Here is a 118,650-nt window from a genome sequence, read left to right on the forward strand (position 1 = left end):
CTGGCTATGAGCAGGATCCAAATGCAATCCAGCTAAAGCGAAATGGAAATATATTAGCCCACTGAACTATGCTCCATGGAGGGGGCTGGAGCATATCTGGTTTGGAAATCTTTCCTTCTCGTATCTCTGCTTCCCTTGTGCTAGCTTCATTCCCAGGCAGGCGATCCGGCGTGGTGGTAAGATGGCAGCCCCAGACCTAGTGCCATCAGCTTACTGGCTCCCACAGAGAGTAGGTCGTTGCTTGTAGTTTCAGGCAGACTCCCAGGGTGGTTCTGATTGGCCTGACTTGGACCCGATGGTTACCCCCGACCCAACCACTGTTGCCAAGAGCATGCAATATTTTCTTTGCTCAGGCCTGGGTCACATGTTCTTCTCTGGAGGAAGGGAGTGTCAACTTCACCTGGTTCATGGAGATTGAGAGCCAGGGCAAGATCATTTGCCAAAAGAAAATCAGGGGATTGTTACCAAAAGAATGAGGAAGGCTTGCTGGGAGGACCTTGAGAGATACTTCCAACTCTCCCCACCATGAAGACCGGAGACTGACAAATAAGAGTAAACTTTCCATAGAAAAGAGTAGCCCTTTATTTAAAAGTAGACAGAATGACTAAAAACTTGTTGGTATATGCTGCCTACAGTCACTCTCACCCACTACACAAATATTTATCAAACCCCTGCCACAGAGTGACAGGTACCTATTGATGAGTCAGTCACTGTCCTGAGGCTCAGCCTCCCCACCCACAAGTTTATTGCCAGTTTCCTGAGTCATCCCATGCCCCACCCAAAGTGATTTGCTTTTCCCACAGTCTCCCTGAATCTCTTGGGACAAATGGCAGGCTCTTGGAGCTGAGGGGAAAAGGGTGTTTTTCAGAAGCAGGAGGCCTCTCCTGTAAGCAAAGAGAGCAGAAGAGCTGGCTTGGGTGGGGAGGGATGGTAATTATTCACTTTGCAGTTCCTGGGGCACTTAAAATCAGATTCTTTCTTATAAAAAATGGATTCATATATCACTTCTACCTTTTTTCCATTTCTCTATTTACATACACACACACACACACACACACACACACACAGACAAAAACACTTATCAACCTTTTAGATCCAAATAGCTCAGATGACTCTTCCTGCTTGAAACCTCCCCCTTTCCTCTCCCTTCCGTTCTCTTTCTCATTCACCTGAGAGGCAGGGTTTAGCACCCCTTCCCTGAACTTTCACAGCACAATTGCAATTACAGTGCTTTCCATACTGTGTGACGGCTCACTGTGTGTCCGTGTGGCCAGTGCACCAGCTGGCGGAGGCCGCAAAAAGGTCAGGAATGATACCAGGCTTCCCTAGCATCATGGACAGACTCTGGCACATACACAGTCCTCCACCAACATTTAAGCGAGTGAGTGAAGATAAACTGTTACAGAGCTCTGAGGTTGAATATGTGAAAGATCATCTAAACTGGAGTGTTTCCTTGGAGATAAAGGGGCCTCCATGAAGGAACTAAGAGCTTTTTCCTCCTTAACATAATCTTGAGTAGCTTCTCTAATGCAGATGATTCCAGAGAAGGCTCCTGAGAACCTAGAATATCCACACTAAAAAAACACCACCACAATGTTTTTCAGTAATTGTATAGGATGACAAGCCTGAGGTCTTACAATTCACTTCAGGGGAAAGCCACAGCAGCCTAATTACTGTCATAATGCATTCAGTGTTTGATATATTATGAAACATTCATTAAGTTATTTATAATTAATCTGCAATTAAGTTAGATACTTATACAGTTGTGCTGTACAAAATTCAGCAATATAAATATCAACAATGACTAATAGCTATAGCTGACTCTCAGGGTCTGGAATCCTCTAATAGACAATAGGCCATTTGATTTCCTAGTTGCTATTGGAAGTCATTTAGAGGCGCTTTAAATGTGCTTAGAGAAGAGAATAATAATAGCAATATTCCAAATAATACCAATTTAAAAAATTCATGGTGAAAGAGTGAGAACTCTAATCTGTTTTAGTATGCCATCTTGCCATAGTACCTGGTAAGCAAGAGGAAATGTTCCTATTTACCCACCTTTCATTTAATAAATGTTGATTAAGCATCTACTGTGTGCTAGACAACATGTCTTCCAGATGAAGATGGTGGATGGAAACGTAACTTACCCTAAGCATAATGGACTGAAACACATCAAAAGAAGTGAGAATTTCCACCCCTTATTTACTTGTTCAAAATAATGTCTTCCCAGGGACCATTCTCAAAAATTCTTGTATTCATGCAGCACCATCCACTTTAGAATTTTCACATAAATATCCCATATAGGCAGGACTATTATGATTCCAGTTTTGCAACCAGGAAAGTGATGGGAGGTATCCAAGATGACACTAGTGGCAAGTTACTGAGCCAGGACCTGCACCAAGTTTTCTGGCTCTGAGTCTGGTTCTTTTTCCAGTGATTGCATTTAAACAGGAGGTCAGACTGGTGCAGCTAAAAATGGCTTGGGAACTCAACTCTGGCAAAGACATGTTATCAAGAGTCTTTCTAAAATATGATCTCATTTTGTATTTGTTTGGGGCCATAAAGAAATGGAAGGATTGAGACTATGATTTTTGGCACCCATCCCTTCCTCCAATTATATGTCTTAAGAACTAACAAAGCTTTCCCATTCACAGAACACAGCCAAGAAAAGATGAAGTTGTATGCTGAACACTGTTGGTAAATTAGAGGTCTCCAAAGCTGTGCTCCGACAAGCTTTAAACAACCACTCATCAAAAATGCACTGGATTTTGAATCCTTGGATGCTTCCTAAGAGCTCAATTGGCTCTTTAGCATCAGACACAAAAATCAATGACACATGTCTTTGAAGAAATAAAAGCCAAAACACTTTTAGCTCTGCCAAGTGAAGATTTTGCTGAAGTGTTCCTTGGAGTAAGGCTGATATTTAGCGTTCTTAAGTGAGCTTTTAAGCCCTGGTGCAATATAAATACATGTAACTTAGTGGTTGGTGACCGGAGATCCCCTTCATCTCTGTGCCTCTACCCTCCCTCCATTCTGTATTATGACTAAATGGCCTCTAACAAATCCTATCAGTTTATAAGGCCTAGTAAGTATAAATTTCACTTACAGGAGCCAACAACATGTCAGTGCCTTTTTGGTGGGTCAACATCTGAGTTGATGATCTCTTAAAAACTATAAAGAGTTATAAAGAAAGGAAAAAATTTCCCAAGGGTAAGTGATGTAATGTTATGGACTGAATTGTCTTCCCCTCGAATTCATATGTGGAAGCCCTAGTCCCCAGTGTATTTGGAAATGGGGCCTTTGGAAGGCAATTCAGTTTAGATGGGGTCATGAGGGAGGGGCCTTCATGATGCAATTAGTGCCCTTATAAGAAGAGATGCCAAGCAATTGGACTCCTGCTCCTGTCTCTCCACCTGCCTGCCCTGAGAGAAGGCCATGCGAGGACATAGCGGGAAGGCTGCTGTCTGCAGCCCAAGGGTACAGTCCTTGCCAGACCTGAGCCTGCTGACACCTTGGTCTTGGGACTTCCAGTCTCCAGGACTGTGAGAAATAAATTCCTGTTATTTAAACCATCAACTCTAAATTTTGTTATGTCAGCTGCATTAAATAAGGTGTGTGATGTAGTGTAAAGGGATAAAATTTAGCAGCAAAAAACCTGGCTCACCTCTTTTCCTTGCTTGACCTCGCTGCCCTCCATTTCCTTATCTGTAGAATGGAAAAATATGAACACCTCCCCTCACTCCCAATATCACCAGGTTGTGGGAATTCAGGAACAGGAGGTTTATGAAAGTGCTTAGCAAACTGCCAAAAGAATTGCCATTTTGCTTTTTTCATGAAGATCCTTAGTTTCATGATTCAAATGACGTGGTGCTGGGAATCTACCACTAAGGTGAAACCCAAAAATTGTATAGAAAAAAATAAAAATGAAGAAAGAAGTAGGTTAGGAGCACTACAAAATTATTTTGTTTAAAGATGCTGTAGGGTTGAACACATCCATGCTAATTGTTTTAAGTGAGTTTTTGTGGTTTGGTTGTTTTTAAAAGAATCTGTCAGCTTTCAAAATTTTGTTTGAGCTCCTTTGTTAGAACTCATGAAAAATTATTGTAATTCTATTCGTTCATATTATATGATTATTTTATATTTTATAGTATTTATATATTTTATCTTCCATAGTATTTCCTATGATATTTGGGGGCTAATTAAATATACAGAATCTGACAAATAATTGGCAAAGTAAAGAACTAAAATAATTTGGCCTGAAGTTAAAAAATACCTATTTTTCAGGCTTGAACTTATCCTATATTATCACAAATGGCACCTGGCCGCAGCATGAGATTCTGTAGCCCAGCTCTTATGGGCGTTTTTTTCTGACTTTTTTTAAGTGTTTTATTTTAGGGCAGATTTAGATTTATAGAAAAATTGTGAGGTTAGTTCGCAGAGTTTCAATAAACCCACACCTGGCTTCCCATTATTAACATCTTAACATTAGTATGGTATATCTGTCACATAAGTAAGCCAATGTTGGTACCTTACCACTATCTAACGTTTATACTTTATTCAGATTTCTTTAGTTTTTACCTACCTTTCTTTTTCAATTCCAGGCCACCACATCACATTTAGTCATCACGTTTCTGTAAGGTTCTCTTGGCTGTGACTGTTTCTCAGACTTCGCTTGGTTTTGATGACTTTGACTGTTTCAAGGAGTACTGATCAGGTATTTTGTAGAATATCTGTCAGCTGGGATTGGGAGGACTCAAGTAGACATTTTAATTACTTGAATTTGGGGATATTCTGGAGGAGAGTCAGATAATTCTCTGACATATGGAAAAATATTTTGGCCTAAAGCAGCCTGGTTCACAGTTAGCAAAGTGCTACAAATACAAGAGAATCTTCCAGCAAAGTCTATTCTTTTCCTCATAGGCTGAACCAATCCCAGCATGTACGGGGTTGCCATAGGTCTGTACACTATCTTTAATCCTTTCTTTTTGAAGATTTTCAATACAATCTTCCTACTAAGTCTCCTGTGGGGAAAAAGACTTCCTCCTTTTTAATGGAATTTAATAAGAAAGCAGTATTCATTTTACAAAAATCCCTTTATAAGCAACATTATTGAACTGCATTAGATATCTAAAAACTTCAGGCCATCCTGAACATAAGTGTGTGACTAAGGACATGGCATTTATGTGTGGAAGAGAAGCCTTGTAACTGCTGCTGACAAGGATTCCTTTACCAGAAGAGTCAAACGAATGGAGTCTCTGTGACACCAAGCACCTGGGATGCTATTAAAAATGGAGTGGCAGGTGCCGTATGCAGAGCTAGGTCAGTTTGGACAGGCTGATGCTGCAACTCAGGAGAACCAAGTTTGAATTTGAGTCTAAGAAACTAGAGAAATCCTGAAATACTCCTCCCAAGAATTAACTACCTTATTTTATTTTCCATAAAGACTATGCTAGTTAGTAAAAGGGGAAACAATTTTCCAAATATAGAAAAAAATGTAAACATTATATAATACACACCATATGTTCTGTCTGCACTTTTTTTTTACAGTTGACAAAAATGCTTTAAAGTCTGTGAGTGTTTAGCTATTTGATTCTTTTATAACCCCACGGCAATCTTTATGATGATTTTACTCTGTGCAGGTGCAACAATAATAGCTCATGTTTACTTAGAGTTTATCTGTGTTCTATATATTCTATCCTATTTATTCCTATCTGTTGTAGAAACTCACTGTCCTCTTCTATAAATGAGGAAATTGAAGCTGAGAGAAGTTAAATAGCTTGCTTAAGAATGCACAAAGTCAGAATTTGAATTCAAGGCAAGGACTTTTTGACTCCAAAGTCTGCTCCTACTGGTTAAGCTATCTTTATGTTAATAATCTATTTCAAAATGCCATCTGTGAGAGCAAGGATCCTGTCCTTTCTTGTCTTAATAGTTGGGGCTTCACAATTCATTTCTATCCACACGGCAAATGTTTAGTAATATTTGAAAACAAGGGAGAGTAGGATACATTATTACTACTAATTACTATTGTCAAGGTAAAAAAAAAAAATCAATTTGTCTCATCCTAATTGACTTGAAGGCCAACAGTAAGATAAGGGAAGGCCAGCCATTCAGCAGTCCTGCTACCTGGAACCAGAGCAAGAGTGGCTGATTCTCATGTTATAAAACACAGTGTGTTAAGAGAAAATTTGAGGTATAGGAATGCCAACAGATCAGGAGATGTTCAACACTGAAAAGATAATTTGTTCCCAAGAGGAGCAGACAGGCCACGCCTCCAGGGGCCACACTGGGAAGTACTATGGTTGGCAGGAGGCAGAGGGAAAGGGAAGAACTATGGGCGAGAGCCTTTCCTGTGGTTTCCACAGGAAGGAATGGGTGAGCAGGCTCAGGACTGGCTAGTTTGAATAATTTCACAAGGCTCTGGGATATAGGGGCTGTGCCTGATTGTCTGGTACCTGGCCCTGGGGTGATTAGGGCAGGTGTAATGTGATAACTTGATAGAGTAGGTGGCTGGGGTATGGGCTCTGGATTGATTGGTCTGTATTTGAAAAGACTTGTGGGCAAATTGTATACTGTCTCCAGGAACTGGCTAACCCTGAGGTGTAGTCCCCCCAGGGTCAGCAAGACCCTAAGATGTCTAAACATCAGAATACAGGAAACAAAAGATAGTTAACACACTCCAGCTAGAGGATTTTGGCCAATGTAACGGGAAAGGCATACAAATCTGCCCATTAGCCAGGAAGACATATACAAAGCTAATTCAGCTATAAAGAACTGAGGTGGGTCTTGATGCCCTGTAAGAGAACCCCTCACATGTAGAGGCAAAACAAAAAAGGCAAAAGGCAAAAGGCAATGACAACTGGAAGATCAAAAGCAACTACTGGGGCCTAGATCATCTGGGAGCCTTTGAAGACTTGTCACAAGCTGCTGCTTCGCTCTTTACAAGAGGGCAAATCCCACCCACGGAAGGCTTAGTGTCCACCACACATCATACCGTAGACTGGCGACTATTGCTTTTAAATCCATTTCATTAGCAAGCCGCATTCTGCAGTGTAGTGTATGTAGTGCGCGCACACACACACACACACACACACGCGGGAACAGGCACATAGCGATCATTTGCCTAAATGCGAGCTCCGCATCAGACACCACCGCCCCTCCCGCCAACACGCTCCACACCGCACATTCCCCAGCGTCTGCGTTAGTGGGTCTAAGCTGACCCAGCCGAGTGGGCCTTTTTGTTTTTCTCCAAAGCTCTGAAATACATTAAGACAAAGTAAAGCTAGACCTGCCTATTTTGACCTCAGAGCTTCTTTAATACCAGAAGCAGTATTTTCAAATCCCAGAGTGCTGTTTTCTTCGTAGTCATGGCAAAATCAAATACCACATTGTCTCAAGTTTCAGCCAACACTTTATTCTCACTGATGTCTCAAAACCGTCGGAAGCCAAAGCCTGATCAAGTCCTTTGGCAAGAAATGTGGGCGTTTGAAAAAAAGGAGGAAGGCGTTGGATATGAGGATATGAGCTTCCATTAACAGTATTTCTGAGTTTTTTTCCTTGGTAAAGTCTCCAACCGAACTTGAATAAATTAGGCACAGTGTCGATAGAAGTAAAAGAAGTAATCTGTAAAGAATATCCCAGCAAAATAAGGATCCGTTGAACAGTCAGCTAAATCCTGTCAGAACAGGAGGGGGAAAAAATGATTAATGTAAAAATTGACTGTAGTTAAAGTGTATTTATTTATTTATTTATTTAGTGATTTGGGTTTTTTCCTCACTAAAAAGAAAAATTTTAAATTAAAATTTAAAAAAGCTTACCGGTGCAGCAACGCGGAAATGGTACGCGCTATCAAAGAATGGGGCTACAGGGAGACTCCAAATGTGCTGGTACCCCTAAATGATGAATGAAAGAGAGAGCCACTTCATAACCACATTTTACACTTAACTGGAAAGAGTATAGGATGAGAAAGCATTCCCTTGCCTACTGCCAATTTGTCAATTTTCCTTGACAACAGCTTTTGACAAGGATTGCTAGAGCAGCCTGCAGCTTCCGAAGGAGGCACGGAGAGATGCTGAGCAAAGCCCGAGGACCAGGGTCAGACAGCAAGGGGAAACCCTGGCATGTGGCTCCAGGCATCTCTCTTTAGTAGGGAGCAGAGCCTGCACCACAATCCTACACACACTTCCCCTGGAACAGGGATGCAATGCCCAGGAGCCAGAAAACATTACCTGTGTCATCTCCTGGGAGATCTCTTGGTGGTTCTGCAACCCTTTGGCTTCTCTTTTCCTCTGGAAACATATATTTCCAAGAGTGAATTTGCATTGGAAGACTATCAATGGCTCTGTTGTGCTTCAAAAGACAAAGGAAAGAAAGGGTAAATGGAAAAGCAGTTACCACCCCCTACCAGGCTACACTTTAATAAGAAGAGGGACCAGCGCTCTCTTTGGCAGCACATATAATAAAATTAGAACGATACATAGTAGATTAACATGACACCTAAAAAAAAAAGAAGAGAGGAAACATAATGGGAACAAAACTTGGAATTCTATTCAAAGCTCCAGAAAAGCATTTTATTACACAAAGCTCACTGATGCCAGTATGCTAGAGCACATCTCATTATTACAGAAGGAAACTCAATCTCAGGTGACTACTGCTACAGACACACTGTGTGTGTCCTCCCAAATTCAGATATTGAAATCCTAAGCTCCAGTGTAATGGTGTTAGGAGGTAGAGCCTTTGGTGATTAGGTCAGAGGGTGGAGTGAAATTGGTGCCCTTATAAAAAGGACCTGAGAGAGTGCACTCACTCCTCTGTCCTGTGAAGACACAGTGAGATGACCATCTATGAACCAGGAAGCCGACCCTCACCAGACACCAAATCTGCTGGTGCCTTGACTTTGGACTATTCAATCTCCAGAACTGCAAAAAATAAATGTTTGCTGTTTAAGCCACCCAGTCTACGGTATTTTTGTTATAGCAGCTCAAACTGACTAAGACAACTACTGAGATAGCATATGGCAGTCTCTAAAACTTAATCCCATGATTTAAATTACCTCAACATCAGAATTTCTTCTCCCCATAGATTTTAAAATAATTTTGGGCTATATTCCTTCTCTTTTCACTGCAGCTAAATTTGCATCTATCTGAAGTTTCCAGGATTTCAGATTCTGCAAAATCCCATCTGGATAGATTTTATTTGAAGCAGCAAGGCTAACAAATACAGGTAGAGTCGTAGGGGTGAGACTCATTGGAAATGACCAGCCTTTTAAGCTATCAGAATGGGAGGCCTGCCAGAAAGAATGGTTCTTCTCTGGAGGCTGGCCCATTAATCATCACCGAGAGGATGAGATTCATCTGTGTTTGGAAACGATCTTTTTGCACAAGTGAGACAGACAACCTATAATCTCAGTTGAGTGTCTGTGTTATTTTAAAATCACCCATATTAGAAAAATGACCAATTGAGTGGCTCAAGATGGATCTTCTGGCACTTCGGGGGATATACCATTTAAGCTTATTTCCCTCCACCGAAGCTAGGAACGAATAAGGAAATGCTATATTGGGTTACTCAGGGAGTGCTAGAGAGTGCAGTGAATTTAGTTTGTAAATTTAGCTTTTGATCTGCCTTAAATCTGGTGGGTTCTGAGCCATGAAATATTGGGTGCTTGAAACAAACCTCCAAAGCAAGCAGTTGAGTAAGAGTCATTGGCTCATTGTAGAAGCAGAGTTGATGAGAGAAGGCGTTTGAAGTCTGAAGGAAACAGAGGAAGAGACAGTAGGGGAAACATGATCGAGGAGGAACAACAGATTTGGGGAAGCAGAGGGAGCGAGGGGACGACAGAGGAAAGGTAAAGGGAAAAGGAAGAGGAGAGGAAATGTAGAGGGAGGAGAAAAGGAGAGACTAAAGTCAAGAGACACAAAATGAAAACCATCTATCTTCATGGAAAGAGGTAGCTTATTGCATTTTGAGCCAAGTGGGTCAAAAGTCTTAAAGTGCTATAATTAGTTAAATTGATAAGAATAGATTAGAGTTTTGTGATTTTGGAGGAAAGGTAGTCATGCTAAAATCCACCATTTATTGAGTGCCTACTATGTGCCAGGGAGGGGCAATGTTCTTACATATGGCATCTCATTGGGAAGGCAGGAAAGAGTGGTTAAAAAAATGGGCTGAGTTTGAAGCCTGGCTTCACCTCTTATGAGCTCTGAATTTTTTGATGTTTTTTTTTTAAATCTTCACCAGAGGATATATTTTCCTTTGCTTTTGAGAGAGAGCAGAAGGGAAAGAGAGAGAGAGAGAGAGAGAAACACTGATGTGAGAGAGACACATGAACTGGTTGCCTTCCCCACGAGCCCCAACCAGGGCCAGAGATGGAGCCTACAACAAAGGTATGCGCCCTTGGCTGAAATCAAACCTGGGGCCCTTTAGTCCACAGGCCAACACTCTAACCACTGAGCCAAACTGGCTAGGGCTGTGATGGGTTTTTTTGATCTCCTGAAACCTAAATGTTCCCATCTGAAAACTAGAAACTAGAAAAAACAATACCAACCTTGGAGGGTTACTTTGAGGATTATGTGACCCAATACTAAAGGGTAGAGTGTCTGGCTTATAGTCTGTGCTCAGCAAATGGAAACGATCTTTTTGCACAAGTGGGACAGACAAATGGTAGTTATTAATTTCACTATTAATAATAGTGATTCCCCCAGCAGCACCAGTTGTTATGGTATAATGTCAAATTCATTTTATAGATGAGTAAACAGGAGCTCAGAGAGGATAAGTGGTGTCTCCAAGATTACAGAATTAGTAAATGACAGAGACAAATCTGAACCCTGGTCTGCCCAATTCCAAACTCTGACTCCTTTTTAAAACTCCCCTGGGGAAAGCAGGTGGTGTCTACGTTAGCACTGCTATCAGGAGCTCACAAAAATGTGCAGTCTCCCCACCCAGGGCCATGCTATCACTTATGTTCCCACCCAACTCAAAGGAATACAGCCCGGGGCAGTCTGCAGCTTGTGAGCGAGCATCCAACCCAAGGTCACTGCCACTTTTTAGGTGTGAGTGTACAGCCCAGAGCCTTTTCAGACACCTGGAGGGAGGGAGCCATGAAGATCCCAGACTTCATTTTGAAAACCCCTTTCCCAAGCTGTTCCACCTTTTAACCAAATCGTCACTGGGCAACAGGGACTGATAAGTTTCCACCTCCTGACTTACTGATCAAATTGTAAAATGAATTCAGGCTGGCTATTCAAATAATAAAAAAAAAAAAATGGAATTGTTTTTCACAGCTATGCACTTACTTTATTTCCAGAGAGAATCTGACATTGGTGGGTGTGTGCTTATTGACAGGAATATTGTAATTGTAATTTCCAGACCTAATTATAAACAAATAAAACCACAAATCAAAATATGCAGGAAAAGTTTCAAAAGGCTTTGTGCTATGCATTATATACTATATAAAGTAAAACACTCTATAATAAATACATAAAACCAAATTTAACATGGTATTTTTATGTTTTTCAGAGACATATCCGTCAAATTGCAAAGTGATTTCTTTTAGGTCTTAATATGTAAAATATACCACAAAGATTTTAGTTTGTTAGAACACACAGCCAAAGTGATGGAAAGTCAAATCCCAGGCCAAATGCACAAAGCTAAACACACAGGAAATGACTTCAGTTCCCCCACGAGATACAGACAAATGAGGCAAAGGCCTCAAACTAACAATCCCTCTGGAAGGAGGATTGAACATAATAAACACCAACTTTTCTACTGTAAATCACTCCCTTTTAGGAAACATAAGCAGGAAACATTATGCACTTTCAGAACTTGAACCAACTGAAATAATTATAGTCCTAATTACCACTTAGTAATGGAGATAACTGCAAGACAAAAATGCTTATACAGAGATTCCTTCCCCCTCCCCTTTCAGAGAGAAACTGGGGAAAAGTGGGAGTTCCTTTGATTTCATACTGAAATGAAAACTCTATAGCAAAAAGGCACATCGTATGTAAGTTCTTATGACCTGGCCGTCTTTTATTTTATCCAACCCAAGCCCTCTGGAGGGAAGGAGGATTATTTTTTTTTAGTCTGCACCCAAGGACATGCTTAGAGAAAGGGAGAGAGAGAGAGAGAGAGAGAGAGAGAGAGAGAGAGAGAATAATTGGTTGCCTTGCATATGATCCTCAACTGGGGATCAAACCTGCAGCCCAGGCATATACCCTGACCGGGATCGAACCAGCAACCTTTCCGTGCACATGACGACACTCAACCAATTGAGCTATGCAAGCAGAGCAAGACCTGGCCATCTTTTAAATTATATATAGAAACAACTTAAGACCAGGTAAATGGGAAAAATAGCCAGTCATTTTAGATTCTCTGTAATGAATACTAAAGAAGGTTGTTAAAAATGAGAATGCAAAAATAAAGGAAATAGATCTGCACTGGGATCGGGAGAACTTTGTTCAACTATAGGAAATGTAAATAAATGGAATTCATTTCCTATCCCATGACTCCCAACCTCTGTACACTTCATGGCAACCCAACTCAGTAGATGGGAAAGGGAAACGCAGGGAGAATAAACATCTTGTCAAAGTTCTGGACTTTAAACCTGAATCACCTTACTCTTCTTCATTATATCACCCTACCACATTCACTAATGTCTATCTCTGGCTTTTTCAAGTTTACTGAACCTCAGGTTCCTTAACAACAAAATGGGAATAAATAATACCACCCCACAGGGACCTCTGAGAACTCAATGAGGTAGTACATGTAGAGGTCATAAACAAATCTTAAAGCACAGTTTATTTTTCAAACTTAGGACCATCAACTTGCAGCCTAAATTATATCCAGTTGAAAAGGTATAAGGTTATACTTATAAGAATTCACAGGATTTGTGACACTAGTTTAAAAACATAGAGCTTTGTCTTTAACCTAGCAGGCACTGGTAAATATTTAGCAAAGAAAGAAAAACAACTCCCATTCTTAATACCTACAACTTGTGTATGGTGCTTGCTGAGGCCACCTGCTCTCAATGCTTCTAGACCTGTCATTACCCCCACACGGGGGATCACAGCCTACACTAGAGATGGATGCTGCTGATACCTTTTTCAGTACATAGATTTTTTTCCCCCTCCTAGCTGAAGAAGCTAAGATAAGCTGTATTTTTTCAGCAATTAAAATAATGATGTCCCTTGTTATTTAAATACGCAAATGCCAGCTCACTCATAACTTGAAGCCATCAGTAACAATGTCTTTCTTGTCTATAAAATTAACTAGCAGCCCCTCAGCTCTGGTTTGTTCCCTCAGAGAGTCAGCCACAGGGCTGCCACGAAGCTTTCTGCTTGGTCGTACCCATTAAACCAGGAGACTGGGATCACTGGAGCCGTGGTTTATTGACATTTGCTAATACCAACCGTTTTATGATTCCCCCTTCCACCATGTAACGAATGTGTTTTCACTTAAGGAGCAATGTAAGCACACATTGATTTTACCATGTAGCCTTAGCTTTTATTCAAAAACCCAGAGCCCTGAGTAAATTCCAGAAACAACTGGGATGTAGTGGGGAGGCTTACCCACCCGCACTGGAGGCTTCTACTGCAATAGCGATGATCTATTATTTGCTGGATTTCCATAATCTGAATAGAACTGATGGTTGTATCGATCCCTGGATTGAGGAGAAATAGAGAAAAGAAAGTAAACCCTTCTGAAGAGGAGAAAAGGATTGTGCTCCAGCACAGTGTCCAAATTTCAGGATGTAAAATAAGAGTTTTCTAGTTCAATGGATTTCATTTGCATTCAAATGGAAAAGGGGGAAGGAAAGAGATAAGGCACTTTTGCTGTTGTTATAGTAAATTTTAAGAAAACTAAAAAATCCCCCAGGTTCCAATAGATAGCCTCATAATATCCAAAAGAATTTCTGGAGCCTGAAAGTCCTACTAAGTTGACATTTATTGAAAATGCTTTAAAAAGTAAAAACACAACAGAAAACAAACTAAAAATATCATCAGAAAAACAGAAGCAGATGGTAGGAAGTTCAAATGAATTCTTAAACTCCATGGAGGTCAACCACCACCTGCCTAGTGGTGAGCGACCATGCCTACTGCCCCCTTAACGGTTAGGCTGGCTGTGATTATGAAAATGTAATGTTGTGGGTGTTTGTGGCAGGGTGCAGCCTTTGTCCCTGTTCCTCACTCTCATAACTACAGCCTGTAGTCACTTTGCCCGGCTCCACAAGTCAAAGAAAGAGTCGCTTAAATTTAAACTTACAGTCATTCCCCCAGTCTGGGCTGGTTAGCGCATCTCCTGCCAGGAATGATGTGCTTCTGTCTTCTGAAGAGGAAAAAAGTCTGTCAGTTTGGGGTTTTTTTAATTGATTTTTAGAAAGAGAGGAAGGGAGAGAAACATTGATGTGAAAGCAAAACACTGATCGGCTGCTACTGCATGCCCCCTACTGGGGACACAAACCAGGCATGTGCCCTGACTGGTTCAACTCCGACAACTGGCAATCTTCTGGTGCACAGGGAACATGCCCAAACCACTGAGCCACACCAACCAGGGCAAGTCTGTCAGCCTTTAAGGCTTGTTCAGGATGGGAAGAAACCCAGTGTGGGCCCTAGTTTGTCTCTGTCAATTGAATGTTCCCCCACCCTTTCTCTCTCCCACCTCTCAGCCCATCACATTCCTATCACATTTTTAAAATATATATATATTTTTATTGATTTCAGAGAGAGGAAGGGAGAGAGGGGGAGAGAGATAGAAACATCAATGATGAGAGAGTCATTGATCGGCTGCCTCCTGCACGCCCCTGACTGTGGACCAAGCCCGCAACCCGGGCATGTGCCCTGACTGGGAATCGAACCGTGATCTCCTGGATCCTAGGCCGACACTCAACTGCTGAGCCACGCCTGGTCGGGCCCTATCACATTGTTTACAGTAGACTCTCACCCTTCTCCAAGAAGTTATCTGCTTTGAGCTAAACTGTGTCTCCCAAACTCTCATATATAAAATCCTAGTCCCTAGTACCTCAGAAGGTGACTGTATTTGTAAGCAAGGCCTTTGAAGATGTAATTAAGTTACAATGAGGCTGTGAGGGTGAGTCCTAATCCAATTTGACTTCGATTCCCGTAGAAAGAGGCGACTAGGACAAAGAGCGTGTATGCATAGGGGAGAGACCTGGTAAGGGCAGGAAGAGAAGCAGCCGTCTGTGAGCCAAGGAGAGAGGCCGCAGAAGAAACCAGACCTGCTAACACCTTGACCTGGGACTGCTAGCCTCCAAAACTGTGAGAAACTGCATTTCTGCTGTTTAAGTCACAGTAGTTTGTTATGACAGTCCTAGCAGGCTGAGACACCATCCAGGATTACATCAATGCAGCTCATTGCTCCCCCCTTTCTAATGCCATAGCATTTGTTATGAATCTTCTATGTGGTGATCAATCAGTGGTATATCTGTCACTATCCCAAAGCACATGTTATCTCTATTATTGTTTAACTTTTCATGGATTTTTGCCCTCTCTTGACAACTCCACAATAGGTAACCTCTGTTAACAATCTTTGAATCCTCTGTATCTCCTGCATAATGTGATCCACACAGAAATAAATCGGGCTTAAGGTAAGGACTGAGTTGCAGCCAGCTGAGGAGAGAAATCAGATCACTGGTGTGGAGCCAGAACTTGCCTGTGGAAAAGGAAGCCGGGGAAGTGGTTATGATCCATCATAACCAAAAAGGCATTTCAAATGTAGTTCTGAAAAGGTAACCATTCAGATGATTATTGTTAAGGCTATGGGGGAAAAAATATCTTTTTAAAGTGGATAGCGAAAGCAATCATTTAGTGGGTTGCTAAATAAATCTAACAAAGAATTTTAAAATTTTTGCAGCCTATATTTTTTTTTTAATTTGAAATTTTTTCCCAAGTATTTGTACTCTTTATTGCATTCCTTCATTTGCATTCAACAGTATAGTTTTATTTTTTTTAATATAGTTTTGGACAAAATACAAAGACATTAACCTAATTTAACAAGAGATATAAATTCATAAAAAGAGGCCCAATCTAAAACAAGTTTCTGGGTGGAATTTCAGGATAAAAAGCAAACGCAACGGTGGGCATCACTTGGGGGCAACCACTCCTAAGTCTCTCTGTCCTGGTTAGTGTTTCCCACACTAGGCGGATGGGCTGCTTTACTTGTTGTTCACCTAACTGTGAGCTTCTGGAAGGCTGCATCTTGCTTACTGTTGCATCCCCACATAAGGCAAGGCCAGGCTCAACTGCAGGTGCTCGGTCAATATTTGTGGAAGGAAGAGAGACAGAAGCGAAAAGAGACGAAGGAAGGTCAATCAAATACCCTCTAGAAAAGTGTTTCCTCTCGCACACTCAAAGGGGAAATTCCCAGGAGGTGGGTGTAGAGGGATGTTAGAAATGGATGTGGGAAGCTGAGCTCTTTCACCTTATTAGCAATGGGAGCGAGACAGAACTTAAAGGCAAGGCAAGTATCCTGAGCATCCCTCCCAACATGATGCTTTCCACGAAGAAGAAATTATCTTGATAGTTGAGGATTTTCTAGAAAATTGAATATCTATTTCCCTTTAGATATAAATATATGTGCTATCTAAAAAGGCCTCCAGACTGCTTGGATTCCAGCTATTCCAATAATAATTTTCAAGCACATGTCTCTTGCTGTAAGTTTTGCTAGTGATTGCTTCAGCAGAAGGCTGCAAATTCACTAGGCAAATGAGGCAGAAAGAGAAAGGGAAACTAGAATTCTCCATCCCTCTGTTTTCTTCCCCTACCTTTTGTTCTACTTTCCTGTTGAATTTGCAGGAAAGGGACTCATTATAAATTCTATAAATAGAACTACAGAGTTGCCTCACTTTAATGGAAGGAATTTTCAGGTTTCTGAAGACTAGAACTCAATGATAGGATTTAGTATCTGATAACAGTAATTTTTTTTACTGCAATAAAAAGGTGAGGGTAAGGAGAGATCATCTTGCAAATTTAGAATTACAAAAATGATTTTTGAAAAGCAGGATGGGAAATACCAAATTTTAAATCTCCTATAAAACACCTTCAATTTGTCACTTCTCTAAGGCAAAACTATTCAATTCTGAAAGGTGGGTTATTGAACAAACGTATTTTCCTGTTGTGATACATGGGTGACTCTCATCTTACAAATGCTTTCCAGCAATATTCACTTTAAACTTAATATATATTCCCAGTGGCTATCATTGTAAAATGGAAGATATATTTCATAATCAGTGGATAAGATCTCTCAATAAGCTAAATTGGAAACTTCTGGAGAGGAGAGGTTTACCGAAGCATATCCTGTTGTGGTAGAATGTGCATATTGCACTATTTGTTAAACTGTGCAGATGGCTGAGCTCCAATACAGCATCTTGAATACCTCTTCCTTTCTTAATTGAACTAGACTCATGCTAAGAAAAAAAGTCTATGAACCCCACCAATCAATGGCTGAGTCCTTTAACACAGGGAACCATTTTCTTTTGGCCATTTGCTCTTGCAGTTCTTGTCTTCAAAACAAAATAAGCATGAATTCCAGATGCCTTTTTGCTTCTTGAGATTTTTTAAAAATCTTTACCAAATTTCTATAAATCTGTAGAATTCCATAAATCCCACCCCCTTCCACTCTTTACTTTTTAACATCTAACTCTGCTGTCTATTTAAATCTTTTTAATTCCATAGAATAAAATCTAGTCCACTATATTTGTGGTAGGCAGTTAGACAGACTGCCTAACGGAGCAACGACTATAGGCCAGGTACAGAAGGTCACCAGGGTTGAAAGCCCCAGGTGCCTAGCAATGAACAAAACTGAGAAAACAAGGACCTCACCTCCAGGTGACCTTTCCTCCCCCAGCAGATCTCTGGTCATGTGGTTTAGACCCCCTGACCTTTCATAGCTCTTGTCCTGCAGTTTAGACCTTTCCCTGACCTTTCCTCCCCTGACCTTTCCTCCCCTGGCATGGTGCCAGTCATGCAGGTTAGACACCCCCGCTTAGAGGGGAAACAAATAAGGGGTCCAGAGAATAGCCCTTAAGCATTAAGTCCCCAGGACGAGGTTCTGATCCACATCATATAATCTAGGCCTCAGTTGTGTTTCAGCTCCAGGCCCAGAAAAACAGCACGGCTGATATCAGGACCAGCTGCATTGACCAATGACCCCCTGCCCTGACCAGTCAGTGGAGACCATAAACCTGAAAGGACACAGCTGGAAAGCTGATGACTATCCTATTGAGACCCTCCCCTGGAACCTCCCCTATAATCCTACCCTAAAAGCCCTTAGGACAGAGGGCCTGGTGTGCTCTTTCTCCCAGGCACATCAGCACCTTTTCTTTTCCCCTCCCCCTCTTCTTTCACACCAGGCAAGTTTTCCTTGCCTCTCTCCTCCTAACCTCCAACAGCCCTTCTTTTGCTTCTGTAACTTGTTTCCTGAACCCATTTCTTCTATGGCTCACTTCTTCTACCTCTGTGACTTTCTAAATAAACTTTGTCTTACAGTTTGAGTCTTGGCTCTGAATTCTTTCCTAGCCAAAACTCAAGTACTGAGGTTGCTAAACCAACGTCTGGTCTGACACCACCGGTTTGACACCTGGTGCCGTTCTTGCTGCTGCCAACAATATTCAGTTAGTTCCTCAGAGCATAAGTTCAAAACACCCACTTTCCACTTCCTGAGTAGTGTTACCCAAGCCTTTTATTAAATAAGGGAGAGTAGATAACCTTTCTGAAAGACATGTACACAATCAACTTAGGCCCAAAAGAAGGACCCTGGCTTGAGATCAGCACATCATTTCTTTCAGTAGTGTTAGTCCTCAGGAAGGAGGCTCATGAATGTGTTGTAGGACCTGGGTGAACTGATATTAATCTTCCTCCCACTGAAAGTTTTCCCAAGTTTTTTTTCAACCCTTGAATTTCTTTTTTATTTTTATTCCTTAATTTTTAAGTGGTCTTCAATGTTTCAGAAACACCTGGTTGAAAAGACTATTTGCTTGGCTTTTTCCTCTTTTGGATTTAGATACCCCATGTTATATGGTTTCCTGAACATGGACCAGAAGCAGAAGAGGTGCCTTTCCTGACTCCCAGAAATATCCCACACCACACACGTTTTAATGGCTATAGGCAAACTTGGGGGGGAGGGTTGCTGAAAGGGCTTTCTAGAACCATAGAGTGAACACTTTCTGCATCTTCTAGAGTTGATCCCAGCTACATGCACACACCGTGCCCAAATAAATAGAGACAGAATGGGAAGGAACCCAAGACAGGGGACCCAGATTCCAATTCCAACTTTGATAGTAACTAACTGCAGAACCTCAAGCAAGGTCCTCCTGGGCCTCTGTTTCATCAGCTGTAAAATGAGCAGGTTGGTGTAAATCAGAGGTTCTCCTGGCCTGGGGACTTTGGAGTTTCAGGTGATTTCATGAAGGGGTCTATAATGTCTGTGATGTCTGACATTGAAAAGTGACATCTCTCCCACAGATCGGTACTATTTTTCAAATGCCACTGTTGGATTAACAAAAATAATTTGATTAACAACTTTTCCAGTGTATTGGGGAGCTTGGTAAAGCAGATCTTAACTTTCATTTTTAGCCAGAGAAGCTCATAGTTGTGTCTAAGAGGACACAGCCAGGCACGTTGGAGCAGCTCTTCTTTCTTTAGGAGACTCTTTAGTGTCTCCCACAGTTAAGGAAATGTAAGATGAGCAGACACTCACTGTCCCAGAAAAGAGAGCAACAGACCTTCAGATGAAGAGCTGCTTGCTACAGCAGTGAATGTACTCAAAGGTCAAGAAACTTTGAAAATGAAAGTTGGATCAGTTTATGACCTCTTCCTGTCCAGAATCTGTTATCAGTACTTCCCTCATAGGTGAGACAGTCTCTTCTGAGGTCTGCTCTTAGAAAAGGACAGCAAGTGTCCCCAAGGTGGACTCCTAAGGTAAGGAAAGGATTCAGCAGCCACAAGGTTTCATGTGCTTTCATAAGGGATGAAGGCTTTTTGGAGGGTGGGGAGGGGGTTGTGACAGCATTAGATCTTTGTGTATTTAAAACTATTGAGAATATGACTGAAACACATTCCTTTCTTCAAAGCGAACATTTACCCTCACCCTATAGTGATGCGTGTTTCCAAGTTCAATCAGAAGCTGTTTTCATGAGAAAAATAATGCAAGCACTGCCTCCTATAGATGTGGGGGGAAAGTCTCTGTGCATCAGCTTCTTCAGTGGAAAAATGGGGATAATAACAGTGCCTACCTTTTAGGCTTGCAAGGATTAAATGATTAAATGATTTATTGATGTTGACCACGTATGACAATGCCTAGTATACAGTAATAATACTTCATTATGTGAAGATGATGATGGTCTGTAAAAGCTATTTATTCAAGACTAGGATATGAAATAGTATCAAAAGGAAAAAGAAAGTACATTGCCACCTCAAAACTCCAACCACTGACCATATTCTGTGTGTCAGTTAGGGCTGCTCAAAAATATTTTGGTTCATCTTCTTTCAAGTGTATGTTAGGTCTGCACTTCGCCCAACTGTTTTGAAATTAGACATGACCAATGTCACTTGTTACCACAGCATCCTAATAAACTACACTAATATGTATTTTTGCTATTATTTGCAAGATTTGCTATTATTTAGAAGATTTCTAAAAACAACCATAAATTAGCATACACTTGGATGTATTGTATTTGATCTTAAAGAGATAATTATACTTTTAGCCCCTGTTCAAGTTTCCATATTTTTTAACACACCATTCTGTTACTTAAAAAGCATCTATGTGTGTATGTGTGTGTGTGTGCCTAGGAGGAAGGAGAAGATGTTCTGAAAGTGGAATGTGTTTTTCACTGACTTAAAGACTACCCTGAACTCACTAGAGTTTCTAAAGCCTTTTACATTTGCCCTACTTGGTTTGGGCAGAGAGCCCAGATACTATATCATTTTTTAAGTTCTAAGTGAGCCAAAAAATCTACCCATCCACATGTAATTACTTCAGTTGTGCAACTTATTACTATCTTTGTTGGCAACAGACAAATGAGACCCTTTCACTTGGATCAAACAAAATTTCATCCCTGGGCAGGGAGTTCAATAGATTCATACAATGCTTAATGACGGGGATGTGTTCTGAGTAATGCTTCTTCAGGTGATTTCATTGTTGTGTGAGCATCACAGAGTGCACTTGCACAAAGCCAGATGGTATAGCCTACTACGCACCTAGGCTGTATGGTATAGCCTATGGCTCCTAGGCTGCATGTCACTGTACAAAACAGCATGAGATTAGATCCAGCACAAGAGAAAATGATGCAATCAAGGGACTTTGTAAAAGAGATGTATGAGGCTGCTTGATGCCTGTGTGACACGGGATACTGTTTTACAAAATAATTTTTTATAAGTAGAAAGAGTGCACTCTAATGACAAAAGTATAGTATAGTAAATACATAAGCCAGTAACATATTATTTATTATCATTATCAAGCATTATGGGCTACACATAATTGTATGTGTTATACTTTTATATGACTGGCAGCTCAGTAGGTTTGTTTACACCAGCATCACCACAAACATGTGAGCAATGAGTTACCCTACAGCATTATGACATCATTAGGCATTAGGAATTTTTCAGCTCCATTATAATCTTATAAGGCCACCGTTGTATATTTGGTCACTCGTTGACCAGAACGTCGTTAGACAGCACATGACTTTATTATAAGTGATTGCAAGTTTGTTTCTTTGTATTTTTAAAGATCTCAAATAGAAGAGTGGAACCATTATCTGGACCTATTAAGAGACGATTCAAGTAAATATTGACAAGGGGGGAAAACCCCTCAGGTTTAAAGCTCTAATTGTTTCTCTTTTGAACACCCTTTACCTGCCCATGATCTCTGATGAGGTTCCATTTCCTTGGACTGTCTTCGCACAGGACTGGAGAGTACTCTTCTTGTTTCCCAGATGGGGCAGCAATAAATCTCCTGACATGGCAGGATCTCACAGAAAGTGATTTCTGGGATTTGAGCCGAGGATTGTGTGGTTGCCAGAGATGTATTAGGTGCTGCGTGGCATTGGGCAGAGGGGAAAGAAGCGACAAGGTTAACCCGACAGGCTAGTTCTGTTGACAATTCCCACAAAACACAGGCTGGTTTGAGAGTGAGGAATGTGAAGATCTTACCGGAGGAAGAGGAGGCTGTGGGCGGCAGGGCAGGCTGCTGAGAGCCTGCGATGTTGCTGGAAAAGGGTAGATAATGAAATGATTCATGAAAAAGGCCTTCAAGGGTCCGTCTCCCCAAAAGAAAACAAGCCTGGAACTCTCACCTTGGAGGGAGATTTGGGGCATGTCGGTCTTGATCTTTTAAGCTAAGTATGTAAAGGGAGACTATTGTCAAGGCACTGTTTAAAAAAAAATAAAAGAAAAAGTGTTAGGTGGCAGATTTGATTCCAGATATATCTCACATAACCAGCTGGCCAGAGATGTACTCTCACAGGCCACACAGATGGGAGGGGCGGGGGAGGGGAGCCACGGTCCACAGAGCACCATGGAAACCAGCACAGTTAGGCTTCTTTGCCCTGGAGAGAAAAGCCCTCATCCTCCTGGAGCTCAGAGGCTCCTGGGGCAGTCCACGCAGATGGAGTTTTCCATAGAGCAGCCCCCTGGCCCTGGCAGGCTGTCTCAGAATCATGTCACTAGTGGAAGATTACAAGAGGAAGCGTAAAAGGCTGGAGGCAGCCCTTTGCTCCTTGCAGGAAAAAGTCAGAGCCAAGTTCACATCCACTGGTGGAGGGCGTCCACACTGTGGTGTCGGGGGGTGAAAGGAGGCACAGGTTTAGTCCGTTGTGGATGCCAAGCCCTTTGGCCACTGCTGACACCTTCCAGCTGCCTGTCTTTTCAGAGCACAAAACACCAAATCAGACAGAGGAAGGAAAGAAGTGCAATAAAGCACCCATTTCCACACTCCATGGCTTTAAAATAATGAGTCTGTCTTTCCCCCCGGCGATCAGAACTTATACAGTCAATGGAAGCTTTCCTTAAAGGTTCTGAGCTTTGGGAAGCTATTCATTCCCAACAATGAGCACGTCCAAACACTAAGCATTCTCCTTTTGGGGGGCCTAGAACTCTCTCACGAGCCACACAAGAAAGTCTGCTTGGCGACCTTACAAGCCCACTGTGCGCTGAGCCTGACCCAGGGTGACCAAGCTTGATTTCCTCTCAGTTTGACTTCACAACTGATTCTGCAGACTCAACTCCGCATTATTTTGTTCCCCATCAAAGGTGGTTTGAAATCCACTCATAAAGAACTCCCAGAGCATCCTCAGCAGCCGCTGGTTACAGCCCAGCAGGCACAGCCCTGCCTGGAAAGTGGCTCTGAGTCCACAGCCACCTCCAGGCGGCATCGGTTGTGTGGCTCTGGCGACTGCTTGCTGTGGTCTCCCTTACTCTGTTCCCCCACGGTCCCCTTTTGCTATCTCCTTGCTACTAACCCTAACTATTCTTTCTGGTTTGTCTCTGACACTGACATCTATCTGCTCCAATGCACAGTCCAGAGAATTCTGGAATAATAGAATAACATGGCTATGTGCTTCTTCCCCTGGGGCAAGCTCTGGTTTTGACCCTTCTTAGCCAGATGGCAGGTCAAAAACTGATACTAAGCCTAATTTTTCCCATTTATGGTCTTAGTGGTCAACAATATTGGAATTCATAAGATCTAATGAACACATTTCTTTATGTCATATTTAGACTTCCCATAACCTTGTTGGTTTTTCGTGGGAATATGTGAATCTAGAGAATGCTGGGTGTGTCTGTAGCGGTAGATGCTCACGCTCTCCTGAGCTGGGAATCCCAGCAGAAGACAAGCTCACTTAGGAGAGTGAGAAAAGTTAAATGACTTCTAATGGGAATTCTGTGTCAAATACTTGGGGATGCCTCCTGCAGTGGGCAGGAGCAAGTGAGAAGTTAAAATAGAAAGGGGAGACAGGCAGACAGAGGCCCCCCCGTCTTCTCTAACAGGAAGATGCTTTAGACAAAGGGAGTGGAGGCACCCTGGCACCAGCCCTTACTTCCCTCTGAGAATGACTGTCTCTCCTGAGATGAGCCCAGAAGCTGGTCCTTTCCCTCACTTTTTCAAGAGATAGATAAATATCCCTTTTGCCATGTGAATAGATTAAAAACAAGAAGCACTGGAAGACAGAGGCAAATGGCCAGGGCTCAAAGGCTGAGGGGCCATCACAGCAGCAGCAGAAGCGTGAAGACCAGAGGTCAGAAGACTCCTGCATCCCTACAGCGGTGACTCCACGTCCCTGCATAGGAGGATGGCAGTCAAAGGGAACCCAGTTCTTGCATAGCAAATACTTTTGTCCTTACTGTATTTTTTTGCTTTAACTACTAATAAATTGTATATCTTGAGATAATTTCACAGTCCCTTTGGTATGAAGTCTGCATGGAAGAATCTAGAAGAATCCTAGTAAGTATAAATGTCCAGGGGAGAGTGGGTTGTACCTAATTGCTTAATCACTCTTTTCTCCCATGAAGACCAAAGAATTTGAGAAAGTTATTTGCAAGACTAAAAAAGATACACACACAGGCACACACACACACACACACATGAAAATCACAGTAAGCTGTTAAAAAATACCGGTTGCCTGAAAAAAATCATCCTTCATCACACATTTAAGTGCAGAAAGCCTGTGTTTCTTTTCTTCCTAGTTTGAGCTTATGAAGGGCTCCCTCATCCCTAAATTCAATCCAAGGTCAATGCCCACTTTAAATGGCTCCTTGTCTTCAAAGTAAATGAAAGGTCATATATGACAAGAGGAAGATGAAAAGAAAAGGAGCTCCTAGAGCATAACATTGAAGTTTTTCTTACCAAAATGTCATCACAGCAATGAGAGTTATAACCAAGGTCTGGAAAACCCAGTTAGGACACCACTGTTTTTTTCCTGAAAAATAAACCTATAAAAAGATTCAGTACTGAGCAGTGATAAAGAGGCAAAGTGAACTGCAGGAAGGATGCTTGAAGGCTCACTCCCAGTGGGGATCTTTGCTGCTCCCTTGGGGTGCTTAGGGTGCTCCCTTCCTCCTACATCTCCCTCTTCCTCTCTGCATCCTTGAAAACAAAGCTTTCTCAAAACCCACCTCAATTCCCTCCTTTTCCCTGACACTCCAGGCTATGGGGGTCTCTGTTTCCCCTGGCATCCTGCAGTTGATCATCCATACCATTCATTTAGTGCTTATTCTTAAAGTTTTATGAGAGCAGAGGGCTGTCAGAGCCCAAATGTCCACCCCTTTTAATAGAATGCTTTTCAAAATCGAAAAGTTTTTAAGACATGATAGAGTAAATCCCAGTGGAAGAATTTCAGGCATCATGACAAACTGTGGGAAAGATTTTTGTGGCATGAAATATTACTAAGCACTCCTCAAATCTTACACATCTGTATCTAATTCCACCACCTATTTTTAAGGACAGTTCTGGGCCTGTGTTTTATTTATCCATTCAACAAATATTCATAAAGCACTAAGATGTACAACATGACAAGGGATATGAAAATGAGTAAGTTACAGTCTCTAGGAAGTGAATGAGACAAAGCTAAAGGACTGATACATATTTGGCATGAAAATTTGCATATGGGGAATGGATCAAGAACTGCAGGCTCAACAGCTGTGCACTTGCTTTGAAATCTGGCCGAATATATAAGAGAGGTGTTCTGTCCCCTTAAACAAGGTGCTCCTTAGATATGAGTTTTCCTACTAATGTAATGGAGAGTGTTATGCTTTCTTGCTCCTGGGGGTACAGGATGGAATTATGCTTTTGATCAGAAGGAAACTGAAGGAAGGTGGTAGTTAAGAAAAAGCTTAAAATTGGTCTTTTTAAAAAATTTCTTGAATAATGGTGAACACATATACAGCCCTTATTATGTGCCATAAACTCTTCTGAGTACTTTACACAAACTGTTTTTTAATCTTCACAATAACCCTCAACAATCCTCTGAGGCAGATACTGTTATTCCCATTTTAGAGGTGAGGAAAATGAGGCCCAGGAAAGCTAGGTTCCTCACCCAAGGTCACGTAGCTAGTAAGTCACAAAGCCAGGATATGAACCAAAAAACATTTGGCTCCAGAATCTGCGCTCTTAGCCACAATGCTATGCTGCCTCCCTTTCTCTGCCCGTAAAAGGAGGAAATACCCTACAACTTAGATATGAATTGTTATTATTTAAAAGGGCCTCATGGCTTACCAAATGAACTCCTTAACCTGGTGATCCAGAAACTGAGTCTAACCTGTATTTTCAGCCTTATCTTCTAGTTTCCTCCCTAACCAACTCCCACCTAATCCTTCAATGAAGCCAACGCCTGCTCCCAGACCTTTGCTCATACCATTCCACCTGCAACCTCCCTACAGCTCCTGTCAGTCTAGCCAACGCTTATTCCTCCTTGAAGGTCCAGCTCCCATAATACTCCTGCAGGACTCTGAGATTCTGCAATATTTATCACATTGGGGTACAGCTATTCTTTGCCTTTTCTTCTGATCTTTTTCTTCCCTGACTACCCTGAAATTCTTTAGTTGAAGAGGCCATGTCTCACCTGTATCTGCCTTCCACGGGCCTAGGACATTGACTGCAAGAGGTCTCCAAGTTGAATGGGTGCCCTTTAATGCCTATGTCACTTCCTGACTCTGTGTCCACATCCCAACCCCCCACCTCACCCACACACCCAAGACTCTTAATGCTTTTAATTTAGATTGTGAGACTTCCAGGAATATTTTCAGACTGAGCTCTCCATTCACTCATTCATTTGACAAGTATTACTTGAGCACCTACTATGTGCCAGACCTTGAAACATAGCATGAGGAAAGCAGACATGGGGACTGCTTTCATGCACCATATATCTTAGTTAATATTCTGAGATAAATGCAAAATAAAGAGATTTTTTGGGTGCAAGGTGCAAGCTATAGAGGTTGCACAGGACCAAATTGCACCTATTAAGAGTCACTATAGATACAGATACAAACCCCCTTATCCCATTACAAACTGGTTGGTACAAAGGGCACCTTCCCTACATAATATTTTTAATGTTTTGTTGATTGAGCAGCCTGCTATGTACTGGGCACTGTGCTAAGGGCTTTAGCTCATTTAATCCTATAGAAAATCTTTGTAAGGTATCATACTATTATTATCTCTATTTTCCAATGCAATTAAGTAACTTGCCCAAAAACACGTTTACATATGTATTTACCCATGTATTTATGTCTATTGGTAAACCAAGAAGCTTGTCAGCAATATAAAACATTGTAGTAATTTTTAGTAGGATATTAAACTCTTTCTGAATCCTTTTAGAACAGTTCAGTGTAGCATAACATGAGAAGTAGAGAGAAAACTAAGGCAATGGCCCTAACATCAGGTCATCCCTTACCAGTACAAGGTCATGAATACCTCCTGCAGAAGGACCAGCTTTGGAGCACTGGTGGATCAGAGGGAGCAAGCTGAATTTCACAGCTGTCTATGAACTGCAGCTAGAAAGGGGGTATTGCAGCTTCTCCCTCCCTGACACTTCTCTGCAGCAGAGTGTCCTTTAAGTTAATAAGTGATTAACCTTCACGTTTTACTGTAAATGCTATCCTATTGGATGAAAGTTCTCTATTCGTTAGTAAAGCCATCACATTTTAACCTTCTCAAGCAAGTGAATACCTACTCTCTATATACACATATAGTACTAAATATCAGAGGGAGAAGAGGGATTAGCTGACATTCCTTCAGGATCTTCTGAAGTCAAAGATAAGGGACTATGTGGAGTGAAGGCACCCACGCTGATCTTACAGTCCAGGGCCATATGCAGGTGGGGGGCAGCAAATTTCTTCTGATGGGGACACTAGAAATAAAAACTGGTGGAATAATATTTCTGAAATGAACATGTTCTGTACTTATTTCTCCAAACCTCTTTTTGAAAAAACAGATAATATCTATTTAAAAGTAAGTATTTAAATACCTAAATGCATAAGGATGCAAACTAGGGAATTCATCAACAGATAAATAAAGAAAAAAATCTTGATCAATTCTCTAAAGACTTTTTTTTTTTGTATAGAAAAAATATCATCTCTGTTCATTATAAGTGTAAGTTTATTTACCTTGTTGGTTTTTTTGGGAATGGTCCTTCTTGAAAGAGTACTAACAGCTCTGCTAAATTTGCTTTAAAAAGAAAGAGAGAGAATTAATTACTCTTCAAATGCCTCTCTAGGAGTTATATGACAAAGGCCCAGGCTGTCGCTAACACAGCAGTATTACTTTTTTTTTTATAATACAGTGGTGATTTTAAAAAGGAAAAGTCAAGGCAATTGAGAGATCCTTCTGCGGGAAAGGACCTTAGTAAGCATAAATGAATGCATTTCATTTCTCTTTCTCTCAAAATTATACCCCAGGAATTGTGCATTTACCTCCTTAAATAATAAAAGTAAATAAATAAAATATTTTCCCCTGAGGACAAAACATGGTTTTCTAAATTTAGAAATCACCACCTGCCTAGTTAAAGGAGAAGCTACCCTTTTACTAAAATGTATCACTTTTTGTAACAACTGCTCTTAAACAGATGTGATGTTTTGTCTCATTTTTAAAGCTGCAACAGAAAAAATAAGAAAATGATCATATAAAGCAATTGTGTTCCAAAACATTCTAAAAGAAATATAGGGACTTAACTATAAGAAAACCAATGGCTGTTGCTTGACCTAGTTATGGAAAGGCCCCACTCTTTCTCCAGATCCCTGTGGCCATCCCGGATGTACCTGATCGAGCTCGCTTCGCTGGCTGAGGACTTCCAGCTACTGAGCCGCTTTAGCCTGGCCAGCTTTCGGTTCCATATTTCTAACTCTTCTATTCTTTCCTCCAGGTTGTTGGTTAGTTTGCAGAGTTGCTTCACAGCACCTACATTTTCCATAAAGATCTGGTCCTGAAAATGAAAATAATCCAGAGTGCATAAATTAATAAAATCGAGGCCACCAGAGAACTGTCCATTGCCCAAAGACATTGGAATACACCACTGAAAATGGTTCTGCACAACCCCGAGTTCATTCAAGGTAAGTCTGGAGAGCTTTGCCACTTAAAGTGGTCCTGCTAAACGGCTGGCTGCGTAGTGAAACTGCTTATGTTCAATTTTCAATAAAATGGAAGTATGTCCTTGTAACCCAAGAGAGAGAAAGGAGCTGAAGGACATTGTCAAGTTTGGAACCTGAAGAATTATTTTCAATGGCCATCACGCTATATTTAAAACTCATAAAAAGCAAGAGCAGGCTCCTGAATGTTGACTTGTGCCTGCATCACTAAATCTTCATAAGAAATGACTTCGGTTCTTCCTGGAAAAATGTGCATCAAATTGTTCAGGCGAAGGAGGGAAGAATGGAGACCTAGGCTTTTCTCTGAGTCCTGCCACTTACTAAATGTGACACCCAGATAAAACATAACCTCTCTGAGCTTCAGTTTATTCATCTATAAAGGAGAGGAAAATTATTTTTTTTTTTTACTATATCTTTTATTGATTTCAGAGAGAGGAAGGAAGAGAGAGAGAGAGAGCTAGAAACATCAATGATGAGAGTGTCATCAATGATCGGCTGCCTCCTACACCCCCCTGACAGGGGATTGAGCCCGCAACCCGGGCATGTGCCCTGACTGGGAATCGAACTGTGATCTCCTAAATCCTAGGTCGATGCTCAACTGCTGAGCCACCAGCGGCCGGGTGGAGAGGAAAATTCTTGAGGTGTTAATTTCTGCTTTGACATCCCATGAGCTATCATGTATATTTGAGCCTAACTCCCAAAACAAAATTTAAAACAACAGCAATACTTAATTCTTCAGGTTCAGAGAAAGAACAAGAAAGGGGAAATCAACCAAAGCCAGAGCACAAAAGCCACACACTTCAGTTGTCCTAGGAACATATGTGTCCGTCAGTCATAACAAAAACCCTGGAAAGCTCTCATCAACTCACACACACCCTGATCCCATGACCTCTCATCCTTTCCCCCCTCTGCGTACACGTTCGGAACGCCACAGCACGCTTTGGGGCTCTGAGCGACTGGTCCACTATTGTAAAGTAATGAGCTAGAGGCCAAATGAGAAGGACCATTTTGTGGTTAGGGGATCCAACTCAAAGGGGTGTGTCTTTGAGATTCCCATCATGCAAACCACAGTTTTAAGGGTTTCAAACGCTGTAAAGCAACCACTCAGAAAGGATTCAAACCTGAACATAATGGATTTAAGGCTTAGTTCCTGCCATTTAAAGACATGGACACTGTTATAGAACAGACAGGCAAAGATAGGTATATAGGCGATGCTAGAATACTCTACTACTGTCATATGATGGTATATAAATCACTTGACTCAAACATAAAGGTTAAAGGACATAAGTATTAAAATTACCTACAGATACAATAATTTGCTAATGGTATACACATTAAAAGAGGTATATTATAATATCAAAAACATAAAATGTGGAAGGAGAGTAAATGGGTAGAGGTTTTGTATGTGATCCGAGTGAAGTTGCTATCTGCAAAAAATCGGCTGTTATATCTAGAAGGTATTTCATGTAAGCCTGGTGGTAAGCACAAAGCAAAAACTTATAGTAGATATAAAAAAGATAAAGCAGAGAATCAAAGCCTACTGCTACAGGAAATCATCAACTCACAAAGGAAGGCGGCAAAAGAGGGAGAAGCGAACAGCCAGGAAACGATATGATGGCACCAGTAAGTCCTTGCCTATTAATAACTGCCTTAAACGAAAATGGATTGAATTCTCTAGTCAAAAGGCAGAGGGTGTCTGAATAGATTAAAAACAAAACCACAAAACAGGGCCAAACTATATGCTGCTTACAAGAGACTCGAGTCTGCCGTAAGGACACACATAGGCTCAAAGTGAAAGGGTGGGAAAGGATTCTAACGGAAACCCAAAGGGAGAGCGGGGCAGCTATACTCATAGCAGATAAAATGGAATTTAAGTAAAAAAAAACTAACAAGAGACAAACAAGGTCATTATATAATGATAACGGGGTCAATTCATCAAGAGGACATTACAGTTGTAAATATATATGCACCCAAATTCAGTTTGAGATGAATAAGTTCTGGGGATCTAATATACAGCAAGGCGACTAGTTAACAATACTGTGTGTATCCTTGGTCATTGCTAAGAGAGTTGTAGGGGAGCAGGATTTTGTCACCCCAAAATATGCCTCATTGGCATGAGGGTTATTTTAGGCTGACTATTTTTAAGAAACAAAAGACTCAGGAAGAGCCTTTTACCTCCCCCTTAACTGCCTGAAATAACTGAGATAGCGGACCGTTTCAGGAAGACAGCTATCACCATAGATTCCTAGAAGAATACAATCCAGGTGTGGTTGACTAGGGGGTGGGACGGGGTGGGGGGACCGAACTCAGCGAGGCCTGCTTGTTGAAAGCCCTCTCGGTCTCCACTTGGCATAGCACACATTTGTTTATCAAACGCTTGTTTTTTCATCTTCATGTAAATTGCCTTCCTCCCCTTTGAAGTCCCAGACTTCTGCCCCTTCTCCTTAGCTCTGGGCGGCATACAAGCCTCAACCGCCTGACCCTCTCTGGGCCCTCATATTCTTATGGAGCCCCCATTTGTACAAAATTAAACTTGGCTTTTCCTCCTGTTATCTGTCCATGTCAATTTAATTCTTAAACCAGACATAAGAATCTGTAAGGATAGAGGAGAAACTTTTCCTCCCCAACAGAGGAAATCTTAAATGTTCTCACCACAAACAAAATAGGTGATTATATGCAGCAATAGGCGTGTTAACTAACCTTACTACAGTCATCATTTTGCAAAATATATGTGTATTGAGTAATTATGTTGTATACCATAAATAGTGTCATATGTTAATAATTTCTCAATTCAGTTGTGAGGGAGGATACTTTATTTAAATAAAATAAGATTGGACATGAATGGATAACTGAAATGAGTGAAGGATATACATAGGTTTTATCACTATTCTATTTTGCATATGTTTAAATTTTTCATCAAAAATGTGAAAAATAAAATAAATAAATCACAAAACACTAACACATCAAAAAAATCTCCTGACAAAAGCTCTTTTAAAAGTTCTAATCCTGGTATAGATGTTCTTTTACTTCTAAATTTGTTTTAATAAACATAAGGCAGAAATCATGGAGATAAAAATAACATTTTTATGGTTCTAAACGATAGTAAATGTCATTTGACTATTTACTATGTTTATATCACAGAAAACTTCATGCTGTAATTATAACTGTATTATTTAGTGGATCAGATGGCCAGCTGATGTCCACCCAGCCATCTACACCAAATCAGGTTCGCGGCCATGGCCCCCCACAGGCAGCCCGTCAGGCAGTGCTGCCAGCTGAGCAGCCTAAAGCTCCTGAGTCTGCCCACTCCTCTGCGTCCTCTCTGGCACTACCATACCTAATATACATATTTTTTATTTTTCTTGGCAAGTGGTTTCTTCTTTTTATAAAAAATGTTTCCTTGATATGTTAATTTGTGATTTAGCCCCAACTGAAGCTGACCACGGAGAAGGCTGCTGAAGTCCCTTCTAAGCCACAGCGCGCTCTTTCTGCAATGACTCCCCAGCAGGACTTTTAAAGCTGCCTCACGAGATAAGAGCAATGGCTGCATTGTCTGGTTACTTGTCAATAATGATAAAAAGCCAGCTCCTATTTCTCCAATTCAAATTTGCCAGCACCATACATCTTTCAGGTAGGTCCACTAGGCCAGAAACCAATTCATATGCTTCCCTATTTAAGAGGAAATAAAGGTGGAAAGGGAACTTACTTGTACCTTCCTAATTACAATTAAGGCCCTGACTTTAGGGATCCAGTGATAAATTACCAAAAATTAAATTCCTACAACATGATATGGGGACTGGCTCTTACTAAAATACTATAACTGCTGTCCTCTGTGATCACAGTAAAGCCAGTACAGGGGTGGGCAAAAGTAGACTTACAGTTGCAAGGATGTGAAACAGAGTTTATTCTTCTATTATTATTTATTAATTTTTGTATTATTTGTATTACAACTGTAAATCTACTTTTGCCCACCCCTTCATAAAAATGTTCAAAACTTAACCTAGAATTTTCTGAAATTGTTCTTTTCTATGCAAGCGAATGGTCTTTATGAGTTCATTCTCACCACAAATGTGCACCTAGATGCCTGAGGGACTTTTCCTAAATGCACACACCCAGGTGCCATGTAGAGGCTTGTTTGTATTCGTTAAGACTGAGATGGGCATAAGGCTGGGACAAGTTGAAAAGCTTTCCCAACTGATGCCCATTGTTGGTTAAAAACTATTTTATAACTGAACCTAATTTAATTACTCAACTCTGTCTCGTTATTATGGAACATTTTATTTTATTTATTTTATCATAAAGATTTTTTTTCAGAGAGAAAGAAAGGGAGAGGGAGAAGGAAAGAGACAAGATCAATGTGAGAGTGAAACATCAATTGGCTGCCTCCGGCACACTCCCAACCAGGATATGGAGGCTGCAACCCAGGCATGTGCCCTGACTGGGAATTGAACCTGCAACCTTTCGGTGCTGGGGACAACACCCAACCAACTGAGCCACACTGGCCAGGGCATTATTGACGATTTTAAATGGGACCAACTACCCCAGCTGTGATGCAAAAATGATGAAACCGGCTTGCCACCAAAATTGCTCATGAGACTTTGGGGGGCAAGTAGCAATTGCTTCAAATCACATAAGAATGTTCCACCCACAGTTTAAGACTTGCTTTGGGGTGAAGGCACATACCAACAGCGTGAGCATATTTTCTGAAAGGACGAGTAGGGCAGGTTGGCAAGGACATGTGCACAGGTAAACAACAGGAGGCATCTGTGAAATCAGAGCTGTTACCTAGTCAGAGTGGGTCTCTTATTTAAGTTTTGTCTTTCACCATCGCCCCTTCACACTCTGTGCTCTAATTATACTGAACCCTTTGTCCTTCACTGGACATGTCCAGCTCTCTCTGGCCTCTGGAACTAGCACAAGCTTCTCTCTTTACCTGAACCACCTGTCCTGCCCCTCCTCCCCCTCTCCTTACACTTACTGTCATATTTACCTATGTTATAAACACCTAGTGACGGGGCCCACATCCTGTCCACTGCCGACTGGCGCCAGCACAGAGCAGTAGCTCAGTACATATTTGACGACTAAATGAATGAATATATTCTTACAATGGCAGTTCATGCTGTGAGGTACTGAGAGAGGTCGAGTGGCCAAACTTCCAGTTTATTTTTTTTATCTGAGGTTTCTCTCAGAAAAATAAGATTAAGGTCTAAATCCCCATTAAGAAATGCCCTTGGAAATGCAGATGAATTAAGCAAAGAAACACTGGTGTTTACCGTTCTCAGTGCAATGGGATAGTGGTTTGATTGTACTCAGCAAACTGGTTTCCACTCTGGTTAGGTGCTTTCCCCTTTAGGAGGAGATTGGCTCAGGAAAGAGATGAATGTCTTTTCAGGCCCCCTCACACCCTAGGAAACCCTGGGACTGTGCAGAGCACAACTGCAAGTTCTTGAGTCCCTTGCAGGTCTGAGAGTAAATGAGTCCACAACACTGGGGAGCAGCCGGGCAGGGGAGTTGGTCTCTCCTGTCTTCGGGAACTACAGCTCGTCCTCCGTCAGCAACACTGAGGAAAGGGGGCCAAGCCTAGTGGCAAAGAATGCTCGGAGAAGTTGAAATAGGCTCTTATTTCTTTCCCAGTGAGAGTCACAGACTTGAAAATCTCTCCTTATGGCATCTGATGTTGCATGGACTGATGTTTTATAATCAGATGATGGGAATAAAACAGCCTGTAACTGACGTTATGAAAATGATTGCCAAAGGGAGAAAAACTGTCTTCAGCCAATGGGTGTGCCTAGCAATTGTTTGGGCTTTGGATAAACTCAGCTTTAGATCCCTGTCCAAGAGTTTATTTTGTGATAATTCTCCAGGCCCTGACATGGATTTTAAAAAAACCAGAATCCCCAAACCAGAAAAGCAGGCTGCTGAGACAGTATGGAAGCCCAGCGCTCCAGCTGAATTTCTAACAGGTCCCTGGAGGAGAGGTCTGCCTTCCCTGCTTATTTCTCTTGCAAAGACGACAACTCCTGGGTTCATTTCCCTGGATTTGTGTTTTGACTTCTGCTTTAGGTGGGAAGAGCACAGCTTTATAAAACTGTTTAAAATATGTTTCATTGTTGCCTTTTGTGTGCTTTAGAATCCTCCCTTAATTTCATTTATCTCTGTTTAAGTGGAACTTTCTGTGGAAGGACTTGAGTCCTTTGAACTAGCACGTCACAGTTTGTTGCAATTCTTTGATTTCTTGTCTTCCCTGGTGAGGTGTGAGCTCCTTTTGAGGGTAGTCACTATGTCTTGTGACTCCCCAGGGCAAACTAAGTACCTGGCACATGTACCTTAATGTTCAATTAATGAACAGAATCATTAGTTCTTTATCAGGCACTTATGATGTACTGACCACTTTCCTAGGTGCACAGATAAAACAATTAGATAAGGTAGAAAGGGCCTCTGCCCTCGTAGAGCATATTTTCTAGTGGGGGAATCTGACCAACAACACCTAAACCACAAGTAAATAATATAGCTTTAAGCTGTAATTAGCACTAGGAAGGAAGCCAACAAGGCATTGAAATAGGAAATAATTGTCATTATCTTAAGCCATTGCTCTAGCTTAGTCTATTAGTGTTATTTTTGAGAGCACTGGGGAAGAATAAAGTAGCCTCAAGTGGACAGTTACAGTCTCATCCTGAAAAAGACAGGTAACCCAAAGTAAAACTGGGCCCAACAATTCACAGAACGAGAAATCTAAATAGCTAACATAAAAAAGAAATGCACAGCTTTATTACTAGTCAGAGAAAGGCAAATTAAAACACTAAGATATCACTTTATCCTGACCAGGTTGTGAAATTTAGAAAGTCTGGTGATGTCAGGTGTGAAGTATGTAGAAAAACTGGAAGCCTCATGCGTTGCTGTTATGAGTTAGAACTGACCAACCATCTGGCAGTTTCATGAAGTTAAGGCAATGTACATCCTATACCCCACTCCTGGTATATGTCCCAGAGAAAACCTGCCACAGATTCATTCACAAGGGGGCCTGCATGAGAAAATCAACTGAGTTGAGGGATCCACATTTTAGAAGGAGAAGGTAAAGTCATAGGCCAAGGAATTCCATGCATCAGACTATGAGCAGATGTTCATAGTTCAAAGAAATTTAAAACACATTGGAAAAGAAAACAAACACTAATAATATTCCAGAAAGCCCGAACACCCAAGGATATATACGAAACACATTGGAGTGACTGCCATTGTTGTGGAGGGTTGGATGGAAGAGGGGATGAGATAAAGAGGGGAAAATGCAATGAAGTAAAAGAGCAGTAAAATGCAGACCATGGTATGTCAACTCTCAAGGTCCAACAACAAAGACAAATCCTCTGGGTGGGGCGGGATGAAAGGGATTTTACAGCTTGGGAGACACCACTCTTGCAGAGTTTCTTTACTCTTTAGCTCTCTGCTCAATGTAAGCAGCTTGAAAGCACAGAGATGGACTGAATTTGCAGGTGAAGTCCAAGCAAGCTATGTCTACTCAGGGGGAGGAAGGGACGCTGACCTTGGTGTCAGATGATACAGATCAAGAGACGTTAGCATTGGTCAGAAGGGAACTGAATTACACTTAAAGATTCTACTTCTTTAAAAATTACTCGAAAATGTTCTCTTTGAAACCTTTGGCACAAATTCAGCTATTTTAGCTAAGTTCCACTTTGATAAATGAAGTGTGAAATTTCAGGTCCTAGACCACAGGCCTATCCGGTTGTCAAAGCATTGCCACCACCTGCTGACATGATATTTAAATTGCAGTTTCAGGTGTCTGGAACAATGGCTTCTTTTCCCAACATTTTATTACAAAAATTTTCAAGCATGCAGAAAAGTTTAAAAAATTGTAAATATTCATATACCCACCACCTAAACTCCCTAGTTAGTATCCTGATCTGATTTTTTTTTAATCATTTCTCTCCACCTATACATCCATTCATTGGTCTTCTTTAAACACATTTTTTAAAAATGAGCAATAATTTTTAAAAAGAAGACATAACTATGAAAAGAAATTTTCCAAGAAAACAATAAATGACCTATTTGTCTCTTACATTTTTATCAGAAAACAAGAGAATTTCTCCCTGTTTCCAGTGTAAAGAGTTCCTAGGAAAGAACATGATTTAAAAACAGGTGATCAGGTGTTAAAATATCCAAGGTTGGTTGTAATAACTTACGAATTCTAAGAACTCATTTAGTTTAGAGTCAAATCAATCAAGTGAGTGCAACAGGGAATGCTAATCCCCCACAGTGAGTTCTCCTTCCTCCCTTGATGAGAAAAGAATGGACTTCTGATTCCATTTAGATTCTGGGTTGGCTATTTGAACATAAACAATATAATATTTTATAACTCAGTATTTCTCTATTTAAGCATGAAAAATACATCACTCTATTAAAAAAAAAAACAACACATAAATTATTTCAGAGAGATCTGAGGTGGTGGCATCTCTGAGTGGCATCAGAAAAATTATGACGAGCTAATCACTTATTGGGTTCTGTCATGTTGTAGACCTAAAGTTATTGCCCTAAGAAAACTTGCATTAGCAAAAATCATTTATAAAAACAGTTGCTTCAGTGGGGGACAAAGTGACTAAGGTAGAATTTAAACTCGCCATAACAAAGTTATTTTTACCGCTGAAATGTAAAGAATAAAATGATTTGTTTTATATAGCTATAAAAGTGACCTTATAATCCCCAGAACTTGCTGAGCCAAGTTTTGGACACAGTTTTATCTGATGCTGAAATTCACACTCTTCACCACTGTGTACCATAGACTACTGGGTAATTTTTCAGTCATCAAAATCAATAATTTGTTGTTAACGCTCGCTATCCTCCCATCGCCTCTGTCTCCCCGTTTCCTGGCTGCTCCTCTCTGTTCACTCAACTTCTTGGCACCCCACTCTCAGGCTCCGCAGGCCCCTCCGCCCTCCAAGCCTCCCTGGAAGCGCTCTGCTGCAGTCAGTCCTCTGCTTCTGCAAACTCAGAAAGCGCGCGGCCAGGCAGGGCAGGGAAGGGAAGGAAGCCGGGTGTGAGGCCTGCGAAGCCCCTCTGGGCAGCCACCCCTCAGCACCACGCCACCAGGCCTGATATTTCCAGGCAATGGAAATCGGAAATTTGTGTGAGAATCTCCTAATTTTTGAAGGTAGGCAACAAATTTGCAAGTATTTCAAATAGTGGGGGAGTGTGGGGAATGTCTGCAGCCAGACTTGGCCACAGGCTTCCTTCCAATCTAGGATCTGCGTCCATAACCCTTCCCTTCTCTCCTCTGCGCCCCCGCCCCCAGTGGAGAAATATTGGTTATTATATTATGAATGGAACGATCCAGGAGAACGGGAAGCTAATGCTCAAAACCCAAACGACACCGTGGGTTAGGTGTGCGGGGCTGTGGTGGGAGCTGAGTGGTCAGAGACGAGGTAAGGGTGATGAATCGTGTCTTCAGTTCTTAAAGTTGTTCAGTTCTATGGGGTCTTTTCCATAGGAAAGTAGCCAGGAAATCGCTCCACCTAGGGTTCAGGAACCCACAGACAGCTGACCAAAGCCCAAAATCATTTCCTTACTCCAAATGCGACACGCTCCGAGGGTGAGCAGAGCCAGTCAAGGTCCCCCTCTGAGCCCTCAAGACAAAACAGCCCTGGCAGCTGCTCGGGACTCACAGACCAGGGCAGGGTCCCCAGCCGGGGCAGATCTACCATGGACACTAGCTCCTGGCTATGGCTTGTTATGTTACCGGTACAAGGTTCTTGTGCCTGACGCTCCAAAAGAAAGGCCAATATTCAATAGATCAGAGTTTGGAGCAAAGAAAGGTTTATTGACAGAGAAAGCCTAACTCAAGAAGGTGGGGGTGCATTATATGGCATTCTGCCCACCTTTCCCTTCTTAATTAATATCTTTATCCATGTCTGAAGCTTCCCCTCGATGTCACCTACTCTCTCAAGTTCCACACTCCTGGCTGTCACCTCTGGACATTTTCATCTCATTCCTCAGCTGACATCGCAAACTCAAAACTGAGCTCATCTTTTTACCTAGAAAACCACTTCCCCTTCAGACTTATTTATGTCAAAAGAACCACTTCTCTTCCTGTCATTGACATTCAAAAGCTCAGGCATTCATGTAAACACGTTCTTATTGAAAACCCGCGACGTGTCAGGTTCTGTACTAAACAGCGTGGGATGGACGAGGCACATTCTCTGACCCCCAGGAGCTCACAGGCTATGGGAGGAGACAAAACAGAAAGAGAACAAGAAGACGTGATAAATACTCCAGAAGATGCACATTCAGAGGCCCAAGCAGTGCAGAGACAGGATCAACCAGGCACAGAATTCATTAATTAATTCAATCGATATTCACTGAATTCCTACAATATTCTAAACCCTGGAGTTAAAGCCAATCAGGTGCTGAAGCGCAGAAGATTTTTGCTCTCACACAACTAATTGGGGATTTTGGCAAAGAACAAGCAGACAAATGAACAGGACAATTTCCGTTAGGGACCAAAGTCTTCAGGATGCTGTGAACAGCTTAGCAGTGTGTCCCCTGCGCAGAGGCAAAGCCCAGGGGGTGGACACGGTCGCACCAGCCGGAGGGAGCACCTTTTCTAATTACTAAAAGGACACTACACACCCTCACAGTGGCCCTGAGTCTTACAAAGTGAAACCGAGTGAGGTGGAGACTGTTCAGAGAAAGGGGAGGTCTTGGTGCTGAGATACAGCTGATGAGTCTTCAGGACGGAGACACAGACCCACATACCCGAGCAGTGAGGCAGAAACAAACCCGAGTGTGAGAATCAGAAAAGAGGGCTGGTGGGGGAGGGGCTGCCAAACAAGCCGCGCCTGTGTGTGCAAAGATACCACAAATACACTATATTCTGAAGGGTCTCAGCTTATTCGGAAGGTGTTTGGGAGTTGAGGGGTGGGTGTGTGAGTGTTAGGAACTGAGTTAAAAAGACGAGATTCCATCCAGATCTGGAGGCTTATGTAGTCTAGCCAGTGAAGAGCCAAACATGGGAAAGGGAGGTTGTATGATCAGAGATTTGTTTTGTTTTAAAGGAAGATAATTCTACAGGTGGCTAGCAGGTCACTTAGGTCATTATAATAGGAACGAAAGGGAAAGAATAAAGAGAATGAAGAGGGGAGATGACATATGAGAGACGTTGCCAACGTAAGAACAAGACTTGGCATCTAATTAGACACTGTGGATGAGAGAAAGGGAGGCTTGAGAGGCCACCTGGGATGCCCTCCCTCCCTCAGTCGTATCTTCAGTTCCCAAGGTCCAACAGTGTCTTATGTCACTTATCTCTCTGTCCCCCCACTTCCTTTCCATCCGTGAGCTCCTAGTGTCCAGATATCCTCCCTCCTTCCTCTGAGCTGATGGGACACTTCACTTGTGCAGCCACTGCACCTCTCACGCTGCAGCGTAGAGCTCACTTCTTGTGTACCTCTCTTATCTGTAAGGTGCTTGAAGACAGGAACAAACTGTTATTTATCTCTGCGGAACTGAAATGACAATTCCTGCCACATTATGGATGAAGAAAAAGAGAATCAATGAATAAAATGTAGCTACATACTAAGTTATGGTAGGGTGGTTTATAACGTGCAATCTTAACACACACACATATAGATTATTCAATGAATAATTATTCATAAGATGAACCTCATTTTTATATAGACACAGCTATAAATTTGTTTAAGATAGTTCTTACATTTATTGTGTACATTTTTCTTATACCAAGTAGAACTATTGATAATGCTCAAGAAATGTAACCACCTGCTTCCAAATAATCACAGAAACAAATAAATAAAGTTGCCAGGTAAAGAGATAGATGAACAAGCCAGAAAGCCCCGAGTGGTCTCCTGCAGGGCTAGACTATGGCATGACCGCCCTGTGGCCCCCTTACCCCACTATCAGCCCTGAGCCCTTCCCTCCACCTTCCATCACTGAGTTCTCACACTGTCTGATCCTGAGGAACTTAGGAGAACCAGCAAATTACTCCGGATAAGAGAAGATTATCTTGCAAGGCCATCTCTCTTGCTAAGAAAAGAAAGAAAAGCTGTTTATGCCAACATTGACTGGCATGACTAATCACCAATTCTGATTGATGGCATAGACAGTCTGTAAAGATCCAGCTATTCTTTTTCCTGTTTTGGCATAAAGTTGTACAGTATATGTGGAAATGGTATAGCAATCATGGAGCACAGGAGTTCAACATTTTTATGTGCATTTCTAATTTGCACTTTAGCTTCAGTGAAAATTTCTTTATTAAAAAAGGGACAGTTGATGGAAGGGAAATGGAATGAAAAGTGGAGAGACTGTATCTTATCTGATCTCCACCAGTAACTATAGTACATAAAGCCCAGGGAGTCCTAGTGAAGTTCCAATGAAGTTCCTAAACACTAGCATCCCTGGGTGTGGCAATCAAGGACTCCACACTGCCCACGTGAATGGGTGGGAGGTCAGGAAAGCAAGAGGCTTTCTGCACACCTTCTATTTTACAATTAACAAAGAGCATGGGACAACCAGAGCCACGTTCCCTGAGGATATGCTTTCATCTATTTCTGAAAAAAAAGAGACACAGAGAGAGAGAGAAACATTGATCGGTTGCCTCCCATATGCACCCAGACTAGGGGTTGAACCCACAGCCTGGGTATGTATCCTAACTAAGAATCAAACCCACAACCTTTTGGTGTATGGGGCAATGCTCCAACCAACTGAGCCACCCAGCCAGGGCCCTTGTGTTCTTAATGAGAAAGAATACAGGTGATCTGTGAAGTACTTATAATGTAGAGGAGGGAGATTCCACAATGTTGAATATTAAACCAGCAACTGAAGGCCATCCTCTACAGACAGCCTAAGAAGAACACAGGGCTTCAGAGTGTGGAGATGTTCATCTGTTCTTGGTGTTACGGGTTCTGTAAATGAGTGTGGCCTCAGTGACGTCTCCGTAGATCATATCACTATAAGGTTCTGTTACTAAGAGAATCGCAACTTTTCCACTCTGGACTCCTGTTGGTTTTACTTATTTATAGACTGAATGCCACCTTGGCATGGTTTGCTCCTCAGGTGACAAATGAACCTGGCTGGCTGGAACAAGAATGTCACCCCCTCCTTTCCCAGGGCTCTGCACTTGCCTTCCTAGGAATGAACTTGGGTTGTAGCCTCTCCTGGGGGAAGTGGAGAGTGGCCCTTGGAACTCCTGTTGCTAATAATTCCAACTGTCCCCATTCAACTCAAATGGGAATGGGAAGATCCTGGGCCAGGGGGAGAACTAATTATTTTGCTGCACAATGAGTCATAAGGCCCTGGGCAGATGTTACCTACACTGAAAACACATAAATCTCTTTCCTGAGTGTTGCAGGGGAGAGCCACAGCAGACTGATATAGCTGCTACCAGCCGAGAAATTCCAAGAGCCCCCGCCTGGGCAGCCTGGTGACACTCCCAAGGCTGTGTCCTGAGACTGTCAGCTATACCCATGCTCTATTCTCTCAGCCCAGGAAGCTTATGAAAATGTAAGAGTGAGTGTCACTTTATTATACAAATACCTCTGAAGTTAGTTTATATTTTAAGTAACTATAAATTTTTTAAGTAAATTATCTGAAAACTTCAGTATTTTACAAAAATAAATTTCTCATGACACACCTCTCAAGTGAAGTGATAGCCCAGGTTTGAGAGGAAGACCTCCCCAATTATTTTATTTTACTTTTTTTAATCAAAGATGTGATCCTGGGAAGCAGGAAGACTTAACCTGACTTCTGCCACTGGGCCCTCTCAGCCCAGGGCTCAGCAGGCCATACAGATCCCAATGGTATCTAAGTACTTGTTGTCCAAAACTTGTAGACAGAGGACTATGGGAGGGCCTAACAGGAAAATGCACCTTCTACCTTGCTACTCCAAGTGTGGCTTTCTGACCAGCAGCGTTGGTAAAAGTGGCATCACCTGGAGGCTGGTTAGAAGTGCAGGACTCAGGTCTCATCCCATTCTTGCTGAATCAGAATCTGCATTTTAATAAGACATCCCACTGATTCTTACATACTTTGAAACCGAACTGACAAATTACAAATTCTTCTTGTTCAAACATCTCTCCCGATTACTATAAAGTCCCCATGTCAATCAGTCTTTCCTCCAAGCCTCAAATATAACAATGTAGCTTAAAGCGAACCAGCAGCAGAATGAACTGGCAAAGTGTGAAAAAGATGCGGGATTGCACAGAATTAACAGACATGATCTTGGAGAAGTAGTACTCAGATCACACAGGAGGCATCGGCCAGGGAGGAAAGGCAGCCTCAGACCCCTTAGCAAGGGAAGAGGCGCGTATCCACAAGCATGGTCACATTCCTTCAAAAGAGAATGATTTGAATATCAAAGAATGAAGACAGGCCCTTGGGAAAAATGACGAGGCTCATGAATATCTTTGTAAAAATGACCCACTTTATGACTGTGCCGTGAAAGTCAAACATATAATTTTGTTGAAAAACTGTGCTAAAAAGTAAAATCGACTTCAGTCCAGCTGGTGTGGCTCAGAGGATGAGCGTCGACCCAAGAGGTCACCAGCTTGATTCCTGGTCAGGGCACACGCCTGGGTTTTGGGCTCGGTCCCCAGTAGGGGGCGTGCAGTCAGCGACCGATCAATAATGTTTTTCTCTCTTCGATGTTTCTATGTCTCTATCCCTCTCCCAATAAAAACATATTTTAAAAAAACATCAAATTCAGTCTTCATTCTAAGGAGGAGCACATTGTTTTAATGATAACTTAAATGATGTTATGTGAGGTATGTTATTTTCATAAGTTTTAGTTCCACTTTTCAAGGCAAAGTCTAATGAAGTGTTGTCACTATTTCTCATGATGTTTGGTCCTTGTTTAAGTGCACTCCTGCCAAGTGGACTTTCCCAGGGCTGGTTTTCCTCCCATAAGACACTCTGAACTCTAACGTTTACTGTTGTGTGTCCCCTTTTCTTTTTCCCTATGGGACTTTTTGGTGCCTAGAACCAGTGTGGCATCATTGACACCAACATACTCTCCAGCTGAGTGAAGAATTCTTACTGTCCTGCTTCTTGGTTGGATGTTTCAGAGCACTGTGATGTCACGGAAGGGGGTTCACTGTGGGTTATAGCTCTAGAGGCAGGTGTCTATTCCGTGGTTACCTTATCGACCATGAGGAAGTTCTCCAGGGTCTCTCCGTTTTCACAGGTGACGTCGCCAACCTCCCTCACGGCTCTGGGCAGGATCTCTTGCACCTCCTGGGCAATCATTCCTAGACACAAAACACTCCAACAGGTTGAGTCAGGAAAAGACCTTTCTGGAGAAAATCCTCCCAGGCCTACATCAGAACGGAGCACCCACAGCCATGGGCCACACGGGAAGTCTTTGCAAACAGAGGCTTATCCCTTCTCAGCTTTTGCTTTGATCTAAGTGCATTTGAAGTAAAGAAGGAATTTTGAGCCATGAACCACTCTAGGATTAAAGTGGGAGTGCCACGCTCTTTACTTTTCCTCGAGACTCTGGGCCAAATGTTGGAAGGGTAAGTAAATACCTTAAAATTCCTTCACGTAGAAGCAAGGGTGGGGGCATTAGCTTATTTTTTTCTTTTCCTGCAGGAGCACTTTGCGTCCTAATCCATTCTTTAGGATCCCCGGATTGGAGTATAAGCACCACTTTGGCCCTTCTCTGACCTAGACCTGCCTACCCTGCCATTGTCTCTCTCCATCCCAGGACTGACCTCCAACAGTTTGAGCTGCCACCTGCCCCTCGACCCTCATCCCATGAACAACAGGACGCCCGTGAGAAGAAACAATATATTAAAAATACTCCACCAGTACCTCGGGGTGCAGGATTGAGGTTGGAGTGTTGCGTAAAGGTGACAGGAATTTCTTTAAGCTTTCCTGTTCTAGTGATTATGGGTTTCACAGAGCACGAGTTAGACCAGCGGGATGTTGTCAAATGCCATAGCACACACCCTCCAGGTAAAGAATTTAGAATTAAAATTCTCATAGGTGACAATATGGAATTAAAAAGGGAACTTGTGCATGTACCTGTTTGATGGGCAGTGTTTATGCCCATCGCAGACGCAAACTCAGGTTTGTAGTCATACTCAACAACCCTCATTTGGGCTATTCTTCTCAGCTGTTCATTTGTGTCAACCTAATTGAATTAAAGAAGAGCAAACAGGTTTCACCCACTTGGATATTTGCTGTTTAAATCAATGCCCAGAGTGACCCAGAGCGATTAGGCACGTGGAAGATAAGATTGTCTTTTCCTGTTGCTCAAACTATTTTAAGAGAAATTTATATTTTTCTCCTTAGAGAAGCCAAAGTTTCAGCTTTCACATTAGTGAATTCTATCCACTGATTATAAACTGAGCCAGTTTTTATGCATAGATTCCAAGACAAAAGCTCCCTCATTCACTGCTCCTGCCTTCCTTCCCTCCTCTGAGGCAAACCCTCCTTCTGAGAATTGAGGTTGCTCACTTTGGTATAACAATAATGATTTTTTTAAATCATCTTATTCAACAAGTAAAAAATTGGCAGCCCTATGTGGGTTCCCTAAATTTTCTTTTAGAACATAACTGGGTTATGAAACCAGTGATCTCTTGGCAATTAAAATTATACTGCCTGGACATTCATCCATGTGTTGGAGCAACCAAAAAATGCTTTGATGATGTTGCTGCTGTTTTAATAAAACCCCTGCCATGACCCTCAACTCCTCAAGACTCACTCTGTCAGACGAACAGGGCAGCTGCTCCAATATCTTTAAAGGCCCTTGCCTTCCCTAGTTTGGCTGACTATGGAAGGCTGTGGCTTGGCACTTAACTGGCTAAATGGACAAGCTTTACTTCAGGTATTTGTCAAGGAATCTAATTTTCAGCTCACTATTGTTTTAATAACTGCTCTTCTTATCAAAAGCTTGGTTCAATGTTTTATTCAACTAACATTTACCAATCACCTTCAACATACCACGCACTACACTAAGTGCTGGGACTTCAAAACTGATTGCCTTTTCACCCAGAACTAATCCAAAATAATACGGAATGTAAACTGTAATTGAAAAATAAAATTTTTAAAATGATTACCTTTTAAAAGTTTGTGGTCTACACAAGAAGGCAGACTTATCACATACGGATTGTATTACAATGTGGCATGCAGGGTGATGATGAAATTATGAATGGAAAGTCATGACTGCTCTGAGCAAGGACCTAAGATATTCTCAGGGGGGAGCATAAAGGGGCTTCCTTGAGATGGTGAAGCCCAATCGAGATCTTGGCTTCTTTGTGTTCTCAAATGTGTTCTGCTCCTTTCACTTCAGGACCTTTGTTCATAGCATTTTCCTGCCTCAGTAGCAATTTCTTCCCACTCCCCTTCGCCTCCCCCAATGCCAACATTCCTTCACCAGAGAAGCAGCTCTTGACCTCCAAGACTAGGAAGGGTCCCTCTGTTTATGTGTAAATGGCACCTGTACTTTTCCTTCATGGCACTAATTGAGTTATCACCAGACAGCTGGTTGTGTCACCCTTATTATTTGTGTCTTCCCTATAGGCTACATACCTGAGGACAAGGACATATAAAGCCGTGGTTTTCCATTCATCATCAAATCACCAGTTTTTAGTACAATTCCTTCCAGATAGTAGATGTTCAACTAATATTTGTTAAATAAATTAGCTTTAACATAGAAGTTAGTTGTGGAAAGATGTAGTGGGGGAGAGCTAGAAAGGGTAAGACTAAGACAAGGATGCTGGGCAGAAAGAACGCCATGAACCAAGTCCCAAGGCAGCAAATCCCCCAAATGACATCTGCATCACAGAGGCAAAGTTTGACCTAGACTGTAAAGATAAGGTCAGAGCAAGGAGGGCTTTGCAGGCCATGCTGGGAAGGAGCAGTCACAATCTCATGCACTTGTCACCGTGAGCTCCTTCATTCAACAAATATTTAATGAGTAGTTACTATATGACAGATGCTATTCCAGGCACTGGAGATTAAATGAGTGTTTCTTATTGGGGGTTCAAATTTTAATAAAAGTTCTATTCCTTAGGGTAAGGCCAAGTTCATTTCAGAAACTGCACATTGCCTAGCAAAGTGTTGGATGTAACAGGCACCCCAGAACTTCGTTGCAGAAAAGAAGGAATGAAAGAATGGAGGTAGTGAGATGGCAGAATAATCCCTGACACTAACAGAATTGAAGATGGAGGTCAATCAGGAGCCAGCCCGGATTGGCCTTTTGTGCTAGCCGAGCCCTACCAGTTCCCCACTCTCTGCACCCTCGGGAGTCCTGTGCTTGCTTTGCTTACTTTCATTATCCCTGTGGTTCACGCATGAGCCCCCACTGGAGACCAAAGTTGAGGTAGCATCAGTTTCTTTGCTGCAGACAGAAAGCAGAGAAGGATGTGCCCTCACTCAGGCTCTCCAGGCTAGGTAGTGGGAAAATGACCCCGGTGTCCAAGTTGGATCTTTGCCTGCATTTTCCCCAAAGACATATTGCTACATATAGCACTTAGGTTCTCTAGTACTATAACCATTGGATATCAGACAGGTTTTTGCCCAAAGGAAACTTTGAGGGTTGGCTTGAGGATCTAAAGACCTATAACAATGTTTCTCTAAGAAAATGCTCTTCTGATTTCTGGCTTGTAGACTTCCCAAAGCTAAATATAAACTGCCTGCATTGCATGTTCCCTAGGTGTGCACTTGGCCTAGAGAAAACCCCTGAGGCAAGGGCTGTGCCTCGTTGGAATCCGCCTCCAAGAACCATACACAGACTAGCACTTAACACCACGCCTTGCTCATCATGTGTGTTGAGCAAGAAGCTAGAAACTGAATTATAGTGTCTGATCTGATCTTGCCCACAGCAGTTTTGGAAAGTTTTGACCACAAATGCAAGTGGCCATCACTGTCATGCTGCCTCATGCCCCGGGTTTCTGGATCATTCCAGCCCACGGGAGTCCAGGAAGTGCAGGGAAAGAGATCTCATTACCCGTCATCTGGCTCTGGCCCCAGCCAAGACCAGCAGTCTCGCATCAGACACTGGCTCACCCAGAACTCAGGAACTCCTGCATTTGGCTTGTGGCCCTGAGGGGAGATTGCATTGACTTTCTCCAGCTCTTCACACTTTTGTCTTTAACTAGTTCACTGCTGGTGTGTTTGGGAGGGGAAAAATAATTTTTTTTGAGCATTTCATCTTAATTGTTTTTTCCCCTTGGCTTTTGTTTTTGGGTCTTTTGCTGCCTGTTTGCAGCCTTCACTGCAGAATTTGACAGATGCATTCAGCTCTCAACTTCCCCTTTTTTAGCATTGACGTTGATCTTCTTCATGCCCCTTTGGTTTCCAGCATGCCCTTTCCACCCTAATTTTGTTCTGTTTCCATGGTAAGAGCCTCATTTCCTTCTCCAGTCTGTAGTCACATCGGAAAAACAATGCCACTGTCTGGGTAAGTTCAGCGGCTCCTCTCAGGCCGACCTCATTTTCTCAGTGCTTCAGTTTCACAGGTTTCAATCATATCTGCTTTATCGTCTCTGTGTCTTGGATATGCATCCAGATGAGGCCCAGAGATCTCCTCCACCAGGACTCTCTGTGCAGAGTGCTCCTGTGCTCACTGTCTGCCAAGCAACCTACGTTGCCTTGAGTGGAGACACGGAGCCAGGTCAAGGCAGCAGCCTCTATTCATTTTCCCTGTTACAGTGTTTGATAACATGTCTGGCCACTATGTTTTGCAACAGCTCATCCAGTTACCATGTAACCTGAAAGAATGAAGGATGGATGCCCCCAGTCCCGTGCATGCAATCGGACCAACCAAGGATTCCTTCCCAGCACATTTGGAAAATTTAAGTCAGGGAGAGGTGAAGATGAAGTCCACATATCTGTCAGCACCATCATCAGCATTACCATCCTTGCTCTTGTCTGTAATAAAGGTCCACTAGGACAGATAAGATTTCTAGAAGCATCTATTTGGTAAATGTGGGTAGGCCTATTAAGAACAAATATATTAATATGAAATAATTTAATAAACAAAGGACACATAATTTGCATCTTTTACAAGTAAATAATATCTATATGCTTAGCCTTGTACAGCTAAAAATTGCTTCACATGATTAGAAAAGCCCCTGGGTAAAATGAATGTAAGCATTCCCTGTTCACAGAATAAAAAGAGGCATAGAATGTCTCTGGGCCAAATCTCCTGGGCCAGCGGTTGCCAGAATGAAGACTAAATCTCTAGCCTCCCACCAGAGACTGGGCTTCTCTTTAGTCGGTCATGCTGCTGTGAGCAGGAAAGGGTTGCAGGAACTTCCCATTTAGAGCCTGGATTGAGATGACATTTCACTTTGTGGAGAAGGCTTCCTAGAAGGGATTCAAGAAGCTCTAGGGAAGTTTGCTATTTTAAGACAATAAATTTTCTTCAAACCAAGGAGCGCCAGTTGAAGACTTTAGGTGAATGAAGTTCTGGGCAGAGCCTGGTGGTAGCAGCAGGACTTCGGGGGGACTTTCCCCACATGTCATCTTCCATTTACATTTAGATAAGGCCTAGTGAGGGAGTGTATAGCCAAGGGCAGGGATAAGTTTGAGTTGGTGTGATCTGAGAGGCAGACAGTTTTCTCTCCCTAAAAGGCAATGGCACAATATCTGGGACTGGAATCTGGAAATGTATGTGAGAACTTTCTGGCCCTAAGAGTTCCCATCCGGCTAGCAGGTCACGACTCTTCTAACATGAGCCGCAGCTTCACAATCAGCACGAACGTCTACAGTTACCGCCACTCAGCAAAGGAGGACATTCCTTGGCTGGTTTAGAAAACCAGTGCAGATTTGCACTGGGAAAGGAATGCTGTCTGGAAGAACGGCCAATGATTTACAGATTAAGTCTCCTATTAACTAAAAAAGAATACAGACCAGAGGCTTAAAAACACCATTCTGCCACAGCCTCAAAAACTTATAGAAGCAGAGTGAGTGAGAAGGTGGGAAGTGATCGAAGCAGTGAGTGGAAAACAATTAAACGGTGGAAGAGCTGGAACCAGGAGTAACTTGGCATCCTAATCCTAATCCCTTAGGTCTTCATAGCAGTTGTGATTTTTCCCAGATGATTCAGCCCTTAATTCAATGGGTGACAAAATATAAAAGACTCAGTGGGGTCAGGCAGAGAGGCGCCTTTTCATAGATGAAGACACTGAGTTTCGGCGAGACTAAGCGTTTTGTCCAGGGCTGTCCTGCTGGGGGAGCCCAAAGAGGAGGAGCAGCCTCCTAACTTCTAGGCCTGCTTTCTGATTTCCACAGGGCGGCTGCTTCTCCACAGAGGGAGACGGTCTTGACCCAGCACCTTGGGTGATGGGGCTGACCGAGTGAGGGATGAGCAGGAGGAGCTCCTCCCCCGACTGCTCCTCAGAGAAGGATGAGTGGAGCAGACACTGGCCGGAGATGGGAAGGAAAAGGCAATCTGCAGCAACTGGCAATGCGTGGAAGGAAGGGCCATGGCCTGTGGAAAATAACCTGGAGACCTGCTTCTTGGGAGGCCAGCGCTACGCTGTCATTGCCCACTGCTCCTGTCGGGTGAGTCCGTTCTCGGGTAGGAGCTGCTTTCCAATCCCAGCAGATGCCTAATGGCCCAACACCCATCATTGCTAAGCAGCCTCACAGCACAGGCGACGTAGAGATGCCCCACGCGAGGCGTGCTGGAGGCCAGGAGCACCCGGCACACCTGACTCAGGGGTCAGAGGAGGTGTCCGAGGCCTGCCCCGAGCTCACCTCCTGGATATTCTGCTTGGCCCGGCTGTCCGAAGGATGCATAATTGTCCCCATCACTTTCACGTTGCCACAGACAACCAGGGCCTCGTCCGGCGCATCTGTGTTTATTCCCACTCGACCATGACAGACAACAGATTCTGGAACTTGTCCCCGCTGCCATAATGCATCACTGTCATTTTCAAATTGCCCAGGGTTAGAGGCCTGGAAAAAATACATAAATATATTACAATTAAAGTCACAGTAGCAGGAATAGATGATCCCTTTATTCCTCCCAGCAAAGGAAAACAATGTATCTACGTCTTTCACCTGAGACTCATATGTTGGTTGGGACACTCTGACGTATCCATAGAGCCAAGGCCCCAGGAGAGCCAGGGGATCCCCTAACTGCTCTGCCCGCCATGAGCAGGAGCTCAGTTGACCATGGTTTGGAACATCCAGTCTCTATTGCATGTATCTGGAATTGACAATATAACAACTGTACTAGGAGGAAGATGAAGAAGAAAACTCACAATGACTATCTCTTCAGGGATAATCATAATGATCTTAAAACCAGAACATTTCATCAGAAAATATTACGTTTATTAAAGCTCAGCTAAGTAAAAAATACTTTGCATTTAGCTAGCCCTTTTATAGCTTCAAAACACTTTCATATTTATGATTTCATACGCAATTGGCAAGCAAATGACAATACAAATATACTTAATACACCGCAACTACCCTCTAAACACTGAAGGAAGAATAGTAACCAACATTTTTTGTGTGCATATCCACACCCCAAGTCTATGCGATATGTACTATTATCCTCGTTTTATTGATTATTAAATAATGATTTTAACTTTGCCTTTCTTGTGCTGTTCCCTATAAGTAACCCTGGTCACATGTGGTCTTCAAAGAAAACCCAAATGAAACTTTAGACTAGACCAAGTTCTGGAGATTTTATTCTTAAATAAAATTCTTTGTTGATGAATTTTCCACTGTACTGCCTTCCCACTTCCCCAGTTCCCCATAGCCACTGAATATATTTCCAAACATCTTTAAGTAGGGATCTCTGAATCCATCAAAATCTTCACAACAAAATTGATTTGTATTTAAACGTATGACCTATCCTTCTAAATCTAATTTTTGTGTGTTTGAGGCCGATTGTCAGAAATTCAGACAAAACAGTAGGGACCCTGATCCTATAAAAAGTCAGCACAACCGCAGTCTTCACTTTTTGCCTTTGTGGCGACATAAACGAGACATGGCAAACTCAGCCCCTGAACACACGCAGATCATCTTGAAGAGCACTCAGGAAACCAGGAACAGTGGTTTCCTCAAGGACGGGGCCTGGGAGACGTAGATGCTTGCAGTGTGATTTGAATGTTTTTACCATATGCATATGTTACCAATTTTAAAAGCATTAAAAGAAACCACAAGGTGCAGTTCTTAGTTTGGGTTCAGTTAAAGAACTTTTGGGTGCCTTCAGCTTCCTGTTTCAGTCCCACCTGTCTGATTGATTTGGGTGCCTTCAGCTTCCTGCTTCGTTCCCACCTGTCTGATTGATTTGGGTGCCTTCAGCTTCCTGCTTCGTTCCCACCTGTGTGATTTGGGTGCCTTCAGCTTCCTGCTTCGTTCCCACCTGTGTGATTTGGGTGCCTTCAGCTTCCTGCTTCGTTCCCACCTGTCTGATTTGGGTGCCTTCAGCTTCCTGTTTCAGTCCCACCTGTCTGATTTGGGTGCCTTCAGCTTCCTGTTTCAGTCCCACCGGTCTGAACCCTGAGCCGCTTGGAAGACAACCATTGACACTTGATAGACAACAGCAGTGCAAGAATATAAAGTAACAAAGTTGAACATTATTTTGTCTGAATGCACTTGAACAAAGAGCTTTCCTGCAAAATCCCCAGAGCCCCCTCGGCTGTGAATGGCAAATGGGATCTGACTCAAACCCTTTCACAGCAAGCAATCGACTAAATCCAAAGGTATGCCATATAGAATGTTGATGCATTCTGCTCTACTCTGAACATAATGAGCCAGCCACTTCAAGGAAACAAAATGGGACAGTGATGGATTCTTTTTCTCCTTAATGAGCTTTGGGATAATTATTGTCATGTTGGTAACTGTTACTGCAACAGCAGATATAAGTAGACTTAATTTTTTGGAACTGGTGCAACAAGCTCATTAGGCTTTCACCAGATGAAAACTGAAAACCCTAAAATATGTTCAGATTATTTTGAGAAGGGCCAGAGTCTTCCATGTTTTAAATATGTAGACTTAAGAAGGAGGAGTCCTCATCCCTAATGGAAATGTTATTATAAAATCTATGAACTTGTTTTCCTTCTCTGGTATCCAAAATCTTAATGTGTCAAAGCAAACTATAATGGAATCACAGAAAAACTTTCTGGAATTCTGAAGTTGTATTCACATGGGGCCTGGTAGTAGATGATAGATATCAAATACTAAAATGAATTAAAGTTTCTAAAATACCATCATTATTTATCCCACAGTCTCATATATTTAGGGAAGACCTGAACATTTTAGTCTATATTATGACACAGACCGGCTGTGTGACCTTGGGGCAGTCACTTAACCTCTCTGTACCAGTTTTCTCCTCTAAAGAATAATGATAATGTCGTCTTCATCTAGCTCATAGTGTTGTGGGAATTTATGAAAATCATGTATACATAAACACTGCAAAAATAAGGATATATAATCTCAAATTTATCCTCAACACACACTGCTGTGCATAGCCACCACTGTCCAACCTATAATTGATTAATCTGCTGTCCTCAGCCACATACCTGCGGAGTCGCATAATTGGGGAGAGGGAGGGAAATTCCATGCACAAAGAATACAATGTAAATGGTGCCCCCTGCAGGTGGTTGGAATAGGAAACAGCAATTAGTAGTAATTTGAGGCTTGCTCTAAGTCTGTAAGGGAAAGCTGGAATTTCTATTAAATTGGTCAATTTACCCTCTGGGGCCATAATGTATTTCTAAAGATGTTTTGATTGACAGCTTTAAAGCCCAGAAGAACAATTACTGGGTCCTGCTCACCATTCTCTCTCCAAGGAGAATTCTGACAAGCTTGGTTTCCTGAATCCTCCTGGAGGCCTGACTCTCGTCTATTCCAACCCTTGTTACAATCACCCTTATATGAATCTCTGCTATCGGGAGGAATGATTCTTAGGCCTCAAAATTAGTCTGAATTTGCTAAATGCAATTCCCAGTTTTCTATTTAATGTGGTCAGGTCTTGTAACATTTTCAATTGTCAAATTTTTCTTCCTTCACTCTGGAGCTCAAAGTAACAGAGCCAGGCCACGGCCTAAGAGGGCATTTCTGGCTTTTTTTGTAGAATGTAAGCTTGTCTGCCCTCTGCCCAACCTATGATGCATATACCTGTATGGAGCCTTCTAGAATCTCAGTGGGCATTTCTAAAACTCACTGATTCAAGCAATATTGCCATTTCTGAGATTGTTTTTCTCTTGGTTGGCATAAACATTATACAAATAGATTCAAAACTCTGCATTCATTTTCACTTCTGCATTTGGGGGTGAGAACGAAAAATTATCAATAAGATATCTCTAGTTTGGGAGGGGGGAGGTTTTGTTTTAGTACCATTCTTCTCATTTTTGTTAGGGTAATCCTTGTGTTACCCAGCACACTTATAGAGTAGGGCATTCTCTTTAACCAAAAATTATGTCTAGAAGGAAGCAATTCAACCTGGAATGCAATAATTTTTTTCTTCTATTTTTTTTTTCCTGGTTTTTTTTTGTAGTGCAATCATTTTTTCAAAAATAAAAATTCAGTGAAGGACATAACACCCAATCTATACTGAGTACATATTTAATTTTTTTAGTATTCACACCAAATATGAATTGCAGAAATTTTCAACTTCTCATAGTCATTATTATGAATTAAACTATCATATTGCTATGGATATGAGGAGGCTCCGGTTAGCAGTGTTTGGGTAACAGCATGTTAGACAGAGGGGTTCCCCCTCGGATTGCTGCTGTGTGGACTTGCACAGCAGCCAGAAGACAGCTTTACAGGAGCTGCCAGCAGGAAGTGGAGGAACCTCAACACCAGGTAAATTATTCAAAGTATGCAGATGACTAGCAGACTGCCGGATTCAAGCATGAGCTACACAGTTCAGAGCTGCACTTTCATGATATCTAATCTCTGCTACCTCTCAATTTATTCCTATCTATGAGAAATCAGAAACAGTAAACAATCTAGGTTTCCAGACTTCGTTTCAAATCAGATTTGTTATTGCAGCCAAGCAATCCCAGATTGCATCAGGTGAGATGTCAAAGACCACCCTGAACGCTGCTGAGGGAGGGAAGGCCACCTCTGTCCTTGGCTCTTGAGCAGGAAAGAAGGTAGGCCTCACCTGCCTTTCTGGGAGGAGCCTCACTTGCCACAGGTCCAATCAGGCCCCACAAAACGCAGCCTGGTGTGTGCACGCTGCAGGTGCATAGCTGGGCATTCACCCTGGGACATCTGAACACATCAGGGTTTTACCTCATTTCCATCATTACTTCACCTCCATTAAAACACTGAGATGCAGCTTATTATTTTTAATTGACTAAAAGAATTACACAGAGGAGCCCTATTTCAGAATAGCCAAGGCAAAGAAGGAAAGACTCCACTTCCCCAAATGGGCAGATCTTGTCCCCAGGTCTAAGGTTAACAGCCGCCTATGTGGGCATGTCCATAGTGAATGCTTTTCCAATTGGAGTTCTCATGTTCTCCCTGTGTCACTTCAAAGATCCATGACAACCGCCCCCTCCCGGGGCTGCCAGCCCGTGGTTACCTGTTCCCTCAGGCGCCTGGCGTTCTCAGCAGAGGCCAGCCTGGCCTCACACAGCTGCCGCCCCAGCTGCCGACAGCTTTCTGTTCTCATGGCTGCCGAGACTCTGTCCACAGCTGTGACCAATCAGTCACTCAGTAAAACTTGCTGACCCATTACTATGTGCTAGGCAGGGGCCCAGATGCCCCCGCGGTCGCCCGTCACTTTAGGGCATGGAATACCTCCCCTGCCGCTTCCCCCGCCCTGTGAGCTTTGAGGTCAGAGAGAACTGGGTTGTAACCAGGCTCCAACATTTATAAGTTGTGTGATCACAGATAAGTTTCTTACACTCTTGCGTCTCCCTTCCATTGGATATAAAGAATGCAATACATATGTAAAGCAATATAAAATATCATGTATAGATAATTTAGCCCAGTGCCTAGAACAAGTGTAAAAACCAGGGTTTCTCAACCACAGCACTGTTGAGCTTTTAGGAGGACAATTCTTTGTCGTGGGGGTTGTCCTGTGCATTGTAAGGTGTTGAGCTGCATCCCAACCTTCACCCGTAAATGCCAGCACCCCCCACCTATGACAACCAAAAATGTTTGCAGACATTGCCAAATGACCCTTGGGAGACAGAAGTTTTCCTGGTTGAGATCCACTGTGTAGAAACTAAAATAATAGTATCTGCTATTACTATCCCCAAGAAAAGCATGTGGAATCCAGAAAAGTCAAATAACTGAGCTTACCCTTACAATGATCCTTTCAGAGATGTGGGCAGACAACAGATAGAACTGGTCTTGGTTAGCAGCATACAGTCCAACCACCAACATGAAGTATCTAAGAAACAGCAGACCAATGCCAACACATCAGGGAGCAGAAACATAATTTGTACAATCAAATACCACCCCACAGTTAATCAATAGTGAATTTACCTAGACAGGTTGATGCATTTAAAGATTGCATATTTAAAGATTTTACTCTGCTCTAAGTTGCCCCTCCTGTGAAATGAGAGAGCATCTGATTCACTTGCTATTGTTCTGGGTCCACCCTTTGCCCAGTTTGAGGTATCTGTGAGCTGTGTAACCTTCCCTGGGGAGACATCCCGCTGGGGGCCTGGGCTCAGCCCATGGGACTGGGCCCACTGACAAGGCACAAGCTGCATTCCTGGGCCCTCAGCACAGCACTGCTCACAAACACGAGCAAAACAGGAAGTCACTTTAAAGGTCCCTTTGTCCAGAGTCACCCAAGCTACACGTCCTAGGACTCAATGGAGGGTGACTCAACGGGCTCTGCTCAGCCACACAGGACCCTTCCCACCCTAAGCTGCTCTTTGCGGTGTACCCTGTACCTTCCACACCCTCCAGTCATGGTTTTAGTCAAAGACCTGGACCTTCCCCTCCAACTGCTCTCAATGGCAATTTTCATCAGTTATTTCAGTTGCTTCTTCATATGTACCACCGATGAGACATTTTTAAGATCAGACCATTTTTTGAAAGTCAAAATGAAAACTATCCTGATCAGCGAAGCTTTTGCTTTAATAACTGCATGAAAAAAATCACCAACTTCCTCTGTAACACTCTACAAATTCTCCAATCCCTAGTGAATGAGTTCTCCTCTGTACCTAGAGTAAATCAGTAATAGTAATAATTGTTATTGTTATTGGCTACCATCTACCAAGTGCTCAATGTGTCATGAATCGGACTAAGTGGTTTATCATTATTTCATTTAGATCCCAAAACAACCCTATTGGAGTCAAATATGGTTATTGTCCCCATTTTACAGAATAGGAAAATGAGTCACAAAGAGGTTATGTGCTCAAGGTCACCCTACTAGTAAATGGAAGTATCATATATTCAAACTCAATTCTGTCCAACTCTGAAACCTGTATTTTAAAAACCAGTGGGTCTCAAACTTGAGCATGCATCAGAGTCCCCTGGGGGCCTTGTTAAAATACAAAGTGTTGGGCCTCACCCCTAGAGTTTTTGATTCAGTAGGTCTTTGGTGAGGCCTGAGAACTTGCATTTCTAATAAGTGTTCAGGTTATACTATCTCTGATAGTCCTGGGATGACACTATGAGAACCATGGGTCTAAATTATTACTGTAAATTTATTTTCTTTTTTTAATCAAAAAAGGCTACAGCAAAGCTGCAGGATTCAGGACATCATATTAGTGACCAGCACACAAGTTTGCGAAATGCAGTCAGTCCTCAGCCCTCGGACAGCAATGAGAGGTAAATGTATGGTCACCCCAGATATTCAGAGGGACCCAAGGCCCGCAGGTTCAGGGCTGGGTGGGAGAGTAGGCATTGCGGAGGTAAGGATGGAAGAAGAAAGATGTCTAAGGGTAAGTGAGATGTGTTAATAAACTGAGTCAGGGAAGGGTGGGAAATGGCTAAGAGGGAACCGGTTTGCAGGCTTGTAGGGCCCAGAAGGGAAGAGAGGCCGCTGGAGGGTCCCGCCTGGCCACAGAAAGTACCACCACCCCGGGACGGACGCAGTGACACTGGTACCTCTGCTCAGGGTTTGGTTTCCCCTTCTTTCTCATGTTATTTGCTGTGGTTTCACTGAAGTGTAGTCGGCCCAACGTTACTTTGGTGACTTGGTTGGCCAGTAGGTCAATTCTAAAACAAACAGCAGAAATACCAAGAGACTGTAAAAGAACATAGAGTCTTTGAGCACATGTAACCCAGCCTGAGGTTCTCATGTTCAGTCCCCAGTTCCCGTCACAATGCAGAGAACAGTTTATAACAGTGGCTGATTTTTAATAAGCTATCCATAGCATGGCCAGGAATGGGTGCCAGGGAAGTTCACAGAATTATTGGGGGTTTTTATTTTATTTTTTATTGATTTCAGAGAGAGGAAGGGAGAGGGAGAGAGAGATAGAAACATCAGTGATGAGAGAAATTAATCGGCTGCTTCCTGCACACCTCTTACTGGGGATCGAGCCTGCAACCCAGGCATGTGCCCTGACCGGGAATCAAACCAGCAACCTCTGGGTGCATGGGTCGACCACTGAGCCACACCCGCCAGGCCAGAATTACTCTTGAATGGAAATGCTCATTCCTCAGGAGCTCAACCCAGAGTTTCTGACTCATAAGGGCTGTATGCTCACTATACCACACATGGATTCTTTTACCTCCACGATGAGGAAAAAAGACATATTTTATTTGTGCCTCTGCTTCTATAGACTCATTTCCTGATGGAAGCATTATCTCTGGGTTCCTTGTGAATTCCTTCGCATCTCCTTCGTGCATTTGCCCTCTCCCGGCCTGGCTGTGGAAGGCTGCTTGCTCCTAAGGAAGGCCACACACAGCCTTCCCCACTCGAGAGAGAACCAGATGTACCAGCCAAGCTTAGAGCTGTGTTTGTGTACGAAGCTCCTGCTTGAGCATCAGTCTGAGCTCCTGCCTGGTCTGCTCCAGCTAAGGGAATATCTTCTTCCACCCAAATGGGCTCACTCAGGGTCAAAACACTGAGATATCTCAACTGTATCCCAGTCAAATCAGTTGAAAAGCAAATCCCACTCCAAAGTGATCCTACAGGGGGCTCTCTCTTAGACCACCATATTGCTTTGGAGAATCCCAATCCTATATGCTTTCTATTTTGGAACCCATTAGGCAATCTATCAACATAGCTTTAAAAAATAAGAAAAAATGTACTGTAAGCACAGGATGGATCCAGAGTCTTGAAATTAATTCTATCAGCCTCATTCTGATTTAAATGAAAAGTTGAAAGATCTAACCATAATCTATTCAAGGAACCAAGTTTGTTAGCAAGATTGTCAGTAGTAAAATGATTATAAAGATAATAATGACTTAAAAATGGAGCTTTTTATAAGGAATTTTTGCAATTATTTCAATGCATTTTACTTACTTTATTTTTGTTAGCATGTATTTATAACATTAACATATTTTTGTTTCTATAATAGGATTCACTTTAAATAAGCAAAATAAATTGAGCAATAGGTCTTCCCAAAACATTCACAAAGGGATTCAGAAAAGAAATTCTTACTTAACAGGATGGAAAATCTTTTTGCTTCTATCTGCTTGGGACTGTTCGATAGCAATTACTTGATTGGTGGCTTCCACCTGTGTAGAACAACATAAAGTAAATTAATTACTTAATAAATTAATTTATTTATAAAAATGTTCATTGGTAAATAATGTTCAAGTACTTTAAAAGTTTTCCAGGTGTTGCCCAGCTGGTGTGGCTCAGCAGTTTAGCATCAACCTATAATCCAGGAGATGGAGGTTTGATTCCAGTCAGGGCAGATGCCCAGATTTCGGACTTGGTCCCCAGCAGGGGCGTGCAGGAGGCAGCCCATCAAGGACTTTCTCATCATTGATGTTTCTATCTCTCTTTCCCTCTCCCTTCCTCTCTCTCTAAAATCAATAAAAACATATTCTTTTAAAACAGTTTTTCAGGTGTTAGTTTAGACACTGGCAGGAGGGGCAAGTCACTGAAAAGACATATAAGACAATGGCTCTGACCTTAAAGCAATGTGCTATTGGTGAGGAAAGAAACAAACACCTATAAAACCACACAGTGAAAACACAAGACCACAGAGTATTTCATGTAAACAGTGAGTATAGAATAAGCTAGTAGAAGCATCAGTTGCAAAACACAGAAGCAACACAGCCCAAAGGATGCATTCATTCATTCATTCATTCATTCATTCTGTAAATACTCATTGAACACCTGCCATGCACCAGGCATTGCTCAAGGTATTAGAGATGAGAAGTTGACCAAATTAACAGAAATTCTTGTCCTTGCAGCACTTACATTCTAATAAGAAAGAACAATGATAATAAAAACAAATAAAATATAGGAAATAATATTTATTCAGTACTTGCTACATACTCTTCTTATTGTTAGTGAATAGTGGCAAGGGTGTGGTGAGGTCTGCCCTCATCTAGACTGTGGGTATTCACACAGTAACCATCTTTCTGAAAAGCCACTGGGCAACCTATATCAAGAGTTTGAATAATGTTCATATTTTTGATGTTTAAATTCTTCTGCTGGACTTTATCCTCATGCAAAGATGAGTATATGTAGATGTTTACTGCAGTTTTAATAAGAACAAAAAATTGTACATACAATTTATAATAATATAGGAATCCATATAGTACATCTATACAATAAAAATCTATATCATCGTAAACAATAGATGATAGAATCTTTAATATCATATAGTGTTATTTTTTACAATATATTAACAATGAGATTAATTTTAATAACAGAAAAAATAAGGAAAAATTAAGCTACCAAATGGTAGATACCAAATATGAATGAATTTTTTCTCTTCTTCCTATTTTTCTATTGTATTCCAAAACTTTCACAATAAAATTAATACTTCCAAAATCAGAAAAGTACGGGGTTTTGTTGTTGTTTGTTTGTATTTCCTTTTATTTTGCTCTGTTTGGTTTGGTTTAAGAGCTCAGTTTGGAGGGAGAGCAGCTGATGTGTTCAGCAGTCTGGCTCCATTTTGGGAGGCTAAGCCCAGATTAGTTATCAGAATAAAATATGTGGACAATAGCTACTCCTCCCCTTACAGTGCTGGATCTGGGGTAATAACTTAATAGATACATATTGACCAATCAGAAGTCATCCTACTTGCATTCTAAACCCAGCTCTATCATTTTTTATCTTGGATGAATTTTGTAACATACTGGGGGCCTCAGTCTCCCTTCTCTGTAACTGGAAAAGAGGGGGTATTGACTAGATTAGTGATTCCTTGGCTTAAGTCAGTGACCTCTTTAAGAATTTGGTAAAAACTTTTAATCTCCTCCATGTGAAAATGAACCAGCATAAAAAGTACAAATAATTAAGAATATATTTAGTAAACAAAGAGCAAGATTATACACTGAAAACTACAAAACTGCAGTTTGAAGGGGTATTGTGCCAGTTTCTGAGTCCAAGTTTAAGAAATTGGCAGCTTCTCCTTATGTTCTGGAACATTTATTCTTAGAACCCATCCACCATGCTGTGAGGAAGCACAAGCTATCCTATAGAGAGGTCACATGGAGAAGAGCCATGGCCTCCCAGCTACCGGCCCTTTTGAGCTCCTGGCTGATGGCCCGCACAAACATTACAGACATGGAAGCTAAACATCTTGCCAATTGGATTCAAGCCCAGTTGAGCTGTCCCAGCTGATGACTCCTGAACAAAAATGAGCTATCAGAGCAAAGCTCTAACCAAGTTTCAGATTTGTAACCCAAATGAATGATTGTCAGTATTTTAAGTTGCTGAGTTTGGGGGTAGTTTGTTATGCAGCAACAGACAACTGAAAGACTTAATAAATGTTGGCTGAATTAAATGAAACTAAATAAAAGACTTACCTTAACACCAAAAGCTTTCAAGTAAAACATTTCTATTGGCTTTAGGCCCATTTGGGTTTTGACAAATTTCGGACTTCCCCAAACTTGGATATGGATGGTTAACTGAAAATGGTTCTTCTTTTGGCAAACAAAAGCCTCATCTACTGGTGAAAAATTAAATCCTTTGTCCGTGACAACTCGATAGCCTATATTGGGTCTATGAAAAGAGGAATCAAGAAACCAGTTTTACAAATATTTTCTACACATTTTCTTTTATTAGCCATATTATTTGTATAAACATTTCAAGAAAACATATTGCAAAAAGTTCCTTTTGCTATAAGGAACTATCAATCAATTTTGTGAATTTTTACTGAGAAAATATTTCAGAACACAGCTGGATCTCTCACAGTCTTTTATCTTCTCACAAGGAAGGATCACAGTTCTTGCCAAATGGAAGCATCGTTTCCTCAGCCTACCTTTTCCCTTTGTGCTTTCTAGACTTCTAATTTGACTCTACCATACAAAAGAAAGATATAGCCTAGGAGTTGGGAAGTCAGCACATAACTCAGACTTGTTAAATATCTGGGATAGAATTGATCTCTTTCCTCCTTTAAAAAAAGAGCTCTCTAAATTTTATCAGCAATGCCATACTCAAATAGTCATTCAGATGAATGAATATTCAGTCTACTTGTGAACATATGAATAAAGCAGACGGGTCAGAAATACCAGGAACAGCTTTACACCAGATTAACCAGAGCCAGTCATACTACTGATTGAAAACTTGTCTTCTCTAGAGTGTGGTCATTTCCTTTTTATCCACCCAATCTGGTAACAGCACTGAACCTACTGTGCTGGTTATTTCTGCATAAAGGAAAGCCATGGTGGTGGAGTGGCTAAAAAATCAGACTCTTGAGTTACATGTTTAATTAATTAAACATTTTTACACGTTTAAATACTTTTAAAAATTTAACAAAAAATAAAACATGTTAAATTCAAACATTTTTAAGTAGAGAAGAGAATATAAAAGTTGAAAACTCCTTTAGTGAGTTTTTCTGGTACATTGTAGATACGAAATGTGATTTTAATTCATCAAAGTTTCTACAGGTGGGTTTTTCCTCAGAAAAGGAGCTCCTTCCTTTTTAAATTTTAGGCTCATACTCATATTTGAGCTGTCAATCTTACTTGCTTCCTTCAGAGTTTTTGACAGTGAAACATGGAAGATCCACCCGGGGTGGAAGAGGGCAGTCCTTACTGCTGTGCTCGCTCTCTGCTACTGTGTGGATTTTTGCATCCTGGGATCTCAATTTGGAAGGCTGCCATTACAATGAACAACATAGAGTTTCTAAACTGTCCTCTAATTCCAGAGATAGAAAATATTAATGGGTCTCTTGGGTAAATAGTGTTTGTGTTCTTTGCAAGTAAAGCACCTCCTCAATGAACCAAGTCACTGATCAGTCAAGCGCCTCCTCAATGAACCAAGTCACTGATCAGTCCAGTAGCTGATCAGTCAAGGGCTCCACAATCACAGTTCCTGCTGGCAGCAACAACAAAAATCCGTTGAATGAAGAAGTTGATAAAGACCACATGTCTTATGCCATCTGGGAACTTTATATTGACTCAGGTTTCTAGAACTAATCTGCTAATTTGCTCATCTAAATGCTAGATGGATTGAATTGTATAGATTTTATGACAGAGGGTAATAAGGACTGTCTTGGTTGAGAAAAAAGGAAATATCTTTTTTTGATCTTCCATGTTTCACTGTCAAAAACTCTGAAGGAAGCAAGTAAGATTGACGCCTCAAATATGAGTATGAGCCCAAAATTTAAGGACAGCTATAACAGAAACTGAATCAACCACAACAATTATACTGTCGAAGATTATTCTGAATCTAAAACACCAATCTCTGGTTAAAGAAACCTATTTACTTACATATAGCAATTCTATGTTTAAGATCAAAAGTTAATTATAAAGTCATCTAAACTGGCTTTTTAAAAGCTCCTTTAACACAGGTTTTAAATATCATTCAGGAAAAAGGAGATCTGATAAATTTTCGATCCCTTGATGTTAATTAGGTAATTTAGAGAAACTATTTTTGTAACAAGTTAGACATAATAATCCAAGAACAAGCAAGTGATTCCTTTCTCAATTATCTGAGGAGTTAAATCAAGAGGACCTGAATTCTAATCCAGATGAATATTGCCTTCCTTTTTGCTTAAGAAAAGCGAATTACGGCTTTAAAATAAATCTTCCTCTACACCTTTGAGTTGATACCATCTGTGTGTTTTTCTGGATCAGTTGAGCATAGATTGGTTGTTCAAACAAACTTTAAAAAAATAATCAATTTAAGTAAGAAGAGAGGTAGCAGTTACCTCGAGAACTTAACTCAGATGCATAGAGACTAGGAAGCATTAAAGGTGTAAAATAAAATACTGTGCAGGTGTGTGACAGTTTCATACCTCGGTCCTTACATTTAAGAAAGAATATGGAACACTCCCCGAAGATTATCAAATGAAGGCTCTGACTCAAAACCAAGACCTATGGGCTCTTCCTTTCTTCTTCCAAGTACACACAGTGGCAAAGACAGAAAGTTATGACATTTCAATGATACAATTAGCAACTTGCTTCTTTCTGCCTCCTATTAAACACACCAACCCCAAAGTCTATTTAACTCTTTAGTTTGTGTGTGTGTGTGTGTGTGTTGCCTTTATTGATTTCAGAGAGAGGAAGGAAGAGGGAGAGAGAGATAGAAACATCAGTGATGAGAGAGTCATTGATCGGCTGCCTCCTGCACATCCCCTCACTGGGGATCGAGCCCGCAACCCTGCATGTGCCCTGACTGGGAATCGAACCGCAATCTCTAGGATCCTAGGCTGATGCTCAACTGCTGAACCACACCAGGCTAGGCAACTCCTTAGATTTGGTCTTAAGGAAAAGATGTCTTCCTTCTGGTTCATCTTACATAAAAGTCCTAGTGATAACTTTTGCTCTTAAAGAAGTTATATTTGAATTTGGAAAATACCACGAAGGCCCTCAGGTTTGTAGGCCAGCGTTTCTCATTTCATATTGCGTAGGCATTCCTGAAGACTTACGTGGATAAATTAGACACTAAGGAATAAAGAAAAGTATTATAAAGAGTGTTTAAAAGCAAGACTGTGTAAATAAGTCCACATTTGTTTCTTGAAATGATAATGTCATAAGAATAGGATGAAACTTTTCCAGTTTAAGAATGTTTTGTATAGTTTGATTTCAGTCTCTGAATATAAACCCACCAATGACTATGATTACTGCAGGGTATGTTAAAAACAAACTCAGAAATACTGATTGGCAGCATAGATGTTGGAGGAGGAAGGTGTCACTAGCTAAAAATTTACTGTGGCTCCCAAAATGTATTCTCTGGAATTTTAAATTAACTGCAAGATTAAATGTTGGTAATCTGGGAAATCTCCATTTTCCAGATTTTAGTTTCAACTGGACATGTGATCTGAGAAAGATCCCCTCTCCCTCCATTGTTTAGTGGTATATTATAATGAGTTAGAATTACAAGCCTGGATTCCTGAAGGCCAGAAACCCGTGTCCCAGCTATTCATCGGTGAGAAGGCAAAACGTAAGGAGTAAGACACTTTCTCAACGGCCCATCCCATTTGACCAGGGTGGTGTCAAAGCCCAAGTACTTGGCTTTAGTCTTGAGAGTTAGTCCTTTCTCCCCTCACTCTCCAGCCCAACGCAGGGGGTTCCTAAGGCCACTTACAGTTTTTCGTAGTGACTGTTTAATAAACTGTGCCAAGGAACGCTTTGGTATGGCTGCCACTTCAGAGCAGGAGAGCACTGGTCAGCAGGCATCAGGTTCTGTCCCTCACTGCCGTGGTCTTGCATTTCGCTGCTGAAGCTCTTACTTGTCACTGCAGAGAAATAGGTGTGTTAGATCTTTCCCCCAAAGCAGCTTTTCCTGGATTCACAGACAGCCACAAAATGCTAATGAATAGGCCACATAGAAGGCAGCGACCGTGTGGAAAGTGACAAGGATTGGGAGGCAGGAAGCATGTGACAAGCCTTGTTCCCTCATCTATAGAAACAGCAGCTTGAGGTCGGTGATCTCTAAGTGCTGAAGTGAGTATTTGCTGGAAACATTGCCCTCGGTATCTATCTACCCTGCTTCCTGCGCAGTGTCTCCTCACTTCCATTCTGTGTGGCCTCAGTGAAGCCTACCTTCAGCCTGAGGAGGGTAGGAAACCCAGCCAGGCCTGACCAGCCCAAGCACAGAATTCACTATGTGCATCAACGATTGCATCAGGGAGACCCTGGCCTAATCCAATCCTAGCAGAGTGGGTCTCAGCACTCCTGGGAATGCAGGCTCAAAGAGGCCGCGTCTTTTCCATGAGGCTTGACCCTGCGAGATAACATTCCCAAGAGCTGCTGGCACCATTTTGGGACATAGGGGACAAGCCTGTCTGGAAGAAGCCAGCACAGCAGAAGGCACAGTGAGAATGATGGCCACCTAGTCCTGATGGTGTGATTTGAGCTCTGGGATCCAATCCTAAACTTTTGGGTTACAGAAGCCAATAAAGCCTCTGGTTTTGTTTTTGTTTGTTTGTTTGTTTATTTTTTGCTTAAGGCAGTCTGAGGGTTTGGTTTTTGTCTTTTGTTTTTGTTAATTGCAATCAATACATTCTAATTTATTACAGGTCCCAGGTGGCACCAAGATTCTGTGGCCCAACTAGCTGTTTGAACTTAGAAGAGTTATTTATTCACTTAGTGTCTTACTTCCCTCAACTGAGAAACGGAAACTAAAACAGGTGTCCTGCCCAGCTTGAGACATTACACAGCAGAGAGAATGAGAGCAACAGGGCTTTCAGAAGCTGATACCAAGACATGGTGACAGAAAACATCTTGTTAGTATGTGGTATTAACTATATGAAACTGATACTTTTGTATATCAAAAACGGTCAAATAACAGCAATATTATACATGTAAGCTACTATTTTTGCTTAACTTCGCAAGTTGTCTTAACTTAAGTAAGCCTCCTAACTGCACGATTGAACCGCAGATAATTTTTATGCAAATTCAATTGGTACGTTTGCTGTTCCCCTTTTATTTGAACTCCCCACCATTACTCATGCCTGACATCAGGAGGGAAAGGGAAACAGTGATTGTTCATGAGCTCAGGTGCAGGCTATAAGAACCACCCAGAAATATGACATTAGCTCCTACAGAGCGCGCGCTTAGCCCACAGCTTGGAACGTGCAGGGGGGAGTGGCTGGGTTTTCTTTCACTCACCTAACTTTCTTTCTTTATACTTTTACTGAGGATTTCCTAAAATAAATAACAGAGCTGCCTCAGGTTGCTTTTGATCCCAAATGCCACAGAAAACATGTTTTTCTTGGGGTATCACTATCGCATGTCACCTAAGCAACACATCTGTTTTTTTGCTTCTTGTAAATATGGATTTGGGAACAATTTCTCAAAACCCTAAGAAAACTTTTCCCTGCTATGAATAAGGGGGTCAGCAGTGCAAGGAGCCCTGGCTTCTTCATTCCTCTAAAAGTTACCTGGCCTTAAGTATTTTCAAAACTACAACAGCAACAAACCTTTCCAATACTCTCCTGCTTACAGCAAATTCAGAGAAAGGGAGGAACTAGTTCTTCCATCTCTCCTTCCTCTCTCTTCCAATGGAGAGAGAATAAAGGAAGTTCAAGAGCTTCAAGTCTGGAAATGAGTTTCAATCACAACTCTGTGCTTAATGGATATATAATCTTAGGGAAATGGTTTGAGGACTCAGGGCTTCAGTTTCTTCTTCTGCAAAATGGGAGTAACTTTCTGACACCTCCCGGGATTGTTGAAGGGATTCAATGAGTAATGTCTGTTGTAAGTGCTCAGCACAATGTCTGTCACCAGTAAGAGTTTAAACAACGGCGTTATTATCACACGTACTTGTTTCAGCTCAGGTGACTCAGTTATTCCCTAGAAGCCTTGGCAAATACGGCTGTTCTGGGTCTCCATGGAAACGCTATCTGATGTGAGTGAATACCAGCTAATGCAGGCCCTTTCCCTCTCAAGCATGGCAGCAAGGGTGAGGTGCCAGGGAAAGCAACTGAAAGGCCAGCTCCACCCCTGCAGGTGCTGGGAGGGAGGCTGGGCGGTGGGCAGGGGGCATTGTCCTCAAAGATAATGGCATCTCCCACCCTCTCTCCTCATAGCAGCAAGGAAATCGGGGCAGCCACTCCTAAAGGACTGACATAGTTGTGGCTTCTCTGGGAGCTGGCTCTCAGCTGGTGAGCCCCAGGAATGGGAATCTGGGACCACAAGCTCACACTGAAATTCCAGGCACAAACCTGAGCCTATTCAGGGACTAATTAATACTAATAATAATATCTACTATTCCTGTGTGTGTGCTCTGCACCACAGGCACTGTCCCAGGCATTTGACATAGTGTCTCATCAACATTAACTCATCTTCAAGGTAAGGATCCTTTTTTTAATAAACTTTTTTTAAAAATATATTTTTATTGATTTGAGAGGAAAGGAGAGGGAGAGACAGAGATAGAAACATCAATGATGAGAGTCACTGATTGGCTAGCCCGCAACCCGGGCATGTGCCCTGACCGGGAATTGAACCCTGATCGCCTGGATCCTAGGTCGACGCTCAACCGCTGAGCCATGCCCAGCCGGGCTAATAAACTTTCTTTACTGAAGTATAACATACATGATGAAGAGCACACCGATCGTTAGCATACAATCTGATAGCTTTTTATAAAATGCATATTCCAGGTAACTACCACCATCAAGAAATATTACATCCCAGTGCTCCTGCCCTCTTCCCATCACTACTTTCTTCTGCCCAAGAATAATCACTATTTTGAACTCTAACACCACGGAGCAGCTTGTAGAAATGGAATGATAAGATAGTATTCGTATGTGTTGGTTTCTTTTGCCCAACATTATGTTTATGAGATTCACTTATTATTGTTGCAAGCAGCAGTTGTTTGTTCATTTTCGTTGCTGTATAGTATTCCATTGTGTGACTATACCACAATTTATCCTACCTTTGATGGCCATTTGGTTATTTTCAGTTTGTGGTTTTATGAGTAATGCTACTGTAAATACCTTTGCGCGTGTCTTTTAGTGGGCATGTGTATAAATTTCTGTTAGGTGTATTCGAGGAGGGGAATCACTGGGTCATAGGATATGCTTTAGTAGATAAAGCCAAACAGATTTAGAAAGTTATGAGGAAAAGATTCTTAATCTCACTCAGCAAAAGTGAAAATGGGTTTGAAGACCTGAAATAACTCACCTAGGGTCACAGGTGTTAAGAGGAAGAGATGGGAGTCAACCCTTTTTCTTCCCTTCATGCTACACTGAGGATTTCTTAAGAAAACATAGCAGAAAAGAGAAGCAGAAATGTGAAGGCAGCAATCTGCCCAAGCCCCAACCTTTTGGAGAAAACTCATAGCTTGCATTGGAATGACTTTCAAAATATTTTTTATGCATTCTTTTTTTAAAAATCTTGGAAGTGGGTGAAGTAGAACTTACGACTCTTACTTGCCAATCAAGAAAAGTGAGGCTTGAAAGTTCCCTGTTGCTGGAGAGAGGAGACAGAGTCTCCCGACTGCAGTGCGAGTTCAGCCACTGCACCTCTCACTGGGGGCCAAAGGGCACAACTCTGGAGCTGATAAACCCTTTTATATTTGAGGTGCAAACCATATGAGGACATGAACCCTTTTATATTTGGGGTTCAGATTAGGTGGGGCCAGGAACCGTCTCATATTTGACATCCAGACCATGTGGGGTCAGAACCAGCTAATGGGAGCCTGCTCTTGCTTTCTCTCAGAGCAAGATTTTACATCTGCTCACAGCAACCCAGTAATTCTACATTGTTAGCCCTATAAATGGGCATCTTAGAACCATTGGCCAAAGTGAATTGCTTGGGAGAAGGTCACCAGAATATCCTTATTGATTGATTTAGAATATCATCTCACATCAAACACCCTGCCTATAAGACTAGCATAAGCTCCTCCTTCCTCTACCCATGTGACATTTCCCCCGGGACCTTGGTAAAAACCCTCGGCCTCTGCAACACCAAATCCAAGCTCTCTACTAGAAAACTTTTGCTGAAAATATAAACGGTAATGAAAACATGGCACTTGGATTAACTTGAATTTTGCTTTCTTTTTTCCCCCATTATTTTTGGCCCATCTGCTCATTATTGCTCTAGACCTGTTGTCTGGAGCCAGTCATCTTTAGCCAGCTTTCAAGGACCTTTGAATAGGTGCTCAACAAGGGATTCGAGGTTTCCTATCTGCTGGGGCATTTCAGTTAGTCTTCCACGGCTGTTCTCTGGAGATGGTGAGAAATCAAGGCCCTTTCCAGGGACAGGCAGCAGAAATCATCACAGGATGGAGCTTAACTCTGAAACGACCAGGAGATTGAGCAGCAGTCTGGTTAGATGAGGAAACTCTTGGAAGGTTTGGGTGACTTGCCCGGTACTCTCAGTGAGCTGCTGCATCTGTGGGAGAGGGAACAGATGGTTCTCTCATCTGGCCAGGAATTTACTCAGCCTTTTGTGTTTGAGAATCATATTGAGGCTGCAGGCTGGATGCAAGGATCCCTACAGAAATTAGAGTAACCTTTTATAGGAAGGTGGATGGAGAGCTCCATATTATCTGGAAAGGGGCCTTTATTTTGCATTTTGTGTTTCTAGGGTTGAATTAAAAAAAAAAAAAATCAAGCAACTGCTGGCCACAGTGGATCTATATAAAGAAAAGAGCACAGCAAGAGGCTTGGTTGATACAAGGGCTGGATGTCCAGCACGGCTCTGCCACAGCGCTCCCAGGATATGGCCATGTGTAGGACTCAGCTGAGAGGGTGAAGTCATCGTCCACTGAAGGACCCCCAGAGCCTTTGCTTGGGCTGAGGCCAGACATCCCTAAAAGGACTAGCTCTTATATAGCCACGAAAGGCAAAAACAGCAACATAAGTGGGTGAGAAAGTCTCATGTCTCTCCTTTCAGGGTGGGATAAACCTCTAGAACTGGGGGACAATAGTGGGAGAGGGAGCCCCAAGAGGGAAATCTTGGACTTCTTGCCAAGCTGACGCATGGGAATATAAGACATGTGACTTGGTCCCTGAATTTGGAGTGCTAGTCACACTGCCTACGCTTGATTATTTACACTGGCTGATAGAATTGGCGTGTAGTATTATTCTTTTCTCTAGCAAGTGCCATAGCATTTACTCTGAAAATTCTGAAGTTCAAGGCTCCAGAGTCAAAGACCCCAGTTTTTCTCAACTTGATCAGGTCTCTAAGCTCAAAACATAATGTGTCACGTTATATAAAATAAAGAACAAGGTAGGCTGACCACGTGGGCATCAAATGATTGTGCTAAAAGACTTCTAAAATGATGTTACAAAATAACAAAGATCTACTGGGAACCTGCTAATCTGAAGTGAGTTCTAGGGAAGCTCAACTTTCTTTCTTCCTGCCCCACTGGAGAAATCTAAAGTCTGCTTCTCAGAGTACCTTCCATGAGCCAGCAGCATCCATCCCCTGAGAGGATCTCAGACCCCACCTCAGGCTTGCTGAACCAGATGTGCATTGTCCCATGTCCCATGTTATCTGTGTGCACTGCAGCTGAAAAAGATGGCACTGGACAAAGCAATGAGCCCCAGCAGGCTCTTGAAGGTGCTGCCAGCTGTACAGCTTCCCCAGGCCTGGGGTCTGGGTCCTCTGAGACACATTGCCCCTGCAATTGAAAGGGCTGATGTTTCATCTCCAGCAGACAGACAGAATGGCATCTCTTCCTGGGAGCTCCTGTATGACCCCCCTAAGAATCCATGAAACACGTCAAGAGGGAAGAAATAAACTCCCCCCGCCTATCACTGCCCTTCTATGAGAGAAAATCATTTGTAAGGCTGTGCCAAGGCTGTTAAAAAAGCCCTGATTGAATGGGCAGGGCAGTGACAGGTCCCAGGTTGGCTCACTTGGTCTGGAGTCATGGGCCCACATTTGACAGTCCCCGGAGTCCTCCGGCACCTGTGTGCACTTTCTCTTCTTTGTTGGTGGCAACGAAGCTCTAAAATCAAGAAACCAAAATGAAGGTTAGGGTCCTCCTTTGTTCTCCTTGTTCCAGTAAATAAAATTTAATGTTCCAGGTCTCTGCTCTCTGCCTTCCTAAGTCTAATTCTAACAAGTTAAGGTTCCGTGAGCCCTACTAGTCTGCAAAACCAGGACCATGCATGGAGTGGACAAAGCAAGACCCTATTCCATGAGTCCTGCTGGTCTCAAACTTCATTTTCTTCTACCAAATGGGCCTGCGATTCACCTACTTGATATATAAACTGGCAAAGGCCGACGTCGGCTTGAGACAGAGAAGATACGGACTTAAAATACAGGTATACATTTTACACTGGACTTTTTTTTTTTTTCCACATGGAATTTTACCACAATTTTTGTTGGCCTTTACTCCTTTTGCCATCTTTTAGGTCCAAAATGAGAAATGAAAGGGACAAAAGGGGGAGAGGAAGGAAAAGAAAAGAAAGGACTATGAATGAATGTTTAATTAACAGATATTTTCCTGAGAGCTCAGTCACAAATTCCCTTGGGTATCTAGCTGGGGCTGCACATGCAAACAGGGCTTCCTCCATCCCCCAGAACCTCCCTACATATTCCTGACACTTTAGCTTTTCACTGAAGGAGGAGGACCTTGGGTTTAGTGCGTTTTTAATTAAAAGGTGGTCTAAAGCCCAGAGCCGGGGCCTGGCCCTGTGTGATAGCTGTCTCAACACTGCCATCTCCTGGACAGGCGCTGCTGTCGCTCTCTCCGGCCCGCCGCGGGCAGGCTGCCCGAGGTCCTTCCTAAGTATCTTGCTTACCCAGGGCTGTGGCATAGAGGCTGCTGATGGAAAGAACAACTTATCCCCAGATGAGAGCACACGGACTGGCCCAGGGCGGTGGCGGGATGGCCGGTGTTGGCGCGGCAGGTGTGAAAGTCGCTGTGCACAAGGCCCGGGGCGCTGGGTTCCCACGAGCTCTGCGGGGGGCGCTCGGGCAGCGGCCCAGGTGCAGCCGCAGGATGGAGAGGAGCTGGGGTTCCCCGAGCCGGGCAGCAGGCACCTGGGGGACACGCAGGTGAGAAGGGTCCCTCTCCCTCACCGCCCAGGGCTGAAGAAAGTGCACGTTGCGCGGGAGGCGGAGGGCACTCACCTTTGACCTGTGGAGGGGAGCAGGAGTCTGATGTAGAGTAGGGGGGGGTGTCCGGGAGCCCGCGTTGCCTGAGGATGAGAGACATGCGTTGCTTTGCTGTTGTAACCTGTTCCATCATTATATTTTTGTCACAAATGGAAGGCGGCTCTCAGTGTGCGGCACCCCCAGGGATGGTTCCAGGGGCTCCAGGGGCCAAGGCGCCAGACCATGCCCAGTGTCCTGTGTTAAATGACTGGGCTTTGCATCCCAGCTGTTCCACTTCTTAGCTGTGTATCTATAAACAAGTGCTTGGCCCGGCCGGGCGTGGCTCAGCCGTTGAGCGTGGACCTAGGATCCAGGCGATCGGGGTTCGATTCCCGGTCAGGGCACATGCCCAGGTTGTGGGCTCGATCAATGACTCTCTCATCATTGATGTTTCTCTCTCTCTCTCCCTCTCCCTCTCCTTTCCTCTCTCTGAAATCAATAAAGATATATTTTTTAAATAAATAAATAAACAAACAAACAAGTGCTTGGCCTTTCCAGGCCTTGGTTTCCTCACCTACAAATGGGAATAATCATTGCTCTTTCCTCAGAGCTTCATTGTGACAATTAAAGATTCTGTGTATAAACCCATAATGCCCCAAACCCACAGAATACTCAGGAAACTTTAATTAACATTATTATTGCTTTTTAACATTCTCAAAGCACTTACACCAGAGCGATGGTTGTGCAGACTGTTTTGGGCCAAGACAATGTAACATATCACGACTAAAGCAAGGGCTTTCCATCTGTGCTCTGGGAGATCTCAGAGTTCTTGGAAGGAGCTCAGGGGTTTTATAAAAGAAAAAAAAATTAATGCCTGGGGAGGGGGGAAATCATAACATTTGTATATTGAGGTACAAGTAAAATTTCATTTTAAAAAATGAGTACCACCACTAGCAAAGTGTGAAAACTTCTATTCTGAAAAGCCCACAAGTCCCTTATGGCTCAGAAACTCTGTGATTCCAAGTCACACTTAAGCACCAACACCATCCACTTGATTCTCTTGCTAGAGAGTAAGCTGTCTTGTTCTTCTTGGCTGCCTTTATTATTTATTAGGAAAGTTATGTTTTCCTCTCGAATCATTCCTTTATAGTTTATTCACCTCTTCTTAGTAAGGGAAGAGAGAACATACATTTACGGTTCTCCAAAAACCCCACCCAAATGAAAGTAAAGGAATAAAGATGCATAAACACGAAAAGACATAGGGCCCCTGAGCAGAGACCACACCAGGCCGTATTTCAACGACACTGATGCAGACAGAATTAGTATGAATGGTGACTGGATCAGCAGGACAGGAAAAGCAAAAACAAGACTTCCTGGGGATGGCAAAGGGGACATAGGAGCCAACAGGAAGTTATCCAATTAAAATACAACCCCAGGAAAGCCCAAGACATTGGAGTTACCAGGAGCCTCTGAATTCAGGGCTAAGATGGGGCTGAGAATAATAGGACTGAATGAAAGTTAGATGAAGGGACAGCCGGACCCTTAGATCTGCTTCCCCAACCCATAGAGCCAGGCAACTACCTCCATCTTCCCAACAGAAGCAGAAAAAGCTTACTCTCTGGGGAAATGAATCCAAGGAGACTGTGGAGCTACTGGGCTAAAAATGGAAAGATTAATTAAAAGTCCAAATGCTGAACTGTGAGACATTTCCTCAACTTGGCTTTGCAGGCATCCAAGCAGATTTCCCACAATGAGAAATCTGAAGGTTGTTCCTCAGAAAAATAGGATGTCCTCAGGAGGGGAAATGATATTTTTAATTCACCCAAGAAAATGGCCAGTCCCTGCCTGGTCACCCTACAATGAAGCTCATCCTTTGAGAAGAATGGCTTGCACAGAGAATATCTTAAACATGAACAAACAATGAAGGAACAGACGTTTTCAAAAAGGCCTTTCACGTTAAAGACGGAGAACAAACAGGTAGATAAATCAGGAGTGCAAAAGAATCACAAAAAGTTCTTCTGTTTCTGATATGACTGGTAAGCTCCTACTAGACCTGACCCTCCAACAGATAAAAACTATGAACTCTGGGGAAAAAATTTAAATTTACCCCAAAACAATGGAAAGTGGGCAAAAGCAAGAAGATTCTGGAGGGGCACTGAAACTTGGACAAAGGTAATGGCATAAGATGAGTTACCTGTTTACAGCTCTTAGTCTTAGGGCTGGTTGAAGTCAGAACCACAAATCAGCTAAAATGCCAATAGAAACCTATAATCTTTCCGGCCTAAGGAACCAGAGAACAGAGTCAGAGGCAAACCCAGTTGCTGAAAGTGAAAGGGGAATCTTGGAAAAGAGATATTTAGAGAGAAGAAACCACAGATTCTGTGGATAAACTCTGCCTGAGTGTCTGACCGACTCCTGAAGCCAACCATGTGTGGAGCTAACTGCACACAGCCCAGCCAAGGCAAATAAGGACTGAATTGAAATTTGAGCTACTGCCCAAGAGATAGACTTTACAAATTGAGTCTAAGCAAAGTAGTTACCTGGTAAAACAAAAATATGTATACTCTTCCGAGGAATATTTAAAAATGCCCACATTCACAATGTCCAGGATACAATGAAGAATTCCTCAGTGACTCAGTAGGAATAAGCATCTTTTGATTACCAACTCTAAGTTGATAAATAAACTAAGAAAACAACTCCTAAAAGAATGTTATCCATAAACATGCAATTCATTATTACAACAACAACAAAATGAGAATTACTGGATAAAGAAACAGGAAAACTCAGCCCAGCCTCAAGGGAAAGAACAGTCAGTGGACACCAATCCAAAAATGATACAGATACTGGATTAGCAAACAAGGATTTTTAAGCAGCTACTGTAACTCAGCTTAATGGAGTTGAAGAAAATGTGTTTATAAAAAATTTCAAAAATACAAAATCTCTGCATAGATATAGAAACTATAAAAAAGAATTAAAGAAAGCTCTGCAATTGAAGACAATTTTAGATATGAAAATTAAAAAATTAAAAATCATGGGGGCATAAGGGAACTTGAAGACAGATCAATAGATATTATACAATCTAAAGAACAGAGAAAAAAATGAATTAAAAAATAGGGAGAGAAAAAGAGATTCAGGAACTTGCGGAGAGGGTGAAGCAGAAAACTAAAGATATAATGGCCAAAAACTTCCTAAATTTGGTAAAAGACATAAGTGTATAGGTTCAAGAAGCTCAGCAAATCTTAAGCAAGGTAGATCTGGAGAAAACCACATCTAGATCATTGAAATTACATAGCCGTAAACCAAAAATAAAGAGAAATCCTCAAAAGTAGCCAGAGGAAAACAAGATATTATACGTAGGGTAATGATGATTCACATGATCAGTGGCTTCTCATCAAAGTCTCCAGAGGCAATAAGTGCTATAGAAAATCTTTAAAGTGCTATAGAAAATCAAAACTGGCAATCTAGAACTTTATATTCAATGAAAATATCCTTCAAGAATGAAAGCAGCCCGGCCGGGCGTGGCTCAGTGGTTGAGCATCTACCTAGGATCCAGGCGATCAGGGTTCAATTCCCGGTCAGGGCACATGCCCGGGTTGCGGGCTCGATCCCCAGTTAGGGGCGTGCAGGAGGCAGCCGATCAATGACTCTCTCATCATTACGTTTCTCTCTCTCTCTCCCTCTCCCTTCCTCTCTCTGGAATCAATAAAGATATGTTTAAAAAAAAAAAAGAATGAAAGCAAAATAAACACATTGTTAGATAAAAAGAATTTGGGGGGGGGTTGGTCCTCACCTGAGGATATTTTTCCCATTGCTTTTCAGAGAGAGAATGAAAGAGAGGGAGGGAGAGATGGGAGAAGGGGGGGGGGAGAAAGAGAGACATCTATATGAGAGAGACACATCGATTGGTTGCCTCCCACAGGCACCCCTACCGGGGGTGGGAATCGAACTGCAACCCAGGTACATGTCCTTGACCAGGAATTCAATCCCAGAACTTTTGGTGCATGGACCAATGTTCTAAACACTGGGCAACACCGGCCAGGGCAAAAAAAACCACAATTTTTAAAAAATGTTTTTATTGATTTCAAAGAGAGGACGGGAGAGTGAGATAGAAACATCAATGATGAGAGCTATTGATTGGCTGCCTCCTGCACGCCCCCTGCTGGGGGTCGAGCCCGAAACCCCAGCCTGTGCCCTGACCGGGAATTGAACCGCGATCTCCTGGATCCTAGATGGATGCTCAACCACGCCAGCCAGGCAAAAAAAAACAATTTTTAAGTGAATCCATGAACACATATGCACAATAAAGAAATGTTAAAGACATTATTTAGGCCAAAAGGAAATGACAGATGAAAACTTGAAACTTTAGGAAGAAATGCAGAGAATAAAAAATTGTATATGTATGAATGCAAATTACTTTTTCTCTTTATTTAAAATGCATAGGACTGTAGCAAGCAAAAATTATGACATTCTCTTGTAGTTTATAATATGTGTAGTTATAATACTTAGGACAACTATAGCATAGAGGATGGGAATGGGGGGAATGGAATAATACAATTGAAGGTTCCACATTTTCTGTAGGTAATATTAAGTTATTAAAATGTATAAAGCAAGAACAGCAATATAAAAACATCATTTAGATAAAAGGTGGTAGAAATATCTAAAAGGGTTAAAAAGCATCTGCTTCTGGGAGAGCCAAATTCAGACATATGGGAATAAGGCAGAGCATTGCTGGTTTTCATTATAAGCCATATATATTGCACCATTTTACTTCTTAATTTCTGAACATGTATAACTCTTATAAATCTATATTTTGAATGTGGTGATTGACTCTGTGATCTTCCAATGCCACTTTCAAGATTCTAGGCAGTTAAGTTACCTTTACATTAGCAGCACCACTGAACTCAGTAATGTGAGTAAAAACTAAAAATCATAAGTAAATTATCAGTTTACTCAAGAAATAGGGCATGGCATTCTAGAAGCAGGAATGCATGCTCCCTTCCTTTGTGGAGAACCAAAGGCCCCTGGGCCGAGTGGCAGCAATATGTGTTGGTAATTTTAAAATGAAAATTTTTTAAATTTTAAATGCATTCCTTAAACTGTACTCTCCCTTCCAAAACTCATCACAGCTACTCCTTTATTTCATTGTATTCCATGCTTGATGCATTTTAATATATTGAGAGTTCTTTTTAATTGCAGTTCTTTTCAGAGAATTTGAGTGAAGAATTAATGATAGCTACTTTCAAAACTAAGAAAACTATTTAAAATAAGTAAGCAAATTGTTAAACAAGGGCAATGATTAACTTCCAGAAAAACACTGCTATTTGGGACTGCTTTAAACTGCTAACTCTTTCCTAATCACAGGCACCACATCAGGAATCCCAGGAATGCCCCTGAGACTCTTTTGTGACTTCCTGTTCTGACTTTACCTATTAAATCAAAGGGATTTTCATGAAGTGGGCCTACGAAGCAACAGATACCATGGGTCACTCCTTGAGGGGCCATCCCTGTCTCTAGCTTCTGTAGGAAACAGTTGTAAAAATAAAAAATAAAATTAGAGTAACTTGCCTGAGACACACAACGTGCTTTGTGTTTTGAAGGATGAACGGAGAAAAGCAGTCCCTTGGAGGCTGCATGCCAGGCAAACCCAAAGAGAGGGTGCAAAACAGGCTTCACGCTCGCTCTGGCTGAGGTTATACACATTCCTGACATCTGCGTGCTGCCCCGGGGCAGCCAGCGTTTCTTCCAGATTGCAGCCAGGGTTGAGCAAGAATTTATTGAGTGCCTAGTATGTGCTTATGGCTCACTACACAGGGCACGCGGCATTAAGACACGGGCCTCATGTGAATATCCAGCTAACACTACTCGAGACCCAACAGTCCAATCCCCAGTCTTCTTCAATGACGCCCCAGTGCCTTCGCACACCCACTGCCCCCTCGCACGGTGAGCTCGGCTTAGCACAGTTCCTGGTACAAAGCTAAGTGCCTGGTGCTTCGTAAGCATGAATATCTGCATTTTTACACTACATATAGTCATATATATACTACTATATATATAAATTCATGTATCGAGAGAGGGCTTTCCTGACCACCCACTCTAAAATGGCAGCCTGCCCCCACCCCTCACTTTCTGCCCCCTCACCTCATGCTTACTTTTCTTATCTTGCTGAACCACTTTGTACCACATGCCATTGTCTTTCCCTTCCCACTAGAGTGGCAATCGAGCAGTAGAGTGCCGTCAGGGAAGGAACGGGAAGGGTCACCCAGGAAGAGGTAATAAGGAAATACATTGTCTGTAGAGAATTTTAAAACAATCCTTAAGCCTGCTTTTTTTTTTATCACCACGCACCACCAACTCAGAGAAAAATGCCTGGGTGCCCTGCCAGGGCAGATGGCCTCCTACCACATTGCCCTGAGAAGGGTTTCATCTATTTTGTTCACGGTTGTAACCCATTACCCAACTGTAAAAATTGTTATTGAAAGTATTTTCTCCAGTTTTTCATGTGTGTGATCTATCCTTCCACATGGACATTCACATGTCTTAATAGTGTGTGTATGTCTGTGTGTGTGTGTGTCCTGCATAGTGTCCTGTTGTGAGCACATGGTAGATACTCAATAAATACTACTTGACTGAGCTTAGTTAGGGTTTGTACCCACCACTCAGAACTTGGGACAGGAAAGGGGAGGTAACCCAAGAAAATTATTTCATGACAGGGCAGCAGGAGGCAAGGAAAGCATGGTGCCACGCCTCCCCTCTAGCCCTATGTCAGCAAATGCAAGGACTCTGACCCCGTCCCCACCCCTCCTCTGCTGCTTTAGAAATAGGTAATCTGTTTAGAGAACCTGTTCTGGGCCAGGCACTGCACTTGCCCTCTGCAGGTGCTTATTCATCTGGTCTCTCTCCTGCCACCACATGAAAGGTACTGGTATTGTGCCTATTCCACAGGCAGTGAAACTGAGGCTCCAGGAGGTTATTCATCCCACCTCTAGTCAAGCTGGAGTCAGGTGGTCTACCGCCAGAGCTCATGCTCTACAGAACACGGCGTTTTCAATACGGACTGTCCTAATCAAATTTAAAACTGTAGGTTATTTCATTCTCCACAAATACCTTTAGGATCGAGAAATTTCCAGTAATGTTCTAGCCCAAGATTCTGTTTAGTCTTTCTCCTACTGACTCAATTTGAACCCAGAAGTCAAACCGGTCAATGAAGTCAAGCAGCCTTTAATGAGCTCTTCTCGCAGAACTACTCATGTTGCCTCCCTGCCTTTCTCAGCATCACAGTCAAGAGCGTATCAGCCCCACTCTACCGGTCGTGGAACTAAACAAGCAGCTGGTCATTGACTCCTAACTCCTTTTGCCATCCAACCCCAATAAACCAAGTCCTAAGTAAATCTCAGAATAGTAGACGCTTAAGCTCAACCATTAGAATGAAATTCAATGAAACCTGGAGGTTTTTTTTAACTATACCTTGTTATTGATTTCAGAGAGAGGAAGGGAGAGGGAGAGAAAGAGATGGAAACATCAATGATGAGAGAGTCACTGATCGGCTGCCTCCTGCACGCCCCCTGCTGGGGATCGAGCCCGCAGCCCGGGCATGTGCCCTGACCAGGAATTGAACCGCGATCTCCTGGATCCTAGGTCCACGCTCAACCGCTGAGACAGAAACCTGGAGTTGATTCCTCATGGACCTAATGTGTCTCTGAGGTCCCCTCCCATGAAGTCACTGTGAATAGGTGTCACTTCACAAGTTTTCCAAGGAAACAAAGTCTGCTTTGAAGATGCACTAGTCTGTTTTCCAGGGTCTTCCTTTCTCTACACACACACACACACACACACACACACACTTCATTTCCTTTTTCACTGCATCCTCCAGAGTGTTATGCTCTCCTCTAAATATCTAGCCTCCCTCCCTCCAAGCAGCTCTCCCCACCTGGACATTGCCCATTGTGTCCAACTAGCACAGCTCCCCTTGTCTCTAGTAGGGAACTGGCTGGATAACCCAGGGACTCAGAGAGGACTTCATTCTGCTCCTCCTGGGCAGACAGCTGCCCTGGACTCAGCCACACAGGAAATAAAGGGTAAGAGCAATTTTCAGAAACCTTCACATGCCAACAGGACTGCTCCAGTCCAGCATACCAATCAGATTCCCACAGAAACATGATGATCCCTGAGCAGCATAACCCATTGCTCATCCATGGGTACATGCCTCCCAGAAGGGGTTCCTGGCCAAATAAGTGTGAAGAACACTACATTTTCCTTCCAAGTTGAACATTAGCACAGCGAAGGTTCTAAAAAGTATTACAGTAAAGAATATCATTTAATTTTAAGCCAATGAGTCATAAGTTTATTTATTGATCATGGAACTTTTTTTTTTTTTCCCCCACAGCATTTCATGGGACCAGTTTTCCACAGAGCAGCATTCTGGGGCATGTATTTTACAGAGCCAAGAATTCCATTTTTTAATACATTTGAGATTTGAAGATCTGCCTGTGAGATTCAAACTGGCTCTCGGTACATTTGCAGCTACACAGTCTCTTCAATGGTTTAAAGAGTTGTCACAGACATTTTTTCAAAGCACAATTTATAGGCAATATAATAGAGGAAGAGTCATCAGATCTGTAGGAACCTCAGGTGTGGATTTCAGCTCTGCTACTAGCCATGAGCCTAGGCAAGAAAACCTCCATCTCAGGGCTGTCGGAAGGAATGCAGCTAACCTGCAAAAAGAGCCTGGTGTTTAGAAACACCCCACACTTAGAGTATTTGAGTAGGTTGCACAGATGTCATGCTCATTGAACCAGCCCTACAACCCTGCCATCATAAACTGGGCCTGTTTCCACTTGTTCTCTCAGATTTTTATTGCAGCCCCGCTGAACTGCGTGCACCTGAGCAGTTTTTATCAAGCAAGGACAGGTTACCTGATCATAGAACTTTTCTTTAATGGGCGTGAACTCTGACAATCTTTGCAAACTATGGATGGCTCAGATCTGTCCTGAGTCACACCTTTTGGCAGATTACTTTAGACACATTTAATATATTTCCTTAAGGGTCACAATCCTCCAAAATATCACTTAAAATATCAATTAATCTAAAAGATGCCTGTGGAAGAAAGGGCATGTATTCTAGAGCCAGACACGTTTTAATCCCAGCTTTGCCACTTATTTACTTACAGAGAGTTACTTAACCTCATTGAACCTCTGCCTCCTCATTTGTAAAATATGGACAACCGTGTGCCTATTTGACAGAGTTTGTTAAGAGAGTGAAATGTATAAAATCAAATATGTAATTAAATAAGCCAATAGGTAAAGTGCCAAGAACACTCCCCAACACTTGGTAAGTGCTCAACAATATTTACTCCCTCCTTTAGTTCACCTTCACACCCCTCCTATACCACACCCCAAAGGTAGAGTGACTATGATTGAGCAAACCAATAGCAATAGCCTATAGGGAGATGCCTCTGGTCCTGCAGGAAAGATCATTATTATCATGGGGACTAAGATTATATGGCAGACTTCAGAACTCCCAGGTAAAAAGACAGCTCTTCAAATAAGACTTTTGTTCACTTTTCCCCCCAAATAGCTAAAGTTCTCTCTGCTAGTATTCAAAGTGATTCTGATGATTAAACAGAACCCTGGTGGAATCAGCTGTACCTTCTCTTAAGAAGTCACATAGGAGAGAGAGACTAGAATTCATCTGGCAGGTTGTTTCCAGGTCAGCAATGGTAAGGTTATATCCACTGCCCTCCCTCCCCACAGGAATTCACGCCTGTTGCTTGGATGGAGTGAGAGGAATGTGAGAGCAGGCACAGGGCAACTAGTGTCTGGGTTCAGCTCACACGCAGTGCCTGGAGCAGAACAGCAGGCTCAAAGTGTGGACTCAAGCTTGTGGCAACTTACCAGTTGTGTGTGTGTGTGTGTGTGTGTGTGTGTGTATGTGCATGTGTATAGCTTGCAAAATGTTCAGTTCCCTTTCTTCCCATGGTCATTTGGCAAGGATGTTTTTATTGGCAAAGAGCAACAAGATCCAGGTACCAGAAATATCTGCAAACAAGTTTCCCCATTACTACTGAAATTCAGGTCTGGTTTCACTGTCTTTCTTTGATGGGGAAAGGAGGGCATTTACAGGGGGCTTAATAACAGAATGGAGATGACACAAGAGGGTCAGTAAACTTGAAGATAGATCAATAGAAAGTATCCAATATAAACAACAGAGAAAAAAAGATTGGAAAAAAAAAATCAAATGAGATTCAGGGCCCTGTGTTCATTATTGAAGGTCTAATGTTTGTATCATTGGAGCCCTGGGAAAAAGAAAGAAAAATGTTGGTACAGAAAAATAAATATGAAGAAATAATAGCTGGAAACTTCCCAGATGTAGTGAAAACATAAATTTACAGATTCAAAAAGTTGAGCAAATCCCAATCAGTGTAATTTTCAAGAAAACCATGCCCATCCCCAGCCATATCATAATAAAAACTGCCGGGAACTGAAGATAAAGAAACTATCTTGCAGCTGGAGAAAGATGACATATTATATATAAGAGAACGAATAACTTTCTTATCAGAAACCATGGAGGTCAGGAGATAGTAGGTCAAAATGTTTTAAGTGCTGGGAAGAAAAGAACTTAGAACCAAAATTCCTAAATCCACAATCATTCTTAAAGGCTTTACCATTCCTCTCACAGTGATAGACAAACGTAGACAAATATCAGCAAGGATACAGAAGACCTGAACAATAATGTCAACCAATTTGACCTAATTAGCATTTATAGAACACTCTACCCAATAGCTGAATCACTATCTTGATGACTGTTCCATCAAGATAGATCAGACCTTGGGTTATAAAGTAAATCTTAACAAATTTAAAAGAATTAGAATCATAAGCATGTTCTCCATCATAATGGAATTAAACCAGAAATCAGTAACAGAAAAATATATGGAAAATTCCCAAACATTTAGAAATTAAATGACAAAATTCCAGCAACCCATGAGTCAAAGAGGATATCAAGGAAAACTAGAAAATCTCTTGAGCTGAAAGAAAATTAAAATATACCATATCAAAAACAGAGGGGCAGCTAAAACCATACAGAAAGGGAAATGTATAGCACTGCATATTTAAATTAGGAAACAAAAAATGGCCTCACATCAAGAACTAAAATCTAGCTTCCACCTTAAGAAACTAGAAAAAGAAGAGCAAACTAAATCCAAAGCAAGCAGTAGAAGAAAATAATAAAAATATAAGAGTAAAAATCAGTGAAATTGAAAACAACCAAAATGAAGAAAATCAATGAAATCAAAAGCCTCTTATTTTAAAAGATCAATAAAATTGATAAATATCTAATGAGTTTGATTTTAAAAAGAGAAAAGAAAAACCCATATGAGGAACAGAAGAGAGAATATCACTACAGACTCCTCAGAGTCTACAAAAAGCTAATAAGAAACACTATGAACAACTCTACACCCATAAATTTGAAATGGATAGGTTCCTGGGGTGGAGGGTTGGGGAAAAACAAGCCACCAAAACTCACTCAAGGAGAAAGGGATAACATGAATGTACTAAATAAATTTAATTTATAGATAAGATCTTCCAACAAAACAAACTACAGACACAGATCATTTCACTGGTTAATGCTATCAAATATTGAAGTAAGAAATAAATCCAATGCCACACAATCTCACCCAGAGAATTTAAGCAGAGGGAACACTTTCCAACTAATTTTAGGAGTCTATATTTACCCTGATCCTAAAGCCAGAAAAATGCCATATAAGAAAAGCAGAGGGCAAACTAATATTCTCATGAACATAGACACAAATCTCCAACATAACTTTAGCAAACTGAATTGAGCAATATATAAAAAGACCAAAACTAACTGAGGTTTGCCCTAGGAATACATCTGTTTCAATATCCAAAAATTAAGCAAAGTAATCCACCATATTAACAGGAGAAAAAAACTATATGCTTATAATATATTCAGAAATAACATCTGGCAAAATTCAACATCCATTCATGATAACAATTCTCAGCAAACTAGGAATAGAATATCCTTAAGCTAATAAAGGGCACGGCAAAAAATTTACAGCAAATATCATACCTAATGATTAAAAACCTGAATGCTTGCCCCCTAATACCAAGGACAAGGCGAGGATGTCTGCTCTCACTTCCTCCCTATTCACCATTATACCCAAAGTCTTACCCATTACCCAGTTCAATAAGTCAAGAAAAAAATATCAAAAGATATACAATTTGGAAATAAAGATATCCAACTGTTCCAATATGCAGATGACATGATTGTCAGCATAGAAAATACCAAGAAATCTACAAAAAGCTCTTCAGGCTAATAAATGACTTCAGTAAGATTGCAGGATCCAAGCCCAATATATAAAAGTAAATAATATTTCTATACATGTGCCATGAATAACTGGAACTTAAAATTTTTAGGGAAAAGTATTATTTATGATAGCTGAAAGAAAACCATGAAATTATATAGGTATAAATTTTTTTTAAAATATGTGCAGGATTTGTATGCTAAACACTATAAAACACTGATGAGAGAAATCAAAAAAGGCCTAAATAAATGGAGAGATATGCCATGTTCCTGGATTGGAAAACTCAATTTTGCTAAGATGTCAGTTTTCCTCCAATGGATTGCTGGACTTCATACAATGCTAATAAACATCTCAACAGGATTATACAGATATCAACAAGCTGATTCTAATATTTATGTGGAAAATCAAAGAAACTAGATATCCAAAACTATTTTGAAAAAGAAGACCAATTTGAAGGACCTACAGTATATGATTTTAAGAATTAGGATAAAAATACAGTAATCAGGATAGTGTGGCATTGGCAAAATGACAGGCACATAGATCAGTAGAACAGTAGAGAGTCTAGATATAGATCCAAACAAATATAGTTAATTGATTTTTTTACAACAGTGTAAAGGCAATTCAATGGAGAAAGATTGTTCAACAAATTATTTTGGAATAATTGTATATTCATAAATAAGAAAATAAATCTCAACCTTATCTCAAACCTTGTATACAAAATTAAGTCAAAATGGATCACAGATCTAAATATAAAACTTTTGTAAGAAAACAGTAGAAAATCTTTGGGAACATAAATTAGGCAACCTATATTAAAATATAAACCATATATAAGAAAAATATAATTAATTGGACATCACCAAAATTTAGAACTTTTGCTCTGGGAAAAACACCACGAAGAGAATAAAAACAAGCTACAAACTGGAAGAAAATATTCACAAATCACATAGCCAAGAAAGTTCTTATATCCAGAACATTTAAAGAGTTCTCTAAACTCAGAGATAAGGAAACAACTCCAATTTTTTAAAAGGAACAAAAAATGTGAAAAGATACTTTACCAAAGAAAATGTATGACTCGCAAACAAGCACATCAAATGATACTCAACATTTTTAGTCATTAGGAAAATATAAATTAAAACACAATGAGATACCACTATAAACATATTAAAATGGCTATAATAAAATTTTTTAAACCAATAATACCAAGAGCTGGTGATAAAGAGAAGCAACTGGATGTTTCATACATTGCTAGTAGTAATGCAAAATGGATGGCAGCTTTAGAAAATTTGGCGATTTTTATAAAGTTCAGTTTACACTTACAGTACGGCTCAGCCGTCTTTATCTTTAACTATTACCCTAGAGATATTAAAACTCTTGATCGCACAAAAACCTGTGCATGAATATTTATAGGAACTTCATAATTGCTAAAAATTGGAAATAATCCAAATGTCCTTGAATGGGTGACTGATAAACAATCTGTGTTATAACCATGCAACAGAGTCTTTCTCAGCAATAAAAAGAAATTAATTACTGATCAAAGACATATTACACTCAGTGAAAGAAGCCACATTCAAAATATTAAATACAATATGGTTTCATTTATGTGACAATTCAAAAAAAGCAAAACTATAGGGACAAAGAACAGACCAGTGGTCACTAGGGGCTCAGGGTGGGTGGGAGGTTTGACCGCAAAGGGGAAGCATAAGGGAAATGTTAGTGAGAATATTGTGTGTGATCATGGTAGTAATGATATGACTATCAATCTATCAAAATTCACAAAACTATATTCAGAGAAAATAATTAATTTTACTACATATACATTAAAAATTCTAAAAAGCTGGAGTGGCTATATTAATATCAGAAAATAAGAACAGAAATCAATGAAAAACAAAAAAATTAAGAATATAAATTTAACCAAAAGCTGAGTCTTTGAAAGATTAAGAAAACTAGTAAAACTCTTGCCAGATCACTCAAGAAAAAAAAAAACAACAAAAATTACTGATATCAAAAGGATCATCACTATAGACTGCACAGACATTAAAAGTATAAGAAGGAAATATAATGAACAACTTTAGGCCAGTGAATATGACAACTTAGATGAAACAGACAAATTCATCGAAAGACATAAATTGTCTAAGCTGATAACTACCCATTGATAACCTGAAGAGCCCGACATCTATTAAAGATATTAAATTGGAAGGTGAGGACCTCCCTCTAAAGAAAACTACAGGCCTAGATGGCTTCACTGGTGAAATCTGCCAAAGATTTATAGAAGAAATAATACCAACTCTATCCAAGCTCTTCTAGAAAATAGAAGTGGAGGGAACACTTCTTAGACCATTTAATTTTTTCATAATTTTTAAAACATCAAATGGAGAGCAGTGCTCTCATTACTTACAAGGCCCCCAAATCGAAATCATTGCCCAAGAACTCCTCCAGCAGACTTGTATCCAGGGCCAGGTTTCCCAGAGTGTCATTGGCCCCCTGAGCTGCAAAGGCAAATTGAAATTTTTGAGATTCATGAAGATTTCACAATAGCTATTGGCTAAAAATACTGATATGCTTGCACCCAAGAATTTCAAAGCAACTAAATGGCATAATGCATTTATTTTCCATTCAAATATTTTCTTCAGAAATCTCTTTGGATGTCACCTTCCTCCAGCAGCTTTCCCTGACTATCCAAGGCTGGTTTCGGTGCCCCTTTTTATGTGCCACCTTCAACACCGTGTGCTTTGCCTTGTACACTATTATAATTGTTTGCTTTTGTGTTTGTTTCTTTATCTAAAGTCTTTAAGGGTAGGGACTGTGTCTTTCTTACTGTAGCCACAAGAATTCATAGTATAAAAAAAGAAAGCAATAAACTTTTTTATTGGGTGGATGGATGGTGGGACAGATTTTTCCAGGTAAGATCAACAAGAAGTTCAGTATCTTGCTTCACATTTTGTTAGACTTCCCAAAATGTAACACAACATTTCTGTACTTTTTCTTGGTTTAAATAAATGAAAATAAACTTATTGGTTTTATTCTGTTTATAATAAAAATGTTAGAATTTTAGAAGAATATACAATATAAGACTATATTATAAAGAAGACAAAACAATCTTTATTTGCAGATAATATGACCCTATACTGAGCAAACTCAAGAGAAATTACTAACAATTAGAAATAATCAGGAAATTCAGGTGTAATTTGTTAAAATTAAATATAAAAACTAATTAGTTTCTTATATACAAAAAAAAACCATTTCAATAAATATAATGAAAAAAAGAAAATTCCAATAAATGTAATGAAAAAAAGAAAATTCCATTCAAAATAATAAAAAGCATAAAATATCTAAACATGTTTTGAGACTTTAAAAAAAAAAAAGCTGAAGAAAACTCTATGAAGGGTCATAAGGGACTTGAACAAGTGGAAAGACCTGCATTGTTCTTAGACTAAAAGAATCAATACAGTGAAACTTTTTTACTCTATAGTATTTAGGACGTCTGCCATATATTCATTTTCTGAGAACTTTCCCCTTATATTTGTAACAATAACCTCTATAGGCACCTGAATTGGGGAGAACCAGTCTGTTGGCTGGCCAGTGGCCAAGTCAGTTATTTCTCCCAAGAATTTCAACTAATAGACTTTAAAGCTGGTGGTTGGAATAAAGTCATGTGCTAACTAAGGCAGAGGACTAGAGTGGCCTAAATATTTCTGCCATGTATACCCAGGTCCTTCTTGATTTTTAACCCTTACTGAGACTGGTTGTTCCACTTTTGCTTTAATTACATAGTAAACTCTTTATATACCAAATAAACTCTTTTGAATTGGTTATGATGTTACCTAAAATCAATTCATCCCCAAGTTAAAGTGTTCTGAAATTCTTCTGGAAAAATGAACACCCAAAAGTCACCAGAAAAGTTGTGGAAGGAGGTGGGAGTAAACGAGTACCAAAAAACACACAAATGGACACATCAAAGGAATGCAAACAAGTCCAGAGCATATCAAGAAATATTACATATGTATGAAATATATAAGGAATTTAACACATGATAAACATATCCTTTCATAACAGTGAGAAAAAACTGATTATTTAATAAAAGTTGTGCAGAAAATTGGTTATATATTTGGGAGGGGAAAAACCACACATGGATTATTTTCCTGCTTCAGCACCAAAATTCCAGATAGATCAAATATTTCAACATAAATAAAGGAAACCATAGAAAGAAAATGGAGTGAATAATCTTATGACATTGAGATAAAGAAGGCTTTTCCAAGTGTGGCATGAAAACCAAAACTATAAAGAAAGAGATTGATAAACGTCACCTTATACATTTTTTGAGGGAGGAAAGAATTTTTAACATTGCATTTTAAAATAATTTCTAACCTAAAGAGAAGTCATAAGAGGACTTATACCCTTCACTCATATTTCCCAATTAGTAACTTTGGTGGGGTGGGGAGGGGTTCCGGGTGCAATTTAAATATGTAAACTTCAAATTCTCTGTCCCCCACACCAAAATCCCTCATGTAATCCAGTGCCTTGTGTTCCCAGGGGAGAGGTACCTTCACATTCAGATCACTGCACGAGTTACAGGAGGTCCATTTTATGTTGAGCTTTTGGCTTGCTATCTCAACCCAAGTCATTAAAATAAAATTTTTAAAAATCCTGAGCACCTCCCAAATGGAAAAAATGCATGGGTACCAGAGAACAGGTAGAAGGAAGGGAGGGGAAAAAAGAAGAGGGAAGGAAAAGAGAAGAGAGATCACCAACTCCATTCAGTGGCATCAACTAAGAGGAAAGTAGAGGATATTGCTAAAAGTAGAGATGGTCAGAAATGACCTCATAGTGGACTTTAGTGTTGAGCTAGACTTTGAAGAAAGGGTAGGATGGAGATGAGCAGGACAAGACTCATTCATTCTTTCATTGATTCAACCAACATTTATTAGGCACCTACCATGTGCCAAGCACTGTACAAGATTCTGAGGACACAGCAGTGGTGGAGGGGACAAGCTCCCCTGGGGGGCATGATTCTAAGAGAGGGAAAGGTGGCAACAGTGGGGGCTGGGGAGAATATACATCACGACGAAACAGGATATTTTTTGGACAATGGTGAAAATAAAGTGGAGTGGTATGATAGAGTGTGAGGGAAGAGCTCTCTTTGACGTGGAGGTCTTGCTCAGAAAGCAGCCAACCATGTAACTACGGCGGGCAGAGCATGCCAGGCAGAGGGCATGGCAAGGCCAAGAGCCCGGGGGCTGGACCTTGCTGAGCGTGCTTGAGAAACAAATCATTCCAGCGGGGCCAGAGCACATGAGCACAGGGAGGTGGGTAGGAGAGGCCGTCAGAGCAATAGCAAGACCTTTGGAAAGTGACATGATGTACTTCACATTTTTAAAAGGTCACTCTGTTTGCTTTGTGGGAACAGAGGAGGATAAGGGGACAAGAACAGAAGAAGGGAGGCCAGGTCAAACACGAACGCAGTTGTGCCGGGACATTCAGAGGTAGTTATGAGTTCTCAGTCTGAGCCAAGCGAAAGGACAAGCACTTCACCTGCATTTCCTCATTAATACTCAGAATAGCCTTGGGAGGTGGACGTTAATATTATCCCCAGTTTACAGAGAAGGGAACTTGCCAGGGTCACACAGCTGGTAAATGACACGCAGGGAAGCGAACAGGCCTGCCTTCATTCCTGAGCCTGCTCTCCCCACCACCACCACCACCTCCCCCCAAAATGCCAACCAACGGCAGAGAAGCTACTTGCTTCTAGCACTTCACTGTGCTTTGGTCAAGCCTATTGTTAAGAGAAGCAGATGGAGGGAAGGATCTATTTAGTTTCCCACTGAAATCCCTGCTGGTGTCCCATCTGCTTTATACAACACCCTCCCCAACAGACACACACACACACAATTTCCCAGGAACACATAGGAGGTGGCCCATAGATGCTAGAACCTGACTGATGTGCCACTTGCTTTATATCACCACCCTCTCCCACCCCCATCCCCAGGCAGAAATAGGAGATGGTCCACAGCTCCCAGGACCTGCCCCATGTGGCTTGTCCAAACCCCTAATGAACAAGGAAAGATGGTCCTTGCAGTAGCCAGCTTTTTCTAGGACTCTAACATCTGTGCCTTCTAGACCCAAAGGAAATTACTCAACAAGATAAATCCATAGTGTCAGATAAAATTGTTTCCAGGAGGCCTTTACACACACAGGGCCACTCTCTAATGGCTCTTAAAATAAATCTCATGCTGTTAAAAATAATCACTTTGCTCTAAATGTCTTAAACGCTGGTTTATAACACCAAAACCTGCAAAGAAGGTGTCGCTGGGCATCCCACCCCGTCTAGGAGGCTCTGTTTCAAACCTCAGTTGTTCCCATTTCTACATTATCTTTGCACTTGGGAGGGGCTGTCACAGTCCTGCTCACAAAAGGGGAGGCTGCCCGGACCTCCTGGGAGTACCAGAGAACTGCCCCTCTGTTGCTCTCAGAAAGCAAAGCCCTTCTTTACCCTAGTTCTCTGCCTCCCCAGGAGTGTAACCGACCCTGCTGCCCCTTGGCCTTGGACAGACAAGAAAAAAGCACACAGTTCTGAGAATCAATTCACCAGGGAGTGCCACAGACAAATCCAAACTGCATTCAGAGGACCTACTAATAGACATACATATGCCTTGAGGGAACAGTGTTTCTCCAAAGCTATGCATAGGATGTGCACAGCCTTTCATAACTCCCTGCCTCCCCCCCACACCCACCCACCTGCCCACCCACACCCACCAGTCCTATGTGAAGACCCTTCTTGTTTCCATCTGATAGACTCCGTTTCCACATCACTGTCCTTAATCCGGATGCCCCCTGTCCCTTCTTTATCTACTCTTACACCCTTTGTCCCACAACAATGCTGCCCAGGGTGTTCAGACAACAGACAAGTTGACAAAATTAAGTAACCACAAGGATCACCTTAATGGTTGCCCTTTGGATTTAAACATAAAGACGGTTCCCTTCTGATATGCCAGCATTCATGTGAGAAATTGGAGCAGAAATGTTAATGGATGTTCCAAAATAGAAGGCCGGTGGAAGGGGAGGTAGAGGGAAGGAGAATTTAATGTCAGTGTTTAGAGCCACAGCCAGTTCAGAGTTGGATGACTAAAGATGACACCTCCCCAGAGACATTTCCAATCATTAATTAATTGTTTTATTCGTTTATTCAACATTTACTTAGCATCCACTATGTGTCCAGGAATAAAATCAGGGATGAGCTCACAGTCCAGAGAGAGGGGCAAGAAAATTAGCTCACAGCACAGGGTGTTCAGTGTTAGGGTGTATACATGGATACCAACTAGGCTGCCTGGGGTGGGCCAAGGATTTCCTGCCAGTGACACTTGAGAGAAATTTTTAAGGATAAGCAGAGGGTAAAAAAAAATTCTGGGAACAGAAAAGAGCATCCGCAAATGAATTTAACTAGGTGACAGCACGACTCCTGTGGAAATGGGCCAGTGGTCTGGCCAGAGCTGGAGGGCAGGGGAAGAGCTTGGCAGATGGAGAGCAGCCCCTGCTTGTACCCACTGCAAGCTGCATGTACTTTTAGTTCAACCACTGTAGCAATTGCATAGTGTATCTCTGTCTCTCTCTACTGACTCTAAGCCTCTCTAGGGTAGAAATGGCCTCTTTTTGTACAGATCCGAAGCACCTAGAACAAGCCCTGGAACATGGTGATTATTCAATAAATACTGAATTTGTTGGATGAGTAATAAGATTTAAATGAATAAATATGATTGTGAATGGTGGCACGTGTAGCTAGAGAAACTGAAGGTTCATAGGTACCAAGGTAAGGAATTTGTCTTAAAACTTACAGAGACATTGAAAATTTTTCATCAGAGGAGTGACACGATGAGATGTGTGTGTGTGTGTAAAATTGATTGATTTGAGAGAAAGAGAGAAAAACATCGATTTGTTGTTCCACTTACACATTCATTGGTTGATTCTTATATGTGCCTTGACCAGGGATCGAACCCCCAACCTTGGCATATTGGCACAATACTCTAACCAACTGAGCTACCCGGCCAGGGCCAGGTTTATAATTTTGAAAGGTCTTTCTGTTGCTGTTAGGAGTGAAGCTGGGCAAGACTAGGGCAAAGAGACTAGTCAAGGGCACTGCCAACATTAGCCTTCCATCATTAAATCACTCAACACACAATCAAAGGCACCATGCTAGAGATACAAAGACAAAGGAGCCTTAGTAATTATGCGTCCTGGTTCTAATCAGTCCTGGAGGCAAAACAGGCTGAGACAACTGGAGTCCAAACTGGCTGCAACCTTGGGCAAATTACTTAGCCTCTCTTTGTCTGTTTCTTTATCTATAAAATGAAGATAATGAGAGCATCTACCTCACAGAGTTGTTATAAGGATTAAACGAGATAATTCCTATAAGGTGCTTAGCATACTTCTCAGCTCAATAAATACTATCTTTTGTTGTTACCATCAGTTGCTGTGCTCAGAAGTTCATAGACCAGTGAAAAACTGGCATAAAAACACACTGGCAGATCACTGTGAAAAGAGAGTTGTACACAGGCCAATTGTGTACACCTAAATGACTCAGCAGGAGCAAAAGGGTGCCAGGAAAAGCTTCCAAGAATAGGGGTCTATGGGGCTGGAACCATTGGCAGAAGCAGATCCTGGGGCGTTGAAAGCCATGAACCTGCCCTGGTGCAGTGGAGGTAGGATCAGGAGAGTGGAAGAATGTGCAGTGGTGTGTTGGAGCCAGCTTGTGTAAGACTGTACACATCTCCTCCCAATTCCACATTCAGTGTCGTCATGTTAATAGCTTGCCATTAGCCATAGTGGAAGTTGGCAAACACCCCAAATTCAGGAATTTTTCCCCCTAAGAGTTGGTTGTTAAACATTTACCAGCCCACCATTGGATGTGAGTAGTATTTGACAGGAGAGCCCCACTGGACTTTGTGATTGGTGAGAAAGAACCTGAGATATTCTTCATCCCTGTTTTGGTTGCTGGGTCATGCTGGTGCTTTGAGATAGGAAATATGAGAGAGTTGGGCGAGGAGCCTGGGAAGGAGCTGGAGGAGTTCATCTGCTCAGGCTCTTGTCATGTCGATCTTGTTTTTGTACTCTTGGAGAGAGAAGTGAGCAGCAGGGCACTGCCCTCAAGAAAACCTCCACTTAATGACCTGGAATCCTGAGCGTCTCCCAGTCCTCCTTGGACAGGTTGTCCTACATCGACCCAGGAAGAATCTTATCAGTTCTTTCAAGCAGAGTTAACATGATTCATTGTTGGAAAACGTAGCTAAATTAGAAGACTGTCTCTGGACTTTAAGGTGATATGAATCACTTGAAATTCATATGCCCGATAATCAAAAGATAAAATGAAAATTAACCTTTATTTAACTTGACTAAATAAATAGTTCAAGCACATTGTGTAACAGAATGACAACACCCACTTGGGTTTTCTATAACTGCCACAAATGCAAAATTCTAGTAAAGATTGCTAAAGACCTGACTTCTGGACTCTACAAACATCAGAAGACACCAAGGAGCCTGCCTGTGCCCACCAAGAGCTGACGGTGTGGGTGGACTTCATTTCCTGTTCAGCTGTCTGACTGGTGATGAGGACACTCTCCGTGGAAATGTGTATCTTTACTTCAGCTAGATACTTAATAAAATTGTTAATTCATTCATTCAACATTCAGTATGCATCTAATCAAGTGTGTGTTCTAGGCACTGGGGATACAACAGTGAACAATACTCAATCTTACCCTCAAGGTGAGGGAAGGGTACAGAAAGGAAACAGGAAGAACCCGCATGATGTAATAAGTCAAGGGAGCCTCCAAACCTATTTAGGGGGGAGGGGCAGGCAGTCAAGGGTGGCTGTATTTGTTGCTAAGATGGAGAAAGGTGGAGAAAACGACATTAGAATTAGGTGAGCTTACTCCTGGGAGAACTATACCCCAAAATGTTAACCTGGAGAAAATCCTAAAATTCAGTGTAAAATGACTCCACTGTCATCCTTCCCAATGATGTTATTTGTGATTTGGATAACTATAGAGACAGTAGATCGGCCAAATATGCAGATGGCTGGAAGGAGGTAGGTCAGGCGCAACAGAGTATGAACGAGTCAGGTCTCACCTGGGCTGACGAGATTGACGGCTGACTGGCAAGATGAAGTTTAGTAGGTTAAGCATTCAGCTTTACACTGACTTTAAATTATGTAAGTATGTGATAGGGAAACTTGGCTATCAGTGAACAGGTGATAAAGCCATACGCAGGGAAATCCATAAGACTTGGAACCCTGGGAAGAGACCAGGCTTAGAGTCCTATACTTACTGATTGAATAAATTTGTCTAATGAGTGCCTGCTGTGTGCCCCCAGTTCTGCTGAATCCCCCTTACCCTGCTCCTTGGCTAAAAACGCCCCCTTGTCTCTGCTGTATTCAAAGGTGAGCCCACTCTCTCTCCCCTAGCTGCTGAGGCTGCAGGAATGAATGAGCCATAGTTTCTTCCTCCCGGGTGTCCATAGGAGACAGACACAGAAAAGGGCCGTACGTGCCTTGAAAGTGGAGTGCAAAGCGCTACAGAGTACGCAGGAACCAGGAGGGAAGGGTGCCAAAGCCTAGACATCGAGGGGGAAGGGCGGTTAGCCAGGAGAACAAGGGCGGGAAAGTGTTCCAGAAGGGGGGGTCCCCATGTGACATGGAGGCAGGAGAGGCACGAGTTTGGGAGACTGCAAGGTAGGCAGACTTGGATTAAATTCCAGTTCTCTGGAACCTCTCTGGGCCTGTTTCCTTATCTTGCAGGTTAAATGTGATAACCTATATAATCCCTCTACAGACAGCTTCTCTCCTTGACCAAACTGTACTCCGACTCCCCTGAGCTTTTCAACTATGTTTCTCTTGGCATTTTTTTAATTTTAGCAAGAATTCTAATAAATCAGTTTACCCCCTCCTCTATATCTGATCATCCTCAATATCTAGATCAGGTTCCCATCCTCCCCCAACCCCCAGGTGATGTCAGATCACCCCAGCCTGTGTTCAGCTAGACTCTCGTTAGGTCAGTTTATCCAGAATCCCCCTTACCCTCCTCCTTGGCTGAAAATGCCCCCTTGCCTATGCTGTGTTCAAAGTGGAGCCCAATCTCTCTCCCCTACTGCAACATTTCATCACCATGGTCATTTTACCTAAGGTCATGATCTCTTCTTTGCATGAATTCCTCCTTACCATGCTTTAACAGTGGCATTGAATTTTTCTGTAACACTTCGTGCTTGGCTCATAACAAATGTTCATTCCCTTTTATTCTCTCTCTGCTCCTCACAACCAACCCCCAAACACAGGACTCAGAACAATAAACCAATTGCTGAACCCAGGCAGATCAGTTTTACAAAAGCAGGGGGTTAGGTGAAGGCTGAAAAGATGAGAACTTGCTGGCTCTGCTCTGGGGAGCAGGGGGGTTAGGTAGCCAGCAGCCAGTCTGTGGGAGATGACGGGACGAGAGTCAAGTGAGGGAGGGGAAGATAAAAGGGAGGCACGTGTTCCAGAGACGGGCCATGTTTCCTTAAGTGTTTTTTGGCATCTAGCCCTAGAATACGGGCGCCAGGAAGCTAATACAGGTGTTTGCCCACTTTTCCCTTTGGGAAGGCAAAGCGGGGTGCCAGTTGGAAAGAGCATTGGGACCCGGAATGAGAAGACAAAGTTTTTGCCACCAGCCCTGGCACCTACCAATGTGACTTCATACTCATCTGTCAACTTCTTTAAGGCTGCACTTCTTTCATCTATAAAACACCTTCATTTGGCACACAAATACCAAAAGAAATGATTCTTGATGTTTGCAATTCCCTTGCTTCACGTTATCAGCAGTGCCTGGACCTGAATGGTCATCAGTTTGAAAACAAACACTGACCAAAAAAAATTATTCATTTCTGTAGTTTCTTTTAAATTTGGAAATGAACTCTATGTTAATAAACACTGACTTTATAATCATTCAAAGTGTGTATACATTTTGGGGGAACACCCTGTATATCAGTACACTCTTTTGTAAAATTGTAAATATAAAAATTTTTAAATTCATCCATGGTGTTATGTTACCAAACAGTAATTTATTTTCTCATTATTGAGTATTTAGTTGTATGAATATTCGTACTTTGTTTATTCATTCTCCTGTTAATGAAAATTTGGGTTGTTTTTAGTTTTGGGCTATCTTGAATAAAGCTGATTAAACATTCAAAAATATATATATAATCTGCTTTTGTACTGTTTTAATGCACACGAATAGAGAAGCTGCTATGCAAATTAAAATTGCTTCCATACATGTTTTTAAGAGCTTTTAAAAATATAAGCTGTTTTGGAGTGCTTTGTAGGATGTTAAATAGCAATATATTCTTTCAATTCTGTTTTGATTTTCAGCCTTTACTTACTGATTATCCAGGGACAAAACAGAAGCAATTAATAGCTTTGATACCTGTGGAGGGAAGAAACGGGTTCTGTGAAAAGTAACTTCACGGGGTGATCTGGGCAGGTATTGGTGGGTAGTCACACCCCAGGCTTACAGCTTCTTTACTAAAAGGTTTATCTTTGTCTTAAACAAGCCCTGTTCATTATTTCTGTGCATCTAGGTTAACATGCCTTTGAAATAAGTGTAACCACCCTCTGGAAAGCAAATAATCTTGTTAACTCTCCCGTAATTCAATCCAGCCTCGCTTTCTCCCAACTTCAAGTAGTCTTCCTTACTTCCCTCCTGAATTTCAAAGGCATAAAAGAAGCTGCAAAACTGTTCATCTCCTGAGCATTTGAGATCTTGCTCCCTGGCATATATCATCAGTTTCCCTCAAATAAAGTCATAAAGGTCCTCTACAGGTTTGGGCGTTCTTACGTCAACCTACCTTTCACAGAAGTGGAGACTTTAGTTTAGTTACGTGTCACAAAGCCAGTTTCCCCAGACCCTGCCATGGTTGAATGATCTGTTTGAGGTCAGCAGTTACCAAGGTCCTCATGTAACATTTTTCAAATATATTTTACATCACCCCAGCCTTTCCCAAAAGACCATTAATAGATCAAAGGACTAATTCTCTTAACAGTGAGAGCACCACAGAACATAAGCAAAATGAAACAAGGTCTCTCCTTAAATTGAGTTTGCAGAACTTCAGAACTTTTTAGTATGAAATTAGCACAAAATGCTTTAGGCTATTCAAGAACAGGACAATAATAACAATGTACACCTTTCAGCTTTGATTCTATCCCCAAACAAGGAATGCCACTAAACCTTTGAAACATGGTATTAAGTTTCACTGTTCTGTCTCTTCTGAAAAATGTTAATTTCAGGACCAACATGGAAAAGCTGAACCTTTTGCAGTAAAAGGAAATGCTCAGTACTTTGTCCTTTGTTGCTTGGCAACTAAAGGCTATAAATGGATTTTATGATTATAAGGGCTCTGGAATTAATGTGAACATGTAAAAGTTGTAATAACTCCCTGGAGACAGGAGTGTTTCTTTGAGAAAGAAATGTGTGGAGATATATATGTGTGTATATATATATATATATATATGTATATATATATATATATATATAGCTTGTACCCATTCTTGTTTCAGAATAAATAAAGCAAGCAATTTGGTTCCTTCACACTTGCAAATTTTTATAATAAAGATCAATACCTATCATTTGCTTCATCATTTCTACATTTTATCATTAATCCTCACAGCCCGAAGAGGTAGGCATTATTATCCCTATTTTACAGATGGAAAAAACTGAAGCTTTTGTAATTTGCCTAATGTCAAAAAACAAAGTAACAGAGAAATCAGGATTCGATACTGATTAATAATGATAACTTTAATCCTATGGGAGTGACACTATTTTCAACTATCAAGGCATATGATGTTCTCCTTAAAACACATTACTTTCTATTGTTGTACATGACAATTGTTTCTTACATTGCTGATCAAATAACAGGGTACCATGTTGCTAGACTTCTTGTCCTGAGTCTGGTTACCAAAAAGGACAAGACTGAGAGTTACCTGCTACTACACTTCCAAGCAAACCCAGCTGCCCCAATTCCCTGTGTAGATTTTTGTTGTGCACCATGCAGTACTACAGGCCAGCGTTGGTGTTATTACATCTTTGCATTCTTTTTAAAAAATATATTTTATTGATTTTGAGAGAGAGATGAAGGGAGAGAGAAAGAGAGACATCGACTGGCTGCCTCCTGCACACCCCCCTCCTGGAGATCAAGCCCACAACCCAGGTATGTGCTCTGACGGCGATCGAACTGACAGCGTTTTCCTGCAACTAACTGAGCCACACCAGCCAGGTCTATCTTTGCATTCTTATTAGTAGCCTTATCTTTTGAGTTTCTGTAGCTGCCTGTTCTGTGAACATCAACCATTGTCATTTTACCACTAACACCTCATCTTATAGTGTCAGAGTCAGGATTTGCCAAAATATGACAGATGGTACCAACTGCTAGCAGTCCAGAATAACTTATCTACAGGATGAAATTACATGCAAATCGTCTCCCTCCCTGCCTCTCTCTCTCTCTCTTTCTCTCTGTCTCACACACACACACACACACACACACACACACACACACACACAGCCCTGGTTATTTTAACCGGAGCCCTGAGTTCCACAGTTAACTCTACAGATGTTGCCTTGCAACCTGTTCAGAAGACACTGCACAGTGACTAGGAGTACAGGCCTTCAGAGAAAGGCTTTTCTCCAACTCCAAGCTCTGAAGCACAATAGCTGTGTTACCTCGGGCAAGGTACAAACCTCTGAATTTCCGTTTCCTCATCTAAAATGGTGATAACATTATCTGCCTGTTCATTTTGTTGTGCAAATTAAGAATTAACACAGCTAAAGGTCTTAGTACAACGTCCTACCTAAAGTCAAGCGTTCATTAAATGGTAATGGTTTTCTTACTGGCGGCTGCTTCTGGGAGCTCCTTTAAAAGGATAAACATTTTTCTTGATTCTAGAATACTGATAATACTACTTCGTGGGGCAATAACTGTGTGTCAGGCATTATGCAAAGTGCTTCACACATCGTCCTACTTAATTCTCACTTCTCTCCTATTCAGTTTCCGTACTTCATTTGATAGACAGGAAACAGTCTCAGAGGGGCAAGTCGTTTACCAAAGCAGCATCTTAAATCCTCAATAGAGGTGGGATTTGAACCCAGGGTCATCTGTGCTCTAAACTACTGCTAAGAGTTACTATTTTCTACTACACTTCCAAACACACCCAGCTGCCTAAATCCCCTCTATAGATTTTTGTTTTGCACCAAGTAGCCCTCTAACTAAGGCTGTGCTCTAACACTGTGTCAGTCATTACCACCCATGCAGGCTGGAGTCAGGAGCTCAGGGTTAAGGTGTGTGATTTGTAATGGTGCCCAATTTCCAGAGCTGATGCGGGTGGCCTATGAAATACGGCCTCAGCTGAGAACGACGCTGTGATCAGACAATCTCCATGATCATTCCTACAACCTGGACTAGTGTCCTGGTGCCTTGACCTCTACTTTTACTCAGGACTAGAACTTCCACTCTTCACATCTCCTAGTGACTCCTAGTGATTCTGATTCTCAACTTATGACCCAGTTTGAGTTACAGCCTGGACTCTCAGCTAGGGACTTGGGTTTTGAATTCCTCCATCCTCAGTTAGCATCTCTGCCATGTGCCTTACTGAGCAATATACCATCTTCATTCCGTATTCCTTTCCTGCTAATAAAGAAACAGAGTTACCATGCTTAGGGGAAGATCATGACTATGGGTCACAAATCCAAAAGTAATCTACATAAAAAACATTGCTGAGGAGCTGACTTGTTCCTGAGTTGATTCTGATATTAAAATATATATAGCCCTACCCAGTTTGGCTCAGTGGTTGGAGCATCAGCCGCTGGACTGAAGGGTCCGGGGTTCGATTCTGGCCAAGGGCACATCCCTCGGTTGCAGGCTGGATCCCTGGCCCTGGTCAGGGCACGTGTGGGAGGCAACCAATCGATGTGTCTCTCACATCGATGCTTCTCTCTCTCTCTCTCCCTTCTACTCTCTCTGAAATAGCAATGGAAAAAATATCCTCGGGTGAGGATTTAAGAAAAAAAAAATTTTTAAATATATATAAGAGAAGGAGCACAAACCTTTATATAATGCAGTTAAGGCCCCTGATTTTTGGTCAAGAATCTCATTCATTTAACATGTATTCAACAAACTTATTTATTTATTCAGTAACTCTACATTCAAGACCCTAAGCCTGCAATGATGAGAGAAAGCCAGATGGTCACTTAGCTGTAATCACTGCCTTCTGTGGGAGGCAGACATGTAAACACATAAACTGAACTTTGATGCGAAGGGTGCACATCAAAGGTATGGACAAAGTGTTAGAGAAGCATGGAAAATTTTACTTCTAACTTTGCCTGGGAAGTTTGCTGGATGAAATAGGAAAGTGCATTCTGGGTAAAAGGCACAGTCAAAGATCCAGTGTTATGAAAGGGCAGTGTGTACTCAAGGGACCATGAAAAGCTCAGTGTAGCTGGGGGATAGATAACAATAATAATAATTTTGATGATGATAATAATACTAATGAGAATAAAAGATGCATAGTCACTGAGGTACTGTTCTGAGCCTTATGCATACTGAATCACTTAACCTTCACCTTAACCCTATTAGATGGGTATCAGTATTAACACAATTTTATAGATACAGAACTGAGGCCAGAGAGATTAAATAATTTGTCCAAGATCACACAGCTAGCAAGGGGTGGAGTGGAGATTAGAACTCTGGCCCTGCCTAGCCGGGCATGGCTCAGCGGTTGAGCGTCGACCTAGGATCCAGGCGATCAGGGTTCGATTCCCGGTCAGGGCACATGCCCGCGTTATGGGCTGCAGCCGATCAATGACTCTCTCATCATTGATGTTTCTATCTCTCTCTCTCCCTCTCCCTTCCTCTGTCTGAAATCAATAAAGATATGGTTTTTAAAAAAAAAAAACAAAAAAACTCTGGCCCTGGAACATGCTGTTAACAAGTTACACCAAACTGCCTCTAACAGATGTGAGTGCGGGGCAGTCCCTAGAGATAAGACTGCCTAGAATGTTACATTGGAATCATTATGCTAAGCTCAGGCAATGGAGATTCAACAGAAATTTTAAACAATGGCATCCTTCTGAGCCAATAGTGAAGTGGAAGGTAGTCAGCACAAGAGAGAAGTTAGGGGGCTCTTGCAAAAGATGACCTTCCAAATAAAGGGGAGGTTGTAACTGAAAGACATTTCTGAGGTTGAAGCAACAGACTTCAGGAATGATTAGCTATAAGAGTATAAGAGGAGTTGTCAAGGGTGACACTCCCAATTCTAGTTTGGGGGGTTTGTTGGAGAGTGAAGGGAATACAGGAGGAAGTGGAGAATGAATAGAAAGGAGGCAAAGGATAATGGGTTCCACTTTGAATGTATTGACTTGGGGAAACTGAGGGCCATCCATACACATGCATAGGTACATTAAACAGCTGTAAATATAGGAACTTGGCAATAGAGTTTGCAATATGCTGATCCATGGGAATAAATGAAACCATTCAGGATAAGCTTTGGTGCTCAAATAAAAGAATTTCTGAAATAGGACTCAGGGGTGTACTAGGAGGAAAGTGAACTACTTAAACAGCCTGAGCAGACACAGAGGGGCTGGATGGGACCCAGAAGGGAAGATGCCATGGAATCAAACATGAGAGTGTTTCCATGAATAAACAATAGGTGATGGTGACAAAGTCTAGAGAGAACGCCAGGAGGATGAGGGGCTGAAGATTTTTAATGTGCTGGGGCAAAAAAATCAAGGCAGAAGCCAGATTACATTGAACCAACATTCACCAACATTCACACCAACACCTAAGCACCATCCTTAACTCCTGAGCCTTCCTCACTTCCATATTCCGTTCATCGGCAAGTCCTGTTTGTATTGCTTAAAACTCTCCCCTGGTTTCCCATCACACTGAGAATAAAAATCAAAACCCTGATGTCATCTCCTACCACCTTCGCTCAACATTGTCCCCTGACCCCGCCACTGCCCCCTCACCTGATTCCACCTCTGCACTGACCGCTCCGAGCTCAGGAATTCGCACTGGTGTTTCCTTTGCCTGGAATGACCTTCTGATGGGTGACAGATGAGGAATGATGACTAACTTCCTCCCAGTTACTATTCAGGCCTCAGTTTGAATGTCACCTTCTCAAAAGCCTTTTCTGGCTGCCTTAGCTTAAGTGGCCCACTCTTTCTCCCTTCATCAGTCTCTGCACCATTACCTGGTTTTAGTTTCTTCATAATTAACGACCACCTGAAACCAACCTATTTATTTGCTTGTCTCTTTACTATCACCTTCCTTCAGCTGGAAGAGGAGCCACTTTGGGGCAAGGACTCTGCTTGGTGACCACAGAATCCCTAGCATCTGGGGCAGCATCTGGCTCATTTCAACTGACTGATGGGATAAGCAAAAGTGAGGAATAAATGATGACATCGCAGCCACTTACTACCTGGATGACCCTCAAGCAAGTTACTTCACCTCTGTTGGCCTCAAGTTTCTCTTGGGTGGATAAAAACCCTTCACAGGGCTGCTTTGATGCTAAGTGAAAGAATGATGATAAAGTGGCAATGAAAACAATGAAAGCTAACATTTATTGAGCTTTCTGCGTCAGGCATAACAGTTTACAACCACATTATGAGATAATACAATTACCCCCATTTTTCAAATAAGCAAACTAAGACCTGCAGAGGTTTACTAAGGCAGAGCCTGGATTCACACCCAGGATGACTATGATTCTATACCCAGCATGTAAATGCTCAATAAATAACTATTATTATTATTAATTAGGTTGTAGATCAAGGGTTAGCATTTTCTGTAAAGAGCCAGATAGCAAATATTTTAGATTTTGGGAGCCATATGGTCTCGGTTGCCACCACTCAACTCTGAATCATAGCATCAAAGCAGCCATAGATAATCTGTAAATGAATGAATGCATTCCAATAAAACTTTATTTACAAAATAAATAGGTGAATAAGCAATGATATGAAGAGATATTCACTCTATGTTCCATGAAAAAGTTCATTATTATAGTATAATCTCATTTTCGTTTTAAAAATACACACACAAAATCGACACCAAACTGTGAACAGCTGTTATCACTAAATGGTAAGATTACAGTGAAAACTATCTTCTTGTTTTGTTAACTATATTTTCCAAAATTGTTTATGTATGGAAAGTTAAGCATCCAAGACCTTATGGAGTTTTCCAGAAACCTAGTTCTAACTCCAAAATTGGAAAGATAACAATATCAATAACCCCAAAGAAGGTGGTGGAGTCTCCTCTCAGGAGGGTCTATCGGGGTTATTTTGTTCCAGGATTCCCTAGAGATGGTGATAACCCTGGCGGGTCTCAAATGCAGGGTGTTTGCTGGTGATGGGAGTTAGCTCTGACCTACTTATGGCACGTTAAATTCTAATTAAATTGCCTTCACCTTGGGGATCCCAGCATGAAAGAAGAAAAGGGATTGCTTCTCAGTGGCACCAAGCCCACACCTCTTTGTTGTGACGCCTCACACCATCGCAAAGCAGTTTCTGACCACCTGCCAACATCAGAGAGAAATATTCAGATAATCCTAAATTGCTGGCATGATCTGGCAGGTTCTTCTTCTCCTTGTTAGGTTCCTGTTCTCAGTCTCCTGGGAAAGTCCATGCTGTCTCCACACAGAAGCAGAGGCGGCCTCACTAATAAACAAGGAGCTCAGGCCTCTGTGAGATCATTTCCAGGATGCTAGGATGTGGCATGACGTCTAAAATTCCACCATCCGGTTACTTTGGCATGACACAGAAGGTAATGGGCAATGATAGAATAAAAATCAGCATTAGCAAAGCACAGTGCCCAAGAGTTATCTAGGTGTGTGTCAGCTTGTTGCATTTGTCCTTTGAGATCTTCTGGCTAAAATGTTTTCTGATTCTGTCTTGGCCAATTTGGGGCCACAATGAATGTTAAATACACTATTATTTAATCATGATTTAACCATTAGAGATCAACTGAACCCACCCTTCGGGAAGGTAAGCTTTCTTGACTCATCTGATCAAAACAGCTTTGTGTTCTATGAAAGCACATGGAACACAAGACTCTACAGAGATGTAAGGTGGGAGATCATTTGCTATTTGCACCTTCTGTGCAAGCTCAGGGTTTCCTGGAACAGAAGGAAGAGAGCATAAAGGTGCTGGTTGTCTGAGAGGGTAAGAAAGCGCTGCTCCCAAAGTGAAGGAAAGACAAAGTACTGACAGACTGGTTTGGGCTAAGAAAGATCCTATTATACTAATCAGATATTTTAACAAGCTACACAGTGGACTTATGGAAACTATATCCCAGGAACTTCTGAAAATAGTACAAATAAGGACAGTATAAGATCCTAGGTCTGATAGAACTTCCATAAAAAGGAAGGTAGATCAGGTGAAATTTTCATATCTTCTCCAGATCTGGAAAGAAATCAAGTAGACGTTTTGCATTTATGAAATGAATTGGTGGTTTCTCTAAAATAAAGCAGGTGTAACTGTACCTTGGAGCTTGCTGTCTATTGCTGGAATGAAAGTTACACAGGATGAAAATCGGGCAATAACAATCCAGCAACATCGGTGTTCCTACTCTGTGCCAAGCATGACTCAGGTGGACACCCTGACCTGGACACTGTGAGAGACAGAACGCTTGATGGGATGGATCACAGGGCTGCGATAATGCGATATTCTCTTGGTCTTACAATTCTTCTCACCACTGTGACAAAATCCAAGCCTCTGCCAAGAAGCGACCGAACTGTGTTGATTCCTTCTCTTAGTGGCCTAGAATCTCACTATTTGGAATGGCTACTCTTCAGTGTTCATCCCTGTCAGCCTTGGGTCAATTCCATTCAACCTTTAACATCTAGCATTTGTCAGACACTTTATAGACACAATAAATCCCAAAAGCACTTTCTCAATGTGCTAACTGCCCTCTGGCTTTTGTGAATGAGCAGGTCTGCCCCCAGTTCTTCACATACTCCCTCCTGGGAAATATGTTGAAATGTGTGAAAGCCACGGCCACATTTCCCTTCCCGTGTTAGTCTGAGCATGGAGTCTCCCAGTGGCACACCTAAAAGGTGCCACAAGACAGCAAGTCTTGCTGACATTTTCAACAGACCTACTGTGAGAACATCAACCCAACTAAAGATGAGAAGCTGTGCTGCCATTTTAGGGTTTTAGGAGGAATAAAATGTGTCTAAGCACATCCTGCAGTGTACCTCTCCCTTGGGAAAAAGATACTTAACTTCAAAAATAAATCATTATTCAGTTACATGTTTTTAAATTGCTGTGAGAAACAAAGGTGGGAATGAGGAAGGAGGTGTTCCTTTGCTCTTTGAGGCTGTTTTATATGTAATTATACTAAAACTGTCTTAAGTAAATTCTTACGTTTTTCTATGCTATAGTCAGTATGTTTAGAAATAAGACAAATCTATAATTTCTGAAGGAATTAGAAGGAGTAAGATCTAGCACAGGACAGGGACAAATACTACTAACAGATAAGCTGACCCTTGATTTTTTTAACCAAGTTATAAGATGGAAATCATGTATTTTTTTTTTTTTTTAAATCACTACCTATACCATTGATTTTTGCAACAAACACAGCAAATAAACCTTGACTCCAATTTTAGGACAGTTAATGCGACAGCATTTCTTCCAAGGCCAAGTTTCAGTGCATTGCAGGAGGGTGAAACAGTGACAGGGAGCCGTGCCCTTTCTCAGGAGCAGGAGCTCCGTGTGGGAAACGGCCTCTTACCTTCGAAAAACTGCTGCAGGGCCTCGTTTTCCCCCACCACATCCATGGGGCTGCCGTCGCCGCAACACTTCCTCCGGGAGGGCTCTCAGGCGTCAGGAAGTCCCAGCGGGCCCGCCACCTGAAGCCTACGAGTGCTCTCCAAAAATCTTCATTTTCTTTTTGTTGGAGTGAAGCGTATCTTCAGCCATCGAATTGTGCCCAGAAGGATGGTTCAGTTCTCAAAATGATTATAAAACCAGAAGGATATTCAACCACGCAGGGGGGAAAAATTCATTAAGAGGGAAGTGGTAGCGAATCCATCTCTCTTACTGCAGGGAAGTGTTTCTACTCTGCCTCTTGTCTTTGTTTTAAGGACCTTTGTCCTTAGTGACACATGTAATTACATAAATGGGCAATAAATGCGTAGTCTTATCTCCTATTTGTCCTTTTACATCAATATATTCAGATCTTCCCCTCTTATCAACCAGATCGATTTAGTCACAACCAAGCAAAGACACAGGGTTGGGTTTTTTTCCACCTAGAGAAAGGGACAAATCAACATAATTACATTGACAGGTACCTAGAATAGCAGATAATTTAAACAGACCTGTAACGATGAAAAATTAGAGTTTGTTTAATATTTTCAAATTTACTCGCAATGAAAACTTATATTCCTCGATACACACCCGGTTTACGTCCTTTGGAGTTTATTTTCTATGAAGAGTATAAACCATAAAGTAAAAGAAGTCCTTCTAATGAGCAATAAAATTGCATTTCTGATTTAGTAATTCTTACAACCGAGTTTATGTTTCACTATCAGCTGGTTTCATTCCTAAATGTAAAGCCACACCCAATAAATGTTTGGTTTTCACTGCTTAGCTATTCATTTATTTAATGAAAGCCTAAAAAACACAACTAGGAAATTAAACCAGTCCTTTCAGCCCCTTTCCTCTTTTTCCCCAACTTTTTATTTTGAAAACCCTTTTAGCCTATAGAAAGCTGAAAGGGAAGTAGCAAGAAATACCTATATAGTCTTCACCTAGATTTACCAATTACTAATATTTTCCCATTTTTGCTTTTTCTTTCTTGATATATAAATATACTTCCTTGACTGAGCCACTTAAAAATAAGTTGCTGACATCCTGACATTTCGCTCAGAAATAATTCTGTATATGTAGCCTCACAAATAAGGACATCCCCGCACATAACCACACTATTGTTATTATGATCATGCCCAAAATGCAATGTTAATTGAATACAAATAGGCTCATATATAATTTCCACCACTGTCCCCAAAATATCTTTTATGATTTTTTGTTTTCTGATCAAGGATCCAATGCATGTTTGTTCATGTATTGTCTCTGGTTGTGTATTTTTAAAAATACAGAGCACTCTTCTTGTCATTTTGGTTGGTTGATTGGCTTTTTATAACATCAGCACTTTTTTACAGTCCAAGCCCATTGTCTTATAGAACTTCCCACATTTTGAATTTGTCTAATTGTTTCCTGATTGTTAGCATTAGTATAGGTAATATAGTATACTTCCTGATGAGTATTTTTTTTAAACTTCACACGTATAAACTATTCCTTGAAAACGAGCAAACTAGTTTTATCTGGGGGAGGGGCTTAGAATTCTCCTTTGACGATCACATTGAGCCCCAGATCTTTAAGGACAAGTTGTCAAGTCCTTTAAAGAAATGAATTTTCTACTTGTTTCAACTCAACTTGAACTAAACTTTCTGCTGGGTGGAGGAAATAAAAAGATTAAAGGCACCTGCCCACCATAGGCTCAAATCTAGGGCATTAGAAAAACACAAGTAACTATAGCTGAAGACAGACTCTGAGGAGAACATCCCAAGAGAACAGAGGAAGGAAAGATTAATTTAATCTGGAAGGATCTGGAAAGGTGTCACGGAGAGCTGGAATCTGAGGAGACAAACAATGGATAGGTCTTTAAAAACCTGAGCAATGGCTTGGAGGGGAGAGAGCACAGGAACAGAGACTGGTGTTACCGCGTGTGCTTGGTACAGTGGGAGAAAAGATGGGAAACGGGCCGAAGAAGGATTTGGGTAGGTGCTGCATGTTAAGCTAAATCTGAATTTGATTCTATGTATATTCATTCTAAGTATATCTATTGATGATTTCTATTTGGGTAGTTGTGGTGCATGATATAATTAAATCTAACTCAGAAAGATAGCTGTGCTCCAATGTGTTGGTTAGAGCAGTGACTAAAGTTAGACCAGTTAAGAAGCTACTACAAGAATCCAGGTAGGTGGCAGTAAGGCCTGAGGATGATACCGAACCAAGAAGAATTGGCTCCTGATTGGATATGGGGAGCCAGGAAGGAGTCAAAGGTGATTGTTTTTAAAGGATTTATAAGCCTTTAGCTGAAATATGAATTAATATACCTAAAACATGTAGCCTGCAGCTAAATCCAGACTCAGAGGCTCCCAGCCAAGTTTTCCGGAGGCCGATGGAAGAAAGTCGTCACGCTACAAGCCTCTGCCAAATGATGGTCTGGGATCCCGTTCAACAGCTCACCCAGACACCTCAGCCCTCAGCAGCGGAGTACTGAGTGATAGGAAACATCGTCGAGAAAGACATTCGATTCCAGTAAATGGGTTGAGAAGCAGAGGTTAGAATTGGGGTCCCAAGTTCAAATAGTTCTAGGGGCAGGTAGATAAGTGAGTAAAATGGGTCAAAATAAGAGAAGCCAACTGTGCAAGCATACTGATGACTGGCAGCTGCCCCTCGTCTTGGTGAGCTGCCTTTAGGAAGGGTTTCTATTCTCGATATTCCAGCAAGCGTGCTCCTCTTCTGTAGTATTGTTTAGTTTTGTTTTGTTTTTGTTAATCCTCACCTGAGGATATTTTTTCCATTGATTTTTAGAGAGAGTGGAAGAGAGGGAGGTAGGGGGAGAGAGAGAGAAAGAAACATTGATGTGAGACAGATACATTGTTTGCCTCTGAATGTGCCCCAGTTGGGGCCGGGGATTGAACCTGCAACCGAGGTGCGAGCCCTTGACTGGGAATCGAATCGGAGACCTTCAGTGAGTGGGCTGATGCTCTACGCACTGAGCACACCGGCCAGGGCTCCTGCTGTATTGTTAATTATTATTTAAATTTTAAAATGTTTCACAGCCCCACCGGGTATGGCTCAGGGGTTAAGTGTCGACCTAGGATCCAGGCGATCGGGGTTCGGTTCCCGGTCGGGGCACATGCCCGGGTTGCGGGCTCGATCCCCAGTGGGGGGCATGCAAGAGGCAGCCGATCAATGACTCTCATCATTGATGTTTCTCTCTCTCTCACTCTCCTTTCCTCTCTTTGAAATCAATAAAGATATATTTTTTAAAAGATAAAAATAAAAAGGTTCTCATTCCCTGGCCGGTTTGGCTCAGTGGTTAGAGCGTCGGCCTGCAGACTGAAGGGTCGGGGGTTCGATTCCGGCCAAGGACACGTACCTCAGTTGCAGGCTCGATCCCCGGTCCCAGTGGGGGCACATGCAGGAGGCAATCGATGCGGCTCTCTCACTGTCTCCCCCCTTCCCTTCCACTCTCTCTGTAAAATCAATGGGAAAAATATCCTTGGGTGAGAATTAGCAACAACAACAACAAAAAGATTCAAGCCTTGTTTTCAAAGCTGATTTTTGTCATTTCTCTGTTAATCCACTATGAAAACTCGATGAGATTTCCTGTTGAGTTTGGATTATTTTTTCCTAACTGAAATGGGAAGTCAGTAGTGAACGTTAAGCAGGGAAGCAACATTATCTGATTTATGTTTTTAAAAGATCTCTTCGGCTGCTGGGTCAGTGACTATGGAAGGGTGGGGGTGGAAGCAAGGACAAGTAAGAGTTCACTGCGGGGGTCCAGGGCAATGCTGCTGCCCGGATCAAGTGGTAGGAGTGGACAGGGAGGGAAGCGGCCGGGTTCAGAATCTGTTTTTCAGAGAGTTGATGGGACTTGCTAATGGGTTGGGTTGGGGGAGGGGGGTGACAGAAATGGAGAAACCAAGAATAAATCCTAGATTGTTGCTTAAGCGACAGGGCAAGTGTTCAACCACGTTAGGTTTGAGATGCCCATCAGAAGTCCAGTGGAGGGGTTGAGCAGGCAAATGGATACGAGACTCTGGAGCTAGGGAAGGGATAATGTCAGTGTTGGAGATGCAGAGTTATGAACAACTGACATATAGTTTTTAAAGGCAGGGGCCCAGATAGGATGACTTAAAGAATGTTTAGATAAAGAGTAGGGGCCCCAGCACAAAACTGAGTGTTTAAAGACTGAGCTAAGAAAGGGGCCGCTGGAGTTGTGACCAGAGCTGTCACAGAGCACTTCCAATTCCCAACTGGGGCTTACAAAGACCTACATGCCTCTCCAATTTTCTCTTACCACCAACTTCACACTAGGTCTTTTTGCCCTTTTTCAAATATGCCAAGTTCATTTCTTCCTTAGGAGCTTCACACCTGCTCTCCTTCCATTGCAGGGCTGGGTCTAATCAGAGCCCAGCTTAAAAATGTCACCTCCTAAATGTGAATGTGTCCTTTCTGGACCACCCAATCTGAAGTAGTCATTCACTCCCTCTCTAACCCATTACCCCATTTAAGCATCTATAGAGCATTTATGCGTTAATGTTTGTCTTTCTGTCCATCTCTCACTAGACCGAGCGCTCCATGAGAACTGGGGCCTTGCCGTCTTGCTCACTGCTTATCTCCAGCACCTGCAATAGCACTGGACATGCAAGGTGCAAACATGTGGATGAATGAGGAGGAATTCTCTGTTCCTAGACATTCTACACAAAAATTACAGAAGCAACTGGGTCTTTGTCTACATATCAAAAACAGGAAACTTAGTTGTTTGTTGAGATGGTGATTGCACTGTAATCCATGTGTGGGGCAATTTTCTAGCATAAGAGCTAAACACACATACAAATTCATACTGCTTTGAAAGTTCTTTATTTTAAACATCGTGTCTTAAAGGAAAAATTATTTACCTGGGGGAAAAACATAAAGTAGACCTTTAAAAACTGAAGTTTCTGAATGAAAGCAGCCCTGTTTTAGACTCTGTGGAAGCACAAAACAAAAACACACAGGATTCACGTGGTGGGGGTGGTAATGTGTGGAGGTGGTTGTGAGTTGAGGACTGAGACTCAGTGCTCAGAAAGAGAATTCTTTGTTCTTCCAGTGTAGACACTTAGTCAAAGGCTGCAGTTGTCTTAGAGCTGGGAGAGACCACAAGGACACCTGGCTCGGCCTTTACTGAGGAAGCCAGGGAGGAGGGGTGACCTGCCTAACCTCCCAGCTTGGGGGGCACCTCTGGAGAATGTAGGTCTCCTGAGCCAATTCTGACCCAGAGTTCTCTCCATTAGTCCAAACTCTCTCCTCACCTCTGAACTCTTTATAGAAATTTATCAAAATGTCTTCTTCTCCTTTTTGGAATTGGTAATCTGGGCAATTAAATTCTGTCTAGAAATATTATGCTGAACCCAAATTAATCAGCACACTCATTCGCCCCTCTCCTTTGCCTTGCCTTTCCCGCTCGCTCCTCTGTAGTCAGTCCCCCTCGGCCCTTTCTCTCTATCATAGTAACTCAGAGCTCAGGGCTCTGCTTCTCTGACCCAAGTATCCCAAAAGCTCCCATCAGATCCCATAGTGAACATCTCCAAAACTGATCTCCTACCCTGATCTTAACATTGAATTTAGACTTGGAAATCCCACAGCTAGTTAACATCTCCACTTTGGTACTTAACGGGCATCTCAAGCAATGTATCAAACACCAAATTCTTGTCTCTGTTCCACACATATGTAATTTGCCCCATCCCATATTTCCCTGTCTCAGTAAATCACAGCAATAGCTCGGGCCAAAAGCCTCGGTAGGATTCAGACCTAATTTCTTTCCTTTCCTCTCTCCTAAATCCATGTCTTCAACAGGTCCTGTCGTCACTTTTACTTTTCAGTTTGGTACCCAGGTACATATAACTGGACTAATCATAACCCTTGGTTCGAAACATACCACCAATGGTTTATTCATGATTCTCTTATTAATTTGTTCATGTGTTTACTTTTAATAACAAATGAATCCATCACCCCACCCAGTGACGAGAGAACATTAACAATGACTTACTCATGTATTTGTTCTTCCCAGTTCTCTCCCCTTGCCTCCCCCACACCCAGAGGTAACCCTATCCTGAACTTTGTGTTTACCACTACTGTGTGTTTTTTTAAATAGTTTTGCCTCATATATATGTATGCCTAAACAATTGTTCTGTTTTGGTTTTTGTGCTTCATGAGAAAAGTATTGTCATATTTAGTCTTCTGAGTTTGCCTTTTCCCTCAATCTGTTATTGTCCTGCAAAGCCAATGTTTATTCATTTCGCCTGCCCTGTAATAGTCCATTATATTAGCATCCAACACTATCCTCCTACAGGGCATTTGGATTCTTCCTGAGGCATGTTGTGCAAGTATTGCTCTTGAAAATATGCCTAGAAGAGGGATTGCTGGGCCATCGGTATATAAATGTTCAACTTTCAAATGAATAGTTTTTCACAGTAACATAGCAAATGACACTCCCATCTGCAATATGAGTAATCCTATTGAATGAAAATCTCCCTGAAACTTTTGTTGGACTTAGTCTTTGCCGGTTGAGTGAATTTAAACATGTCACTGTAGTCTTTTCATTTCACTATTAACAAAAATTAAAACCTCAATGTTTGTTGGCCCATATGCATTTCCAATTCTGTGGAGACCTGTTTCAGGGTTTTCCCCATTTTTCTGTTAGGTTGTTTCCTTGCTTGTTGATTTCTAGAATTTCTCTATATATTCCAGAGACTAATCTATTACTGGTTGTAACTTTTGCAAACATCTTCTCATAGTATGTAGTTTGGCTTTAATGTCTTTTGATGAACTTAAGCTCTAAATTCACAATTTAACATACAGCACAACTTTTATGATTACCTTTTATGGTTTCCTTTACTTCCAGTTTAAGTTGTTCTTAAAGTAAGCAGGATTAGAAAGATGTTCACCTATATTTTGAAATATATTTCACCTATAATTTCACCTATACTTACTACATCAAAAATTCTGAAGTTTCAGGTCATTTAAACAGTTGGTTTTTTATTGCATATGGTATAAAGGAGAGACCCAATCAGATCCATGTAATAGTTTGCTATGTCATGCCATGAATCTACCAAAACACTGATCCACCCGACTCACACATACATGTAAACTTCATGGTAATGTACATGTGTGTGGAATCGTTTGGGGGCTCTATTCTGCTCCATTGGCCATTTTGTCAATTTCTGTACTAACGTCACACTCTCTTAAATCCTTCAGCCTCATAAGAAGTCCTTCTGCTAGGATAAGTTCTCCCTCTCTTTTCTTCAGAAGTGCCCTGGTCATTCTTCATCCATTACTGTGTCCCATAAACATTTCAAATCGGTTTGTCCACTCCAGGAGAAATGCTGGGATTTAGTTTGAAGATGCATTAAATCTATGTTATCAATTTGGGAGAGAACAGACATTTTTGGATACTGTCTTTCTACTCATGAACACAGAAACACTCCACATTCATGTCTTAAAGTTTTATTAAAAGGCACATATTTGGTCAGATTTGTACTAAGCACTTTAGAATTGTTTTTGCAACTATTTGGTGTCTTTTTAAAACTCTGTTTTCTAATTTTTTGTGACTGGTGTATATAGATACAATTCAGTTATACAGGGTGTCCCAAAAAATGAACACACATTTTAATCGCTGACAGCTCAATTTTGAAAATGAAATGCATTTTAATAAACACTGCCTTTATAATTATTTAAAGTGTGTGTATACATTTTTAGGGACACCCTATATATTGATCTTATATTTAGCCACCTAACAAAACTCTCCAATTATGTCTAATAATTTGATGGACTTTTTTTTTGGGGGGGGGTTCTATGTATATAATCACATCATCTGCAAATGATGACAGTTTTACTTCCTCCTTTCCAATAATAATAAGACCTTATTTATCTCATCTTACTGCAATGGCTAACATTTCTAATACAATGTTGAATGAAGTGAGGATAGCGATCATCCTTGTCTCATTCCTGACTTTAAAGAGAATGCTTCTGATGTTTCCCCTTCAGGATGGTGTTTATTTCAGGGTTTGTGAAGATACCCTTCCTCAAGTACCCTTGGAAAAGTACCCTTTCACTTACAGATTGCTGAAAGTTCTCATTAATGGGTGTTTTTATTAAATGTTTCTTTGCTCCTTTGACCAACTGGTTTTTCACTTTTATTCTGTAAATGATGAGTAAGATTTATTAATTTTCTAATATACCATCTATGTCTTTCTCAGTTAAATGCCACTTGGTCAATATGTCACATTCAGTTTACTCTGCAAATACAGGGTGTCCCCAAAAACTGTATTCACACTTTAACAGCTGATAGCTCAATTTTGAAAATGAAATGTGTTTTAATAAACACTGCCTTTATAATTATTCAAAGTGTGTGTATACATTTTTGGGACACCCTATATATTCATAACTAAAACGGGCCTATAATTTTCCTTTCTTGTATTGCCCCTATCTGGTTTTACTACTAAAGTTATACTGGTTCTGATGTAGATGTATACTCTCTAGAAGAATTTATGTAAGATTACATAACCCATTCTGTTTGGTAAAACTATCTATGCCTAGAGTTTTCTTTGTGGTTAGATTTCTAACTACTTCCTTACCTTTATACTATTTAACACTGCTTACTTAGGCTTCTGATTTCTTCTTAATCAAAATATAACATTTTCTAGAAATTTTTTCATTCTGCTTAAATAATTTGTTGTTGTTAATCCTCACCTGAGGATATCTTTTCCCACTGACTTTTAGAGAGTGGGAGGGGGAGAAACATCGACACATTGGCTGGTTGCCTCCCGGACACACCTTGACAGGGGCCAGGGATGGAACCTGCAACCCAGGTACATGCCCTTGACGGGGAATCGAACCCGAGTCCCCTTGTGTGTGAGTCAATGCTCTAACCGCTGAGCAACACCGGCCAAGGCCATTCTGCCTCAATTTTCAAGCCTACTGGCATGTTGCTTCTATTCATCTGTTTAGCGTCTGTAGTTTATGTAGTGGCTACCCTTTTTCATTCCCGATATGGGTTTTTTGTGCATTTTCTCTGCCTGAAATTTTTGTCCATTTTGTTAATTTTTTCAGAGTTGTCTAATAGCTTTGTTGACCCACTATTGCAATCTTGTTTTCCTTCCTTCTGCTCTTATCTCCTTTATCTTGCTATTTTGTAGCTTCTTTCATTGAACACTGAGCTTATTTTTTAAATATAAATAAGGATTTAAGGCTATAAAATTTCCTTGAATCCATTTTCTCTGAATTCTTTATTTTGATATTCACTATTAGTCAGCCCTTAGCATTTTAAAGTGTTTCTATTATTTTTTCCATCATTTATTATTTCTATTCTCTTGAACTTAATTTTTTAGCATTATATAGTAACCACTTCTATCCCTAATAATGCATTTGTCTTAATGTTTACTTTGTCTGATAATAGTATAAACACACAAGCTTTCTTTTAGTATTTTCCTGGTACCTGGTTTTTCAATAACAGTTAACATTCAGTATTATTTTATATCAGTTTCAGGTGTACAGCACAGTGGTTAGACATTTATATAATTTATGAAGCAATCCCCCCCATAAGTCTAGTACCCATCTGGCTCCACACCGTTATTACAATATTATTTTTACTATGCTTTACCTCTCCATGACTATTTTGTAGCTACCAATTAGTAATTCTTAATCCCTTCACCTTTTTCATCGTCTTTTTTTCCATTCTTTTAAACATTTTCACATCCTTATATTTTGTCTACAAATAATCTTAACCTAATTTGACTACCTTTTCACTGGTGAGTTTATCTCACTATCTTAAAGCACCTTTTTTTAAAAATGCTTTTAAACAGCTTTGAGATATAATTCACATACCATATAAATCACCTTTTTAAGGTGTACAACTCAGTGGTTAAACACCCTAACTTCCTTTGCGTATCACACACTGATCTCCCGATTCCTGCCCTTTTCATTGATGGCTCTGTCTTCCTCCCGACAAGAACTTTATCTTCACGCTCTCTCATCTCCTCCTAGTCCCATATGTTGAAATCAAGAAGAATTTTAGTTCTAGATTGTTACTGATATACTTTCTTTTCTTTAGTCTTACTTTTTAAAAAATTTATTTTTATTTTGTTAATCCTCACTGAGGACATATTTTTTTCCATGGCTTTTTCAGAGAGTAGAGGGAGAGAGGGGGAGAGAGAGAGAAGGAACACCCATGTCAGAGAGACCCATCAACTGGTTGCCTCTCACATGCACCCCAGACATGGAGTGAACCTGCCACCCAGGTACATGCCCTTGACCGGGAATCGAACCTGTGATCCTTCAGTGTGCAGGCAGATGCTCTAACCACTGAGCAACACTGTCCAGGGCCCTTTTTAAAAAAAAAAAAAAAGATTTTAGAGGAAGGAAGAGGGGAGGGAGGGAGAGAGAGGTGAGAGAGGAGAGCAAGTGAGAGAGACAGACAGACATAGGTTGTCTCCCCCATACCCAATCTGGCCAGGAATTGAACTCACCACCTTTTAGTTTACAGAATGACGCTCCAACCAACTAGCCACATTGGCCAGGGCAGTCCTATTGTTTTTATTTACTCTTTTTAAAGCTACTGACAAACTTTCCCTAATTATCTGATTACTTTTCTTCCCAAATCTCTCATTGTATCTCCTGGATTGTTTCTCTTTATATTTAAGTGCTTTCTCCAAAGGTGTTTTTAATATCCATCTTTGTGTAGAAAATCTTCTAAAGTTTTGAAAGTCTGAGAATATTTTTTAAAATGTTTTTACTGATTTCAGAGAAAGGAAGGGAGAGCGAGAAAGAAACATCAGATTAGAGTCATTGATCAGCTGCTTCCTTGCACGCCCCCTACTGGGGATCGAGCCCCCAGCCTGGGCATGTGCCCTGACCGGGAATTGAACCGAGATCTCCTGGTTCATGGGTTAGTGCTCAACCACTGAGCCACGCTGGCCGGGCAGTCTGAGAACATTTTTATTATGTCCTTACATTAGAATAACTATTTATCAGGACATAAAATTCTAGGTTCAAAGTTCTTTTCATGTTCAATTTCAGATTCTTGAGCGGGGCATGGCAATCATTGTTTCTACTACTTCATTCTCAAATGTCCTTTTGTCTGAGGACTCTCATCCATCCTGGTGACTGAGTCTTCTACTGGTAAGGCTGACTAAGCCTTTGAGGCAAGACTGAAAACAATGTCATCTTCAGAAAACCAGCTCTCATACACTGCTGCTGTGAATATAAATTGGTTCAACTTTTCTAGAGGGCATTTGAGCAATCCAGATAAAAAATGTTAAAATACTCATATACCGTGCTTGACCAACACTTACTTCTAGGCACCTACATGAAGAAAATAATCCAACAATGTTCAAAGGAATATACAAAAAGATACTCATCACAGCACTATGATATAAAAATAAATTTTCAAACCTAATCTACAAAC

General features: G+C 41.5%; 1 protein-coding gene across 1 annotated transcript; it reads right to left on the reverse strand.

Annotated features, from left to right (window-relative positions):
* Positions 1 to 7,391: 7,391 nt before the first annotated feature.
* MYRFL (myelin regulatory factor like) lies at positions 7,392 to 87,882 on the reverse strand (the record flags this gene model as incomplete). Its single annotated transcript, XM_081127769.1, has 24 exons — positions 7,392 to 7,672; positions 7,815 to 7,889; positions 8,226 to 8,346; positions 11,289 to 11,363; positions 13,567 to 13,654; positions 14,257 to 14,319; positions 21,861 to 22,040; positions 22,158 to 22,213; positions 22,301 to 22,375; positions 24,847 to 24,932; positions 28,101 to 28,161; positions 28,752 to 28,915; positions 44,226 to 44,335; positions 45,114 to 45,222; positions 50,799 to 50,999; positions 56,316 to 56,406; positions 58,080 to 58,190; positions 59,581 to 59,657; positions 61,908 to 62,103; positions 65,635 to 65,785; positions 71,858 to 71,949; positions 72,749 to 72,989; positions 73,080 to 73,147; positions 87,755 to 87,882. Coding segments are annotated over 24 exons (2,706 nt in total), but the record flags the coding sequence as incomplete, so codon positions are not given.
* Positions 87,883 to 118,650: the final 30,768 nt, after the last annotated feature.

Source organism: Miniopterus schreibersii (assembly GCF_964146895.1).
Source record: "Miniopterus schreibersii genome assembly, chromosome: 2".
Taxonomy (NCBI): Eukaryota; Metazoa; Chordata; class Mammalia; order Chiroptera; family Miniopteridae; genus Miniopterus; species Miniopterus schreibersii.